General features: G+C 33.5%; 10 protein-coding genes and 2 long non-coding RNA genes across 15 annotated transcripts; 7 read left to right on the forward strand and 5 right to left on the reverse strand.

Moving 5' to 3' along the window:
- Window positions 1–249: 249 nt before the first annotated feature.
- LOC134250636 (N-acetylated-alpha-linked acidic dipeptidase 2-like) lies at window positions 250–10245 on the reverse strand. Its single transcript, XM_062732989.1, has 17 exons — window positions 9735–10245; window positions 6916–7216; window positions 6507–6632; window positions 5895–6078; window positions 5558–5657; window positions 4833–4922; window positions 4648–4733; window positions 4303–4422; window positions 3818–3903; window positions 3186–3249; window positions 2742–2910; window positions 2534–2624; window positions 2352–2441; window positions 2039–2204; window positions 1502–1583; window positions 1072–1164; window positions 250–859 (listed from the first exon to the last, which is right to left on the reverse strand). Exons 1-17 carry the CDS (start codon window positions 9986–9988, stop codon window positions 652–654), a joined length of 2310 nt encoding a protein of 769 aa, XP_062588973.1. The 5' UTR covers window positions 9989–10245; the 3' UTR covers window positions 250–651.
- Window positions 10246–14661: 4416 nt separating this feature from the next.
- LOC134250640 (kyphoscoliosis peptidase-like) lies at window positions 14662–19796 on the reverse strand. Its single transcript, XM_062732992.1, has 5 exons — window positions 19727–19796; window positions 17409–17843; window positions 16918–17069; window positions 16645–16761; window positions 14662–16035 (listed from the first exon to the last, which is right to left on the reverse strand). Exons 2-5 carry the CDS (start codon window positions 17643–17645, stop codon window positions 14727–14729), a joined length of 1815 nt encoding a protein of 604 aa, XP_062588976.1. The 5' UTR covers window positions 17646–17843; window positions 19727–19796; the 3' UTR covers window positions 14662–14726.
- A 2895-nt stretch (window positions 19797–22691) lies between these two features.
- LOC134250627 (uncharacterized) lies at window positions 22692–40141 on the reverse strand. Of its 3 annotated transcripts, none has more exons than XM_062732979.1 (4): window positions 40039–40141; window positions 29070–29501; window positions 27619–27680; window positions 22692–24023 (listed from the first exon to the last, which is right to left on the reverse strand). In XM_062732979.1, exons 1-4 carry the CDS (start codon window positions 40058–40060, stop codon window positions 23409–23411), a joined length of 1131 nt encoding a protein of 376 aa, XP_062588963.1. In that variant the 5' UTR covers window positions 40061–40141; the 3' UTR covers window positions 22692–23408. The 3 variants fall into 3 exon arrangements, 2 of the variants coding, with proteins under 2 accessions (XP_062588963.1, XP_062588964.1); XM_062732980.1 differs by having other exon boundaries at window positions 22692–24020; window positions 40039–40139; XR_009988547.1 differs by lacking the exons at window positions 22692–24023; window positions 27619–27680; window positions 40039–40141 and adding an exon at window positions 34808–34947 and having other exon boundaries at window positions 29363–29501.
- A 6112-nt stretch (window positions 40142–46253) lies between these two features.
- On the forward strand, window positions 46254–50429 carry LOC134250645 (uncharacterized). The gene is made up of 12 exons (XM_062732996.1): window positions 46254–46314; window positions 46878–46943; window positions 47113–47325; window positions 47448–47515; window positions 47644–47752; window positions 47883–47959; window positions 48322–48442; window positions 48790–48921; window positions 49180–49253; window positions 49933–50044; window positions 50191–50255; window positions 50378–50429. The coding sequence occupies exons 1-12, from the start codon at window positions 46294–46296 to the stop codon at window positions 50427–50429; spliced, it is 1110 nt and encodes a 369-aa protein (XP_062588980.1). The 5' UTR covers window positions 46254–46293.
- Window positions 50430–50564: 135 nt separating this feature from the next.
- LOC134250660 (uncharacterized) lies at window positions 50565–50988 on the forward strand. Its single transcript, XR_009988557.1, has 2 exons — window positions 50565–50637; window positions 50752–50988. It is a non-coding gene; the product is annotated as an uncharacterized LOC134250660 (long non-coding RNA).
- Window positions 50989–64571: 13583 nt separating this feature from the next.
- LOC134250678 (proteasome subunit alpha type-6-like) lies at window positions 64572–69846 on the reverse strand. The gene is made up of 7 exons (XM_062733038.1): window positions 69675–69846; window positions 68177–68271; window positions 67637–67718; window positions 67366–67521; window positions 66557–66735; window positions 65949–66043; window positions 64572–64772 (listed from the first exon to the last, which is right to left on the reverse strand). Exons 1-7 carry the CDS (start codon window positions 69748–69750, stop codon window positions 64715–64717), a joined length of 741 nt encoding a protein of 246 aa, XP_062589022.1. The 5' UTR covers window positions 69751–69846; the 3' UTR covers window positions 64572–64714.
- Window positions 69847–70178: 332 nt separating this feature from the next.
- On the forward strand, window positions 70179–79034 carry LOC134250677 (adenosine 3'-phospho 5'-phosphosulfate transporter 1-like). Its single transcript, XM_062733037.1, has 3 exons — window positions 70179–70294; window positions 72063–72283; window positions 77026–79034. Exons 2-3 carry the CDS (start codon window positions 72073–72075, stop codon window positions 78126–78128), a joined length of 1314 nt encoding a protein of 437 aa, XP_062589021.1. The 5' UTR covers window positions 70179–70294; window positions 72063–72072; the 3' UTR covers window positions 78129–79034.
- Window positions 79035–81786: 2752 nt separating this feature from the next.
- On the reverse strand, window positions 81787–87268 carry LOC134250674 (mitochondrial ribonuclease P catalytic subunit-like). Of its 2 annotated transcripts, none has more exons than XM_062733033.1 (7): window positions 87182–87268; window positions 85415–86334; window positions 85080–85124; window positions 83879–84131; window positions 83575–83696; window positions 82994–83210; window positions 81787–81967 (listed from the first exon to the last, which is right to left on the reverse strand). In XM_062733033.1, exons 1-7 carry the CDS (start codon window positions 87182–87184, stop codon window positions 81836–81838), a joined length of 1692 nt encoding a protein of 563 aa, XP_062589017.1. In that variant the 5' UTR covers window positions 87185–87268; the 3' UTR covers window positions 81787–81835. The 2 variants fall into 2 exon arrangements, with proteins under 2 accessions (XP_062589017.1, XP_062589018.1); XM_062733034.1 differs by having other exon boundaries at window positions 87121–87256.
- An 18-nt stretch (window positions 87269–87286) lies between these two features.
- On the forward strand, window positions 87287–97411 carry LOC134250675 (acid phosphatase type 7-like). Its single transcript, XM_062733035.1, has 12 exons — window positions 87287–87467; window positions 88224–88418; window positions 88805–88987; window positions 91809–91834; window positions 91971–92068; window positions 92535–92603; window positions 93081–93195; window positions 93704–93817; window positions 94400–94528; window positions 94779–94850; window positions 95127–95264; window positions 95484–97411. Exons 1-12 carry the CDS (start codon window positions 87380–87382, stop codon window positions 95541–95543), a joined length of 1287 nt encoding a protein of 428 aa, XP_062589019.1. The 5' UTR covers window positions 87287–87379; the 3' UTR covers window positions 95544–97411.
- A 1213-nt stretch (window positions 97412–98624) lies between these two features.
- LOC134250676 (antistasin-like) lies at window positions 98625–102216 on the forward strand. Its single transcript, XM_062733036.1, has 4 exons — window positions 98625–98729; window positions 99895–100053; window positions 101752–101857; window positions 102114–102216. Exons 1-4 carry the CDS (start codon window positions 98699–98701, stop codon window positions 102118–102120), a joined length of 303 nt encoding a protein of 100 aa, XP_062589020.1. The 5' UTR covers window positions 98625–98698; the 3' UTR covers window positions 102121–102216.
- Window positions 102217–104294: 2078 nt separating this feature from the next.
- Window positions 104295–106604, forward strand: LOC134250651 (uncharacterized). Its single transcript, XR_009988555.1, has 3 exons — window positions 104295–104375; window positions 105772–105899; window positions 106459–106604. It is a non-coding gene; the product is annotated as an uncharacterized LOC134250651 (long non-coding RNA).
- A 3309-nt stretch (window positions 106605–109913) lies between these two features.
- On the forward strand, window positions 109914–115967 carry LOC134250682 (cell division control protein 42 homolog). Its single transcript, XM_062733046.1, has 4 exons — window positions 109914–110214; window positions 112307–112365; window positions 112462–112653; window positions 115681–115967. The coding sequence occupies exons 1-4, from the start codon at window positions 110049–110051 to the stop codon at window positions 115888–115890; spliced, it is 627 nt and encodes a 208-aa protein (XP_062589030.1). The 5' UTR covers window positions 109914–110048; the 3' UTR covers window positions 115891–115967.
- The last annotated feature ends 8075 nt before the right edge of the window (window positions 115968–124042 follow it).

Genomic DNA, 124042 nt, shown 5'->3' on the forward strand with positions numbered 1-124042 from the left:
TCACCCACAAAGATTTAAAAATATATGACGTAAAACATAAAATTTATTTTGGATTGCCTTCGGCTTCTTATATATTTGGACCCCCCTATACTCTGTTGAATAAAGGGTTCTAAATCCATGAAATACTCATTAAGTTAAAATCTAAAAAAAAAAAAAAGCACCAACCACATTGTATTTATATTTTTTAATTTAAAAAAATGTTGGTGGTAAAAAGGGGGAACACTGACATTCCACTAGAAAAGAAAACAATAATTGAAACGTTTTTAATTAGTGATTTTTGTTCATCAATACAAATGCAATGTTGCTTTATATAAAATGGCTGGTTCCCTGTGCTGAAAATTAAATACAGTTGAACTTTGTTATTGCGAAAACTTTTACTTCAGACATCAAGGATATGTCAAAGTGAGATAATATTTTTCATATTTTATTTTACAAAAATATCTAAAAAAAAATCGTATATATACTAGCAACATAAACAAGTCATCAATATGGAAAAACAGCATTCATTCACTCAGAAATACATATGCAATTTTAAGGAATCTCAAATGCTATCTGGAGACTGGAATGCTCTGTAAGTTTTGAAAATTAAGCATACGATACGATAAGCATATGATATACATTTGATATGAAATATGAAGTCTACTAATATGATTACATTGATGGCATGAATCTTGTTACATCACGTAATGATGAAGTAGCAGACTGTATGGCAAATATTATGGCTGCATAATGTTTTTTCACTATTTCCCATCGTTCACTTTCATTTTCACTTCCGATTATTTCAAAAGTTGTGTCTGATAAACCCGGGAAACTGCTTCCAGCGTAGGCATTTACACTACTCTCAGCAAATAAAATGTGTCTACAAAATTTAATGTACACAAAATTAAGACAAATATATGTTACAAATACACAATAACGTAAAATATGTCTTTAAAAAAAGATATACGATTTTTCAAAAAAAAAAAATCTTGATTCCTCTTTTATTTCTAGCCTACCTCAATAAGTAAAAAAGAGTTATGTTCCATCACGTGCATGTATAAGAATTATATATGTATATATTTTTTAGTGTACCTGGCCTGCGGCCTATTAGGCAGACCTGCTGGGTCTGTGAACGCTCGGTCTAATTGTAACAGTTGGTCATTGATCTGTCGTATCGCATAAGGTCTACAATTATAACATGATATTTATTTTTTCTCAGAAATAGAAAACTCATTACTTATTTTCTTAAATTCAGTCATTCACAAAGAGCTGACTTCAACAAGTCATCTTAATATTATCTGTGACTATTTATCATAAATTATTCATCTACTAGTTTATATATGCAAAATACAGAAGTTTATACTGTACATGCATGTATATGATTATTACAGCTACTTTAATATACATTGATGAATTTTTCAATGAAAATAATATTTACATTTTGTACAAAATCTATACAGATTATGTAGGTTTTTTAACTATTAGATACGATTAATGTTGTTATTTATGCGAAAAATCTTACTTTGCTTTATCCACTTTCTGTTGCATACTGTAAAATGAACTAACTTCATTCGAGAAATTAGCAGCAGCTTCAAAAAGTTTATCTGCAATTAATTAAAATAATTCATTGGCCTAAACCTGTCACTAGGCAAACTAAACTACAGTATAATCAAATTAATCCCTATACTAAACAACAAGCAGAACCGTCTTGCCATAATGTCTCCCCCGACTAACTATATAGCATGGCAAGTTGGAAAAGAACGTAAGAAAGTAAGTAATTTAAGGGAGAAGCCTCGCTTTGAAAATGGGGAGTTTACAATATAGTGACAACCCCATCCCCCAGATTGGCTATGGATTTCCCCGATATCAAGGGTATTCTAAATGTATAAAGCAAGGTTTCTAGGGAACTTTTACCAAACAACACGAGTATAAATTATGTATTAATACAATCTGCATAAAACTTTTCCTCATTATACAAATATCCAGTAAAATTACCACAACAATACATTTCTTTAGAAACAGAACCCCATATTATTAAAAGCATCACGTGATTTGTTACCTAAACTCATTTTGGTTCGAAGAATAGTTCCAGTTTCAGACGTATTAAGTTGGTTAACATGATCGTTCAAAGTACGTGCATAATCTCGAACATCAAATGGAATAATCAAAGAATCTGCAAGATTCCTGGCGAATTCGGCCCAAACCTGTCCCACTGCTTTGTGAAACTAGAAATCAAATTTAACGTTTAATACTCAGTATTTAGCAAAACACAAATAAAGTCGTAGAGCAATTCAAATCCTGCATACTGCGTTTGTTTGTTTTTATTAATAATTGTCAGTCCGACTTTTTAAAAATATTGCATGCCAACAGACCTGAAATCCAGGGTCCAATATTTCGTCCACTGCGTAAAATGTTTCGTATTTGGAGTGATATAAAGGATAGGATGCAATCTTGTATTTTTCCTGCAAACATTTATAACAATTGATTCTGTAAAAAATAGTTTAACTGTTTTTGTGTTGGATTTGGATTGACTAGGAAAGCGTTTGCTACATACTTTGTCAAAGGTGTAGGATAAATCAACACTGGGTAAACCAATTTGTTGTATGAAGGATGCAAAATCACTTCCGGAACCAAGGGGGAAAATCCTGTCAATTTAAATATTTATTCTATATAAAAAAAAAACTTCTTAAAATACAATGAACTGTAAAGACAATTAATTTCTCAAAGTCGTTTCGCAAGATAAAAATAAGGTCATGTAGTACTTTGGTTTCGTGTTGTCTTTTTCACTTGGGGTACTGGCTTTCCAGTTGTCATACACAGTTTTCAGTCCTTGAGCTGCGCGCGCAGCATCTGGATTCGGCACGGACTTAGCGGCTTCAATCAAAGCATGATGTACCAGCGGGGTAGCCCCACTAGCTACGGTATAATTTCCTGCAAATAAGTATTAATTAAATGTTCATCAATTTACATGTATAGAGATTCATGAAGTATTTTCAAAAACACATCAAGTGGATAAAGAGCTAGCGCGCGCTTGTCTCTGCTCTATAGATATACATACATAATAATTTTTATTTTATTATTAACATAATTTTTATTTTACTGAGTAAAAGTTCAACTCTTTCACATATAAGAGGTACTAGTGTATATTCTTCAATATAAATTTTGGTTAAATATATATTTAGCTAAAATTAAGAATTTTTGCTCACCTGTCACGGCTATATCTACATTAAGGTACGCCACCGCTCGCTCTGCCAAATTCTTTATATATTGCTATAAGAACAAAAGAAAAACTGCAGAATAACCCTCTGTTTAAAGTTTCCTTTTCTGTGTCGTACAGTAACCATCCAATTTTTAGGACCTATGATTGGTTTTAGATGTTATTCATATCATATCAATTCATTCGTAGCTGCAAGCAACACTAGTTACACACACGCACAAAAAATATAACGAATATCAAAATGGTGGAATTTGAATTTGAAGTTATATACATATATTGAATTACTCTAAAAATTCAATACTAGTATTTTTATTTTAGATATTTTATATAAAGTGGCAAAAGAAATCTTATTTCATCTTATGACTTTTCACAACTTTGTTTGACCAACACCGTTGAAATACCCGTGTAGGAAAAAGTATCTTTTTGACCTAAAAATCACATTAAATGGAAGAATGTAATACCAGTAGCTTGGAGGTTTCCCATACTACCTTAAAACTATTTTTCAAAAAATTATCTCGCATGACCCCAAATATAATTTAAAAGGAACTCTCATTTTATTTCCCAATATGCTGTTACACAACAGAGAATACGTCTATTATTTCCTTTTCGATCAGATTTTACCTCAATCCATTCGGTAGATCCTATCAATCCATATTCCTCTGCTCCCCAGCTACAGAAAATGATCGTCCGCCGTGGGCGCCATTTCTCTACAAAATCATTAAAAACAACATATCTTGAAGGATGCAAGACAGTTACAAAACATTTAAGGAAACTGGGTCCAGACTTATTTGCAGACTGTTTAATAAAGTTAAATTCTTGTACATAAAAAATCTTTTCAAACCCTTAGAAAACCAATTCACATTTTATGAGAAATTTACATATACTAGCTGTACACAGACATACACGGAAACCCATACTAGTATTTCATAAGCCACTTCGAAATACTTTCCGAACTTATTACAATTTTTTTATTGGGGGGGTGGGGAAAGAATTCAATGTTTCATAATGTTAACATATATATATAGTTGGCCAGTCTCATGGAAGCCTTAATTGGTTGATCTTATATACAAGTGTAGTTTAGCTGAAGAAAAAAATGCTTTTCTTACTTGCACGAACCAGGTTTCCCATAACTCGGGAGACCTCTTTCATTACCGCTGTACCACTAGAAGGATCAATTGCCCCGAACACCCAGGCGTCACGATGGTTGCCAAGCAAAACATATCTGTCTGAAAAAATGAAAAGTGAAAAAAAACGTTCAATATTTTTAAAATACATGTTTGTTTGCTTCATTTAACATTTATGTAATTCAAGAACTTCCAAAGGAAGTTAACTGGGTTATCAAATCTGGATTCCAAGAGGAAACAGTGTACACAAGAAAGAATGTTGATGTCATTCATTCATTCATTCAATGTTTTTGGAGAATATTCTGTTACGTTCAATCGAAGACAAACCTGGTTCAATTTCTCCTCTTATAAGACCAATCACATTGTAAGTTGTTTTACGCATGTTCCGAGTCGATATTCGTATTCTGATTTTCCTGGAAAAAATTTCGTTGGTGTTAAATGTTGCGAGATTATAGAAATTTTCGTGACTTAATTAAATTGTAACAATAATCACGCTAACCAATATTACATACCATCCTGAATTTTTCAAAGGTCCCCCAATTCTATACGTTGTATTAATGCCTCCTATCCAAGATTCCGGAACCTCCTCTCCTCCCATGTAACTGTGGAAAGAAATCAAAGCTGGATTGTTTGGGAATTATTGTTTGATGAAAGACTGATGCATCTAATCAACTACAGAACACCAGAGTCCTAGCCTGGGTACTTATTTTATAACCCGAGCTTGATATAGTTCGTAATGTGACGAAATCTCACAATTTTTAAAAGATTATAAGAACTGGCCCATACAAAGTATATTTTTCATGTGAGGATGACATACAGTGCTGGGACTGTAATGCTTTATCAAAAATCTTGATGAACAAAGAAAACATCAAAGAATCTCAAATCTTTAACCTCGTATAATGGGTAGGAGGTGATTCGTACTTATGATTTTCTGGGATATCATTTAATATTTTCAATGCAGAATTGAAAAATTTGTCACGACAAAAAAGAGCATCAATACCCCCATGCTTTCTTTGTATCTTTGTAAACTTCCACTTTCTCTAGATTTTGAGTATCCTATGACCTTAATGATTTAAAAAATACTGGGCATAGGGTTTGAAATTAATTGATATATTAATTTTTCTTTACGGTTTGTAGACGAATATTTAAACGGTTGTGTGTTCCAGCAGTGTATTCTTTTATTTAAAAAAACAAACATATATTTTGTGTTCTATAAGTGGTAGTGTGAATTGAACACCTAAGCAGCTTCTCTGCCACACCATATCCTATAGGATGAACGGGGATGTTCGGGAGAATATCGCCTATCAGTTTCTCTTCATCAACACGGTAGGCTGTGTCTACAAAAAAGGTTGCAAACTGCTACAAAGTCAAGCTCAAACAAGTTCTGGAAATTTAAAAAAGTTATGAACAATTGTTGAAAATCGTACTTCAGAATTTTAAAAAAGTAACAATTTTGACCTTTTTGAAATCAGATCCGCTCACATAGATCGCTACTACACCTGTGAGCGGATCAAAGGATCTGATTTTAATCAGATTTAAAAAAAAATTGGATATGGTGAATGATATTGACAAACCTGTCGCTGGGTAGCCCGGGGTTAAAGGGTCCCCTTTACCCATGAAAGTGGTTCCCCTCTGGGTACCCGTGTCTGGAAGCCACCAACCGTCAGGGTAAACTTTGGAGTTAGGACCATCCGTGTAGTCTAAGGGATCGGAGTACAAAATGATACCTGAGGCGCCGTACCGCGAGGCTAGACGAACCTAGGAAATAACAGCGTCTTATTGCAAATCTATGGCAAAAGTTTTCACTTAAGGACATATGCAACGTACCTTACCTACTCATATTGTTTTCGCGATATTCTTCATTTAAGATTGTAGTGTCATGAGATGTTTATAGACAAAAATCAATATGTATTACCAGGGGTTTTGGAAAGATATCAATTAATGATAATTCTTGGATGATTCAAAGAAAAAATATATAAAAATTACTAAATATATATTCTAGATGTTCCTTTTATCAAAACTTGTTTTAAAAGAAGTGTACAACACCATATATAGAAATGTATTCACAAGTATTGGAACTCTTCAACTCCACGGAAAAAGACAAAAAAGTTCAAAATACGTTGCGTATGTCCTTAAATGAAGCCATTTAGAAAGGGTTATAAGTAATTGTGATGGAAGCGGCTCACCTTGTCTCCCCTGTAGATTTTTCCGTATCTGGCGATGACCATCTTCCCCGTGAAGTTAACAGATTTGTTTGTTACCAACCACTGGAAATCTTCTACACGACCATAGTTAACATAGATCAACTCCGACTAAAAGACAGATAATTGTTCCAACTAAATTTCCTTTTTATTACGGTTTAAATGAGAATACAACTATTTGGATGGGTGTCAAACATTTAAGCAAGGATGTTCTGGAAGTACGTATATTGGGAAAACCGTGTTGTTGCCAACAGAGGATACCAATTAGATTTCTAAAATGTACTACATGTATTTGCGAAAATCCAACTTACATTCACGTTTTTGCTATATAATGGAAAAAAGGAATTGTGGAACCACCTTTGATAGTACCCAGTAAACATTATCTTTTACTTACGGATGTTACATTCCCGGGTGCAGAGTAAGCGTTAAAAGGCGGGACCACGTTTGACTTGTTTTCGCTGGGATGAAGAATCGGTTCGTAGAGATTCGACTGCCATTCCACGGCGTCATTCTCATTGTAGACAAAAATCCTGTTCATTACATCCGGGTCTGTGGTATTGGGATAGGACAACAGAACATCGTACGGAGCGATGAAAGCTTCGTCCAATCCTTCCGACTTCCAGAAGTCATGGAGCTCTTTAGCTTGTTTATAATCGGCATTAGTTCCAGCGAGATGTGGGAGCTCGGACAAACCTCTGTTGGAAGAACCACGAGTTAAAAATAATGTCTTTCATTCGTACAACAAATAGACATCGTATAAAATATTTTACTTCTACTGGATTCAAGTGCAAAATGCGTTTTGAGGGACCCACGAACCAAACTGTTTACCTAAGGCCAGTAGGTCGGAGGCAAATAGTTTGGTTCGAGGCGTGGTCAACAAAACGCATTTTGCCCGAAAATTCAGCCAAAAAAGTTTTATTACACTATTTGGACATATCTTGCGCTGGCTTCCTTGTTTGCCATAAAGATATACTATCGGCAAATCCAGCCAACAATGTGACGTTAAAAAACATCCTAGCCCAATCTCGACAGGTTCAGCACCTCGCTAAATGCTACAACGTCGATTTTTTTAACACATGAAATGTTAAGACTTTTTTACAGATTTAAAATGTAATTAATTGTAATAGAGATGGACCCAAAGTTGAGAATAAGCACAAGAATTTATTTTTATAAAAAAGGAAACTTTTGTTTAGAAAAACAAACTCTTTATTCTGTAGCGTAATGGTTTTATATTAGTGTTTGAGCATAACAGTTATAGTCAAAGACTGTAATATAAAACGATAACGCTGCACTTTGCAGCTATCATTAACCAAGCCCTACTCTAGTAAGTCTTTCTGCATAATCTTGACAAGAACCATCCTATTATATGTAATGATAGCAACAGACAAAGATTAAATATATTTTTATCAAGGGAGCAAAGATAATTTCTTGTTGTCTAGCCCAGACAGGATTTCAACAGGTCATTAGAAACGTTACCTTATCAAAAGAATCATTTGTTATATATAAGCAACAACATATTAATATTTTGAACAGTCGTATGATATTTTCTTTATTGCAGGCAATTATTCGTGAAAAAAAATATTGTTTAGTAAATGTGTCTTGATTTGATTCAAAGGGCAAAAATATAGGTTAAAGGTCATAGGGGATGAGCTTTTGGAAATTATTTCAAATTCGTGTACATCTATGTATATGGCCAAAAGATAGATGCTTGTACTTTGTGATTCTGATTCTTGCTGAAGATTGGTCATTTTCTGAAAGGTCAAGAACACTGAGCAGTTAGATGTTAAATTATATTCAGATTATTGCGTCGTACCCTTGAAAGAAAATGAATAATTTATAGTTTAAAAGTAAAATTCAAATAATGTGAAAGCTGGGGCAAGGAATTTTTTTTTTTTTTTTTTTTTTTTTTGCAAAGTCAAATATTGAAAAACAGCAGTTAGATGTTAAATTATATTCAGATTAGGACCATTACACGCTTAGTTTGGACTTTGAGTAAGGCGTGGCATTCTCGACGTTACCTAATTAGCTTCTGAAATTTACACAGCTTCCCTTCACTGTTGAAATATACATATGATAGAAATGCGGCCAAATGTCAACTGGTGTAGTAAATAGCCAATTAAAAGTTCTCTCATTGCACAGAGGTGGGGCATAAGTCGTCTCATCGTTGCCAACAACAATTTTAAGTTCCGATGTTATTAATTTCTTAACCAATGAGAATCTACTAGTATTCGCCATGACGTAGCACCGAGAATGCCACGCCTTACTGAAAGTCCAAACTAAGGAGAAAATCGTCCTATTGCGTCGTACCCTTGAAAGAAAATGAATAATTTATAGTTTTTTTTAAAGTAAAATTCAAATAATGTGAAAGCCTATGAGTTGGGGCAAGGAAAAATATTTGTTTTGCAATGTCAAATACTGAAAACCAGTCTGCAATGAAGATATTCTCTCTCTTTAATCAGAATCCTAAGTTGCATTAATTTGACTGCAAGCGATATAATTAATATCTATGCAAGAACATAAAATGAAAATTCTTTGTTTGAGTTAGGGGATGACTTGAACACAAATTCAATTTGTCAAAATGCAATGATTACAATAAGCACTTTGTCTGCAAAAATATTAGTTTTTAGGTGCTCATGGTTGGGAAAGTTAGTTTACATTGAAAGATCCTGTTTTCAAACTTCGTATATGACATAATTGTCCTGGGGAAGTCACCAAGAAATACATTGTGTCACTCAAAAACTGTCTGTGCCTTGCCTTGTAAAATTTGTCAATGCATGATTGTAAATTTATCCCCAGAAACTGTAAAATTTCTTCTATATTTTTAATATCTGCCTTTATGCTTGGTATTTATTGACACAGACAAGTTGTCAACGTTTTTAATGGGTTGAATATCAGATTTCTTCCTCTACTGGTAAACAATTTTAACAGCGCAAATATTGTTTGTTAAGAACTGATTTTGCAGAATAGGAGACATTGCAATAATGTTATTGTAAACAAGACTAAGTCTTGCAAAAAATTGTAAGCATGCACGTCAGTTTAAAGACGCAAATAAGAAAATTGTCATCAATGAAAAATATAAGGACGATCCCATAAATTATGTGAATCTTGCGGTTAATTCTTTTGTTTACAAATTTGATTGCACACAAAAACATGCAAATGCCAAAATTTGCATTTCAGAAATATTTAAGAAATAACAAAAATTTCAAAACTTACTGCAGATATTGGCGGATTTTTCCTGCATCAATTCCATTTATTATTTCTGAACTAACACTTGGACCGGCTTCCTTGCTAAATGAAGGCTGTCCGGAATTATTTGTTTCTGTCTTTTCGTCACAAATTGCAAATCTCCCGATAAGTATTCCAATACCAATTCCAACGGCCATTGTCACAATCAGAAACAGTATATACGAACGTTTGGCACTAGCTCTCTTATTTTCGAACATATCTTCCGTGGAGCGAAATTCCATTTTATTTTGGAATTCAGTTGAATGATTTTTACTAATAATGCGTGTTTGCCATTACCGACGATGTAAAGTTGTACTGCAGATACACAGTATGCTTGAATGCCCGTGATTATTCAAAAACTATCTTGAACTTCACTTACATTTGTTTTAGAGCAAAATAAATGTGTACCTTACATCAGACGGTATACCTTGTCAAGGGGCTCTAAGCCATCTCGGGTATGAGGGCCTGTGTAAACACTTTTAAATTGTATAGATATTGCGCATCGTGTTTGACTGGTACTCTAAATAGGCTACAGGGCCTCGCGTCCCATTTAACCCATTCTTATGCATACATTTATACTTATCAGCATTTTCAATCATTCATTAAAATGCATGAAGATGCGTATATTCTATGCATTAAAAAGTTAGAATGAACGTAAAAGAAGATGTGAACTTAAAACTATAGCATTTTTAGTGATTGTTTAATAAAAAGAAATGAATTGGGAGGGGGGGGGGGTATACAAGCCAGGATTTTATAGGAGGTAGACTCTTTTCTATTTCAAATTAATTTGAAAAGAAATTTATAAAACCTATTTTTCAAGGCAGCGATTTTGTGTTTAAATCTCAAAAAAGATAATTTATTACATGCAAATGAAATTGCACATCAAAAGGTGATTTTTTTTGCATTTTTAAACATAGTTACATTTAACATGTTTAATAAGACATGCTTTGTATATATTCAACATAGTAAACATGTTTTCTCATAAAAAGATATGATATTTAATAACAATTTTACTCATCTTCCAGATGCCATCGCGAGGTTGAATTCTAGACAGTGTGAACTCTCTCTCTCTCTCTCTCTCTCTCTCTGCTATACACTTAACAAAACTAAGTGTTCACTCTAATAAACGTATTTATTTATAAACTACAAGATAGAATTGTATGACATTTTCAAATTATTACAACCAATTAGTCTTCTCAAAAATAGTTGAAAGAAAATCAGTTATCACCAATGAAAACCAATTTCCCGCAACGAAACTTACAAACAATAAATCTGTACTTTCACTACTTTGCGGCACATGTTTTGTGTAATCACCTTCTTCATGCGACCATTATCAATTTTTAACAACTGGTTTAACTAAGAAACACAAAATGGTCATTGAGGTATAGGCGTCGGAAGCAAATTGAAAGAGGGGGGGGGGCTAAACCGAAAAAAAGGTAAACCCCAATTTTAATGTCTATATTATGTATACATTTGCAAAAAAAAAGGGGGGCTAAGCCCCCTAGCCCCCCACCCCCACCTCGGTTCCGACGCCTATGATGGGAGGAGGGAGAGCCATTGGAATGTTGATATCGGAATCATCCTTACGACACGTTTTAATCACTTTTCTTTTAGTGCTTAGTTATTACTATTTTAGTGATATTACTTTTAATTATAAACAACAAGTAATATAAGAATCCATTCAAACACATTTTTCTATAGGGTTTTTAGTCATTTTTTTATCACCAAATTATCACAATTTGAAAGTTTTGGACAAAATTTAATCAAACCGGAAGTGATCTAGATCTCCGTCTGAGGCCAATGGTTTGCGTCAAATCCAGCTTAAAAGATTGTTATACATGATCCTAAACCATTTTAGAAACATTTCAATCAACACCTTCAGTGGTGTAATATGGCGTCAAATTGCTGCTCATATCTGTCCAGTATCATCTCAAACAGTCTGAATCATCCATAGAGAGTTAATTTCAATTACGTGCGAGACGCCCAAGGAGGGTATAAATGTTGACCAGAATGCATTTGTTTGATGCATTGGCCTGCCAAATCCCAAGATCTGAAACCCATTGAACATATGGAACTTTTAAAAGGAATATCATCCCCCTCCCCCTTTCCACACAATTTCAACGGTTTAGAAAGGTCCATGCTGTAGGTGTCGCAGTAGATAGGTTAACCTCCTATTCAAAGGGTACATGGTATGTCTTGCAGTAATTAGAGCGAGTCTATAGCGATTATTTTATGTGAATTAGAGCGAGTGTATAGCGATTATTTTATGTGAATTTTCATTTTTGAGGGTACACTATGGTGTCCGGATAGGGCCATTTGCGTTAGCGCGACATCGCGTTCAGATAAAGCGCCGTCGCGCTAACACAGAACACGCCGTCGCGCTAACACAACTTTGCACAACGCGCCGTCGCGCTAACACACAACATGCCGTCACGCTAACGCACTGCAAAGTTGCGTTAGCGCGACGGCGTGTTGTGTAAAGTTGTGTTAGCGCGACGGCGCGTTGTGCACAGTTGTGTTAGCGCGACAGCGTGTTGTGTAAAGTTGTGTTAGCGCGACGGCGCGTTGTGCAAAGTTGTGTTAGCGCGACAGCGTGTTGTGCAAAGTTGTGTCAGCGCGACGGCGTGTTGTGTGTTAGCGCGACGGCGCGTTGTGCAAAGTTATGTTAGCGCGACGGCGTGTTGTGTGTTCGCGCGACGGCGTGTTGTGCAAAGTTGTGTTGGCGCGACGGCGTGTTGTTTGTTAGCGCGACGGCGTGTTGTGCAAAGTTGCGTTAGCGCGACGGCGTGTTGTGTGTTAGCGCGACGTCTCGTTTATCTGAACGCGATGTCGCGCTAACGCAAATGGCCCTATCCGGACACCATAGTACACCATGTCTTTGACACTTTGCTTTGAAGTCTGACGAGATACTTACATGAAATCTTCGCAATATCAAACTGAAAGATGATCATTAACCATGAATTAAAGAAAATATTTATTGAATGCATTTGTTCTTTATAACTTAAAAAATGTCTGGTGAACACTTAGAAGTTTGGTTCAGTGTATATATGTATAAATAGTATTAATGAGGCGAATTGCCATGAGCTTGGTGTTGGTTCCTCTTGTCGTTCTAAAATATCACCCACTCCATGCAAACTCATGCTTTAGCTAACACGTTAGTCGTACATATACCGGGGGTATGTTATACAATATATTAAGCAAGCGTTTCTGGTAAACTTAATTAATGAAACTTCAGACGAATAAAGGAGAAACCTAATTAGATAATTCAAGGTAACGTGGGAAGGACTTGTGCAGTACAATTTTGGAGAACGAAAACGATAGCGTGTTTTCGCATAAAATCTCCGTTTCAAGCATAATACTGTGTAATGTCTATTAGTTATACGACGTATAATAATAAATTCATGTAGATAGCGGATTAATAAGACTGCAATCCAGGCGAGATTGTTGTATTTTTAAAAATATATATATATATATAAATCATCGAGGTTATAAATTGCCAAAACTGAATTTTAACTAAGTTTTTTGGGAATAGGATGTAAAGAACTAATGGGCCAGTAAAGCGCAGGAGATTTTAAATGAAAATCGTTTAATAATAGTTTTACTGAAGTATCAATTCCCCAATATAAATGTCCTGGTCCAGAAGTATGGGTGTTGACTGTATCCTAGTTGTGAGATCATAAACATATAAATTTTCCTAAGATCAGAGAAAACATCGCGGTTATTATATTCCAATAAATCAGACATTAAAAGATTATCAGATCAAAGACACAAATCAAAACTCCAAATATGATACTTATTTAAACCTCATCTTCGTACCGTCTTTTAAAATGTCTCAATATTTTGCTTGAAATATAAAAGAACCTGGCTCAATAAAGCCTCAATTTCCCCCAAATTTTTCAACTCATCCTGCGAAATCTATAATTGAAAAGGCGTATTTTTTACTTCTTAAAAAATAACTAGACGTTTAGTTTTGGGTAAAGGTCAAGAGGATGAGCACCATCGTGGAAGTAAACCACATTTCTTGTATTAAAAAGCGACTTGCATGCATTCAATATGATCTTCATGGTGATACAGTAAAACTTGTTTAGACCGGCTGCTGTGTATTCCTAATACTTGCTTCATCCGATGTAAATTAAAACTCAATGCTGCCTAATCCAGGAGACCACTTCATGCAGTAAATTTAGGATTCATTGGTGTCAAACAAGTTTGACGTTGTCTATTTATCTTTATTTATGCATACTTTATATTTACGTGACAAGTTGAAACTATATAGGACCGCGAAACATTAACTGGCAAGATTGGAAATATGCAGCTTTCGTCATTTCTATCTGTTACAATCAAAACATTCAATAATACACAATGAAATGGGCGGGCACAATTCGACGCGGACGCGGGGAAAACATTGGATTGAAATTCGAGTTTGAAATTCATTTGTATTGATTCACAGTGTGTGAGAACTGTCTTCGGATAAATCTAGACTGACCTCTTTTGAATATTGATTAAAAGTGTTTTAACATCAATCAATTGACCTATTGTTATGATTCTATGTTTCATTGTGTATGATGTATTACATTATCTAGACTCTATTTAATTATGTATGTCTGTCAAATTCCAAAACGAGGTTACTTCGACCTACTTTAGGTTGGGACACATCTTCCCTTCATAATCTTTCCGTGTTCAATGACCAAGATATGGAGCAGGTATTTTAAAAAAAAACTTGTAAACAGATAATCTGTTAAAAACCATAAGAATACACATGTAGACCATCAAGAGACGGTGGTGTAAAAACATTCAATTGATTTATATAAAAATTAATTCTAAGCAAAATAATTTAATCCTTTATCACATATTCCTCAAAAGTATTAAAATGACAACTTGTAAAATTATTGATAATATACGAAATAAGGCCCTCCTATTGTAAAATATTGCACCAGGAAAAAATCGAGTATTTTCGAATTGATGTCGAATCCAGTCACTGGTCTATATAATCGAAAATTCATACAATCCTTTATATGTGGATCGAGAATCTCCGTTTTGAAGTTTTCCAGAAATACAAAATTTTTCTCCCGCATTCGGCGTCGTGGTAAGAAAGTCCCATACATCGTCAACCTTATCCAGTTTGAGTGTTTGCTTCTTAAGGACAAGACTTAAATTCTTTGGACATTTTAATCTCATACGAATCTTAGTGTTTCTGTGTAGTTCATACGTCAGAGGTTCAATCAGACGACATCTGAACTCTCTTGCCGCCCTATAACATTTCGGTAGTTTGTGAATCACAGGCAGTGTTTGTTTCGACCCCAGAATGTAAGCCAACACCGGTTTATAACTATCGTCATCAAACCTGACCATAAGTTGTAGTTTATAGTACCCCTCCTTTGGAAGCCTTGCTCGAGTACATAAATGTCCGCCATTTATTTCCGTCATGACGTAATCGTCACTTTCCCTTAGAAGATTTTCAGCATGGCTCAGCCTGCAGGAACAATCTAGTTCATTTTTAAGGGGTAACTTTATTTCTACTTCGCCATTTTCTGTCATGAATAACGGACAGGAGGATTCGTCGTATGTCAGTCCAAATTTGTCAAGTTTCACTGATGGCCCCCAAAGTCCCCAATGATACGGAAAACAACGAACGAGTCCATCCGTACTTACACATTTGATGACGTAGGAGACCAGAGTAAAAGCCTCGTCATCCTCCTTATCATTTGCCAAAATCCGAAGAGTATACTTTCCAACAGTAGGTGGTCGTACAACTAACTTGTAATCACTCGGTCCATTTTTGTAAGCGTAAGTGTAAGTCTTGCTGTTCTCGCCTTTCTCTGGGTAAAGCTCGCCATTTAAAACAGGCAGATTTGTGGTGCTACTTTTTAATTCAAAAACTGATACGCCATTTGAGAAAACTACACTGGACGAATGGGAAACAAAGTCGATACCCCATTCTATGGCTTTCATACTAGGCTTTATATACGAATTAAATTTATCTAATGACCACGGTTCCTCCAAGAGTTGCCAAGCTAGGGCCATATTAAAATCTGGGTCATATGGAAAATGTGTTAAAACAAACGAATCGGGATCCATGAAGAAGAAATGGTCGTGATAATCGAAGTGGAATTTTTTGAGTTCGTCACAGTTCCCCGCTCCCCACGTACACTCCACCAACCGCCACTCTCCATCCACGTGTACTGCGTTCCACGTATGACTTGTGGCGTGGCCGTATTCGAATCGGATTTCTGGGTTGTAGTCATAGCCTTTGGCATAACCGGATATCTTATGGACTGTTATGTCAGCGCACCTGCAAAATAAATCATTCAACTGCTTGTTATACATATAAATATTTTCAAGCTTCACTAAAATTTCAATTGCAAGAAAATTGTATATATGAGAAAGTGAAAAAAGGAGTAAATTTGAACTATGCATTTGTGTAGTTAAAAGTCAAAAAGAAAAAATTATCGATATCACTTTGCAAAATTGGTAAATATTTAGGCAAAGCAGAGTTCTAATTTGTATTAAATCTGTTGATAAAAAAAAGACTGCTTCATCATACTTATATATAAAAAGAAAATTAAAACCAAGCTTATGGAATCGATACCCCGGAGTGACCTTGACCTAGTTCAAATCATAATACCTGATGTAGAACATACTCTCAATTCACGTCGAAATACGTTTTCATTCATATGTGATAAAACCACCAAAATGGGCATTGCACATATATTCCCTTGGCATGTGTTATTGCTCCCAAGTTTTAAAGGAATTAATAAAAAGATTAAATTCGCCGGAAAAAGTGATAACAGACAGACGGATAATGCGATTCCGGTTTACCTCCCCAAACTTTGTGATAAGTGTAAAATCAACATTTCTTGTTGCAAAATAAAGCGTTAGTGGATTATACAGCATCACGCACCTACATAAAGCAGTGAAGAGATTGGTGTAACCTACACAGACGGAAGTTTTTAACTTGAGGACGGATTCAGCATCCACCGGCTTCTTTTTACCTTGAAACAAGGCGGCTGTGTCGTATCTGAGTAAATAATAAAACAAATATAATTAATTGACAAAGTTTTATGTGAGCTAGCGTTGACTGTGATTTAAAATGAATAATTGCCATATTTTTTTAACCGCATGTTGTGATAATAATTTGTTGGTTGCGTACAAAACATTCTAATGACATTTTTACAAATGAAATATTTCTTTAAAAAATAAAAACACTTGCGAAATGTTGTTAGTGATCCATCTGTAAAATAGCCGGCATTTTTCCATGTCGTTTTTAGCTGATTTTGTAAGATATCTGCATAAAGATTCAATAGAGGTTTCCATTGACTTTGGTGCCTAGAAAAGAGAAAAGCAATTTAGAAGGGATTCGAATTGCTGTACTTGGTACAATGTACATCCGTGTTTGGTTAAATTTTAGGAAATCTAATGACTCAAATTGCGTACAACGACAAGTAAAATATCCAAGAAAGGAGGCGTAATACTAGTATATAGGAAATTGCATAAAATATTTAAGCTGGAATTAATATTCATGTTTTAGTTTAATAATTAAAATTAGAATTAATTATCTAGAATTATATTGTTCATTTTTTAGGCGTTTCCATTTGGTATGTTGCTGCCACCCCATCCAGCCTTTTGAATATCATATTTTTTCGATAAAATTTATTTAATTCTTGCCTTTAACGCATGTTCATCTACCAAATAAAACATATCATCGTTAGGAATTATCTCATGTCGTCTGGTCTTTGGTGGTTTTGGGGGATAAAGACTATTTTCCAAGGTCTGAGTTGGCAATGAGGTCGAGAGGAATATGGTCTTTGGATCTGGTTCAATAAAATCGACGGGCGGATCTTTGAAGGTGACAGATTTTCTATGAGTTTCAGTCTTTATTGGTTTTGTTTGTCCGCACCCCATGTTTTTAGTTTATCTACTTCCGCCTTTTTCTATTTTGTGGGTATGGCTGTATGTAGTTAATGACGTCAACTGGAGGCTCCTTGAACACGACCGTCTTTTCTTTCTTTTTCTCTTCTGGATGAAGTTGAATGACTTTTTGTTTTGTGTTTCCACAGCCCATTTATAAAAGTGGACAAAATTGCACAGTCAACGACTTTACTGTAAAAAAAAAAAGAATTATAATTTTACGAATATTTGTTTTTATATAAATTCATCATGGTGTCATGGGAAAATATTTTAAAACTGCACAGGAGTGAAAACGACAAACATCATAAATCATTTTAATAAAAGTTAAAGTTAGGTGAGAAAACAGACATATTCGCGAAGCACCTATACTGATCTACAAATGTCAGCTCCTTAGAATCACATGGTTCAGTTTTACAAAATGACTAGCAAACAACACATACATGTATTTAGCGAATATCTCTCTTTTATATCAATTTTATTTTTTTTATTGAAAAATATTTGGCATTTTATGAAAATTAAAAAAAATATTTTGCAAGATTTTAATCATTCAATATGCAGTAACCAGCTTAAATTTCTGATTTAGGTAAGTAAATGACAATTCCTTTTATTCAATGAATTCGTCAAGTGTTCTCAGATGTTGAAAAAAAACACTACATGTGAATATAAGAACTATTCAATGTTAATATATTCAATCATAAAACTATGAAATTATTGAATATAGCCACATTTAATTTCTTAGCTCCTTGATTGACTAAAATGTTACTTTTAAGAAGCCATTATACGAGACCTTTCAGTTGAACATGAAATTTTTTATAAAACTGGGTCAAAAAAGGTCATAAAATTTCCAAAGTAATACTATTAATGGTTTTAAAAGTAGTTTTTCTCACTAGGCTGTGTTGAATGATAAAGCAGCAATGATAAAACATAAATGATAATGTTACAATGTTTTATCGTTTTTATGGTACTATTATTTTGTTATCCCTGGGGTTAAATATCTGATACCTGTGATTCTTTGAACTAGTAAAATGAAAAATACGTTTTTCTGATAGCAAACTAGAGGTACTGTGAGCGATGAGCTCACTAAATGATACCCCACCCCGCCTCCCATATAAATATAATGGCAGTGTCCATGTTTTGCTATATATGGGAAACCCAATATGTGCGTTGGATCAAAAAGTAAAAAAGTTTCTCTGAAAGTCTCATCAAATTTCATTCAGTAGTATAAATGGAGTTGCGGATAAGAGATGGGGTACTCCAAAGCGTAACAGACGGACGTACAGACAGACGGACGGACATCCCGATTATTATAATTATACCCGCTTGAAAAGTTTATTGGCAAAATACTTGTCGGATTTCGACGTTACTCTGTCTATTCTGTTTCAAAAAAGTATAGTACATAACATGTATGAGAGAGAGAGAGAGAGAGAGAGAGAGAGAGAGAGAGAGAGAGAGAGAGAGAGAGAGTTGATAGACGACAGGGAAGTAACTCGCAATGACTCTGATGATTGTAATGCAATTAATTAAGTATTAAGCGATGTATCACATTAAACTTATTTTGAATACTAGCAACGGCGGATCCAGAAATTTCATAACGGGAGGCGCAGTACATATCTAAGGTCAAGGGTCCGAGAACTGCATGGAAAACCCTCATTGGTCTAGGGCAAAGCCCTGGTGTGGGTCCGGGGGGATGAAAAATAACAAATAAGAGTTGTTTTTCCGTTGATTTTAGGATATTACAAACAAAATTTAAACAACAAAAAAATCCAAACGAAAGGCCACTGGTCCTAGATCCGCTATTGACTAGTAAACGAGCTGATGACTTTACTGATAATATTTACTAAAGACTCTCTTAAGTATTTACCCGTCTATCAATACTAGATTAATTTTAAAGACCATGTATATTCAGCATACAGCAGCTTAGGTTTCAATACTGTGTTGAAATCAGGTCAAATCTAGAATAGTCGATCACCCCAACTGCATATACTGTTATAGAATTATCAAAATGTTGCAAAGTCTTAAAGAAAAAATGTTCATGTATGTCGTAATATGGTTCCAAAAAAGGTTATATTACTTACCTCGTAAATAACATTATAGTGAAAAGCTGTCATCCCTAAACTCGACCTCTCCTTCGCAACCACTTCGCCACTTTCATGTATAGAACCACTAGCGGGTTAAGGATTATCTAAACAGGAATGAAATAAATCTGACTTTTTCAGCTTTAATCAGTTTTAACCTAACCGCCTAGCCACGATATTACTTCCATAATTCATTTTAAAAGTCTACAGCACAGACATTGTTGAAAAACTGCCACAATTTCAATGTATACCAAACAATGGTATATTTAAATTCCCCCTATAAATATCGAATAGGTATTGAGTATTGACAAAGCTTAAAGATTTTTTTCTGCGGTTCGACATCTGTTTTTAGCGTTGCCTTTCATTTGAACTGGACAATATTTGAATGTTTTCCCAGCTGTACATGAACCGATTGTTGATATTTCAATTTTATTTTTTATTTCATTTGTTCGTCAGATTTTATCATTTTACAATATTGGAAGCGATTGCTAGACATAGGTGTGAAAAAATATCGACGCTTCAAATTACATGGCGCAATCAGAAAGTTTTGCAAGTTTGCCAACAAACTGAAAATCAAAACAAAAATGCTATTTTATTTTATTATTGGGGTTTATTTTAATTAGCTGTTTATCTTGCTTTGGCATTGTTCAGATTTGTTTTTAGCATTACTCGAGGAGCTTATTTTAGTTTTATTTACAGCATCATTTAAATTTTGGTTTTAATTCTATAATGGTGTTTTTCAAAGCAGTGGAGGGTAGAAATTATTTACATTCCTACCAACCTATCTGAAAAAATTAGGGCAAGCTGAGAGGGAAACAAAAATAATGGCCTAACGCACACACATTACTTTTTAGCTCACCTGAGCTGAAAGCTCAAGTGAGTTTTTCTGATCACATTTTGTCTGTAGTCTGCCTGTAAACTTTAAACATTTTATCTGTGGGCCAATTTCAACCAAACTTGCCAGATACCATCGCTGGGTAAAGGGAATTCAATTTTTTTTTCAAATGAAGGGTCCCGTCCTCTTTTAAGGGGAGATAATTTAAGAAATAGTAAAAGTGTAAGTGGCGTATTTGAAAAATCTTCTCAAGAACCACTTGTTTGGGAAAGATGATACTAATGTGGAAGCAATCTCAGGTAGTGTAGATTCAAGTTTTTTTTTTTAATCCAGAGCCCCGGAAGTAGGGTGGGGTCACATTGGACGTTCTTCTTCTCAAGAACAACAAAGCCATGCTTGCTCGTATTTATATAAAAGCATCCTCAGATAATGTAGATTCAAGTTTATGACCCCCGGGGGTAGGGTGGGACCGCACTGAGCGATCAAAGTTTTACATGGGAATATATAGAAAACATCTTTAAAAATCTTCTCAAGAACTACAGAGCCATGATTGGTCATACCGGTATTTATATGGAAGCATCCTCAGTAAATGGGAGTATGTAGATTCAAATCATGACCCCCGGGGGTAGGGTGGGGCAACACTGCACGATCAAAGTTTTACATAGGAATATACAGGATAAATCTTTAAAAATCAACATGTACTTCGCAAGAACATCTAAACCATGCTTGGTTATATTTCTTTGGAAGCATCCTCAGGTAGTTTGTTAAAATCATTACCCCCGGGGTAGGGTGCGGCCACACTGGACGATCAAAGTTTTACATAAGAATATACAGGAAAAATCTTTAAAAATCTTCCTTCTCAAGAACAACGTAACAAAGCCATGCTTGCTCGTATTTATATGGAAGCATCCTCGGGTAATGTAGATTCAAATTTATGACCCCCGGGTAGGGTGGGGCCGCACTGGACGATCAAAGTCTTACATAGGAATATAAAGGAAAACTCTTTAAAAAATCTTCTTCTCAAGAACAACAGTCATGCTTGCTCATATTTATATGTAAGCATCCCTAGGTAATGTAGATACAAGCTTGTTCAAATCATGACCCCTGGGGTAGGGTGGGGCAAAGAAGAAAGTCAAAACTTATAGGGAAAAATTCCACTGTAAGTCAAAGGAATATGTAAGCTTAGTAAGTGTAGATTCAAGTTAATTCAAATCATAACCTACCCACCCCCTTTCACCTTTTAGGGGTAGGTCAGGACCACATGCATTTTAAACCTTCAAAAAATGGGTTGGTATTCGCTCTTTTATTAGCCTTAGTGCTCAAGTGAGCGATTTGGCCCATGGGCCTATTATAAAATTCCTAAGTGGCGAGATTAATTCAATATATACATGTATGTTCTTTCTAAAGGTCATACACGTTTTAAATTGAAGACTAGAAAATTGCAGCAGCAGCGGAATCTACATGTATGACTCATGAATGTGGAACGATCTGCACTTCTTTTAGGTTTATATTAAACATGTTTATATAAAGGTTACAGGTAGTTACATGTTTTTAAAATGTCACGTTACAGTATATAATGTTAAAATCAATTGATCAATAAAAGAAATCTCGTAAATTTCAATATTAGAAAAAAAAGTTGACCTAGAGAGTTAGGACGCCAGGGTTATCTTAAGAACCCTCTCTACACTGCACACTAAAGAGTTGGTATTTTTTTTTTGGCAGTTAAGAGTGATCTACCTTTAGATCAAAATTTTATAAAATAGAAATTCATAGTACATTTCTCAAGTTGTAATAAATTCAAGTATTCTTAACATTTTAAAAGGCCAAGATAATTAATTGAACATATTACTAATATTAACATGCATTTTCTCTATGGAAGTAAACAACTGTGATTTCTATTCACTGATATTGTGTTGTGTTTGGTCATTTTTTCCAAGGGGGGGGGGGGGGGCTAGATACCATATCGTGAAAATCAAATAAATAAACTCAATATTTATAACAGCTTTATACAATACATTTTTCTCAATGTCCCAAAAAACATTTTGCACTGGTGTATAGGGGGTCCTTAAGAATCGTGCCTTAATACTAGGAACTGCATTTGGCTCTTGCACAAAAGGTGTTTTTTAGACATTTAGTTGTTGCAAAATTTATTTAAGGAAGAACCTGGAAATGAAAGCACTTTTATTGTTTAAATAAACAATCTTACAATATTTGCATGTTTCTGTACATCTTATTGTAACATCCCAACGACAACACCCCCCCCCCTTTCAATGAACTACTATACTGTAGTATATTGTACACAGTAAAGATCAAGTTAACTTTTAAAACTCTCAATATTCAAGCTGTATCAATTCTTTAAGTAAAAATACAAAGCCAGGTAATCATAACATTCACACTTGCATCTACACATGACATAGAAACTATGGTCATAACAGAGTACTTTTCAAAAGATTCCAATAGTACAGAAGTGCAGGAATTACATATTTATTGCCACTGAAATGAAAATATTGTCCATGGATGAACAAAAACTTCGACATTAACAAAATTCAGATAAAATATAAGCTTATTTAATGTACAGTCTATTATTCATAACCGTTGGTTCAGCAGTTTTTGAGCTTAGTTTCAAATCTACATAATTATAGCCTGATTTCACTCTAAATTTATACGTTTTTGTACATGTATACTGATTACAAACTAAATCTAAAATATATCACCAAATAACCATGTACATAAAGTATTTGAATATGTATAAATACAATTAATTATTACTATTGTAAAAATCTTTAAATTTCCATTCACTTTGATTTATTCCCCTTTTTAACCCCAAACCCATATATGTATGACTATCTAATGTACAGTTTTTTTGCCATGAATAACTTTAGCATATTCACTATTTTCGGGATTCTGTAAAACAGTCTTGAGAAACTCCACCGTTTCTTGTTTGAAATCCCGAATGTCTTTTTGTAGCTGCCTATTTCTTTTCATTAGCTCGGCGGTCTTCATTGTCACGTCCAGAAGTCCCGAGCTTTGTAACGCTTCCTGAGTTCGCTTGTACCGTTTACATTTCCCCCCCTGCGAGCGGTTTGAGCTGGTGGACAAACTTGTATCGTCAGATTCACTAGCACTGGTTCCCTCCCCAGTGGAATGAGTCAAAATCTGACCTGAAAACTCGCCCATGTCTGAATGCACAGAAGCAGTCGAGGACAGTTTGGCGACTTTACGTAGTGTACTATTAGAGTCCGTCCTGCTTCCTCGCCCTTTTCTACTGAACGTTAAATTTGGTCTACTTTCCAAGTCATTAATTGTGCTAAAAACATCATCAGAAACACCAAAACTGAACTTGGAATCCAGAGAAAGAGGGAGTCCCTGATTTTCCATTGTTGGAAGTTGTCCCCCAAAATTTGCCCCGCCGGTTCTCCAGTTTACTGACAAATCAGGAAGCTCTATCCTGGGGCCAGCCTGTAAGAAAAAGAAATGGCAATACAGCAGTTATTGTTTACACTTATTATGCAATTCTGTATAATGGGTAATTTCTGTGAAAGAACTATATGCGGTATATTGCATATGTTTGCCCCCACAAAAGTCAAATTTTGAAAACTTCCTGAAATGTGCTGAATTCAATAAATTGTACGAGAAATATAAGTTAACAGAAAATATTATAGTTCCAGAGCAGTGTATTCACAATTTCTGTTTTTATGACGTCACAAACTAGTCCGATTTTATATCCTTTTTCAGAAAGAGGACAAAATGGACAAAATTTCAACAATTTAAGCTTTAAAATTTATAGAGCGCATGTGTGTTCAGGAACAATATTGACATATTTCATTGATATTATCATTCTACACATTATATCAAAATATTTATCCTGAACACACATGCGCTCGGTGACTTTTATTTAAAATATCGACGAAATATGTACATTTTTCTGCAAAATTCATAAAAAACTGAAATTTACGTCATATTTGTGACGTCATTACGTACATATGACGTCATTACTTATGAAACTAGTGCTAATTGTAACGGGGACCGTTACAGATGTTCCCCAAACGCTCCCCAACTCCCTTTTGGTGCCTTATTCCCTGTAATCTCTATTAGTTAAGAAATACTTTATGAAATTTAGGCTTAATCAAGGTTTTCCCAGAAAAATACAAAATATATTTAAAAATAGGCATTGCACGCGTGTTCATGTGCATAACGACCATATTATCTTGTCTACACTATCTCAAATTTTAATATACTTAATATCAAAGCATTAATCCAAAAGTATTAAAAAATTCACTCATTCGAGTGTATTTTTAACTTTACTCATTTAACGTGCACGCACGTGCAAGCACGTGCATAATGACTACACCTTCTTGTAGAAGTCCTTTATATTTATCTATGTTCTAAATCCCATCCTGTTTGGTAGAAAAACAAGGGATTTATAGCCATTTGAAGTTTCAGCCAATCAGATTACAGCACACATGCATGCGCGTTATTTCATAAATTTTTATCTTTATCGTATTGAAGGATATCTAAATGAATGACTATATTTTAAAATTCCAAACATTTCGTAAAAAAACAAAGGAGATATAGCCATATAAAGTTTCAGCCAATCAGATTGCAGCACACGTGCATGCGCGTGATTTCATGAGTTTTTTTCTATATCATATTTTGGGATATCTTAATGCATGACTATGTTTTAAATTTCTAAGCATTTCGTCAAAAAACAAAGGAAATATAGCCATATAAAGTTTCAGCCAATCAGATTGCAGCACACGTGCATGCGCGTGATTTCATGAATTTTTTTCTATATCATATTTTAGGATATCTTAATGCATGACTATGTTTTAAATTTCTAAGCATTTCGTCAAAAAACAAAGGAGATATAGCCATATAAAGTTTCAGCCAATCAGATTGCAGCACACGTGCATGCGCGTGATTTCATGAATTTTTTCTATACCATATTTTAGGATATTTTTATGCATGACTATGTTTCAAATTTCAAAGCATTTCGTCAAAAAACAAAGGAGATATAGCCATTTAAAGTTTCAGCCAATCAGTTTGCAGCACGCGCGCATGCGCATGCTTTCATGAAATTTTTTATCTATCAAGCTGTAGATCTTTGTAATGTAGGACTATGTCCAAAATTTCAAAAGATTATGACAAGAAACAAGAAAGATATTGAGACTTTAGTTTCAGCCAATCAGAGCGAAGCGCACGTGCATGCGCGTGAGATCTTGCTATTTTGACCATGCCATCATGTCTATACTTCTAATGTATCCTTACATTGTGAGTTTCAGAAAAATTCATCAAGAAAAAGAAAAGTTACAGCAATATCCATTATATTGGTCATTTCACGTGTTGCACGTGCGCGCTCTTGCAAGCACGTGCGCGCAAAATGACCTTCGTTCCGCAAATCTACATAACATCCCTACTGACCCTAAAAAGGTTTTACCTAAGTCAGATGTGTAGTTTACAAGATCACTCGCGGACAAAATTTTCCCAGGAAGAAAAATAATAAGAATAATAATAACTAGTGCTAATTGTAACGGGAACCGTTACAGATGTTCCCCAAACGCTCCCCAACTCCCTTTCGGTGCCATGTTCCCTGTAAGCTTCATTAAATAAGACAAACTCTGTGCATTTTTGACTTTTACAACGCTTTCCCAGAAGGATACCAATTACATTCAATTTTTAGCATTGTATGCAAGCGCATGTGAATGCATGTGCGTTATGACCATATCATCTTGTCTACACTATTCATATATTTTAATATACTATATATTAAAGCATTCAGTCCAAAAGTAATAAAAATCACTCATTCAAGAGTATTTTTAAATATACTCGTTTCAAATGCACGCACGTGCGTGCACGTGCATGATGATCATACCTTCTTGTAGGAGTCCCTTACATCTATCTATGTTCTAAATCCCATCCTGTTTGGTTGAAAAACAAGGGAGTTATAGCCATTTAAAGTTTCAGCTAATCAGATTGCAGCACACGTGCATGCACGTAATTTAATGATTTTTTTTTATATCATTTCGTAGGATATCCTAATGCATGACTATATTTTAAATTTCAAAGAATTTCGTCAAAAAACAAAGGAGAAATAGCCATTTAAAGTTTCAGCCAATCAGATTGCAGCACACGTGCATGCGCGTGATTTCATGATTTTTTTTCTATATCATTTTGTAGGATATCCTAATGCATGACTATATTTTAAATTTCAAAGAATTTCGTCAAAAAACAAAGGAGATATTGCCATTTAAAGTTTCAGCCAATCAGCTTGCAGCACGCGCACATGCGCATGCTTTCATGAAAATTCTTATATATCATGCGGTAGATCTTCATAATGTAGGAGTATGTTCAAAATTTCAAAGGATTATGACAAGAAACAAGAAAGTTATTGAGACTTTAGTTTCAGCCAATCAGAGCGAAGCGCACGTGCATGCGCGTGAGATCTTGCTATTTTGACCATGCTATCTTGTTTATACTACTAATGTATCCTTACATTATGAGTTTCAAAAAATTTCATCAAAAAATAGAAAAGTTACGGCAATATCCATTATATTGGTAATTTCACCTATTGCACGTGCGCGCTCTTGCAAGCACGTGCGCGCAAAATGACCTTTGTTTGGCAACTCTACATAACATGCCTACTAACCCTAAAAAGGTTTCACCTAAGTCGGATGTGTAGTTTACAAGATCACTCGTGGACAAAATTTTCCCAGGAAGAAGAAAAATAATAATAATAATAATAATAATAATAATAATAATAATAATAAGAAACAGAGTAAAAACAATATGTTCCCCAACTTCGTTTGGGGAACATAATTATTCAGTGCTTTGAAGTCAGCATATACTCCCCTGTTTAAGGACTTAATTAAATATTACTCCATCAAAGTTTGATTTTGGGGGGCAAATGTTGGTTAATACTGCATATAGTTCTTTTACAGATTGGTCAAATTCCAAAAATAAAGAAGTTCTTAAAAGTTCACAAATTAACTGTTTTAGTGTATGAATACCATCCCTAAAATACAATAAATCTTGAAAAATCACAATTGTTGTAACCTACCACTGAAGTTGTTGCTGTTCCTGCATTTTCTGTTTCATGTGCCTTTTGGAAATGAACTGGACCTATTAAAATACAAAGTTGTTATTTGACATACATGTATATATAGATTTTTTGAACATGTATGACGATGGCATTTTAAAATGCTCTGAACAAATCACTGTGCAAACTTCATTAATTAAGATTTTTTAAAAACATTTTTAGTCATCATTTGCTCGATCCAGTTGTGCTTGTTGTCAGGTAAGCATTGTTTACTGGTTTTTAATTGGATACAGTATATATTGATGAATCAATGACACAGTGATATGAATCTAGCACACATATCACTGCCAGAAAAATATTTATTCTAAATTATTTAAGAACAGGGAATACAGGTGTTAAACAAACAATTTGCATTAATACTGACTCACTTGTAGGCTTGAGAAAAAGCAAATGGGAAAAATATAAAATTTTTACATACTTTATCATCCGGGAATTCTTCCCACATTGTAACAAAGTTAAACTACTCGTTCATTGAAACAATTTTTTTTGGTACACTGCTATAAAATAGAGAGATCCCAAAAGCGTAAATTGCATTTCAATGATTTGTTTTTATCAATTTTAATTAGTGTGTGTTTTTTAAGGTCAGACGATATATTCCTCATATATCTGTTTTATATATCTTCGTAATGTATAAAAACAAGAGGCCCATGGGCCACATCACTCACCTGAGTAGCTTTGACCATGCTGTTCTTTACCAATTTTCCCCTTTGTAATACATATTGTGACCCCACCCTACCACATGGGTCATAATTTGGACAATTTAAAATCTAGAATTTTAAATATAGAATATACACTACCCCAGGATGCTTCCACATAAGTTTCAGCTTTTCTGGTCCAGTAGTTCTTGAGAAGAAGATTTTTTAATGACCCCACCCTATTTTTTTCTTTTCTTGATTATCTCCCCTTGTAAAGGGACTTGGCCCATTATTTTTATAATTTAAACTCCCCTTTACCCAAGGATGCTTTGTAGCAGGTTTGGTTAAAATTGGCCCAGTGGTTCTTGAGAAGTCGAAAATGTGAAAAGTTTACAGACAGATGGACAAAATTTGATCAAAAAAGCTCACTTGAGTCTTCGGCTAAGGTGAGCTAAAAATCTGTTATTTCCAAAAGAAAATGCAACACCATCCTCTGGTATCTTTTACAAATGCCTGGTAAGGTACCTCATTTTTTTGTGAGTTAACTAGTAAAAGTAGCTTTACTTCAATGACAAAATCTTCGGCAAATGTATATCATTTAGAAACGTATTGTCTGTCCTTAATTTCAAAACCTCAAAACCAATTTGTCTACAGACACTAAACAAAGAAAAACTTGAAATGGCCTTAGGTTTAAACCACACCTAGTAGATATTCCCCATTTTATATCTGGATCATTAAAACCTTAATTTTTCAGAGAGAAGAATCAATTTACTATACCTTCAGCCAATGAAGCACAAGTTTTGTCTTTATTATTTGAAACTGCTGTTAAACTTGGAGGAGGCACCGTTAATAAGTTTTCAGTGTAAGATTCTAACTCAGGAATATCACAATGTTGTGAGATCTGTTTTGTTCCTGAGGTTCCAGAGCATATCGGGGCAGCTGGATGAGAACTCTGTAGCTCTTCTGTGTGTGGAGTCTGGTGACTGTTTTGGAGCTCTCCTGTGTTTGGAGGCTGGGAACTACTCTGTTGGCAGTGTTGCCCTCCTGCTTGTACTCGAGACTGTTGACTGAACTGCCTGTATTTGACCTTTGCTGCCTCTGTTTCCCTTCTGATTTTTTCTACAGCCACGAGGAATTCTAGACGAAGTTGTTGAAATTTTGCTGAAGCTATGATATTTGGATCTGGTTCACACACAAAATCTGCCTCATCTGAAGAGAGAAAAGTGTACATGTGTTATACAGCAAAACTTGGTAATAATAAAGTCAATGGGACCTCTGAAATTACTTCGCTATATCAGTAATTTGTTATAACTTTGTAAGAAAGACTTCATTAAATTTATGAAGCTGGGGATCCAAGATGACTTCGCTATATCCAAATATTTGCAATACATGTATCCGTGTTCGTACTAAACGAGTTTTGCTGTATCCAAATTCATGCAGTAAAATTATATTATAATCGGAAGTCTCTGGTTTAATCCTACTTCTATAACCCCAACCAGAAATACATATACATGTATCTTATAAGACGTCTTACTTTGTATTGAAGTAATTTTTGAGGAATAAATGAGTGGTTTACAATAAAAAGGCTCAACCAGAGACTTCTGAAATGATTTGATTAACAAGAAAGAAGTCTCGAGAAGAAACACAATGTCATTTTAAAGTACCGGTAGGTTAATGATCGATATATTCACAAAATGTGAGATTGAAGCCGGGGATGCCTGAAATTGAGTTAGGTAACTTGTGGTAAAACCCGAAGTCTCAGTCGAGACTGTAGCTCTACTGATTTGTTCTTATAACAAAGGAAGAGAAGATTAGCAATTTGGACTTGAAACTTTACAACAGCAATAAATATGATAATGATCCTTGATTAAGTCTCTTTCGGGGGCAACTTGTGTGCCAAATTAAATTAAAATACGACCAATACTTTGGGAGAAGTAGCATTTTAAAAAGCTTTTCAACGAATTTTCTATTTTTAGTAACCATGGCAACACCATTCATTGAAATCAAAAACCAATGCACTAAATTATGTATCTTAGTGTAGTCATCTTGTGTGCCAAGCTATATTGAATTAAGACTAAAACTGTAGCAGGAATATTGTTTGTAAGGAATTTTAAAGAAATTTCTATTTTTAGTAACCATGGCAACATCGTTCACTGAAATCAAAAACAGATGCAATAAATTATGTATCTTTGTGTAGTCTACTTGTGTGCCAAGCTATATTGAAATCAGACCAAAACTGTAGGAGTAACATTTTAAAGGAATTTCAAAGACATTTCTAATTTTAGTAACCATGGCAACACCGTTCATTGAAACCAAAAACCGATGCACTACACTATGTATCTTTGTATAGTCTACTTGTATGCCAAGTTATACTGAAATCAGAACAAAACTGTAGGAGGAGTAGCATTTTGAAAAATTGTTTAGTTTACAGACAGATGGACAGCTAGATGGATGGACAGACAGGCAGACAATGGACACCTTACTAAGCTCTTCTGATCTGGCCAGTAGAGCTAAAAAATAAGTAGGGGTGCCCTGTGTATGAAAAAAAGTGCCTGAGCTGACAGGGGGCGTGCATAGACTCAGGTGATCTAATGATGCCATTCATACAGAGGATACATATTACAAACTTAATGCAAGTACTTTTGTGATAAATCCTATTCATTTTCCTTTATACTCAAGTATATGAACTGTGGGATCAATTCTTAGTTTCACACTACATGTACTTATTTTATAAGCTGCTGAGAAATACAATCGTAATCAGCTTTTTTTTACGCTTGTCATGTATAGTGTCGATGTTTATCATGGTATGTGCACTTGTTCTGTCGAATGCCTATCACTGCTGAAAGCTGTAGATCATTCAATAGATTTTCTGTGACTGTTTATAGCTTATGAATGGGTCCGTATGATTATTTATGGGAAGAGCTTTAACCTAAAACCTATTTTCTTTTTGGATGCTACCACATGAGTTTAATCTTTCCTGGCCTAAAGGTTCTGGAAAAGAACATTTTAAAAAGATTTTTCCTATATATTCCTACATAACACTTTGATCAGCCTTTGTGGCCCCTCCCTACCCCTGGGGTCATGATTGGACAAAGTTGAATCTACACTATCTGAGGCTGCTTCCACACGAGTTTCACCTTTCCTGGCCCAACGGTTCTTGAGGAGAAGATTTTTAAAAGACACTATTAATTTTTCATTAATTCATATTTTCATCTACCCTTGGAAGAGGGACTGGCCCTTCATTTGATCAAACTTGAATCCCTTTCTCCTAAGGATGCTTTGTGGCAAGTTTGGTTAAAATTGGCCCAGTGGTTCTTGAGAAGAAGTCAAAAATGTGAAAAGTTTACAGATAGACAGACTACAGACAAAATGTGATCAGAAAAGTTCACTTGAGCTTTTAGCTCAGGTGAGCTAAAAAATGTTTATGGTACCAAAGAAAGGTCTTGTTAAAATAAATACATAAAAGTTATGGTCAATTGCAAGGCTTAAGTTTTCAAAAGTATGTCAAACTCATAGGTCAAGGTAAAAAGTATTGGTACCCAAAGAAAGGTTGATACAGGGCCGATGATATACAAACGCAGAGCATAGAAAGTCTATTTACACAACTGTCATGCCAATAGGCTTACAGCTAATGCAAATTGCTGAGATATATACACGACTATCGTGCACATATATAAGAAATAAATCTATTTACACGACCATCGTGCAAATAGCAATCGCACATTACCAGAGCTATGCACATGACCGTAATATAGCTATTATACACAACTGTATATTATATACAATATATATTATATATGTATATACTACCATCCTGGCGTTGTTTGCATGGTGGAAGGTCCTAAAATCGACCAAGTCAAAATTTGACGGATTCATTACTTTCTTTTTATCTCATATCTTGTTCGTTCTCGCTAACTTAACTGGGGACAAAACTATGTATGCCATAGCGTAAAATATAATCATGATAATGGTCGTCGGAATGGCTGATTAATATAAATACACGACTGTCCTGCAAATAGCCACTGAAAAATTATAAACATGACGGTCGTGCAAATAGTCACTGAAAAAATTATATACACGACGGTCGTGCAAATAGCCAAAGAAAAATAAGTACACGACGGTCTTGCATATAGACACTGCCTTCATACAGAATGAATTGACATGTGAAATATGAAAGTGAAGTCCTAGCGCAAACCATACAGAAGGTACAAGTTCGGCCAAGGTTCAAGTTTTTACAGACAAGTGGAATAAAGATAAAAGGGGTAACACGAATTACCGAAATGCCCCTGATTTACCGAAATGCCCCTGGAAATTACCGAAATGCCCCCTAAAACTACCGAAATGCCCCTTGAATTATATTCTAATGGTCATTTTATGACAATTTATGATAAATTTTATTTATAAAACTGTGTTTTTGGAACAAAAATTAAAAAAAAAACCTTTTAATTCGCTCGAATATTGTGACTACTAAGAGCGATAACTCTTGCAGCATTGTCGCAGCAGGAAGCGTGTTATATTGTCCGTTGTTATATTATTACTGTATGATTTAATGATCCATGTTCTTTTTTCTTTCTCTTTTAATTTGTTGACAAAATTTTATACGGTATGTCTTGTTAAATATGTCTTGTTTCAAAGTAGATTTTAGTTTGTTTTGGAAATATTTTAAAAATTTTCCCGACAGCTCTCGAGAGACATCTTCAATATGCTCACATTTTGCTTCGAAACAAATGGTATCATCTGCTGTAATTAGTCCGTCATCCCCGTATATTAAGTCTAAGATTTCTCGTCTGTCCGATTTGTCAATGCAATCATCGACAAGCTTTTGTTTCGTATTTTGGTAAAGATGTCTTTTGCATAACATATAGTGTACATTTATTTCTATTTGGTAAAATTTATTTCTTTTAATAAAGTGACATATTATTTTATTTGGATTTTAATATTTTAACGTTATTTATTATTTTTTATTTATAAATTTTAAGCGTAACTTTCATTAAAACTGGATGGATACAGAACTACCCAAATGGCAATTAACGAGGATGACACGTACTTGTCAACAGACAGGACATCAAATTTTTGAATGGATAACGGTACACAATCATAATAAACAGTAGTGTATGCAGCAGGGGAGACTAAACCCCTGGGGTTCAGAGTTGTATAATTTAATACACCAATTAAGCAAAACTATGAAATGTTTATAGCATATTAAACTTAAAAGTTTAAATCAATGAATTTAAAATATTCGGCATGTAAATTGACAACATTCAGAAAATAATTCTGCTTATATGAAAACTAAATTACATTGCTTTCATTTGTTTTAAAAATATATATAAGTGTACGATTTTCCTCGGATCGGATTTAATACCGGTAGATTATTGTACATATATGTCTCATTTTTATGAACTATTAACAAATATATCAAAATTTATTTTGATTAGATATGAAGTTGCCTAGCCTTAGCTAGGTTATAACCCACCGGCAACGATTTTTTTCTCGGGATTTAACAACGAAATTTAAAAAAATAAATATCATATAAATGATCGATGAGTAAGCATTACAAAATTTATATTCACGTAAAAAAAAAATTTCGATAGTAATTATATAGAATTTGAAACAATGATGTAATTATTTTTTCGAAGAAATATGACATAGAGATAGATCAACTACACATACCAGAGTTATCTCTCTTAGATAAACACACGTTTTTGAACAAAAAAACACATTTATATTTTTTTTTTATTTTTAAAGTTTAAATTATGTATAATAAACTCACCACCTTTCATATTAATCAAAATATTTAAGTTTTTAAAGGGCATTTCGGTAGTTTTAGGGGGCATTTCGGTAATTTCCAGGGGCATTTCGGTAAATCAGGGGCATTTCGGTAATTCGAGGTACCGAGATAAAAGGGCAAACAGAGGGAAAAACCAAAATCTTTATTTCTCCCAAACTGTCCATTAGGGGTATCATTATTTTTATCCTGTAACAGTTGTAAAGTTAATTCCCCTGCCAATGTCCTAGCATAGCATTTATTACTCAGTTTCTATTTTTTCATCAATAATTCTACTAGTTATTAGTTAACTGGAAAAAAAAAAAAACAGAAAGATTTTTTGCCAATCCCACTTTAGCTCAGGTTAGCTAAAAAGAAATGATTTGACGATTTTTTTCATCTTTTCAGTTTCGTCTAGATATAATGTTCTATCGTTAAAATGATAAATGTCATACGGACCCGGTTTAACTGTGGTGAGGGCTTGTCCCGAGACACAGTTATAGATTATTCTAAGTTTCGTCATGTACATTTAATCTCCAATATAACAATATACATGAATAAACAAAAAAGTTGGATTGGTCTTTAAACAAGAGAAAAAAAATAAGTGTAATTTGAAGAATTATTCAAACTGTTTCAGTGTTTTTGTAAACAACTTTAAAATGTCAACAAAGACGGCCATATTGATATTCAGTTTCGTGTTGAGCTACAATATTATTATACAGATGTGCAACAGCATTCCCTCTTATTTTACCTAAAATTGAAGACGGTTTAATGTTTTACCACTGCATTACTTTGCAAACTCACAAGGAAACAGAAAGAATTGTTCACGTGTCAATGCACAGCTCTTCGGGAAGTCGGACTGCCATTGCTCGTGCTTATTCTGCTTTTAGTTTTCACTTTGATTGGGATAGACTAAAGACCGTAAAGATTTGAATGACCTGACCTACATAAAACTTTAATCATCATATTATAATAATAATTATTATCGTTATAACGTTTATATCTTAAAATATTTCATATATATTCTTAATTATAACATGTATGATAACATGTATGATAATTTTGTAAACTTGAGCTCTTTAAGATTTTATAGAAACATTTCTATCAAGGTCAACTGAGATTGTCGTCTTGAGCAAGCCACGGTTTGGAGAATGGAAGGGGGGGGGGGGGGGCAGAGTCCAACTTTTTTCAACTCAAACTTTTTTCAGAACCAATCTTTTTGGCATTCCATGCCACATTTCCTTGATAGCATTATCTTGTAGTATAAAGTGGGGGGGGGGGGGGGGGGGGGGGGGGGGGGGCAACCAGCCTTTCCATAAACATTTCCAATAGTAAAAGTAATGTTGGGGAAAAAGTGGTGGCCAGCCCCCCCCCCCCCCCCCGCTGCTACGTGCCTGTTACAAAAAAATATCACCCTTATTTTTTAACCTTCGTCATAACTTTTGAACAGTTAATTGGTGCTACGACTTTCATACTGAGTATTTCACAGGTGTGTTCATTGTGACAAGACCTTTCAGTGGATATAAATATTTTTTAAAATCTGAAAAACTATAACCTTAACCATAACTTTTGAACAGTTGGTGCTAGGGCTTTCATATATCACAGGTGTATTCCTTGTAACAATACCTTCCTTGGATACTATTAATTACATAATTTTGACATTTGCAATTTGACATGCATTTGAGAACATTCAACTCTCGCCATAAGCTGCCCTACGGGGGCATCAATGTTTCACAAACACATCTTATTTTATTCATTTATTATCTCTTACTATAATTCATCTGCGCCATGTTTTGGGTCAAAATCACATCAGTTGTTAAAAATCCCCATCGTCTCAAGCTACGGTTTGGCCGTTGTTTGCGACGATGAAAAATCACATGCAAAATCTAATAACATTAGTTACCCCTATGTGTATAACAAGAGGCCCAGGGGCCACAGCGCTCACCTGAGCACATGGGCAAGGAAAAAACCCATATCAGATCAGAACTGAAAGTTTACTGAGGTGTGGGGAAGGGGGCTTGAATTAACACCCCCCCCCCCAGGGGTTCATGATTTGAACAAATCTACACTACCTGAGGATGATTCCATATAAATATTACTAATCATGGCTTTGAAGTACTTGAAAAGAAGATTTTATAAGGTATCCCTATATATCCCTATGTAAAACTTGGGTTGGCCATTTTGGCACCACCCTAGTCCCAGGGGGTCATGATTTGAACAAACTTGAATATACACTATCTGAGGATGAATCTACATGAGTTTCATCTTTCCTGGCCCAGTGGTTCTTGAGAAGAAGATTTTCAAATGTTTTTCCTATATATTCCTATGTAAAACTTTGATCTGCCATTTTGGCCCCACCCTAGCCCCGGGGGTTATGATTTGAACAAATTTGAGTCTACACTACCTGAGGATAATTTTACATGAGTTTTATCTTTTCTGGCCCAGTGGTTCTTGATAAGAAGATTTTAAAAGATTTTTCCTATATATTCCTATGTAAAACTTGGGTCGGCTATTTTGGCCCCACCCTTGCCCCGGGGGTCATGATTTGAACAAATTTTAATCTACACTACCTGTGAATGATTCCACATGAGTTTCATCTTTCCTGGTCCAGTGGTTCTTGAGAAGAAGATTTTTAAAGATTTTTCCTATATCTTCCAATGTAAAACTTTGATCGGCCATTTTGGCCTCATCTTAGCCCCAGGGTTTATGATTTGAACAAACTTGAATCTACACTACCTGTGAATGATTGCACATGAGTTTCATCTTTCCTGGTCCAGTGGTTCTTGAGAAGAAGATTTTTAAAGATTTTTCCTATATATTCCTATGTAAAACTTTGGTGGGCCATTTTGGCCCCACCCTACCCCCGGGGGTCATGATTTGAACAAACTTGAATTTACACTACCTGAAAATGATTCCACATGAGTTTCATCTTTCCTGTTCTTGAGAAGATTTTTTTAAAATGCCATTAATTTTTCACGAATTCATAATTATCTACCTTGGCAGAGGGCGTGGCCCTTCATTTGAACAAACATGAATTCCCTTTACTCAAGAATACTTTGTAGCAAGTTTGGTTGAAATTGGCCCAGTGGTTCTTGAGAAGAAGATGAAAATGTTAAAAGTTTACGACGACGACAACGACTACGACAACGACAGACAACGGACAAATTTTGATCAGAAAAGCTCACTTGAGCCTTCGGCTCAGGTGAGCTAAAAATATAGTTCTGGTCATAAATTTCAACAAAGGTGTGAGTAAATAAATATAAATGCATTGAGCGGACTAAAAATTATATTTAATTTTAAAACATGATTTTGAATATAAATTATATTGAAGCACATTTATACTTTTCAGAACATTTGATTTATAAACAAAATATGTTATAATTATGTAATACTAATCCAGAAGATAATTAGAAGATACGATAATTTTAAACCCTTCCCTGTCTTAAAACCTGACCTACCCAAAACAATAAAGACTGATCCATCCTCGCAATGCCACTGAGGGTCCTGAGTTAACATGTGGCCGTTGTGTCATGTTGTAAATTTTGAATTTACAGGGTGGCTGTAAATACAAAATTTACAACATAGTTTTCATGTTGTAAATTTTGTATTTACTGCCACCCGGTAAATTAGAAATTCACATGACAGTTGCACAACGGTAACATGTCTAAAAAGTAAAAACCCCTTATATTGCGCGGGTGAGACGGATCAGTGTGACTACAGTCAAACAGGCAAAAGAGAAATATACAACGGACCAGACGGGGATTCGAATCCGACTGAATTCCCTGGACAGGTGCTCTACCAACTGAACTATCTGGCTTCAGGCAATTAAATCCGTCTGACTGACACATTGAACCCTTCTTTAAGGTTCCCCCTCCCCTTCCATGAAAATACCATCAAGACACGTAACCTCTTCCCTGTCAATTTCAGGGCATGACATATAACATGAAAAGCTGGACAGGGAATCAAACCCAGGACCCCATGCATCGATCATTACTGATTAGTCAGGTGCTCTACAAAATAAGCTAAGTGCATCTGTACTGATCACCCCATGTCCTGAGAAAAATCTCCATATATCCTATCATTTGAACATATCATAAAAAAGGACAGTGACAGAACTGAACTAGTATCGACCTGGCCTATCATGCTAAAAGACCGTCCTGTCAGTCATACTAGTTATTCATCGCGACCTAGGAGAAGTGGATTGTTACTTTGACAACAGTTGAGAGACATCGATCTGACCTGGCCACTGAAAATCGTGAAATAAGAAAACTCTTTTATCATGTGCAAATGACGAATTGTCACATGCATGCAGATTTTCAACAAAAAAAAAAATGTGCACAGCGGGATGTGAAATCATCAATTAATTATCTTTCTATATAAAGAGAATTATATTATTTTTGATTGCGAGGTTTAAATTATGCATTTTGCTTATGTTTGCGTAAAGAAAATATCGATAAATGCCTGATATATACAGAAGTCACAGAGTTTGATTTAATTATTCCATGCGTTCAATAGTGATAATCTAGTCATTACTCTCTCGATTTACGTCATTCAATCGACAATTTCGGTCTGGATTCGAATTTCCTTGGGAACTACAGGAAACACAGAACTTAATACTGTTAATTCTTAGGATGAATTTATTATGCAAAAAGTAAACAATTAAAAGAGGTTCATATGTATAGATTTCTGATACTAGTATTAATGAACGTGCGTCATCAGCATGTTAAACTTTTTTTAACGTTTAAGAAATATCCAGTATACAGACACTTCATCACTTGCTTTGGTCTATTTTCTATCATAAATATGTATCTGACAAGGAGCACACGGCGGATGTGGCCGGTCGGCAGGGGTGCTTACTCCTCCATGGCACCTGATCCCGCCTATGATGTTTTGGAGGTCCGTGTTTGCTCTGCTCTTATTTTGTATTGTTTTATTGACTTTGATCTTGAATACTGTTCGTTTTCTCCATATGTATCATCTCACAGATACCTGAATTATATTTCTGATTTCATTAGGTGATATTTGTAAATGTATATATCTACCTACCCAAATGTTAAAGTGATTACAAATTTTTACAAATACAATACAAAAGAACCCTGCATATATCATCAATTAAAAAAAGTTATGTCGAATTACCTTGAATGCAGGAAGAAAATAGAAATATTCCAAAAATGTATCAGCCGATTTTATAAAGCTTAATAAATGGTATGTATATATCCAGACTTCTCAGATAGACATGTTTTATAGGATTTCAGCCAAAAAAGTAATCAAACTTATGACATATGGATATTCCAAGCCAGATTTTAAATGCATTATGAGAAAAAAAAAACAATCTGATTAAAATCAGATCCTTTGATGCGCTCATATAGATCGCTACCTTGTGTTAATCAGATTGGAGGGGGAAAATCAATAAAACAAAAATTGAATATAATACCTGTATATAATTATTCAATATATACACCATCAAAAAAGAAAATAAAAAAGATAATTTTTTAAATATAAAATTGAAACCTCGACTTATTGGTATAAATTACCCAAGGTATGAATCTACACGTTCATACGAACTGCCATCCCACCAGTTTCTCAAAAATATTGGAAGTGAATATTACATGAATGTGTAAGGTTCGAAGGGGGGGGGGGGGGGGAGGAGTTGTATTTTTACTATGTGGTCAAAATCAATATCGTTAATTAATAATGCACGAATGAAAATATATTTTACTGATCTGCACACGATGGCTTATTTTTTCCCCCAAAAAATTCAACAAATAGGGTGGTTGCTAAAAGGGCATATGCTTGAGAAATTTAAAAAAAAATTCTATGTCCTAAAGCAGCCACCGCACTCAAGGGCATCTTCGCTAGTCAAGGGTTTTCGGTCCACTTCGCTTCCCGTAAATTATGGGGAGCGGGGTGGACCCAAAACCCTTGGCTAGCGAAGATGACTCAGGTTGGTGCTTGCATGGTTTACTAATTAGTAATTCTTACCAGCTGAAGTTGATGACATCATGTTAACTTGGTAAGGTAGTTCGTGGACATTGACATTTGATGTTGTTCTTCCTGCGTCTGGTTGAATCTGAAGTTGAATTAAGAAAAAAATCAACATTTTTGTAATATACATAATTAAATACATGTATAAGGTAACCATCAAAATATATATGCATTTTAATTCATGAAGGATATTTTGAATTTTTATAACGAAGTTAAGAAAATTACTACTGAATTCCCTTCTGAAGCAATATACTGCAAATGTGGTAATGGTAATTTTCACAACAATTACTACTCAGATCTTATGCCCGAAAGTCCTTTATACTGAGTAATTCTTTTATAATTAAAAAAAAATGATTAAAATCCTGAATTTCTGTTGGCTTCGCGTTATTCCCAATAAAAAAATTATCATTGTTATATAAAATGATTTTAAGCAGACACCTCTAAGTTTGATTTGTTGACTTTAAGCTTAATGCAGATTATATGACTGGAGAATTAATTTGATTTATATTCTTAAAGAAGACATCTTTGATTTTGAGACGAAAGGTGAGAGGTCAAACTCACAAGTTCAAATATTTTCTGAAATTGTGCATTTTCACTGAAAGTCTTCTGATACTTTCAATAAAATTTCAAATATCATTACACTGCACTTCCTATTACACTGTATTTCTATTTATTTTGAGATCAAATGACCCAAGGTCAAGGTCAGAATATATTGCATGAAATGACTTCCACAAGAAAGCCTGAGAGTTTCATTCTAGCTTTCCTTACAGATACCATGGATACTGGCCTCTCTCGGTATTAAGGTTAAAGTATTTTTGTCTCATTTTAAAATTAGAAGGAGCAAGTGTTGCAGTCTCATCATTTAAAACTATGAAAGTAGTTTTTGTATTACATCATTTTATAATTCTTGTTTATGTGAGAGGAATTCAAAATTATGGAGGCACCTTTGCTCATCATATCCGTTAATTTACCGGGTAGTTTGTTTGCTTAATAACCAAGAGCGAAGATTTGGATAATTTTAGCCCCATCCCTTAGACCTAAAGATGGGGGTTCATGAAATTAACAATCTTCTCCTCACCCATTTAGGCTTTATTCCAAAATTGGTTTAAATTTGTTTATTTGGGAATACCGTTGTCATAGCCTGAAAGACTAACGATACTTAAATCACAGAAGTTGGCAATCCTTTTTAAATAGATATTTTTCAGCATAAAATATTAGGTAATTATGATATTATGGTATATTACATATTTTACGATAAAAAATTATATATATATACTGAAATTCGGGAAAATTGAAAGGTATGTCAACTCTTGTGCCAGATGACATACAAAGTTTATGGGCCTCGTCTTGATCTTTAAGACTATATATATATGTATAGAAACATAAGTTATTTATATACTTTCTAAATGGCATTTCCTTGGACATGAGTAAGTTAATATCTAAATAATGACTGATTGTTTCTCTCTAAGTAATAAACACTCCCATTAAGGCTTAAAATAATATATCAGATTATAAGGCCTGAACTAACAATGTTAACGACCCATTCCATGCGATAAACGAAGTAAGTACATGTACATACACTGTATCTATCCAGAGTTGCAAACATAAGTACCTTTATTCCTTACCTTTGGATCCCGTTTTAGCTTAATTAAAAAAAATCCTCTTTCACTCTGAATAACATTTTGTCACAAAAAGCCAAAGAAAAACATGCTTGTTGTCAAGAAGTTACATGTATAGAAATGTTCTTCAGAAATCAATACCAGAATTAAAAAAGCTCACAATGAAGACATGTATCTTCTAACGTAAACTCGCTCTGTTTAAAGACTGTTTTTATCAGTTTTAATTTACAGCATCTATCGTCATATCCTGGAGTTTGCAACTCTGTAGTCGGGGAAGCAGTGTGTAGGTAGGGCGACCCCCTTTCTCTTTTTCATTCAATTAAGGTCGATCCACCTTCTTTTTTGTTGCAGTATTTCTTCTACACACATGCATCTATTCATATTTTGCACTTAATATTCTTGGCAAAATATGAGAGCATAGTTGTAAAACGATTTTGTGTGTTTGCTTTTGATATCTTTGTCATTGTAATTTAAACCCATATTTTAAAAGAAATTAACTTGATTAATGAATAAATAAGTTATAAAATTGTGAAACTAAATGAAATGAGTCACTACAGGGTTTGTTATGTAGCGTAGCCCTGCTTTTCATTTTGGTGTATGGGAGGAGACCCAGGTGAACGTAATGGGCAACGGGCCTCATTTTTCTTAACTAACCCTGTGTTCTGGGTCAACTGTCCCTCTTAACCACCCTTATTATGTGATAATACTAGTATGTCACAATATTTTGTATGAAATTCAGGTTCATTATTCCTTTGCGTCATTCGACACATCAGAGTATACATGCAAGTAGTCATAATCAAACATATTGATTGAATATAATATAAATATTCTTAAGAGTTGCAAAAAAAAATGGAGTATAATATCAAACAAAAATTATTACGAAGATTTCAAGAAACTGCTGCATGCATTTGATAATTAAAAAAAGCTCACACAACCCCCAAATTTTCCTAGAAATAGAAGTTCATGTAGATATTGAAGTTTACCCTTTCGCTTGCTCTGTCACCAGGAGTCATTTTCCTCTCGGTAACCATGTTTTTTTCTTGATGATGAACCTGGCAGCTGTCAAAAAATATTTTGATAAATTAAATTTATATATGCAATTTAGGCGTGTTTGATTTTTTTAATGTACGTATTTAAAATTATCAGTCAATTACAGGGGGATTATAAAATGAATTTTACTTCACAACTTTTACCGTTTTATTTGATTTTGTGCGAAAATGTATCGGTTATATGGAGTATTGCAGCTGCAATTTAAAATGATTTAAAAAAAAAAAAACCGGAATAAATGAAATAAAAGATATTCAATGTTACGTGTAGAATTTATCTTACATAAGGAATAAATTTCCTATCAAACTACAAAACATCGTGTGTTTTTTTCATGACACTGATTTTCTTTGGAAACATTTTGCCAGTTTTAGTTTAAAGAGGGTTGGTGGTTGTGGCCATTTTTAGAAGTATATTGATCTCCTTTAGAAGAAGAGCTCCATTTAAAGATATCACAAAATGATCAAATTTTAAAACTAACATTTATCTTTGCCAAATGATAGTTGACAGCTTAAGATATCATATCCCAAAATTTAAGTTATATCTGGTGGTTAATAAAAAAATAATTTGTTAACCCCCTAGCCTCCTTAAGTCAGGAATGCTTTAAATCTACTATCTTATAACAGGCTAGGGACCAGGGAGTATGGTTTTTCTACAACACTCCCTCTAAAGGAAAGTTAAATCTTGATTTTTGACACAATGATATTCTTTCACCTTTAATTAATAAGAATATTACAGATTCAATCATTAATGAGCTGTCTAGCCAATTGCTGTCAAAACCTCTCATTTTTGAAATTGTATTCAAGTTCAGAACTTCAAACTCATTTCAAAAATGAGTGAGTTCTTACAATTTTGGATTCTAGGATGCCAAATAAACTGTAATCAATTATAATCAATTAAATACCCACGATCAAATTCTATGCATCTCATCTTAGACCTCGCTATCGTTAGCGAAATTTTATGAGTGCAGAAAGGTCACAATAGATCATGAGAAGTAATTTGAAGCGCTTTTCTTTGTTGTAATTTTTAATGTTTCTATGCAAGATAACATAAAACTGTATTTGGCCCCACGTTGGCATCCTTTTATTTGGATACAAAATATTAGAAGAAGAAAAAAAAACTGATATATTTATGTATTAAGACACCATTTCAGGACAAAAAGTTCATTAATTGAAAATAACTGACCTGGTTCCCTGTATTGATTTTTAATAAAGCGTAGCGTGCGTGGATGCTAAAATGTGCTTGATTCTTAATTTAATCTTTTGTTAGTCAAAAATATTAATTAAATTGTGCATAGTAGTAATATGTTCAACCTTCGATTAGTGTCATTTATTAATTTAAAAGCCTGGAACTTATTCATTGCAAGATACCCCCCTTCCCCCTGCGCACTCGTTCGTTATAAACTTGCAATATTGTAGAAACTAAAATGTAATAAACAACAAAAACACTTCAATTCCTCCTGATTAATATTTTTTTTCAAAAAACGCATGAACATTTTTGTTTGATTGTTATCAAATTCAAGTATAATTAATGAATAGTATACTTACGTAGAAAAAAAATTCTCCAAGAAATATCACACAGTGTGAGAATCTTGATGGACAGTGCGATATTATTATTACCTCCAACAGTCACACACTAGTTGCCTAATTCGGCAGCACACTCATATACACCTCTCCAATGGTCAATTTTCGCGCGTGCATAGACAGCAATTGTTATGTAGGGAGAAGAGTCCAAAAATACCAACACGTGAATGTTCTTTCACAAGTGAACGAGACCAACGTGATATAAATGCATGTGTATATATCAGAAATTCAATCTGTATATTGACTTTCCGCGTATTGCTCTTGTCTGCGGCAACCTCATTGACATTTAATTATTTAACTTCTAAATTATTGATAATTGAAACGTGAATGAAATCAGATTTACGTAGACTTAAGACTTAATGAAGATTTATATTAATAATATAAATATGAACTTGTATTTATGCATCGATCTACAGTATATCCGTTTAAGTACAAAATTTCCTGTAAAAATGTCACCATTCTTTTTTCCTTCTTAAAATGTTAATTAACAGTAGTGGAAAATGGGGGGGGGGGGGGCTCCAGGAAAACTACAAGTACTAGCTACTGTAAAGTAATATATACGAGGAGTGTTGTTGATCACGTTGTGGATATTTAAAAATTCCACGGAACTTTTGAAAAAAAAATTTAAATCATTTTTTTTACCAAAAACAATAGCACCAAATCTTACGATTTTTCATATCTATATACAACCTTTTCCCAACATAAATTAAAGTCCAGGCTTTCTGACATCACTGGGAGCTTCTTTTTCGAACTCTTAGTTTTACTTACCTTGACACTGATCATTTGCAAAATTATTTTATTGTTAAAAAAACATTCTGATTGTACACACAAGTACCCTGAGTTGATACAAAAGTATCAAAAAGATGCTTGAGTATCTGATTAACAATATGGTTTTATTTTTGGAAACCATGTCTTCTAACAAACTGTCGAAATTCCCATGGGTACCAATTTCGCCCCGTTATAACCTTTTTAATACGTAAAAATGCAATACCATGCAATAACGATGTTCAGTACGTCGCGGTTTCGAATCACCTGGGGTCGTGGAGACCAGTCCTTTGAATGAGTTCTATAAACACAATATTTTTTTTCTTTTCAATATAAAACTATGTATATGCACATTTCAAAAATAAGATTTTGTCTGGAACAAGACTTCCATTTTAAACAGAATAGAGCTTAGATTTATGATATACGTCCCGTGAAATACCGTAAATCGCATATTTGTGTTGTAGTAACAAAACCAACTAGCTCTCAAAATTTCTCCAAATACTTGCAATATAAAGTATTTCAAAGAAACATTTGTCTAGTTCTTGATTTACACATTTCATTTATAGTATATAGTAAAAATTCTTAACAAGACATTCGGTATTTCTGATACTTCTCAATGTTACGGCATGTTACAGAATACTACCATTTTTTTTTTTTTACAAACAGCCAGAATCAGCAAGTTTTGGAACTTAATTAATGATTTTTGTATTCTGACCCCATCTCAGGACGTTATAGAGTATGTGCAAATTGGTGGGAAAACCCATGCAGCCGAAACGAATAAATGACTACTTGCGCCCGTCTTTTAGTGTTACAAGTTACGCAATTAAAACCCCAATACTATATGTACGACGACTTTGCAGTGCAATGTTGTACCTTTTTAACAAGAATATTGAATCTTTAGAAGTGTTTCAACCTTTTTTCAGTAAAAAAAAAAAACCATGTAAAACAAAATTGGATTTATTAATCTTTAATTGACTTGCATTCGTTTAATTCCATTGACGAAAGGATCTTTCGAAGAAGAAGAAACAGACAGTAAATTCAGACATTGTGGCTCATGAATCGAACTGAACAAATACAATGGAGGTTTTGAACAATATCTGCATTTATTTCTTTCGTATGGTAAAAAAATTGTTGGTGACGTCACAGTCCTAGAAACGTCACAAAGCAAATAGCGTCATAACTTATATTTCAGTTGTTTTGTGCAAAGCGATACTCATTATCTAGGCTTAATATTTTTAAAGATGGAATTGAAAGAACTAGAGGTAGGAACTTATTCTTATTTCAATACATGTTAATTGACATTTATTAGTTATTACACAGACGTGCTTTCCATTCACACAGTTGGATCTCAAGGTTAAGTTGTTAACACAATTAGAAAAAAAACTGTGTATCTGTATACCTACTGAAAAACATGCTATGTAGTCATGAACTGCTGTGTTATAGTAAATCATATATTTATGATCCCTAGTTTTATTAAGGGATGGTTATAATATTTCTTTCTTAAAAATAATTATACATTTAATCATATTTTTAGATATTTTGAACAAGTATTTAGAATAATTATAATATTTAGTTTTTAATCCAATGACGTCACAATATCAATGACATCACAATATCAATGTCGTCATAATACACAGTTTGAGCAGTTTAAGAAAAATTGTGCAAAAGCAGACTTTCCTGTTTTATTCAATGGCTAGCTCGTCGGAGGTAGGCTGTATGAATATTGTTAAACATTCCTTAAAAGATTAAACTGTTTAGTGCAACAGACACAATACCATTTTTAATGAAACTTACTTAGCATAGTTAATTTCTGTTTTTATTGTAGAACCCTGAAAAACTGAGGGAATTTCTCCAGAATGGCACATTGTCTCTGAGAGACCTCGACAAGAAGGTAAATACATTTTAAGAAAATAAATTAATATTAAACAACTCAATTAAGAATAGATTTGAAAATTGTTTTCCGTACAAAAAAAAAAGCAAACTAATAAGATACTAGTAGTGAGCATGAATTTATAGCTGAATCAAGTACTGAGGTAAATAAAAACAAACCTTGAAAACAGAAAAGGGGATCCTCGGGAGGCAGAAGAAGACGCAGCAAAAGTAAGAAGGGGGGAAATGTAACAACAGACGATACGACGAAAACACAGGCTGTCGATAAACACCAAAACCTCCCGATGGCTCCCAAGATTAACAGACCGTCAAAACCAGAGAGCAGTTCGAAAAATGCCGAAAAAGGTCTGAAGTGGAAAACTCATGAAAAAGAGTCGATAATGGTAAGAATGAGTAAATTTCAATGATTTTTCTAATAAATATAACCAGGAAATAAAACATAAGAATGTATGAACAAAAATGGTTTACTAGTAATTCATACATTTTACATTTAATCTCGTTCTAGGTAGTGCGCAGCATCCTAGATGAACTATTATATCAAGTTTCTAAAGATTGTTCTGCTGTTGATTATAGGTTTGTAAAAATAATCAGGATCTAAAATTCAATTCAATTAAAATTACTTTTTAAAAATCTTTTACAAAATACTAGTTTGAAGTTAAAGTAGTTCATGTGATGTGAACTGGACTGTTTCTTCATTTCAGCGATGCTAAAGAGATAAGTGCACCGATCCCCGCTCTGCTGGGAGCTTGTGACGAGAGAATCGTAGCAATAAGGAATTTTTACACAGAGCAGAGAAGAACAACACTGGAGGTATATAATTAGATTAGTAATACGAAATTTAATTGGAGATTTTCCCGAAATTTTAAAATGACCGTAAATCAATTCATTATATATAACAATTTACGCCTTGATGTCTGGAACACAATTTCTTTATTGACAGTTATTATACGAAGCAGCACAGGAAAATGTAGAGGATCTGATCAAACGTGCAACTACACGTCATTATGATTTCCCCAGGTAAATACATATACAATGAACTACACTCCCTTTGGTTGAACACCCCCGCCCACCCCCAAAACAATCGATTATTATTATATTTGTTTTTTTGGGGGGAGGGGTGTTCAGTCGCCCAGCATTAAAAAAAATGTATTAAAACCTATGATTAGAAAAATTAAATTATTTAGAACAAGGGAGTCTCAAAAAAAGATGCAATTTAAATTTTAAAAAGGGGCAGGGTTGAAAAAAATATGAAAGAGTGTATGACAACCTTATATTCTTTGTAAGTTTCAAAAGCATAAACCCATGAAGTTTAAGGCAAAAAAGTTATATAGATAGTATATTGTTATATTTATATGCAAAATATTTTTAATCCCTTTCAGTTTATTTAGCTCAAATGAGGGCCAGTTGGTAATAACTACCCCGCTCCGATTTGCCAATGATGGCGCTCAACAGAGGGTCTACCATCAATTGCTGCACACCGAGAAAATGAAAATAAAAACGGTATCTATTCAATGATAATCGGAGAAATATTTATTTCAAATCATACTTTACTGTAAACCAACTATTATTTGCGTCTATTATTATTCGCGATTTGTCAATTTGAAATCAATCCGCGAAGATTAATATTCGCAACTAAGGAAGCATTTTCTACAAAAACTAAGCAAAATGATTGGTTCGCGGCGATTAATATTCGCGAGTTAAAATAGGTCGAGGAACTCGCGAATATTTCTATCAAGCGAATAAAAATTGGTTTAAAGTATATTGTATTTTGTATACTGCAAGGATATACACAGTCTAAATATTACGGTCACTATTAATCATATCGGTCTCGATTCTTATTTTTGTAGATTAAGAACATGGGGGCATTAGAAATTGAACAGTACTTCGGCACCTTTTCGGCCACGCGTGCAAAGATTGCCGAAACAAGAATCATGGCAGTAAAGGAGTTTTACGAAAACGAGCAGAAAATGACTCTAAAAGTATAAAAATGATTTGTAGCTCTGTATTATTTACACGCTCGTATATGATACACAAAAAAAATTACTCTACATTGAAACTTGAAACATTATTCACCGTATAATTTTTTTTTAATGTAAACCTTATGATAAGATATTCATAGTTGAATTCAAAAAATAAAGACATGGTACGTTTGTAAGACTTAGGGAAGATTTCATTTGTAAATCATTATTTTCTTCGGTGACAGTAGATTACATTTTAAGGTTTTTTTAATTTGACAGTTATTGTACAAAGCAGCACAGCAAACTGTGAATGACCTTATAATCCAAGCTACTCCTAACTTTGATTTTGCTGGGTTTTAAGTTTTGAGTTCGAAGTTTTAATTTTAAGTTTTTTTTTTATTTGACAGTTATTGTACAAAGCAGCAAAGCAAACTGTGAATGACCTTATAATCCAAGCTACTTAAGTTTTTTAAAAGTTTTAACTGTGATTTTGCTGGGTATGTCATTTTGAAGTAAAATAGAGGTGTAATAAATCTATTAACGAGATGAATTTTATTTTCTGGGTATTGATAAAATTGTTAAATTAAAGATAATTTTCATTTGTTGTTTGACTTCATAAATAATAAGTCCAACTCAATGCTACAATAATTTTATTCTATATTATAAAACAGTTTTAGAAAGCTTTTAAAGGGGTATTGAATTTTTGGAAAGTATCAAGGAATAGAATTTGACTCCAAAGCATTTATTATTTTTTTCCAACACTTTCAGAATATTTGTTTTACAGGGAGGGGACTTGCTTAAAGGGTAACTACAACTGTTAAATAAATTAAAGATAATTTTTGTAATTGATATAGACCTTATCAGTTTTCACTATGATAACAACAGAGATCATGTGAAGAAAACAATATAATACATAGTCATGGATGGCCAAGAAAATACGAGTACAAGTTAAAATAAACAGATTTCGTTTCTTTACATAGTTGTCATTATAAATTGTGTCTAATTATTCACTGATTAATTTCCTGTGTACAGATCAGTTAAAATAGAGGTGGATATTCCTGCCTTAGTAAGATCTGAGGAATATACCACAAGATTGAAAGCAGTCATAGAAAAGACAAACGCTGAGAAGTTGGCAATACAAAAGGTATTCATCAAATGGAATAATTATTTGTGTGTTCATATTGTATATATTCAAATTGTATATTGCCTTTTAAATACATGTACACATTAAATTGAACTATTTCGTAATTTATTATGAACAAGATCAAAACTTTTGGTTCCTTTTCTTAGGTTTTGTACAACACGGCCTCTGGGGTTGTTGAAGACTTGTTCGACTCTGGTGCAAATAATGCAAGGTTGGTTCATATTTAAATAGGTACCTGAATTTATAATTTATATTTTCGTCAATTAAAAAAGTAATAAAAATCTATGCAAATATTGATTCATTCTCTTAATTTCCATCCTTTCTTTTTTGTAGCTTAAAAACTTTGTCTGAAACAGATGTGAGCAACGAATTGGTACGTATTTAATTACTAGTATTTTTTTAACAATTCTGCAAAACTCAAATAACTAAAATAATATTGCTATTTTAGAGGCGAATGCTGCATAAAAATAGATGAAAAAAACATAATCTGAAATAGTCTAAATTTTTGTCACTTTCATCAGGAGGACGATCCAATGCCAAAACTGAAAGGCTGGCGAAGATTCCTATGTTGCATTAAAGCAAACAAACAACAGGTAAACATCCATCCTACATTTATTTCTATTCATTTCCTCTTGTTTTATTCTGGCATTTTAACAATGATATTGTGTTCTTTCAAACGTTTGATTCTATATAATTTATTTCTACAGAAGAAAGAGAAAAAAGAGAAGCGTGGGTTATTTACCAGGCTGCGACATTTGTTTAGCCGTCTTTAATTTGTGAAAGAATTTTACAAATATGTTGTCTATAATTAAAAAATGTGTGAAGAAAGCATTCCATTGGTGAAAAGGCATAAATTATGATTGGAACAATTCACTTATTATAATTATCATACCTAGAAAAGAAAGATGTTAATGTTTCTAAATAAAATCTTATATTTATCTGTTTTTGTGTGTTTGTGTTGTGTTAAACAGTGTTCATATGAAAAAGAACAATCGGGATTAAAAACATTCCACCCACTCTCTTTTGAAATCTTTTCTTCTAGACGCAAAACGTGGATTTTGCACTGTAGTGCTGTGCAATAAAGCAATAGTCAAATTCTTCTAAAGATAAGAAAAATAAATTCTCTCGCAAATAAAAATTAGAGGTACATGTACTGTGAACAATGAGCCCACTAAATGAATATAATGGCAGTGTCCATGTTTTGCTGTAAGAAACCCAAAATATGTGTCGGATCAGAAAGTAAAATGGAGGTGCGAAATGGCATTAAGCAATAAAGATTCTGTAGAAGTCTCATCAAATTTCATTCAGTGGTATAAGACGAGTTGTGGATAAGAGATGGGTATTCCAAAGCGTAAAAGACAGACGGACGGACGGGCATACCGATTACTATATACCCTCCCGCTTTTCAAGCGGGGATATAAAAATCCCACATTTATCAGTGAAATAGGAGTGCTCATCTCTTCAGGATGTTTTGCACATGACCAAACTAGTCATTCGATAAAAAAAATTATCAATGTGTAACTTTGTCAAAAAGACCCTAGAAGTGAATAAAAATTGTTCATTGTGTCTGGTTTTAAACCCCCCCCCCCCAAAAAAAAAGGACCTAAGAATATTTAAAAAAAAATTTAAAAAAAAAAAAGGAAAATTTTTAATTACAAAATTACAATTAAAATTACAATTACAAAATTCAATTACAAAATATTGACTAAGTTTATTTTGATTGGCTTATTTGCCAGGCACTACAATGTGTTGCATTGTATTGCAGTGCAGAGCGCAGAAGGGTGCAGTCATTCTTCTATTGTTCAACAAGCACAATTATTTTACTACTCAATGTATTCCAAATCTTCCCCACCATCCACCCTCCAAAGACATCCTATATATACAATTTTCCGTTGGGGCTGATTGTAGATTGCAAAATTTGCATAATGCAGGTTTCTTACAAAGTTCCATAATTCAAATGATGTCCCTTTGAACAACGTAAACAAAGCGATCTTTGCTGTCTGCTTTCTGTTATGCAAATGTTGAGACAAAGCTCACGGATAGCAAGCTTGTCAACTATAAAAGACTGAAGAGGGTGAGTTAACATTTCAATCAATAGCGGTAATGTCGCAATTCAAATTTGATCTTATTGTGAGTTTCTCTCACTAATGAAGTAATGCTTACTGGCTTAGCAGTACTGAGAAGCGCATTTTTGATTGTTCTTCTGTGGGCGCTTTCTTTGATTGATTGAGTCTCAAAATGTTCACTCGTCAGACAGACGGGAAAGCTCGTATTTATTTCCTTGTTTATCTTGATAATAAAAATAGAACAGGTATCTTTAACCCGTAATACGACGGTGCGTCAAGCATTATAACAATGCGATGCATTGCAGTGCAATATTTATATCTTTATCTAAAAGCATCCAGTCTGTTTTCCAAACTTTTAAAGCAGAGAAATGTGTTGAACAAAAGTGTTATTCTCATCTTTATTTTCAATTTAAAAAAGCGCATGTAAAACAAAATTTGAATTTTATTTATCTTAATTGACATTGCATTGTAATGCAATGCAATAAAATAAGGCTTACTCTATAAGATAAAATAACAATCTTCAATCAAAAAGGAGTGTTCATTTCTTCAATAAAATTTGCGCATACCCAAACTAATCGTTTGATAGAAAATGATCAATACGTAACTTTGTCAAAATGTCCTTTGACATAATTACTTAGTTGTTATTTGAGATTCATATGAAAAGTCCTTCAACATACTAGAATGTTAATTGAGATTCATATGAAAGAGAACAATCGGGATAAAAAAATCCAACCAATCTGTTTTGAAAAACTTTTCCTCAAAACACAAAATGAGAAACATGTGGATTTTGCACTGTAGTGCAGTGCAATAAAGCATAATCGAATTCTTATTAAGATTGATAAGTAATATTAATTCTCTTGCAAATAAAAAAATATCAGTCAAAGAGGGGTTTTCTCTCTGCAGGATCTTTTTGCACATACCCAAACTAGTAGTTTGCATGATAAAATATATATAATTGTCAATACGTACTTTGTCGAAAAGTCCTTTGACATAATTACTTGATTGTTAATTGAGATTTTTATGAATCAGGATGAAAAAAAAAATCCACCCAATCTGTTTAAAAATTAACTAATCTTCAAAACACAAAATGGGAAACATATGGAGTTTGCACTGTAGTGCAGTACAGTAAAGTGTAGTCAACTTCTTATTTAGATAAGCCATATTCATTCTCTCGCAAATCCCCCCCCCCACACACACACAAACACATATTTATCAGTCAAATGGGATTACTCATTTCTTCTGGATGTTTTGCGCATATCCAAACTAGTTTTTCGATAAAATATAATAATGATCAATACGCAACTTTGTCTAAAATTCTTTCGACATAATTACTGGGTTGTTATCTGCGATTTGTATGAAATAGATCAGTCATATATTGAGAGAATGTGAATCCAAATATTTCATGTATAAAAAAGAAAAATCTAATTCAATTACAAAATTTTGACTAAGTTTATTTTGATTGGCTTATTTGCCAGGCACTACAATGTGTTGCATTGTATAGCAGTGCAGAGTGCAGAAGGGTCCAGTTATTCTTCTATTGTTCAACACATTATTTTACTACTTAATATATTCCAAATCTTCCCCACCATCCACCCTCCAAAGACATCCTATATATACAATTTTCCCTTGGGGCTGATTGTAGATTGCGAAATTTGCATAATGCAAGTTTCTTACAAAGTTCCATAATTCAAATGATGTCCCTTTGAACAACGTAGACAAAGCGATCTTTGCTGTCTGCTTTCTATTATGCAAATGTTGAGACAAAGCTCACGGATAGCAAGCTTGTCAACTATAAAAGACTGAAGAGAGTGAGTCAACGTTTGAATCAATAGCGGTAATGTCGCAATTAAAGTTTGATCTTAGTGTGAGTTTCTCTCACTAATCAAGTAGTGCTTACTGGCTTAGCAGTGCTGTAAAGCGCATTTTTAATTGTTCTTCTGTGGGCGCTTTCTTTGATTGATTGAGTCTCAAAATGTTCACTCGTCAGACAGACAGGAAAGCTCGTATTTATTTCGTTGTTTATCTTAATAATAAAAATAGAACAGGTATCTTTAACCCGTAATAAGACGGTGCATCAAGCATTATGACAATGCGATGCATTGCAGTGCAATATTTATATCTTTATCTAAAAGCATCCAGTCTGTTTTTCCAAACTTTTTAAGCAGAGAAATAAATGTTGAACAAAAGTGTTAGTCTCATCTTTATTTTCAATTAAAAAAAAGCCCATGTAAAACAAAATTTGAATTTTATTTATCTTTAATTGACATTGCATTGTAGTGCAATGCAATAAAATGGAGCTTACTCTATAAGGGAAGCAGTATTAATTCGCATGCAAATAAAATAACAATCTTCAATCAAAAAGGAGTGTTCATTTCTTCAATAAAATTTGCGCATACCCAAACTAATCGTTTGATAGAAAATGATCAATACGTAACTTTGTCAAAATGTCCTTTGACATAATTACTGAGTTGTTAATTGAGATTCATATGAAAAGTCCTTCAACATACTAGAATGTTAATTGAGATTCATATGAAAGAGAACAATCAGGATAAAAAAAATCCACCCAATCTGTTTTGAAAAACTTTTCCTCAAAACACAAAATGAGAAACATGTGGATTTTGCACTGTAGTGCAGTGCAATAAAGCATAATCGAATTCTTATCATTAAGATTTATAAGTAATATTTATTCTCTTGCAAATAAAAAAATATCAGTCAAAGAGGGGTATTCTCTCTGCAGGATCTTTTTGCACATACCCAAACTAGTAGTTTGCATGATAAAATAATATATATAATTGTCAATACGTACATGTACTTTGTCGAAAAGTCCTTTGACATAATTACTGGATTGTTCATTGAGATTTTTATGAATCAGGATGGAAAAAAATCCACCCAATCTGTTTAAAAATTCACTAATCTTCAAAACACACAATGGGAAACATATGGAGTTTGCACTGTAGTGCGCAGCAATAAAGTGTAGTCAACTTCTTATTCAGGTAAGCCATATTCATTCTCTCACAAATCCCCCCCCCCCCCCAAACACATATTTATCATTGAAATGGGATTACTCATTTCTTCTGGATGTTTTGCGCATATCCAAACTAGTTTTTCGATAAAATATAATAATGATCAATACGCAACTTTGTCTAAAAGTCTTTCGACATAATTACTGGATTGTTATCTGCGATTTGTATGAAATAGATCAGTCATATATTGAGAGAATGTGAATCAAAATATTTCATATGTAGAAAAGAAAAATCTAATTCAATCACAAAATTTTGACTAAGTTTATTTTGATATGCTTATTTGCCAGGTACTACATGTACAATGTGTTGCATTGTATTGCAGTGCAGAGTGCAGAAGGGTGCAGTTTTGCGTCTATTGTTCAACAAGCACAATTATTTTACTACTCAGTATATTTTAAATCTTCCCGACCATCCACCCTCCAAAGACATCCTATATATGCAATTTTCCCTTGGGGCTGATTGTAGATTGCAAAATTTGCATAATGCAAGTTTCTTGCAAAGTTCCATAATTCAAATGATGTCCCTTTGAACAACGTAGACAAGGCGATCTTTGCTATTTGCTTTCTATTATGCAAATGTTGAGACAAAGCTCACGGATAGCAAGCTTCTCAACTATAAAAGACTGAAGAGAGTGAGTCGAAGTATGAATCAATAGCGGTAATGTCGCAATTCAAGTTTGATCTTATTGTGAGTTTCTCTCACTAATCAAGTAGTGCTTACTGGCTTTGCAGTACTGAAAAGCGCATTTTTGATTGTTCTACTGTGGGCGCTTTGTTTGATTGATTGAGTCTCAAAATGTTCACTCGTCAGACAGACAGGAAAGCTCGTATTTATTTCGTTGTTTATCTTAATAATAAAAATAGAACAGGTATCTTTAACCCGTAAAACCCCAGTCACATTTCCAAAAACGACCAACGGCCGACGGGTTTTGAAGCAAAAATGGGATTCTTCGGGTGACAGTCGTCATTTCATCGGCCGTTGTCTTGGCCGATTTTGACCTCTTTTTTTGTCGGCCGACCAATTTTGTGTCCATCGGTCCAAGTTATAATTTTTTATGCGTCGGTGGCCGATTCCTTCAATTGAAGTTATCCGTCGACCAACCTTCGATCATCGTCTGACCATCGGCGTTCAGTTTATAAAGTCGGTTGTCCGTCGTTGGACAATAAGGGTGTTTAAAATTTCGGCCGACGCTTAAAATCAAACTGTAGCTCAGAGCTCGATGATCGGACGACGATTGGCCGACTTGTGAATATTTAACCTAGTAAGGATACATAACACAAACAAAATTTTGATGCATGGATTGATATAATGTTTTTGAACGGAAATAACATGAATAATTAATCCGTAAGATATAAAGAAATCTAAAGTATTATTTGCTGCTTAGATATGCACCATTTGTCATTTTTATGCAATTCCATTCAAAATATTGCACACATTTTCAACTTTGCCTTGCAAACATTACTCACGTTACCTATCTGAATATAGATCTATGAAAAAATATTCCCGAATTCTAAAGAAAAATGATTTTTTGTGTTATTTGTCCAAGTCATCGGTGTCCCTAGCAATTAATGTGACTGCTCCGTGTCGCCCGATACTGTATCGGCCGATCATGTTCTTTCAGCCGACAAGACGAGAAAAATTTAGTCGCCCGACCATCGGCTTAAGGTCAGACGACACGTTCCTCAAAAATATATAATTTTTCCTAAGAATTTGTCAATGAAGTATAGGTACTAAAAGAAGTTTCCTCACAAAAAATTAGGGTACCTTACCAGGCATCTGGACAAGATACCACAGGGTCATATTTCTTATACATCCTTATGTGTAATCTTCTGAATGACCTTTATCACAATTTTTGGTTTACTTATATTTAAAAACATTTTGAAAACAATGCAGATATCAGAAGAGAATGACAAATATGAATAATTTTTTTTATATAATACCAAGAGACAAAACATATATTTGAGGAACGTGTCGTCTGACCTTAAATGTGACCTAGGCATAATAAGACGGTGCATTAAGCATTATAACAATGCGATGTATTGCAGTGCAATCTAAAAGCATCCAGTCTGTTTTTCCAAACTTTTTAAGCAGAGAAATAAATGTTGAACAAAAGTGTTAGTCTCATCTTTATTTTCAATTAAAAAAAGCCCATGTAAAACAAAATTTGAATTTTATTTATCTTGATTTGACATCGCATTGTAGTGCAATGCAATAGAATGGAGCTTACTCTATAAGGGGAGCAGTATTAATTCGCATGCAAATAAAATAACAATCTTCAATCAAAAAGGAGTGTTCATTTTATCAATAAAATTTGCGCATACCCAAACTAATCGTTTGACAGGAAATGATCAATACGTAACTTTGTCAAAATGTCCTTTGACATAATTACTGAGTTGTTATTATGAAAAGTCCTTCAACATACTAGAATGTTAATTGAGATTCATATGAAAGAGAACAATCAGGATTAAAAAAAATCCACCCAATCCGTTTTGAAAAACTTTTCCTCAAAACACAAAATGAGAAACATGTGGATTTTGCACTGTAGTGCAGTGCAATAAAGCATATTAATCGAATTCTTATTAAGATTTATAAGCAATATTAATTCTCTTCCAAATAAAAAAAATTATCAGTCAAAGAGGGGTTTCATTTCTGCAGGACAATAGTCGTTCAATAAAATATAATTATCAATACCTACTTTGTCTAAAAGCCCTTCCACATAATTACTGGATTTTTAACTGAGATTTTTATGAAAAAAAAAACCCAATCAGGATTAAAAAAAATTCCACCCAATCTGTTTTAAAAAGTAACTATTAAATCTTTAAAACACAAAAGGAGAAACATACGGAATTTGCACTGTTGTGCAGTGCAATAAAGTGTAGTCAAATTCTTCTTTAGATAAGCAATATTCATTCTCTCGCATATACATGTGTCACTGCCACCCCCACACACATGCACATTTTATCAGTCAAATACGATTACTAATTTCTTCTGGAAGTTTTGCGCATACCCAAACTAGTTGTTCGATGAAATATAATGATCCATTCGCTACGAAAACCTATTAGGATCACTCTAAAGATAAAATTTTTTTAAAAAGGCGTTATTACGCCTTTCTAAAAGGCGTTATTACGCCTTTCCATTCAAAAAGGCATTATTACACCTTTCCAAAAGGCGTTATAACGCCTTTCCAAAAGGCGTTATTACGCCTTTCCAAAAGACGTTATTACGGCTTTTAATAAAGTGCCGTGCCACAGCATGATACGCCCGTCAAAAAAATACAATTTTCTTGAACAGTTTAGGTGCAAGAAAATCACATCAACCTTGATTCTAAGATTTCGATGATTTTTCCATTCCTTAAAATATTTATCCATCCCCTGTGATGTAGGCATCAATTATAATAAATATTACATCACTGATAGATTTCTGTGCTGGTTGTGTTAGACCTTGTCAAATGCCCATCATCAAATTAGTCTTAACAACTTAATCTATACCAAATTAATTTTGAAAAGAAAAGGCTGGCCATCAAATGACATATGTTATAAACTGACCAACAGTTCCTCTGTCTAATCCCCAAAGGGCTGCTTAATCAGAGCGACTGAGACAGCTAGCCTTCCTACATTAAACTCATTAATTAATCTTTAACTGGATGCTTGTCTACTCATTACTACCAAGAGATGAATGGGTCTGCACTATCTACTATAAATTTTTTTTAAAAACATATAAAATACTCAAAGATTTTTTTTTTTGGTTGAGATTTAATGTCCGACAGGTTTTAATATGATATACATATGGACATGCTGATTCAACCCCACCCCATAAAATTAGCTTTTAAATTAATAAAATTACATATCAGATTAGTCTATTATGCAATATCAAATTAGTTTTAATTACTTTTCATCAAATTCATTTCAAAACAAAGATAGTCAACAAGAGCTATTTTTAATCAAACAGGCTTACCCATTTGCCCAATTCTCAAGGGATATAGATAACACCAATGCTCTGTCAGTTAGCTCCTCGCACTCAAAACCCATTAATTTCTTTCTAATTTGACATGCAATTTTCTGTTATCAAAATTCTTCTTGACCAGTGCTTGATAATTACACTCATGGGAGACATGGGATTTCTCTAACATACATTATATTTGTTTTAGATTGCTGTCAAGTATATGCTTAAAAAAATCAGAATTTTCTTGATTTAACACTTTTTTAATAAGAACAGTGCAATACTCTTACATTATTTGGGATGTGTAAATGAATAGTAAAAAGACACATTTTTAAAAAAAAAATTCACTTAAATTAAAGGTCACAGTGACCTTGAAATAGGTCGCGACACACCTTCTACCTAAGATGCTTAACTGGCCAAGTTTGATGATTCTAAGTCTAATAGTTTTCTAGTTATGAACCGGACAGGATTTTTCCATATTTGGCTATAACTTTTTAATTAAAGGTCAGAGCGACCTACTTTTTGTGCGCGACACACCTTCTACCCAAGATGCATCAGATGACAAAGTTTGATAATCCTAGGCCTAGTAGTATTAAAGTTATGAGCCGGAAACGAAAAAGCTAACAGACAGACGGACAGACAGACAGCTAGACAGACGGACGGACACGAAGCCTATAACATAATACGTCCCGTCTTAAGACGGGCGTATAAAAAGGCATTATTACACCTTTTTAAAAGGCGTTTTAACGCCTTTCTAAAAATCGTTTTAATGCTATTCTAAACGGCGTTATTATGCCTTTCCAAAAGGGTTATTACGCTTTTTTAATAACTATTATTTTGCATCTAACAGGCCTGTGCTTCTAAAGCCTCCCCCTCCCAACCACCACCACCCCCCACTCTACTGGCCAAACTCCTGGGTGACTTCTCGGTAAAACTTTGTTTAAATGCAATAATTTGCCACAGTTGTACACACTGCAACAAAATGATCAGGAACCAAGCAACCAACAGTTAATTATAATATTTATACTGTAGCAAGACTTTTCCCCAAAAAGTGTGTATGTGTGGTGGGGGATGGGTTACCCCATTTGCACTCGTACTACTGGCCTACTTGAAAAGGAAAATGGAAAGGCGTTATTTTTATGTTAATAAATATATGAAAGATTTAATTAAAACAATCTTTATTTAAGCAATTCTCTATATTCATGCACATCTCACTGACAACTCGTTGCATTCATATTAAGAGAAGGCAACACTCTACTTGTGAAGATACGATATACTAGTAGGGAAATGTATCTTGGAGCTTTGCTTGCCATGTATTAAAATTCATGTCATTTGAAGATATTTTTCTCTCTTCTTGGAAAGAAGCAAGCAGACTATTTGCTATCTATTTAAATTATTTTTTGAGAAATTAGTCCTATATCTACTTGTGATATTCATGTATTCCCAAAGGTAAGATTTCTGCACACCTCATCAGTTGGGCTAAATATGTTTAGTCATGTATTGAAAATAAAAGGCGTAATAACGCCTTTTGGAAAGGCATAATAACGCCTTTTAGAAAGGCGTAATAACGCCTTTTGGAAAGGCATAATAACGCGTTTTAAAAAGGCGTAATAACGCCTTTTTAGAAAGGTGTAATAACACCTTTTAGAATGGAAAGGCGTAATAATGCCTTTTGGAATGGAAAGGCATAATAACGCCTTTTCGAAAGGCGTTATTACGCCTTTTTTCGCGTTATTACGCCTTTTTGAAAGGCGTTATAACGCCTTTTAATTTTTTTCTCTCTAGATTGATCCTAATAGGCTTTCGTAATTTGCAACTTTGTCGAAAAGTCTTTCCACATAATTACTGGATTGTTATCGAAGATTTGTATGAAATAGAACAGTCATAATCGAATTCTTATTAAGATTTATAAGCAGTATTAAATCTCTTGCAAGTAATAAAAAAAATTATCAGTCAAAGAGGGGTTTTCTCTCAGCAGGATCTTTTGTGCATACCCAAACTAGTCGTTTGATAAAATATAATTGTCAATACCTACTTTGTCGAAAAGTCCTTTTACATATGTACTGGATTGTTAATTAAGCTTTTTATGAATCCGGATAAAAAAATCCACCCAGGCAATCTGTTTTGTAAATTGACTAATCTTCAAAACACAAAATGAGAAACACATGGAATTTGTACTGTAGAGCAATGCAATAAAGTGTAGTCAACTTCTTATTTAGATAAGCAATATTCATTCTCTCGCAAATACCCCCCCCCCTCCACACACGCATTTATGTCAACTAGGATTACTCATTTTTTCTGGATGTTTTGCGCATATAAACAGTACTGATGCGCATGCAAATAAAAACAATCACTCAGCAAGCACTCCTGGTGAAACTGGAGGGGATTTGAGGTTTCCTTTAAGTCTGTCTGTCTGTCCCCTTTTTTCTGCACATTTCCCCAAATGCTTTAAGATATTGCGCTGATTTTTGGTACGTAATAGTGTCTTTATAAGTTACAGATAATATTTATATTTCATTCCGCTTCAATGATTTTCGAGTGACTTATGGCCTATTTAATTTTGAAACAATTTTTGTACTGTTCTCCTAAATGCTTGCAGATATAGAGCTGATTTTTGCTATGCGAGTGTATCTTGATGAGTTACAGATCAAAATTACATTTTGTACCACTTCTATAAATTACAGCCTTTTTAATGGGAACCAGATGGAATAGTATAGCTAAAGCAATACTCTCAGAATGCTTGTTATTCTTTGATTAATAACATTGCATTCTTGTGCAATACAATAAAGTATACATGTAGGTAAATCTGTTACATTGTTGATTGAATTTCACTCTTATAATAAACCAGAAGTCTCTGTCGAGACTGAGTATAGCTCTACTGGTTTGTACTTATAAATAAAGTGCCACGCCACAGCATGATACGCCCGTCAAAAAATTACAATTATAATGTATCTTAAACAGTTAAAAGTGCAGGAAAATCATGTCAACCTTGATTTTAAGATTTCAATGATTTTTACACACCTTAAAAAATTTGTTTATCCATCTCATGTGGTGTAGGCATTAATTATAACAAATATTGCATCATTCATAGATTTCTATACCTTGCCAAATGCCTATCATGTTAAACAATATCAAATTAATCTTCACAACTTAATCTATACCTAATTAATTTTGGAAATAAAAGGCTGGCCATCAAATATAAACTGACCAACAGTTCTTCTGTCTAATTCCCGAAGGAGACAATTAAGAGCATGCTCTGAAGTAATGAAAGAGACATGCAGCTAGCCTTCCTACATTGAACACATTAATTAATCTTTAACTGGATGCTTGTCTACTCATTACTCCCAAAAGATTATTGGATCTGCACTATCTACCATAAAACATTTTTAAAACGTATAAAACATCAATGATTTTTTTTTTTTAGATTTAATGTCAGACAGTTAATTGTTAATATGCAATTGTTAATATGCAATTCACATGGACATGCAGATTCAACCCCTACCCCCATAAAATTAATTTTTAAGTTCACAATATTATGTAATAGTTTAATATGCAATATCAAATTAGTTTTAATTACTTCTCATCAAATTCATTTTAAAACTTTGGCTATCCAAGAAGAGCTATTTTTAATCCAAAAGGCTTACCCATTTGGCCCAATACTCAAGGGATATAGATAGCACTGATGCTCTTACAGCTACTCCTCACACTAAACTCATTAATTTCTCTCTCTAATTTGACATGCAATTTTCTGTTATCAAAATTCTTCTTGACCAGTGCTTGATAATTAGACTCATGGGAGTGGTGGAATTTCTCTAACATACATTACATTTGTTATAGATTGCTGTCAAGTATATATGCTAAAAAAATAAGTATTTTCTTAATTTAACATTTTTCTAATAAGGTTAGTGCAATAGTTTTACATTTTTTTGAATGTGTAAATGAATAGAAAAAAAGACATTTCTTTTTTAAAAATTCCACTTAAATTAAAGGTCACAGTGACCTTGAAATAGGTCGCGACACACCTTCTACCTAAGATGCATAAACTGGCCAAGTTTGATGATTCTAAGTCTAATAGTTTTCTAGTTATGAACCGGACAGGATTTTTCCATATTTGGCTATAACTTTTTAATTATAGGTCAGAGCGACCTACTTTTTGTGCGCGACACACCTTCTACCCAAGATGTATCAGCTGACAAAGTTTGATAACTCTAGGCCTTATAGTATTCAAGTTATGAGCCGGACACGAGAAAAGCTAACAGACGGACAGACAGACAGACAGACAGACAGACGGACACGAAGCCTATAACATAATACGTCCCGTCTTAAGACGGGCGTATAAAAACCGATGCACAGAATTATGTATCTTAGTGTAGTCTACTTGTGTGATAAGTTATATTGAAATCAGACCAAAACTGTAGAAGGAGTAGCATTTTAAAGGAATTCCACAGAAAATTCTACTTTTAGTAACCATGGCAACACCGTTCATTGAAATCAAAACCGATGCACTATTATATGTAAATTAGTGTAGTTTATTTGTGTGCCAAGTGATAATGAAATCAGACCAAAACTGTAGAAGGAGTAGCGTTTTAAAGGAATTTCTCAGAAAATTCTATTTTTAGTAACCATTGCAACACCTCTCATCGAAATCAAAAACCGATGCACTATTTTATGTATCTTAGTGTAGTCTACTTGTGTGCCAAGTTATATTGAAATGAGACTAAAACTGTAGAAGGAGTAGCGTTTTAAAGGAATTTCTCAGAAAATTCTATTTTTAGTAACCATGGCAACATCGTTCATCGAAATCAAAAACCAATGCACTATTTCATGTATCTTAGTGTAGTCTACTTGTGTGCCAAGTTATATTGAAATCAGACCAAAACTGTAGAAGGAGTAGCCTTTTAAAGGAATTTCTCAGAAAATTCTATTTTTAGTAACCATTGCACACCGCTCATGAAATCAAAAACCGATGCACTATTTTATGTATCTTAGTGCAGTCTACTTGTGTGGCAAGTTATATTGAAATCAGACTAAAATTGTAGGAGGAGTAGCGTTTTGAAAAATTGTTTACAGACAGACGGACAGACAGACAGACGGACGGACGCCGGACGCATTACTATCGCATAAGCTCTTCTGGTCTCTGACCAGTAGAGCTAAAAATTGAATAAAAAAATCCATCCTCCATCAAAATGAAAAATAAAGATTTTCTGTAAAATTTTTATTTCAATTACAAAAAAGTTGGATTGGATAATTTGCCAGGCATCACAATGTGTTTGCAATGTATTGCAGCAGAGTCCCTTAAAAAACGTTATCATTGTTGCGATTCCAAACTGTACTGTCTGACAGGTACTAAGGTTTTTTTTAAAAAATTCGTAAAGGAATTTGGATTTTTTTTTTTTATAAATACAGTGATTGCGGTAGGCCACAAGCATGTATGGATAGCTCATGTAGCTCTCTGTACTACAAGTAAATGTTTTGATAAATTTTAGAACCAAGCCAATGCAAGTGAATCTCATGTATTTATTTTATGATATACATGTATTAACATAACAAAATGCAAGGACATTGGACTACTGTGTCTGGATCATGATACATTTTAATGTTTGTAATAAGGCTCAATTATTACGTGTGTCACTGCAGATCTTTCAGTCCTTTTCAGCTATGGCTACAAGATGCTGGTCAATTTCTTCCTCTGTTAATTTCCTGAAAAAAATGTAAGTCCTTGTTAATCACTGTGTTTAAACATAAAATACCATGCACTTTAAGCATCTGGGACAATATCACTTCTTAATTTGACATTATATTGAAATCATTTGTGAATGCATCTTCAAGATTCTCCGTTTACCATTACACCCCCTTAGCCCCCTCTGGAAATAGATGTCCAAGAAAAAAATATTTCATTGAAGATCGATATAAACAGATAAATGGCAAATAAATGATGTCACAAATAAAATTAGGTTTACATTACATGTACAGCTTACTCCACTTATATTGAACTCGCTTATTTTGAAATTCCGCTTATTTTGAAATAGAAATAAATCCCCAGTTTTAGCCTCTCATATTCTTTGCATTAAAATAACGGTTATATTGAAATCGGATATATTGAAATTTCGCTTATATTGAAGCCACTGATCGGTCCCCACAGGTGAAAATGAGTTGTTTACATAACGGTTATATTGAAGTACTCCCTGGCGGCTGTCGTTACGGTTAGTGACAGTAATTATGCCTGATTGACCAGTTGATATACAAAGGTGTGAATAAATAAGTTTTTACCAAATATGTGTTTTTATACTGCATGCTCTTGTGAAAAAAAATTCTTTACTGTTAAATTCTTTGCGTCCACGTATATAATACGGACATATCGAGACTAAAAAGCTAAATGTAATTTAGTAACCCCCACAGATCTAGGAAAAACATAACTTTGAAATTAAATACGTACTGTTAATGGCTATTGATATGCCTAAATTCGAAATAACTTCGGGATCCCGAGTACACTTACGATGAAATACAAGCAGCGTTCAGCAGTACTCATCTGTTTAAGTCCGGTGAATTTTCTCCAAAACGTAAAGAAATGTGATTGGGGAATAATAATGAGGTTGAAGATTGTCTTTTCAATGAAACAGAAATAAAAAAAAAATTTAAACTTTGAAGGACTCATATTCTATGTAATCTGTTCACTGTTATAGATAAACGATGACAAAATTAATTTGTTTGGGTTTGTTCTTCTTTATTTTAGATCGGGATTGAACTTGTAAAAATGGCGGCTTCACGATTTCGCTTATATTGAATTACGGATATATTGAAATAATTTGCATGGTCCCCTGAATTTCAATATATCCGGAGTAGGCTGTACATCTATTAGTATATGGCTGTACATACTTGAATCGTTGACTCTCCGCAGTCACCACTCCCACTTCTATCTCTGACGACTTGAAGTCTGCAGAGAGCACTGTTGATAGGCAGGTAATAGCAACCTGAAATTAATAAAAAAAGAACATCTATAAACTTTTTATCTGATTCACTCATCTGTTGTTCCAGTTTTTCGGCTATTTACATGTCAGTTACCAAGAATTTTTTGTGCCACCTGAAAATGCATGCCAACATTTGACAAATAAGTTCAAAATTCTGAATCTTTTATAGCATGCTATATAATTGATAAGTAATACTTCTGAGGAATTTGTAACATTAAGATGCTTTTCTATGAAGTCTGCAAAAGGAGCACTGCAGGAGTTACCTCTCATAAGCCATATCAAAATTTGTAACAAATTTTGCCTCACTATTTGATAAACTAGCATATCAAATTTGAATGTTAAATGTCAAATAGGATAAGAATCAAAAGAAAAACATTACATATATATGTAAACAACATGTTCAAACTTGGGAGGAATATCATTGCTTCTTTACAGTTTCAAGTATTTCAAGTGTTACATAGAGAACTTTGTCAGCAACTCGTTAAGATTTTATAAAATAGGTTAATGAACCCTTACCTCCACTGCCTCATTATATGTAAAGTCTTGCTTTTTCTTGATTTTCTTTTCCAGGAAACTGTTGGCCTCTAGCTGTTTGACCCCTGCTGATGTAGCTTTATAACCAGAATAGTAGCCAGCAGGATCTGTCTTAAAGACCTGTGGTCCATACTCTGCATCATAGCCTATCACAATCATACCTAGCAATAAACAAGTTAATATTATAGTACATCTGTATCTTAATAAAAACATTTTTCTATTTGAAATACTGTCAGCATTGTTAATCTAGAGCAAGTATTCCTGATTTGAAAGATGAAGTGTCTGGATTATTGACACCCAGATCAATCAGATTCCAATGTATTCAACAAAAGTGAATTAATGAAAAAGTTCAGGGAAAAACAGTCATCATCCCAAATAGACTTCCAAGAGTATACATTTAGCTACAATATAAGATGCTGTGTATCTTTTTCCCTCATCAGGAATACTAACGAAAATCTACTATACTTGTATTAGTGTAGACCAACTTTTATTCCTCATCCAAAATGCAAACTTCTTTTACTTCATGTGAATGGTTCTTGTCACAAACCATTTACAGTATTAAATTTTGAATATCTACGGACTTTTTCTTCTCTTGTTAATGTTGTAATGTACATGTGTTTTTACAGAATGTTTCTTTAGTTGATAAAATTGATAGCTGGATTCAAAATGAGGAATCCAGAGTAAAAGTAACGTTGTCATGGATAATAGTTGGTTTACAGTACATTACTGTACTATTTACAATCAGATACTCTATGGGGATCAGATCCTTTGGTAATAAAACTTTCACATACTGCAACCAAGGGGCCTCATCTCTGCACTTTGTGTGTAGACTTGAGATATGTCTGCCATTCTTTTACAGAGGACGTCCACAGGAATCTCGTATCCGTAGGTGTACTTCCATTTGGCTGCTTCATATCGCGCCCTCTGTACCTGTGATCGACTGTCAGCTGAAAATTCAAAATTAATATTAATTAATGTAATTTTAATGAGAAAATACTGCCAATTCAAAAATATAAAAGGCATTCAAATACAAAATACCTGCTACATTTCTGAAATACTTACCAACCATGCCTGTCATAACACAGCCTAGATTTTCTGTCAGCTGAAATAAATGGGTCACTGTGTCGGCATCCAATAATTTGTCCTGAAAGAAGTTTATAAAATAAATGTAATAGAGGATTGGTAACACTACCAGTTTAAACTTGAAATAGATTAGTGCAGGTGAATTTATGAGATTTGGCTTGCTTTCTGAATTTTGAATTATCCAATTGGATCTGAACTCCATTGCAAGGGGATAACAAAACATAATTATTAATCAATTATGTTTCGTAGATCACTAAATTTTCGTGACACCCTAATTTTTGCAAAATAGTCATTGACTCTTTAATAGCGAAATAAAATTTCCACGAATTGTGGTTATATACTATTACATGCGAAAATGAAATTTTTGCAAGCATATTGTCTCGTGTAATTACGTGAAAATAAAGTTCTCTCAAATAAAAAGTGATTTACAGTAATTCTTATAAACAAGAGGAAATACTAAAAAAAAAATGGAAGATTAAATAAAGGGTTAACAGACAGATGGACCCCTGGCTTACTTACAGGCACTTTCTTCTGGGTGACCACTACAGCACAGTCCTTTCCCCTGATGGCAACAGAAGTCAGCCCTCCTTGGTTTATGGCTTTAAATGCATATTCTGAAATGCAAAATAGTTTATAGAGAAGTGTCCTGGTAAAGCATTCATGTCACACTGACTTCTCTCCATTGTGATCCAATTTTTTTATGCCAGTGATGGCCACTGATTGTATGTGAGAGGTTAAAGTGGTCCACTACTAAGACATGCAAGTTTTATCTAGTTTCCTCTCAAGCAATGACCTCTTTGGAAATAAGTTTTCAAGGGCTTTCCTTGATATCCTGTATGTATTAACATGTACATTGTATGTGTGAACTAAATTAACATTTTTTTTTTACAATCACTAGATTTAGCCAAGTAGCCTGAATTACATATACAGCAAAACTTATAACGAAGTCACTGGGACCTATGAAATTACTTCACTATATCCATAATTCATTATATCCGCATTAGAAATTCATTAGATTTCTATAGCTGGGGATCCAAGATGACTTCGCTATATCCATGAATTCGCAATATCTGTGTTCCGACTAAACAAGTTTTACTGTATAGCCTTATTTAGCTAATAAATTATGCTTTACTTATTTCTTAGGGGCCTATTTGGTTTTTATTGAGCTATACTTTGTGCAGCATAGTTTGTTCTCATTGTTGTTTAACATTCCTCTCAAGATTTTTAACTCATATGGAGATTAAAGACACCATCATTTGCAGATGGAGGGCTACAAGCTTTGACCTACACTCTGCACTATTGGCCATTGAGCAGTGAGGGATCTTTTTTGTGTCAGCATCTAATGTGACACAGGACCTCTGTTTATACAGTCTCATCTAAAGGACCAGTCTTCAAGTCTTGGTGTAGGATTCACACAAGCGAGGTAAGGATCAACTCTTTACTCTAAAGTAAAGCAGATGCTCTAATCATTGCACCACACGGACAGCATGCAGCATAGTAAAATAAAGCTTATTAATTAATTTATCAGATTAATTAATACTAAGAAATTAGAGGTTGAAAAATAAAATTACAGTGAAACCTGTCTCATCCAACATGCACTGGAGATAAATTTTGTGTCAGAATAGACAGGGTGTTGGATTGCACGTGTAAAAAACATGGAAAATAGTAACATGGGAAAGAAATTCACAGTGTGTCGGACTGCACATGTGTCGTAATAGACATTTTTTACAGTACTAATAAAAATCAAACATTTTAATTTTAACGATTTTGTTTTATGGTACCTTTAGATGCAGACAATTATGAAAACATTTTTCATAAAATTGATAATTCAAATAGTGACTGTGATATCACAACAAGCCCTTTTAAATCTTGGGCTCATTTGGGCCAATATGTCAATGGACCTAAATGTCCGTGGGCCAGGCCGGGGGGTGTGCAACAGTCTGCAAGAGCAGCAGAGATATTTCGAGCTAAGCCGACACACACCAGAACATTGTAAAAGATTTCAATAATTACTTACCAACTTGATAAAGTCTACCCTCTGGGGAAAAAATTGTTATGTGTCTATCGAAACCCGCACTGCTTCCACGAGACATAATGCAAACAAATCAAATCAGTATTAAGAATTCTATGACATGAATTTCACACAAATGATTTTGCTTTTTTTTTCTCTGCACAAACAGAGCTAGCTTCATAATGCAGTGCGTACTTTTCATTAACAGTAAGAAATGCTAGGAAACATTTATTAAAAATGAAAAAAAATATTTTTATTGCCAACAAAAATTTATAAAAGAGAAATTAGCAACGTAAATTAAAATGTTTTACTTAAGAGAATCTCATAGTTTCGTATTTTCTTTCTCTAGAGTTGGATAAAACTAGTAAAATTCCAATTACAATTTAAGAATGTTGAATCGATTTCCTAGGAATGTCCACTATGAAATATTATCCATTATCTTTACAATATTTTTTTTCTATGATATATAGATATTTACTTATCTATAAAATACCTACCAACACTGAGACAAAAAAATATAATTGATTGTTCACCTGTACAAACTACTTTTACACTATCTTCTGACAACAATGTGTCGGTGAAGGGAACACGTAGCGATATTTATTACTTGTGCCTTTTTGTGTCAGGTAAATTAATGATCGATTACCCTCTAGTTCACATGTAATGTGTGTAACAGGTTGGCCATGTGGATGGTGAAGGCCACCATATGGTATAGAAAAGTAAAAAAGTAACTTTTTAAATAACTGTAATGAAAGCGAGCCATCGCAGGTAAAGTAGGCCCTATTTATTGCAAGTCTTCTATAACAAAAATGTGCAATTGTCACAGAAGACTAAATGTTTTTACTATTTGCAGATGTATCTATATGCATTATATTTTTTACTTGTTGTTATATTTTTTGCATGAAGTCTATAATTGAACTGAAGGTCTAGACCAAAATACTTAATCATCAGAGTCATGACTGCACTGTAATTCATGAATATTTATCAGTTTATTTATAATTTTATTGTTATCAAATAGAAACAGTAGCAAATTGTGGTAGTGTAAGATACATGGCATCCTACTAGCTTGGGCTAGTGGGTTAACCCTTTAGCTCAATCGGTAGAGCACTGGACTGGCAAGCCAGAGGTCCCGGGTTTGATCCCAAGCAGAGGCAATAAAATGTCTCTGTTACAAAATGACACCATTTACTTCAATAACCCCAGGATGTAGTTACCAACAATTCTCAAATGAAATCTTGTAATCTGAGTATATAGGCCTATTAAATTTTATCCAGAACTTTTGAATGCTTGCTCTTTTCTCACCCTGAGGTCTTTTCATTCTAAGTTTTTCTGCTCATAAATTTGTGCACATAGCATTTAGCAAAAACATTTTGACTTACCTGAGTCAAAGATTTAATGAGTGAAATACATGTACACCTTGATATTTGCACTTTGGTGCTGAAACTTATTGGTGCTTTAATTTGTTTAATATATTAAAATAGGGCTATGGAAATTTGAGATTTGCTATTAGCATGATTAGAGGAAGCATTGAGGATTTCAAATTACTATATCTGTTTAAAACATTATCCTTGTCAACATCACCAATTATTTAGTTTCACGATATGTACACCAAGTTGACCAAATGAAATGTTGTCAAATCTGTTGTTTTGTTCACAGATTTAAATTAAGATTAAGATCATAAAATCTTAATTGATGTGAAACTGTGTGGGTGTAATCAATCAAATGGGTTTACATGACCCACACTTTCATGACTTTTCATTGTTAAACCTGAAAATTATGTCTGAGTACAATGAAATACATGTATATTGAGATAACAAACAGTATTCAAGCTCAAAAGTCAATTTAACAATACAAATTAGGAGACAGGGAAACACGGACCTCCAAAATATCAGAGATGGGATCAGGTGCCATGGAAGAGTGAGAATCCCCAGCCGACCAGTCACACCAGCAATGTGCTCTTTGTCATGATCATGAAATAACAGAAAATAATAGATCATCTATCCTACATCTTACTCTTTAATTCTACTGTAGTACTGACATATTTGTCTTTCACAAACAACAAACTTCAACATTATATAAGCAAGGTTCAAGCTGAAAGAGCTGAGGTGATAGGCTATATAATTCTGTTTGAGATTTAGACCATCAAGTTGTGTTAACAGTCTTTCCCAAAAGCACCGGTCCTTCGGACAAAACAGGTGAAAATCTTATTGGTCCAATGCACTATCTAGTAAAATCGGTCCATTTTTGTGTTAACTGTCTGTCCGCATGTCCTGTGGCGATTTTTCTTTTTCATGAAGACTGTGTTAAACTTTATAAATTTTTAAGATCATGTTCAATGTAAGTCATGGGTTTTAAATTACACATTTATTTTATCATTTTATATTACTGTTTTAGAACTGCTGTAATGGCAGGTCTCTGGTGCTTTGGTTTGTTGATTGTGAACTTCATTGTCCCGTGCGTACTGGGGACGGAATCTACAACAGAACAAGGCAACAACCTGGTGGACTTCTGGATCGTTCGTTTTCTCATTAACCTTCTGGGATATGCCACTGTGTTTGTACCGGGTTATATCATCATCAACTATCTGAGGAAAATCAAGTACAATGAAACAGGAGGCAAGTTCTGCTCAAATAAAATAAATATAAACAATTTTGAGGTCAGTTTGAATTTCAAAATTGTACATAATGTATGATTATGGGAAATTTTTAAATTAAATGTTCTTGCTAGGATCATATACTAGAGTATAAAATTATTTACCTAAGTTACTTTTTACACTGAACTTTTGCATGTATTGTCTATGATAATTCTTTGTAGTGATGTATGATTAACGTTACTTATGAGTTAAATGTCAATCTAATTAAAATCAGATCCTTTGATCCACCTGTGTAGATGGGAAATCCAGTCAAAGCGTTCCCAATTAAAACCGTCCCGGTCAAAGCGTTCCCTGATTTTGGTCAAAGCGTACCATGATTTTGGTCAAAATGTCCCCAGATTTTGGTCAAAGCGCCCCCTGACATATTTTATAGAAATATGATACTACGAAACCGCCCCCTAATTTTGGTCAAAGCGTCCCCTGATTTTGGTCAAAGCGTCCCCTGATTTTGGTCAAAGCGCCCCCTGAGATATTTTGATAGGAAAATGTAGTTTCTAAACCGCCCCCTGATTTTGGTCAAAGCGTCCCTTGATTTTGGTCAAAGCGCCCCCTGACATATTTTGATAGGAAAACGTAGTTTCTAAACCGCCCCCCCCCCCTGATTTTGGTCAAGCGTCTCTTGATTTTGGTCAAAGCGCCCCCTGACATATTTTGATAGGAAAACGTACAGTAGTTTCTAAACCGCCCCGTTTTTGGTCAAAGCGCCCCCTGATTTTCGTCAAAGCGCCCCTAGTCAAATTTGTTGTGTGAAAAAAATGATGTTATTAAATTGTCCACAAAGCGCCCACTCGTTTTGATCAAAGAGCCCCAGACATACTTTGTATGAAAAAATGATGTATTCAATCGCCCCCGAAATATTGGTAAAAGCGTCCCGTTATTGCGGTCTAATCGTCCCCTAATTTCGATCAAATCGTTCCCTTATTATACCGGTAATTTCTAAATTTAAAAATTATGGAATGGAATGTAATATGTTGAAAAAGAATTTGAAATTCGAACTTGACGATTAAAGTTTTCTATTAGGGAAATGCGTAAAAAAAACAACCTCTCCATCGTTGCACACAGAGTACGCCTGCCGAGAAAATCTACACGCCCGCGGTGTTGTTTCTTTTATTTTGTACTATTTAAAAAATGTATATATTACTTTAATGAAATATTTGGTTGTCATTTAGTTAATTATAAACAAATCAAAAAAGAAAGAAAAATTATAAACATTGAAGCTGATGTATGTAAAACAAATAAATTAAAAAAAAGAAATGTTTTTATAAAATTTAAAACTAGATATGTCCAAGACCCGAACCATAGACAAGAAAGAAATAACCACGGAAACCATCCATGAAGATCATGTAAATTGATTCATGATACAGATTGTGCAACAATTATAACAATTTCTACAATACTAACCATTTTAACAATTTCTACAATACTTATCTGAGGAGGAAGAACTGAAAAAAATTATTTGCAGCTCTGGGGCGTAAATAGTTTGTGTGGTATGTTGTATAAATGTAAATTGACGATTTTTTCAATAGTTTGATAAACATGCATTTGTATTAAATTAGGAATTTCCTTCATCCATATTTTCTTAAAGTTCATTTATTTAATCAGATACGTAAAAAATTACTAATTCTGATTTTGTGGCTCTGGTTCATAATATCCCACCTTGGAGTGTGTGTATACATGGTTTAGCGCACGTGCCAATCTTCTCACTTGTCATGTACCTAATTATGTAATACCACATAATATTACGCACAGGTACGGTATACAGGAAGATAGATCATTAAGTTTCATTGAGATTTGAAGCCTGTGTATACACAGTAAACATGAATTCAGACATTCATATCATTGCAAACAAATTTTAACAATAATGAATTTTGATAAAACAATAATATATAGCGAGAATATTTGGAACTTTCGATGGATTATTTTTTCTCTAATTGAAATAAATGAATAAAATAGATTACTTTCATCCCTTTTCTTAAATCATCGAGTTCTTTGCCTACACGAAGAAATTGTGAAACTGAAATGTTAATTAAGATGAAAAATAATGTGTTTTATATTTTGAAAATTAGTAACTTTTTAAAACTTTTGTTTATTTCCATGACAGCCCAGATCGCTTATACATGTTGCATACATGGTATAAACACATCATGCTTTTAGTAAATTTTACTCTACAGACTATTCTTTGACATTACATATCTGAAAAAAAAATGATAAAATAAAACCCTATACGGAATTATTAGGTATGGGTTCCAAGTTTGTTTGTTTTGGGTTTTTTTTTTCGAGATGTGTGGAACATCAAGTGCCTGCATGTGTTATTTGTTTTATTCTTTCTTTAGAATTTGATTTACCTTATCTTCCTTTTCTCTAAATGAATGAAAAAGGAATCATGATTTTGAACATACAGGTATAAACGATATTTTGTACACATGTCATGTACATGCTGATTTTCTTACTCATTTCGTTTATTTCCTTCTCTGCTTGATGTATACACGGATGTGTAGGTCTGGAATAGTTTAAATTATACCATTTCTCTTACCTGTAAAATTTTGTATTTATTTTTATAACTTTGTTGCATATAATAAGTTAATATAACCTGAAAAAAATCAGAAATAATAATTATTTCATTGATGTTTTAAAAGTTTAACATTGAATATTTCAGATTCTGATTTAAAACAACTACGGTAACCCGTAAATCGCAAAGTTTTTACTGCATATGTGCTCCTGAGTCATTTTAAATTCTATAAATAAATACGAAATCAATAATATTTTTATTTTAAAAAAAAGAAAGAAAGAAAAACATGATGTCCATGGTCTTCACACAGCAGTTCCTGAGTAAGAGTTATCTCCTTTAATGCTATATACTCTTGTATCAAACACTAAATGAATAAAATATATATTTTAATAATTATTAATTTTTTTTTGATTAATTTTTTGTCAAATGTTAACCAAAATTAATACTTTTGAAAAGTAACATTTCAAATATTGTAATGAGAAATTAGAGAAACAACGCCGCAGGCGTAGATTTTTCGTCAGGCATGCCCCACGCCGTATGCAAACTTTAAAACGATTAAAAACTCCATTCTGTGCTTTTAACATTATTTTTGTTTCCTAAAACAGTAACTACAGGGTCTGAAAAAGTAATATACCTAACAAAAAACAAATTAATTCCATTAATAACACGGCAGGCGTATACATTTTCTGGGCAGGCGTATTTTTAAAAAATAAAAAGTAATATACCTAACAAAAAACAAATTAATTCCATTAATAACACGGCAGGCGTATACATTTTCTGGGCAGGCGTATTTTTACCCTGACAGGCGTCGGCATGCGTATATTTTAGTGTTACCCAATCTTATGTGCTTGATTAGAAATTTTTCCTTGATCGTATCCACCGTGTTTACAGATCCATATATTTATACACCTGTAGTGTTGAAAAGAAAGTTAAAGAATATAAAAATGTGTATGTGAGCATCAACATTTATTTTAAAAATGAGCTATCATATTTTGACTCTGGGACGTCAGGAAAAAAATATACATATAACAGCAAATTCCGTTTAAAAATCGATTTGGAGGCGCTTTGACCAAACTTCAAACGTTGTTTTTCTATTAAAAAATATGTCAGGGGGCGCTTTGACCAAAATTTGGGGGCGCTTTAACCAAACTTCAAACGTTGTTTTTCTATTAAAAAATATGTCAGGGGGCGCTTTGACCAAAATTTGGGGGCGCTTTAACCAAACTTCAAACGTTGTTTTTCTATTTAAAAATATGTCGGGGGCACTTTGACCAAAATTTGGGGGCGCTTTGACCAATATTTGGGGGCGGTTTGGAAACTTCGCTTTCTATAAAAATATGTCATGGGGCGCTTTGACCAAAATCAGGGGGCGCTTTGACCAATATTTGGGGGCAATTTGGAAACTTCGTTTTTCTATAAAAATATGTCAGGGGACGCTTTGACCAAAATCAGGGGACGCTTTGACCAAAATCAGGGGGCGCTTTGACCAAAATCAGGGGGCGCTTTGGAAACTTCATTTTTCTATAAAAATATGTCAGGGGACGCTTTGACCAAAATCAGGGGACGCTTTGACCAAAATCAGGGGGCGCTTTGACCAATATTTGGGGGCGCTTTGGAAACTTCGTTTTTCTATAAAAATATGTCAGGGGACGCTTTGACCAAAATCAGGGGACGCTTTGACCAAAATCAGGGGGCGCTTTGGAAACTTCGTTTTTCTATAAGAATATGTCAGGGGACGCTTTGACCAAAATCAGGGGACGCTTTGACCAAAATCAGGGGGCGGTGTCGTAGTATCATATTTCTATAAAATATGTTAGGGGGCGCTTTGACCAAAATCAGGGGACATTTTGACCACAATCTTGGTACGCTTTGACCAAAATCAGGGGACATTTTGACCAAAATCATGGTACGCTTTGACCAAAATCAGGGAACGCTTTGACCGGGACGGTTTTAATTGGGAACGCTTTGACTGGCTCCCGTAGATCGTTACTCTTGAGAAGTATATCAATCTACATGAGTGAATCAATAGGTCTGATTTATTTAGACTGTCTATTGTGTTATAATTATTTGATAACCATGGTAAATATGGCAAACTATCAAAACAATTGACCAAATAATTACATGTACACAGATGATCACAAGATTCTGAAAACTCACAATTTCATACCAATAAATAAATTGTTTTTACTGTTTAGGGCATGGTGTGCTACAGGATTTCCTGAGAAATCTAGCATTTGGTAAAGAATCTACCCTGCCCTTAACACAGGAGGAGGATTCTGGGAAGAAGAGGGATTCGGGTGAGGAATCGTCATTCCAGCGAGGCCTTACATTACTGTTCTGTGTTGCGGGACTGCAGGGATCCTACTTAACATGGGGCGTTCTTCAGGAGAAAATTATGACCTCTGAATATGGACGCACCGAACACTCCCCAGGAGAGTTCTTCAAAAACTCTCAGTTTTTAGTATTCATCAACAGAATATTAGCATTTCTCATCGGCCTAGTTGTCTTACTTGTAAAATCTCAACCCACACATACAACACCATTTTATAAATACTCCTTCAGTTCCTTCTCCAACATAATGAGCAGTTGGTGTCAGTACGAAGCACTTAAATTCGTTAGCTTTCCTACGCAAGTCATGGCCAAAGCTTCCAAAGTCATTCCCGTCATGCTCATGGGAAAAGTTGTGTCTCGGAAGAAATACGACTACCATGAGTACATTACTGCCGGACTGATCTCAGTTGGAGTGAGTTTGTTTTTACTGACAAGTGGCGACATAACGCGACACAAAGGAAGCGTGACTACTGTATCAGGAGTCATATTGCTGATGGGGTACATGGTATTTGACAGCTTTACCTCAAACTGGCAGGGAGAACTCTTCAAACGATATAAAGTTTCCTCCATACAAATGATGACTGGAGTGAATCTCTTCTCATGTCTCCTGACTGGCGTATCCCTTATAGAACAAGGAGGCTTCTTTGAATCTCTAGCATTCATGACAAAACACCCTGATTTTATCTTCCATGCTATAATTTTAAGTCTGTGCTCTGCTGGGGGCCAGCTATTCATATTTTACACCATTGCTCAGTTTGGGCCAGTAACATTCACCATCATAATGACCATTAGACAGGGGCTAGCAATTCTTTTGTCATGTATCATATATGGGCATCCTGTGACTTTGGTGGGCATTATGGGCGTTCTTATAGTATTTCTGGCATTGTTTTTACGTATTTATGCTAATCAGAGGAAACGGGCACTTCAGCAGAAAAGTCAGCAAGCTAGCAATCTCTCCAAAGTTTGATGAAATGATTTAATTTCAGAAAATTGTAAATTTATTTTAATAGATTTGCTTTATACTCACACTTTTAAAAAAAAATGTTTGGCTACATGTATATTCTCAGTATCCTTGTCCGTCCGTCTATCAAACTCTTATCTTTAACACCCATTTTTAATGGTTGTCAAACAAATTCTTTTTATTTACAAAATTGGTCCTGTAGATTTGAAACAAGTATTTAAATATTCAATTTTTATATAAGAAGGGGCTCAAAAAGGATAACTTATTGAAAACTTCTCAAATCCTCTAAGAGTCCTTATATATTCAAAGACACTCACTGTATCTTTTAACTTGATTCTTCATGTCTGTTCTGTGTTAACAATTTGGAATTTAGACCTTTGTTGCAGGTGTTTGTTTTTTCCTAATAATATTTCTATTGTTCATAAGAAATTTATACATTATGATTTTGACATTGAATGGTGATGCTGCCATAACGTTTTTTAATGCTGCAAGTAACTTAACATCAATTATTCAAACAGGTCTGTTCCAGTGTAATAATTTCATCTTGATCAATCAGGGATTATAATGCAGGTGCAAATCATGATTCAGATTTTGTTGACTGGCATTTTATATTTTGAAAGTGGGATAAGAAAAATGATCGAATCCCAAGTGATAAGAAATCCTACGTGTACTTGAGAGAGTACTGAATACAGTATTGGGATGCATATTACTAGTTGTGTAATATGCTGCATATTTTCAGGACAAGTATTTGCTAATACAATTATATTCTTGAGCAGTTCTGCTCTCAAATAAAAGATCCTTTCTCGACTAGTTGTATTCCTGTTGCCTCCAAGAAGCTAGTCATATTTCAAAACTACATTTAGTAGACATTTTCAAGATTATAAATGGTCTAGTGCTGTGTGTTTAATTAAAGCAATAAGCTGCATTTTACAAAAGATGTATTTTTAACAAATTAAAATGGTCTATTGCTGTGTGTTTAATCAACATTTTACAGATGTATTAACAAATTAAAGATTTATTTAGCTGTCCTTTAAGGAATGTCCATGGGAAGTCTTTCATAACCCAAACTTAAATCAGCACAACCTAAATGTTATCTTTATAGCCAAAGCAATATCTTGTTCAGTCAAACTTTGTTTTCCCTAACTTGAGGGAACCAAGATTAAACTTTTGAGATATCCAAAGATTCAAGATATCGAAAGTTAAGAACATAAAGTGGTTGGTATTGCCAACACACTTCAAAATATCCCTGGTATTTGAGGTACTGGTGTTCAAGATAAGATAACAAATTTCAAATGTATATCAACTGTATTACAGAGGAACTTTTTGTTTCTAGTGGCTTTACCTCAAGTCAAATAGCAAAGTGGGTATTATACATTTAACTGTCACTTGTAGTTTTATTTATTATGGTAGAGATATATACGATTTTTAATGTGCCTTTGGTGCTCTGATTTTGGTTGTATTTTTTGACATTAAATGAAACACAATGTATATATACAGTAGATCTATCTTTCTGAATCTCATTTTCTTCGTAATACTCACGCATTTTTAGAATTTGTTAAAAAAATAATTAGATTTAGATTTCAAATCAATAACAAAGTATAGTGACCATCTACTTTTAAAGACCTCTTGTATTAATTAAGTTTTTAAACAAAGCTTTAATTTCCAGGAAGATGTCTATAGGTCCATCTTTGGATATTAAAATAATAGAAACTTAAAAACTATGTCTTTCATATAGTTATGCTACTAACAGTAACAGTAAAAAAAAAAAGAGTGCATGCCTTCTGATTTTTAAAATGCATTGAAAGTTTCATTCTGGATTTGTAGCCTCCAAATGTTTTGATCTTTTTGTATAGTTATATTTTGACTTAATTTCTATAATACAGGGATTTTTATGTACATGGGAAGGCTTAGTTTTAAAGTACTATGCTTAAAACATTTTGTGAAACTGAACAAAAATTTGTAATAACTAGTATGTACAGTATTACAAGTATGTACAGATCAGTTATCTTTCATTCTTTTATTTTGTTTTGTTTGTATGCTGTGCATACATGGGTGATATGAATTGAGAATATTATAAGGGTGCTTTTTGTAGCAAATACATGAATGGACATGTATATAATTGAACTGGGAATTCATGTAAATGATATATAATTACTGCTGTTAAACAATAAATTGTTTTCCAATGTGTTTGGTTTTGAATAATCTTAGCAAACTTTTTAAGCTCCCTTCATTGATTTAGTTTGGAGAGCTTGTGTAATACAGTAAAACTCAGTTATAACGAAGTCACTGGGACCTGTGAAATTACTTCGCTATATCCGTAATTCGTTATATCCATTTGGGGAATTCGTTGAATTAATATAGTTGGGGATGCAAGAAAACTTCGCTATATCCAAAATTCACTTTATGTGTGTTTGTACTAAGCGAGTTTTGCTTTAGTTATACACTTAGCATTGGTGTCTGTGTTGGCATCCCAGTGTGGGCAGATTTTGGAGCTGATTTTTTTCCCCCAAGTGCATAATTTATGTTGAATAGATATGCATAGACAATGCTTCTACAGTAAAACTGGTTTAGTATTAACACGGATATAGTGAACTCACGGATTTAGCGAAGTTACCTTGGATCCCCAGCTATATAAATTTGACAAATTCCTTATACGTCGAATCTAATAATTATGGATATAGCAATTAAAGTAATTTCATCAGAAGTCCCAGTGACTTTGTTATAACCAAGTTTTACTGTGATATGTTTCATTGTAGCAGTCAGGTTTAAAGTTTTAGATATGTGTACTACAATTTTAGCCACAGAATGACAGGATTAATGTATTTTGAGTGCGTTAAATTTCTTAAAGAAAGTCTTTCCAAGGTATAATAGACCCTGTATTGATCAAACTTGCATCTACAGTATCGACTCACTCTATCAAAAATACTATAGATGCTGGATATGACCTACAATTTTGAAGGATTGACAAGCTTTAAGTCATTCCAGTGACTTAAATTTCAAGCCCAATTTAAACCAAATTTTGAGGGATGATGCATCTTTTCTAGATGACTGAGTCCCAGTTAGAAGTTTTGTAGCAGGTTAACTCAAATGGAATGCAAAAAAGCCATTCATAGATCAGCCTTGTACATGTACTGATCATACATCTTGGGAAGCTCACTTCTAGATGGATTGGACCAATGCTTAACCAAGTTTTATTTACTTTAAGAGGCCCATTCACTAGTAACTCCGTGTATAAGGCCTCCCAGAACCAAACATTTTAATAATGTTGAAATATGAAAAATTAATAAAATTCAAAAGCCTATAAGAACAATACGAACTGGGAACAGAGCAAACATAGACCTCTAAAAAACAGAAGAGGTGGGATCAGGTGCCATTAATAATTAAACATTCCCTATCAACTTGTCTCACTCACTGTATGATACAGCAAATGGAAATGCCTGTAGACAATTCAGAGTAAAAAATATTCCATCTTTATCAGATGGACATTCAAATAGAATTAAAACATTTTGATACAGTTTAAATAATGCAATATGTCTGTCTATCTCCTGATATGCTGGGTAGTTTCAGAGTACTGGGGGACTGCTGAGCATTATGGTAACTATGGCTGCCTGTTTTACATGCAAACTAAACCAAGCTTCAATAACAAAAGAGACAATATCCTAGCTTTTTCTATGATTTTTATTTCTCTTTCATGTTCACAGTGTATTTACATATTATTCCTGTACACACCAAAGTGTTGGTCTGATGTTGTCAGTGTGCCTCTTTGTTTGTAAAGGTATACTTGATGTGACTATATGCCAGCCATTTTCAGTCTTTGTAACAGGTTTTGGTGTGAAATGCTTATGCTACAATGCAAAATAAATGAAGTATTAAATATGAAATATTAATTTCTGTAGACAGGAAAATTAACAAGAGTTAACATTTTTTGCTAAATGAGGTAACATGTACATGATTGGAAAGATTTTGCATTATCTCCACCTTACACTCCCACCCATGTACCCAAGGCCTTCATACAGAAATAAACACAAAACTTATTACAAATTCATATAGCCTAATAAACATGAACATATCCACTTCAGTAATTGTTACGATAAGAGGCCCTTAGGCAACAATGCTCACTTGAAAGAGTTGTCTCTCCAGCCCTGCTTGTTTTAAAGACTCTGTAAACTTAATGTTAACACCCTATTGTGTTCCCATCTGAGTCACAAATGGGCAGGACATGACCATACTTTGATTCAGACAACAGAAGTGCTTACTGAATATCTTTTTGTAACAAGAAAAGATTTTTTTTCCTCTGTATTTGTAAAACTTAACTCTACCCCCTATTTTAAGTACCATCCAGACCCCAGTAGCTTTAGTTTGATCTCATATAAGTGGAATTTTTAAATACAAATTTAGCCATTTAAATAAAAAAGGTATTTTTTTTAATGAGAGGTAAGGCCATGCAAAGTTAATTACTTGGTTCTCAGGCCTTTTTTCAAGAAATATGATGAGGGAGGGAGGCATTTTTTTTTCTTTTTTATTGCCTCCAAAACATGATGAGGCAGCTTTTTACATTGTACAAAACCTCAAAAAATGATGAGGGAGGTTTTTATTTTATTGATTTAGCAATAAAAAGGGTCAGTGAGGCACCCTTGGAAGAGATGAGGGAGGGCCTGAGAACCAAGAAATTAATTTTTTTTGCCTAATTTAAGCAATTTTATTATGCCAAAAAAGATATCTTCATTAACCAATACAGAATAAATTGTTAGCAATATTCAATTTTAGTGATCTTAAAACCCTCGTTAAAAATGCCAAAATTGAACCCTCATTACAAATTCTTATACAGTCTTCTAGAAATACTCTTTGAACCTGCACATACATGAACTTACACATTTTAGAATGGTTTTGGGAGAATAATATAATTTAGGATGAATTGTTCTGGAGGACATCCATCTAGAGTAGAAATCCTGTAGTTCAGAGTCTATCTGCTTCTTGTGATCGTTCATGAAGTCCCCGCTGATGATGTAGGAGTCAGGTTGACTGTGTAATGCAGCATACAGCACAAATAAATCATCAATACCACTGGCTGCCTTCATCCTCTCATCCCTAAAATATAAATTCAAAACATTTCAAATAATTTTCTTTCCAGGAACTGAGCCAATTTAAAGCATATACATGTATTACTAACGATAAATGAAAATAGCCACCGTCTAACAATTGTGAATAATGTTCATAGTTTCTACCTCCCTTGGGTCAAAAACCACTAGAATTTGAACCACCTTTAATCTGTATAAAAATTTAACGAACACACCCTCTCAAAGTGAGACAATCAGCAATGGATAGCAATAGGTCTCAGAGTGATTCACATAGTTAGGTGAGCTTAAAACCCATGGCAAAAGCTCTTTTTATCGGTACACAATACAGGTAATACCAGTAGTTTGAGTAGGTTAAAGTTTAAAATCATGCGTACCTGCTATATCTTACTGGAAATCTGGTTATACTTGGATGTTCCAAAATATCACCAACCATTTGAAATAAAATATTCCTTCCAATGACCAACTTTTGACCAGGGAGCTCTCTGAGTAAAAAATCCTGCAAAAATACAGGTATTTCACCATAAATTAGTCTTGCATTGCTCTTTCAATTTATAATTAAACCACTCACCTTCAATTACACCGGATTACAAATTTGGCAAAAATAAATCAATGTTAATTTTCCCTGAAACACAGTGTGCAAGATTAATGAAAAGAGAATAAAGTAAGTTGTACACGTACCTTCATGAGTTCTCCAGATTGCATCCGTTCTGCTTGGGTATAAGCACTGCCACCGGTGAATTTGTGCATTACCCACATTCCATCTACTACAAAATCAAATTTTCCGTGCCTTTTGAGGAATTGTAAAAAAGTCTGAAAAGTTTCACTGTGGTGTTTGTTCAAAGTTTCAAAGATGGAGGCCTGGATCCTTTCTAAGCTCTTCTCATTAAAATGACACTGTCCAACCGTAGCCCCACAGTTCTTGCAGGTTTCACTGAAAATGATACCATAGGACAGAAAATTATTAGTTGTTTAACATTACGATCCTTGGTTTAGTCTCTTTGTGTAGCAAATGTATAGTATTTGAAATCAGATATAACTATTGAAGAAGTAGCCTTTCAACAGAAGTTCACTGAAAAGTTTAATAATAATAACCATGACAACAAAGTTTAAAATCAAAACATTGATAAAAATGATTTTGCATCTTCTTCCTGTGCACAAAGTTTTACTGAAATTGAAATACTATATTATGTAACCATGGCAACAGCATGTTCCTTGACATCAAAAACTAATAAGAAAATTTGTGAAATTATTAATTCGTGGGAACAATCTATTCTCCATTCCATGCATTGTACTTAATTTGTACATGGGATTAAAGGCTCACAAAATAAAGGTAGTGTGTGAGGTAAATGTTTTATTTTAATCTACTGACTTTATCAAAAATTTTAGTTTTTCTATCCTGTAAAATTAATTTTCAATAATTTTTTTCCTTAATGAGTCTTAGTATTGTCTGTATTTACATGTCTTATATATTTAATTAACCTTTAAAATTTATCTATTTATATATAAGTCACTGACTTCCCTTATCATGTCACATTGAACCTTGCCTAAGTAAATGTCCATAACAAATTACACATTTACTATCACCTAATCATATTAACTATGCAGGTGTGAACAACTTTTGGAAAGGGCATTGAACATTTATCTTAAAAAGTTTTTAATGCAGCGGCATAAATAGTCTAATTCGGACACCGCCGTTTCCAAAGTAATTGACTATATGATATATTACTGATTTATCATGTTTGATAAACAACATTTTAAATTTGAGTTTATACTTTTAACAGAAACTTGAAAGTTAACATAATTTTAGATGAGATTTTGGAATACACAGGATCCAGATTAAACAAGTTTCACTGTACATGTACATGTATATTCTACTTACTCTCTAGTCACAAAGGTCTCTGTTATCTGTGGCTGCTTTCCCTGTCTAAGAGAAAAAAATGAAGTGAATGCACCATGACTATCATCTCAGTATCATCCATAACAGTTTCTCAGCCGCGGTAATATATTGCCTACATCCAGTTCTAAGCTATGTAGCTAAGAACAAAAACAGTGGAAATGTATTTTATAGGACTCTATCAATATTTAAATTAATAAATAAATACAGCTTCAAAGATCTAATCAAGGAACTAAAAATCTCGAAATTGCACAATAATATGAAATAAAATTATTTTAATGACAGAAATAAAGAAAACAATATTAAATACATTTCCTCACATTATCAATGCCTGCTTTAGATCCTCCACTCTGTGATCTGATGGATAGAAGTGTTGTATTACACCTAGAAGTCTTAATGTATAGTCAACTGGCAGCTTGTCTGACTGGTGAAGGAGTCCTTGCCACAGTTTTTCCACCACAGCAGCAGACAAATTATCCTTGTATTGACCAATCAGAGCTTCACTTACATCCCTGTCTCCGTATCTAAAGGCCGCATTCACAATATGGTGAAGATGATTGGCTATATTTATTGGGGTCACAGCTTTGATGTTTTCTATGCTTTTGTTGTAGTTTCTCACTAACTCTAGGCAATCTTTGTATTTACTTGTCATGCACAAAGGTTCTATCACCATTGCAAATGTAGAGCTGTCGGCATATATTATGTCATCTTTTATTTCCATAAAACATTTTAATATTTGGTTTTCGTCCACTTCACTGGGACTAAGGCCTGTGAAAGAATTCATGTAACCCAGAATCAAGGACATTTTGAGCATTTTATTCATTTTCTTTTGTAAACGATGCTTCATCCATTTTTCTGCAAACTCTGGATGCTTAGACTTTTTAGCCCAGGTATTGACAAGATAATCAAAATGAATCAGAGCTGACATATTCCTTTTCTTGTCCTCCAGTTCAGAAAACATTTGAATGAGTGTTTTGAGCTCTTTCTGTCCTGGGTTGGTTGTCCAGTGACATTGTTCTGGTTCCATTCCTTCAACATCCTCAGAAAATGGCTTCATCCATCCATTTTTAAGAAACGTTTCATGTAAGCGTATTTCATTCAAACATCTTACCCCAAGAATTCTACCATGTGGATTGTTCCTGGGAACCCAGGGAGTCCAGACACTAAATCCATATCTGCACAAGCTAGCTGCTAAATTCATTCTTCGGGCAATCATTTTAGCACCCAGAATAGAAGTCACCTGTAAAGTTCAAAAATACATAATAGTGTTGCCTGCAGAGCAATACACAAATTAGCACACACCCTTACCCCAGGGTTCATGATTTGAACAAACTTGAATCTACACTACCTGAGGATGCTTCCATATAAAAATGTGTGATCTAGGCTTTGCTGTTCTTGAGAAGAAGATTAGGTAAAACTTTGCTCATCCATTGTTGCTTCACCCAACCCCCAGTGGTCATGATTTGAACAAATAAGTTGCATGAATCTACACTTGAATGAGGGAATGGCCCTTAGATTAATGGTAAATATGAATCCACACTCTCCTGGATTTTAATATAATGATAATGTTTCATATGTAATTGCTTATATTTGTATTGAATCTGTTAATTGTTACACTGTAAATCTCTTTATCCTTTGAACTCGGATTTCATCTAAATACAGGACTATAACCCTAGACGGTCCCATTACAAATGATTAATCATGGCTTTGCTAAAATGCATAGAAATCAAAAACAATTAATGTCATTTTTTTAAAGTGTCTTCCAACTCCAAGTTCTGATGCAGTGACTATATATATATATATATATATACACTTATATCTTACCAAACCTTATTTCAATATTTCACCAAAGACTTTATCTTTTTTTGGAAAAGTTGCAAAGCATAGGCACTCCCCATCTTTATTGTCAAAACAAAACACATGCACACCTAATGACCTATAATCATTGGTAGATGTAGATTTTTTTTATAAAACAATATATTAAAGATGGGGAATGCTAATGTTTCTTAGCAGTTTAAATAAGTACCTAGATTTGCCTATCACATGGTCTGTTAAGTCATATTTCATGTTTCTGTGTGAATATGCACCATAAAGTGCTGTACGATACGATACCCTTCATCACATCAGTAACTTTCACTGCACTTTGACACACGAGGTTTCTATTTTCAGTTGGGTTCGATTCTCAAGAAAATATTAATCCCGATCCCGATAATAAATAAGTCACATGACAAACTTGTGTTGCGTAAATTAGTCACACAAACTTGTTTTGTGTGTGAACGTTCAAAATGTTCCAGTACCTGATACTTTCATTGGTTTTAGGTCTTACTTATTCTGATAATGCAATTCCAGAGCAGATACACCTCTCCTATGGCCGTAAGTATCGATAGAAACTGAAAAGCTGTCAAAATGAAAGTAAACTTACGTTTTCATGTGTTTCACTGTTTGTCATCAGATCACGAGCATCTTTGCTTTGAGCCTTTGACAATACATTATTCCTCTGATCAAGTCACGTAATGCAAAATAATAAATTCCAAGATGCATTTTTTTTAGAAATTCAAAATAGCATAGCCTTGTTGAAGAGCGATAAATTTTTCATTTCTCCTCTAATAAACAGGTTGAGACCAATCGCCCAAATGGGATATAATAGTCCGTTTGAGATATAATATCCTAAATGGGCTATAAATTTACAGTTTAAAATTTGAAAATTTTGATTTTGGCAATAAATATCATAAATCCGCATCAGGGCACTTAAAAAGGAATAATTTTGGTTAACAAGTTTTTCTGTATGTCTGTTATTTAGGAGATTGATCCCTTGGAAGTTTTAAAAAGGAAATTTAAAAGCATGCATAAAAACCTTCGAAAAGTTATTCCTTTTTAAATGTTTTGATGCAATTTGCCAAAATAAAAATTTTAATTTTGCACTGTAAAAAATTCATTTCTTCTCTAATGAAATAAAAAGATAAATAAATATATATTCTTGCATTTGTCATATTTTCCATAGAACTCTCCTTGAAATCCTGTATTTGTGCTTATATATAATTAAAAAAATGAAACCAGATTGATAACTATGGCCAAATATACTTGTAATGTGTATTGTAAATTTATAAATACATAAATTTGTATTAACAGGAGATTCAACACAGATGTATGTCACATGGAGCACAATGAATGCTACCCAGAATGCCACCTGTCTTTATGGAGTAGCGACCCTCTCTCAACAGGCCAAAGGCAGTACAACAAAGTTTGTGGATGGAGGCCCGGAGCAACATACCCAGTACATACACAGGGTCCTACTGACTAATCTACAACCTGGCAAGAAGCACAGTAAGTTGTATTTAATCTCTCAATACATAGCAGTTTATTTATCTCCTTTATAGCACCTGCATGGCTCTGAGGCCATTAAACTTAGTTAAGCACATTTTTGATCTCAGTTTCACGAAAGGTATTTATAGTGTAAAAGTGAGTGAGATTGAAATTGAGCTTGTCTTACTTTTATGGCCTTGGAGCCAGATCCCACCTCTGATCTCTCTAGGGATCTGTGTTTTCTCTTGATTCTCCTAGTTTGCATTTAATTGATTAGAAGACATGTATTTGACTTTGGTTCACTATTGTAATCTTCACATTTCGTTACTTATATGTATCAATGATGACGTTTTCGTTGTCAGACTTGTATTTTTCTTGTTCAAGTAATTGTTTTGTTTCTCTTTTAGTGTATCAATGTGGAAATGGGAAAACCTTCAGTAAAGTGTTCACCTTTAAAGCTCTCCCTATGGGTTCTGATATAGGAGTGCGTATAGCCCTGTTTGGAGATATGGGAAGTGAAAATGCACAATCTTTACCAAGGCTCCTTAAAGATGTCCAAAATGATATGTATGATGCCATTTTCCATGTGGGTAAGATGATTGTTTTATAATTTAATGCATAATATTACTTTGGGTGTGTGGTAAAGAATTGACTGACAATAAGATTTGTCCGTAAGACTTCCACCTTTAATAAAAAATACATGTACATGCAAAAGCCAAGCCTGAGAAAAAATGCAGCTATATGACAATATTTGCTTGACTTTCAGTTTCAGTTTCACATTCTTTTTAATTTTTTTTATTATAATTGTAGATTCATTAAGTTATCTGGGATGTTTTCCTTCCTTTTTAAATGTTGAGAAAAAAAAGGAATTAAAATTTTATGATGAGATAAAAATTCTCTTCCCATATCTCTTCATGCATTTCAGCTGCAGCTTTAGGTGTCAACTTTACCTCCTATTATTATTTTCCCTATAATTTATCTTCTTTTCTTTTAACAACTTTTCACAATAGATATTTTTATTTGTATAAAATATTTCAACTATCGTAACAACAAAATTATGATGTTGTACGTATGTATAATGCTGAAACCCTAATGATAGAATAATATTTGCCTGTTGTCATCTTGGACTAGGGTAACACTTTTAACCCTAGTTCGTTTCTGAACAGTGAAATAGAAATTTTTATTTATGATAAGTTATCATTGAAAAATACAAAGTGCAAAGATAAATGTCACATCGTTTAATATTAAATACACAAAAAAGAGGAAGACTTTACTAAATGATAAATACAATTATTTGACTATCATTAAGTCAGTTTAAATATTTACTGATATTTATTGTTATTGTCTATGTTTAATCTCTGTAGACCATTGAATAAACATATGAGTTGCAGTATATGGATAACATACACAAAAGACATTGTAATATTGACTTTATGCATAATATGTTTGCGTTTTGAAACACATAAATATCTTGAGTGGTAAATCTGAAAAAACATGCTGTTTTGCTACACCATAAATGTGTAATATTTTCCTCTAGTGCAGTCAAATTAATGTATGATATGCATGTATATGATTTTAGTATACAATATACAATTTCTTTTTGTAATTAAAAAAATCAAAGCAAAAACTCATATTGACTGTATTTTTTTTTAGGTCACCTGAGTAAACTCTGTATCTGTTTTCGTCCGCCGTCGTGCGATGTGCGTCATGAGTCGTTTGTTAACATTTAAACATTTTTATAGCTTCTTCTCTGCAACCACTAAACCAATTTCCACCAAATTTGGCATAAAGCATCTATGGTTGAAGGGGAACAAAAACTGTGATTTTCATGGTCTCTCAAATGGGGCCAAAACCACTAAAATTAATGCAATCTTTAAAAACTATCTAGCAGTCAAACTGTTTGCATGAATGTAATGACCATTTCCTCTACCAAAATTGTGAAATTCATGGCCCCATCAGGGGTTTAGTGCTAGGGCGGGGCTCTATGGATTATATGGTGAAAATGTATTATTTCTTTAAAAATCTTCTTCTCTGCTCCTAGGTATTAAATAAACTAACTAATTTTTATAGAATCCAAAATTGTATTTAATGTAGTATGTGTGATTTTATAGTGAAAATGCATTATTTCTTTAAAAATCTTCTTCTCTGCTCCTGGGTATTGAACAAACAAACTAAGTATATAGTTATGATAGGCAAGAATGCCTCTTTCAAAATTTTGAATTTTATGGCCCCATCAGGGTCAGGGGTTCTGGCGTTAGGGCGGGGCTCTGTTGATTATACAGTGAAAATACATTAATTCTTTGAAAATCTTCTGCTCTGCTCCTGGGTTTTAAATTAACTAAGTAAGTACATAGTTATGACAAGCAAGAATGTTTCTTCCAAAATTGTGAATTTTATGGCCCTAGGGTCAGGGGTTCTGGTGCTAGGGCGGGGCTCTCTTGATTTTATAGTGAAAATGCATTATTTCTTTGAAAATCTTCTCTGCTCCTGGGTATAAAACTAAGTGCATAGTTATAATGAGCAAGAATGCCTCTTCCAAAATAATTGTTTTAAAATACGGGGATTGATTATATAGTGAAAATGTATTATTTCTTTAAAAACTGGGTATTAAACAAACAAACTAAGTATATAGTTATGATAGGCAAGAAACTAAGTATAAAGTTATGATGAGCAAGAAAGCCTCTTCCAAAATTGTGAATTTAACAGGACTCTGTTGATTATATAGAAAAAATGCATTAAATCTTTGAAAATCTTCTCTGCTCCTGGGTTTTAAGCGATGAACACTACCTATATAGCTATGATGAGCAAGAGCCATTCTTCCTTGTGAATTTAGTCTGCAGGTGGGGGGGGGGCTCTACTTATATACTGAAAATGAATTAATTGATTGAAATCTGCTCCTTGGTATAAATCAAACATTTTTGATAAGCAAGGGTGCCTTTTCCAAAATTGTGAAATATGTGGACCAAGGGTTAGGGTTTCATATATGTTAGTGGCACTACTGATTATTGCGGAATATTACTGATTAGTAGAGATGCATTTGTTTTGTTCCCCCACTCTGTCTATGGGTATTAAGTATTAAGTAACCAAAGTAAGTATGCTTAGTGTATAGTTATGATAAGCAATGGTGCCTTTTTCAATATGTGAATGTGAGTGTGATTGCTGTGACATCTAGTTTAAAACGAACCAAATTCAATCATTGGAAAAGTGTTGCATGATGCTCAGGTGACCTATAAGGCCCATGGGCCTCTTGTTTAGTATTACAGTACCCTGAATATTAATTAAATTAAAGTAATTCAAATGTCATAGAATTTTTTGTGTGATATGTGTGAAGACAACCTGTCCAGTTTACAATCAGAAAGCACTTATTTTGTTTAATATTCTAATAAATTTAATATTTTTATTTTCTTACAGGAGATTTTGCTTATGATATGGACTCAGTAAGTAATTTGTACACTAAATCAAATTTTAAGTCTTTGAAATTCAGAATTATTAGAGATCAAATATAAAATTCATATAATCAGTTAATGTGTTTTACTGACATGTTGAAATCAGTTGTACTCTTAATTTTAACAGGACAATGGCAAAAATGGGGATGTATTTCTTCGAGCCATTGAACCAATAGCTGCAGCTGTACCATACATGACTTGCCCAGGAAATCATGAAAACAAATAGTCAGTATCTGTTCAGTATTGCTTCTTTTGTTTATTTTTGTACACCCATTTAGTCAAATACATTTGACTTGGGTATGGCATTTTCTGTACATTTATGTCCATCTATATGTAGACAATTCAATATATTCATTATTTTTTTCATCATGCTTTGAGGCATGAAATTGAAACTTAATTTGCATTTGACTTTATTATAAGAAATTTTAAGGGATTTGACTTAAGATTAATTACAAGAAGATATGTATGTGCTGTAGTATTCAAACAAATACCTCTAACTATACTGTTTTATGTGGTTTGAAAAATAGATTGATTCATGGAGATTAGATTTCATGGTTGAGGAATTGTTTAGACATAAGAAAAATTGTATTTTGTAGTTGACATAAATTTGTGGGTCTCTCATTCCTTGAAAACCACGAAAATTAAACCCCCAAGAAAATTAGTGATTTCACAGTATTCCTTCTTTTTGCAGCAACTTTTCAAACTACAAGAACAGGTTTACTATGCCAGGAGATGAGCAGGGGAATCTGATGTATTACAGGTAACTAATCTACAGTAATCTATTTGCAGAAATTGTATTTTAAGTTCATGTGTCATAAAGCTCATTTTATTTCTGGATATTTGAAGTAAACTTAAATTACAAGTACAAGAAAACAAAATTACTGTTTTATTCAATCATCATGATCAAATGGACTGACACAATACCTAATTAATTAAGGTTTCTGAACTTCACATCAAATTTTACTTAAAGGGTAACTGTCTGTAGAGAATGATTAACAGAGAGGAAATTGTTGCTTAAATGCTTATACCAAGATATTTTGTTTTGGAAACAGAGTACAATCATGTAAATTGATGATGTAGTCAGATAAATGGGTTATTTTCAAGAAAAATGTCATTCAAAATGAATCATATTACTTGATGGAATGTTCCCTATTCACAGTGGTGATTATTCTTTGTAATAAGAAGTATTTTTAGTTGAGAAAAATTAGTAAAATTGTCATACCTGTTATGCTTTTAGCTTCAACATGGGACCTGTACATGTCATTTCCATTAGCACTGAGTATTTCTTCTTCATCAATTATGGAATCATGCAGCCCATCCACATGTATGAATGGCTGGAGAAAGATCTCCAGGTATGTTATCCATTTTCAGATTACCTGACTAATCTTCTCTGCATGGTCTACTAGTATGCATAGATTGCTTTCATTTTTTAACTCCCCAAGCATTATTTGGCTACCAATGCTATACTTTGTGTACTCACATAGATTCAACTTTTTTGAAACTATGAATCCTTGGAGCAGAATTAATCTTTTAGTTTTACTTTGGGGTAGAAATAGGTACATGTATTAATCTTTTAGTTTTACTTGGTCATATTCAGATATAAATGGCCTTCAAAATCTCATGACCAGATGTTTGAATGTCCTCTATCTGCATGTTGAATACAGTTTGGATATCTGTAAATTCCTGCTCCCCCCTACTAAGTTTGATAGATGGAGTCTTAATGACTTAAATGTCTTTCCATATGTCTTTTTAAGGTCTTTAAAATTAATATGAATTTGTCTTTATATTTTCAATAAAGACTACATGTACTTATTTTTAATACAGGTATACACTTTGTTATCAGTACTTCTGTATTTACAGGAAGCCAGCAAACCCGAGAACCGAGCCAAGCAGCCATGGATCATTGCTATGGGACACAGACCAATGTACTGCTCCAATAACGACCATGATGACTGTACTCACCACGAATCACTGGTAAGTCCACAATGAGAAGTGGTAAATTGTGCACTGTAACTTACCATGAGTAACTGTATTTATTATGAATCAATGATAGATTTGTAATGGGAAGTGGTAACCATTCACTGTAACTTTATTTATCATGAATCACTGGTAGATTCACAATGAAAAGTGGTAACCGTATACTCAAACTTGATCATGAATAACTGGTAGGTTCACAAAGAGAAGTACTGTAAATCAACTTTTATTCGCGTACGAGAAATTTTCGCGAAATTCGCGAGAGCAACGTCATCGCGAATATTTATCGCCGCGAATGGGTCCTTAAAGTCTCTTTTTGTATTGAAAACAGTTCTAAAAAGGCTTGATCGCGAATATTAATCGTCGCGAACTAGTTTACTCCCGGCAAATCGCGAAATAAAGTCATCGCGAGTAAAAGTTGGTTTACAGTAGTTAATCATTCACTGTAACTTAATTTATCCTGAATAACTGGTATGTTCACAATGAGATGTGGTAACCATGCACTGAAGCACTTGCACTCTCTTGCCAAACTAGAATTCTTTGATGATGATAAAGTACTTGTATTATGCTTTGTACTTGTAGATCAGAATAGGAATTCCCTTCATTCACGTTCTGGGCATGGAGAAAGTCATGTACAAGTATGGGGTGGATCTAATGTTTTGGGCTCATGAACACTCTTACGAACGCCTCTGGCCGGTATACGACAGAAAAGTAAGTAGAATATGTCTGTAGATGCTAGATTATTTAAATGTTTGAATTATTTCAATTAAATTAAAAAGAAAATATCTGTTTGATTTTTTTTCTGCTATTGGTCATTTTCAAGATTATGGAATAAAATGAAAAAATCTTACTAGGTTGCTACTGACTTACTTAGTTTAATAGAATTTTTTAAAGATATACAAGTTACATATTGTGAAGTTCACAACTATGCTTGCTTAGTGTGATTGTATTTTGATTGAAGGTTTACAATGGAAGTTTAACAGCTCCATACACAAACCCAAAGGCTCCAGTACATGTCATTACAGGATCTGCAGTAAGTATTCCAACAACTTTGAATCTCTTATATGACAAATACTGTACACACAGAAAGTTTTGCTCCTTTAGCTCTTGTTGTCAGTGGAAAATTCAAAGCAGGATGACTTTGAAAACAAAGAGTTATCTTTCTTTTAATGCTGCTGCATCTGTGAGAATTTAAAGCAGGGTGATTGGACAATAAAAACCATAGGGCAAAATTATTCCAACACGTATACATGTACATGCAGTATACTGAAACTAATCTTTAAATGCATTTTAATGTTTGTACAAACAGGGATGCAGAGAAAAGCATGATCCTTTCCGTAACAATACGGCCGAGTGGTCAGCCTTTAGGAGTATAGATTATGGCTATACCCGTATGAATGTGTACAACTCGACTCATCTGTACGTAGAGCAGGTGTCAGATGATAAGGTCAGTTAACTGGTGCACTGCTCTCTCTCCATCATTCTCTCTCTCCTCTATCTTTCTCTCTCTCTCTCTCTCCTCTCTCTCTCCCTTTATTTTTAAAAAATTTGTATGATAAAATCTTCCGACACCTTTCGAGGGATATTTTTATGTTTATTTGTGTATCACAATATATTCATTTATTTACTTGTATTTCATCATAAATATGTTGTTTTCTATTTGCAGAATGGAAAAGTTATCGACAGTTTTACACTGATTAAAGATAAACATGGACCATATGCGTAACCTTTTACCTATTAAACTCAGTCAAGCAAACAGATGAAATGTTCAAATTAGTACTCAGAATGATTTGGAAGAATCACAGGAGAATATGACTGTGATATTTTGTGCTTTAAATTTTGCAATGTATGCTATATTGTACATTTTTGAACTTAAAATTGCATATATAGAGATTTCACACATTCCATTGCAATGTGTTTAATATATGTTTATCATAAATGTCTCATTTACATTTTTTGATGTGTAGATAAAAAAGTCATATGTAAAACAATGGGGTGCATAGATCAAGGTTGATGTATGTCAAATTTCTAGAAAAAAGGGGTTGTATGAGGAAAGCAGGCAGTATTTCAATAAAATGTCAGTTCTTCAAGTAAAATCAAATGTCATGGTTAAAATTCAAGATTTATCTTAATACTATGAGAAAAATTACAATTGAGAAAAAAATTCTCTTTGGCCTATATAGATAGATACGTGTCACTTCCTGTAGATATGTATGTCTGACCCTTTTTATTGACCCCTCCTTGGTAAACACATTGATATTTTCCTCTCTTATTTTTTGCTCTGAAATGTATCCTGCTTAGTAAACTGTACATTATGTATAAATGTCTGCTTTGTGAAGGGTTGTTTGTTCATTGGAAAAAAAAAAAGAGAAAGTCATTTCCTTGGTTTACAATAACTAAAGGCTAACTTTAATGTTACTTATATTTCAAGCAGATTATTGCATCCCAATTGACCTTTGTTTACTTTAGACCTCTTTGACCTTTGCGGACTTTTCTTTCAAATCAGTCCAACAGTGTAGATAATTATTTAAATGTTTTTTTTTATACTGAGTATGCATATAATTCAAATAGATTTTTTTAAATGAAATTTTGAAAAATTGATGAAATTATTTCCTTGGTTTGCAATTCTCATAATTATACATCTAAAGGCCAAGTTTATTATACATCAGAAAAGAGATTGTAAAAAAAAAATGTAAAGAAATTAATTTGCTTATATTTTAAGCAGATTATTGTATCCCTGTTGACTTGTGTTTACTGTAGATCCCTATGACCATTCCGGACTTTTCTTTCAAATCAGTCCAACAGTGTAGATAATAATTTAAATGGTTTTATTGATTCCGTAGAAGCACAAATTTTTGTGGGGATAAAATTTCGTTGATTTAATTGTCATCAAAAATAGTTTTGTGGGCATTTAATTTCGTTGTTTTGAAAGTAGCCTTATTCAATATATAGTCATATAAAATTTCATGTGGGATTTAATTTCGTTGATAATTGTTACGTGTAACAACAAAATAAACGAAATTTAATCCCCCGCGAATATTTGTGCTTTTACAGTATGCATGTAATTCAAATAAATTTTTTAAAATGAAATTTTGAAAAAAGACAGGGAATCATACAGTATTACAATTTTCTTTGCTTTCATCCTTTTGTATAGTTAGAATAATCTAACTTTTTCTTTGGGCAGGCCCTCATAAAGGGGTCCGTACCACAATATCATTTTAACAATAAAATGTTCCATCTACTTTGAGTTCTGGCTTTACTGCTTGACAAAGTCTGCTGACCGAACACAGGTTTGTAGTGAACTTTAGATATTACTTAAGCTATTATATAGGTCACATTCTTGTGGTGCTCAGTGTCTGCTGTTAGTATTATAGTAGCTGGAGATGGAGGTTTATACCTCACAGTGCTTTATCTTTTAGTCATTTATAACTTGTCATTGTGCACAATGTATTCATTCTCTGTTTTTTGTATACATGTACACATGTACCTATTAATTTATCATACCAGATGAAATTAATTGTGATTTTCATTTATAAGGAAGGAACTTGTTCTCAGAAATAAAACCAACAATAAAGATATTTCTTTGTAAATTTATTTTTCTGTATTGTTTTTAACAGTTTTTTAATGAGATAATGAAACAAATATTGTACAGTATGAAAATGTGCCAAGTGTGAGCAGTATGATAAAGTTTTTCTATCTCTCTAGCTGTTCTGCTAAACTCTTATATGAGTCTTTTAATTAATAAATGTAAAATCACTTATTTTTATGGGGCCAAATTTTCACAATATGCGTGAAATTTACCCTATAACTGGAAATTTTAGCGAGACACAAATTTAGCGATTTGTCCATAACAATTAGTATTTTATTTTTTATGAGATGAAATTTTAGCAATTTTAAAAAGCTCACTAAAGAAGCTATTACAAATAAAGCGCAATTAATTTTTAGCGATATTCAATTTTAGCGATCTTGGCACCCTTGCTAATAATGCCAAAATTGAATCCTCGCTAAAATTTCTGCTTATAGGGTACTTGTTCAAGGGGATTTTGTAGTTATTAAAGACACATCCCAATACAGTAAGAATATTTTCTATTTTGTTGAGGATATTAATTTGTGGGTCTTATCATGTTTTGAAAACAATGAAAATTAATTCAATCTCAGCCCAAATTAATGATTTTACAGTGTCTTACTTTAATCTTATTAATTTCATCAAAATGAAAATGAAAGTGATAATGTTATTGCTCTCACATGGCAGCTTAAATTATGATGATGGTTATTAAGTTTCTCAAATGCAAGTGAAACTCTAAGGTTGTGAAGTGAAGAGATGAAAAATTCATCAAAAAGATATTGCTCGGAAATGATAGTTTTACACACACAGAGAGAATGTGTGAATTAACGACCTTGACCTTTTGACCTCACAATAAACAGGAGTCTTTCTGAGACCATAGGAAGTTGCTGCGTAAAATTTCCCACAAGCTTCTTGATATCGCGCGGAAACTAGAGTGTTACAGACAGACAGAAATACAGACTGACGAACGGACCGGAATTCATATTCCTCACTTTGTGAAAGCGGGGGACAAACAGAACGTTATAAGGACAACACTATTAGTTTATTGAAGCAAAATATTTTGAATTTGGAACACCACTTTGAAAAGATGCTGATCCCAAAAGATTAAATTGCGTTTCAAAGATTTGCATTTCAAAGATTTGTATTTATCAATATGAATTTGTGTTTGCTTTTAATTTCATAATCTCAAAACCCATCTGCCCGCGAACGCTAAACACAGAAAAACTCGGAATGGCCTTGTCTTATAAAACCTTGGCTTATCAGTTGTAACAGCTGTGTGAGCATATTACAGCAGGATTTACTTATAGACAGTAAACATGAAGTTAATCATTCCATTTATATTCTCAGGTTTGTAATTTGTACAATTTAAGCATCAATGATTGTCTAAACCAACGTCATAGCTTTAAAAATATGTGCTAACAAGGTGATAAAAATTTCATACTACATAATATTTGCACAAGAATTTTTGGATTTAATTACTGTGTGAGAGAATGGAATGTGGTGCCAATAGACGCCTTGACCCTCACATTCTAAAAGTATTCCATTTACGTACAGAAGGGAGAAAATGAAACAAACAAGCTAATTCAGAGAATTGTGTCCCCCGCAAAAGGAAGAAAGAAGGGAATGTGCTGACTTGGGGTAGGGGGGTTCGAGGGGAGGGGGTCATTTAAAGAAGGATGGAAAGGACCATAGGGAGAACTGGAATAAAATTAATTGCAAACAAACTCAAAAGTTTCCTCAGATACATGTATCGCCCGGAATTGATAGTTTTACACGCACACAAAATGTATGAATTTACGACCTTGATCTTTTGACCTCAAAATAAATAGGGGTCTTCCTTAGGTCATAGGGAGTTGTGGTATAAAATGTCATTGCAAAAGCTCAAGTGCTTCTTGAGATATCGCACGGAAATAAAAGTGTAAATTAAATCAGACAGAATATTTGAATTAATGACCTTGACCTTTGACATTAAAATGATTAGGGGTTTTCCTTAGGCCGTAGGGAGTTGTGTAAAATTTCATTGCAAAAGCTCAAAGGCTTCTCGAGATATGGCTTGGAAACGAAAGCGTTACAGACAGACCGAAAATAATAGCCTCTACTTTCAGCTGGGGACAATAGAATATTGTTACACACGACTTTGCACTCGTTAGAAAAATGTCCTGTCATCTAAACCCCCTTTTAAATTTCAGCACCATCTGGGTCTTTTTGTCCTCCGCTGAAAGGGGGGGGGGGGTTAATTTCGGTTTGTCCGCCCGTTAGTCTGTCTAAGAACATACAGTCAGATTTTTTTTATCCATATTGGCATTTCTTATTCACTACGGTACATAATTTAATAATTCTGGAAATATATATATTTTTTTCTTTCAGCGGGGGGGGGGGGGGGAGGAAGGGTAGTTCTCTGAATTAACTTGTTATTACATTGTGTACTCCATATCTACCCTTTTAATGTACATGTACATTCTGATTCCTAGAATTCTTCGTTATTTTTAATCCTCCTCCATTTGACAATCAGTTTTTACAGTATGTACTATTATGGCGGCCCCCCAGACCAGAGGGATGTGCCTCAGTCTGTGCGGCAAGTACGGCGTGGACTGTCCCGCGGGGTACGAGTGTCGCAGCAATGGATGCGGTCACGAATGTTATAGACCGGCTAACTATGTCGTTCCCGAAGGTAATCATGAAGTCTGTTCTTTTTTTTTATTTGATTCCTCGGCCTTTGAATATTTTGGCACCTTGCTTTAGACAAAATGAACACAGTCACTGGTTTCATAATTTTCCGCAAACTTTCAAAAAATGAACATATAGATGAAAAATGGCTCACTAAGGAATCTGGGTTTAAACTTATTTGGATAAACAATTTTTACAATATTCATAACAATTTTTTGCTTTCTTAAGTTCTTACACAATATAAATTTTATATTTTCAATTACCCCCCCCCCCCCCCAATAGCCCCCATCCCCTCTCTCGTTCAACCTCTACCTGTACATTGATCCTTAGAAATACGTATGATTAAAAATCGAAACACCTTAGCATTTATGTCGGATTTTTGTGTTGCGAATACTAGTACATTTTTGTATCGCTATATCATTCAAATTAAATATTCATTTTTTGTAATCTCATGAATATTTCCTAGTATAAAATTTTTTTATTGAGAAATATTTATTGATGAGGAGATACAGACTTCGACAATCCAATAAAACTCGATCATTGCCATATGACATTAATAAGTTCATCTTTTTAATTTTTTTTTTTTTTTTTTTTTTTTTTTTTTGTTTTTGTTTTGTTTTGCTTACTTATATATTTTCATTTTTCTTAGCTTCTCTCTGCTATAAAATTTTTCCCTTGTACATGTACTTAGGACCATTTTCAGGTTAGTTTGGACTTTCAGTATGGCGTGGCATTCTCGGCGCTACGTAATTAACGTCAGTGAAATGGCAAATAGATTCTCATTGGTTAAGAAATTAATAACAAAAGGAATTTAACTTTAAATTGTTGTTGACAACGATGTGTAAATTTCAGAAGCTAATTACGTAACGTCGAGAATAACGTGCGCCTTACTGAAAGTCCAAACTAATCTGGTAATGGTCCTATGATTTTCCAAAAGAAATCCGATTTATTATATTTATTAAAATACACATATTTTTTCACCATATCCTGCAAACTATGACAAGAATGACCTTTATTAACTTGAATTTTTTTTAAAAAGGGATAAAAGCCCTTTATACCAATGAGAGTTATCTATCTTATCAGAGTATCAATGAACCTTAATTTGTTCCTTATATTAATTTTGCATTGCCATAGGACATGGTACGAAATGAATATCGTTACAGTAACGGTTAAATCATTTTGCACCCTTGAAGCTTCCAAACATTTTGCGTTCTTACTTAGAATTCACATCGTCAGGGGTGGTCCTGAGTACACTATAGCCATTGGACCCTGACAAATCCCATTCGATATATTACGGGCTTGCTTCTCTCATTGTAAATCTCCTATCAAATCAGGGCTTTCCCGACTTTACATAAAACGTTTACAGAAAGTTAGGAGTTGATACCTCAATGCAAGTACGACAGGTTGTTAATTGTCACTAAAAGGTTTGAGTTTGGTCGAGAGGTGAAAAAATATCAACATTTTTTTCTGAGAGATTACACTGCAGTCACCCCGTTAAACACCGAATGAAATTTGTCAGGGGTCTAACGGCCACAAATGAACGCAGAGGGCGTGACGTTGTGAGGATAATAGATTACCGGGGTAGAAAGAAACGCAAGATATTTATACCGACGCAAAATGAGGATGTTTTAATATAAATCTATATCATAAACATTATTTGAATCATATGAACGAGACTTTCTTGATTGTCTTTTGCTCTTAGGTTGTGCTCCACTTCATTGTGATCAACACTGCCCACTAGGATACCAGGTGGATGATTCAGGATGCGATGTCTGCGCATGCGATTATTCCGCTCTCTCGCACACCTTGTAATTAAAATTCAAATGATGCCATAAAACACATGAATTAATAATCATATATCTTCGAAAAATGATTATTTTTCTACACCTGAATTGTTAAATTGATAATTTTAGATAAAGTTTTTGTTGTGTAATTTTAATATGTCTGGGTAGAAATTAATTATTAATTGAAATACTACACGTACCATGCCCTATAACAGTTGAAAATATTTGATTTGCATATTTTTACGATTTTTGATTTACATACTTTTTTTTAAATTTTCAGTATTTAGCAGGCCATTTTTCTTCGAGCTCCTAAATCATTCATGAGAAAGATAATAAGTCATCGATGTTTGTAGATGATCCAAATAAATTTGATGGTCGAACAAGGATGTTATTTACGGTATCAGTGATAGCTTCAATTTTTCTTCACGCGAACTATGAATAATTAAAGTCGGTGTTCGCTTTAATTATTTCTCTGTAGTCTTATGTAATCCGTTGATTCTTGATTTGCGTGACAATGATTTCCAGAAACGATGATCGTAAAATTTAGTGCTCATGATACAATTCTCTATATCAAGTGTATTTGCTTGGAAAATAAAACCATGAAAGCCTTTCTCTGCAAATTTCTAGTCGCTTACAAGAAAACATCAATTTTGAAAGTAGAGAAAACGTTCAAGAAGCATGACACTTGCAGGAAAGAATTAACAGACAGTTGAGACTGAAATAAATATAATAAATATTGCTATACCAAAAAAAAAATGGTATGATGTTTCTCCATTAAATAATTGCTGTCGTTCACAATAATTATTTCCCAATGTATTAGTAAGTGGTCATCCCCCCCCCCCTTTCCAATCATCTTGACCTACCGCGTCCAAATTCTTAAAAACTGATTTGTATGTGCAAGTTTACTGTTAATCAAAATCTGCAACGAAAGGCTAGAATGGTTTTTTTTCCCGTGTAAATAGATCTAATGTAGAAAAAAAACTATCGGGAACGATAAAGTTTCTCTGCAGACTGTGGAGGACACGCGAACCAAAAATCAACAGATTTCATAAGACTACAGAATAAGGTGAACTCTAGCTACAATGTATGATTCTAAGTTTAAAAAAAAAGTCAAACGTACATCCCCTGAGTTTTTGGATGTCGATTCCCAAAAAATTACAATTTTTGCGGTCTGTCGCAGCAGATCTAAAATGTTTACCTTTCCAGTTTGCCCCAGAGGATCAGAATTTCAGAGTTTAATTAAAACTCCAAGAAAAATTAGGAGAGCTGAAAACTAATTAAGAACAATCCCAACAGCAATCCATGACACAAAGTCAACCATACTGATCATGGCGGGGGTACGTAAGACGTTCTGTAAATCCCCTTAGTGCGTAGACCTTTGGCAGTGATGCAACACGCGTATAAAATGTTTCAATGAAACTCTCTTTTTTTATTACGAAGACTAAAAAAGAAAAGCTATGTCAGCATTATCTTCCTCTTTTTCAAAACGCATAGATACCTTTGTTAATTTTTACCTTGATCAATTTTCTCATTACTTTAAGGTCAGACGAGACGTTCCTCAAAATCTGTTTTGTATATCTTCGTAGTGTATGAAAAATATTCAAAATTTTAATAATATTCTGATTTCTAAACCAGTTTCTAAACGTTTTTAAAAAATCCAAACACTTAAACATTTGAAATTGGAAAATTATTTTTCTTCCCCAAAGGATTATATAAGAAAAACTACCCCTGGTATCTTGTAGAAATGCCTGGTAAGGTACCTCGATTTTTTGTGAGTAAACATGTTTAAGTAGCAATACTTCAATGACAAAATCCTAGAAAAAATTATCTATTATTAAGGAACGTCTCGTCTGTCCTTAATATCAATTCTCTGTAATTATCAAAATTGGTTGGCCACGCATAGAAAAACATTTTGATTTTTTTATAATAATTTTAAACAGCTATGACATTAATTGTAAAATCTAAAGTGGGTTTATGAAATAGACCCTTGGTTGCCATAGAAACGGGGTGCAAAATTCTCAATTTCGTTAATTTTGAAAAACGTGTACTTATCAAGAAAAACTGTGTCCAGAAATGAAAAGGGATAACTTAATATGTTTTCATTATTTAAATTTAATACTACAGATTAAAGTAATTATATCTGTAGTTTTAATTTAATCTCTCAATAGTAAATGGCCATTTTACATATTATAACATATCAGATATGTGATTGGTTTAATGGAGTTTTTGGAGGCTTAAAACAAAAAAGGCACACTGATTACAAATTTAGTAATAATTAATTATGAAAGGCTGATATTTGATTATATCAAAATATGTAAAATATTGGTGGGAGACTCAAAGATGTAAAAGGAATTCAAAGGTAAAGATTACTTTTTTCTACATTTTTAAGCATTTTTTGCTTCCTAATTACTTCCCTTGAACTACTCTCTAACGTTTGGAGTTAGTAAACAGCAATGAACATTTTCTGGCGAAAGATCTCATCAAAGTTTTACAGTCTGGAAGAAGAAAAGAAGCTAGACATCCTAAACAATGAAGACAGAAGGTAAATCTATGTATATACTGAGCATTACAAAAATATCAAGATTAACAAATGCATATTTTCTTAATTTTATTTGCCTTACAATACACAGTTGTTATACCACGGTAGTGGTCAGTGGTCCTTATCAAATCAAGCGAACTATGCCTTTTGACAGTTTGACGTTCTGACCAATGAATTAATTATTTTTATTAATAAAAATGAATTTGAAGCATATAAACATCACTTGCTGATACAGCTGACCCCCCCCCCCCCGAAATATCAATGTCTATATAGAGATTGTATAAAATCTGTGCCATTCAGTAGGTTTACTTTTTATGATGTGCTGAGAGAGACTTTTAAGTGAACATTATTTATCTTTATAATATAAATTTCCACTTCTGTCAGTTTTCATTCATTGTTTATCCTATTATTTCAATTCTTTATTGGCATTAGGCACATATTTTACAGAATTGTGTTGTTAAAATATTTAACTAGAGCAAGTTTGTTTGTATAAAAAAAAGTGCATCAAACGTTTATAATGTGTGAGCACAAGCATAAAGTAGCTAAGTTTTTTTAAATAGTATTCTGCATATCAGCAAAATATGGTCATGTGATGTTCATAAGCAGAAAATAGGAAAACAGCATGTTTGTTTTGATGTCGTTGTTTTATTTCTATCTTTTAAACTTTAAATTTATTATATATAATCCAAAACTGTACAACATGTATTGACAAAATAGATCTAGGTTAAGAATGCACTGGAAGTTATTTTTGTTTATATAGACTCTTTCATTCGTCTGTGAAGTACCGGTACTGTATAATCTATAGTTCAATTTTGTGTGAATAATAATAATCTTTTCAAATAGCAAACATTAAAAATATATATGTACACTTGTACATATGTATTAGTGTTAAAACAAAATTTAACTAGAGGTACTGTGAGCAATGAGCTCACTAAATGATACCCCCTGCCTCCCATATGGTTATAACTGATGACAAATCCATGTTTTACTGTGGCCGGGAAACCCAAAATATGTGTTGAATCAAAAAGTAAATTAGGAGGTGCACAATGGCAATATGTAATAAAGATTCTGTGAAAGGTTCATTAAATTTCACTCATTGCAGTGGTATAAGAAGAGTTGCGGATAATAAGAGATGGGTACCCTAAAGCGTAACAGACAGACGGACGTACAGACAGATGGACGTACAGCTAGACAGACATACCGATTACAGTATACCCTACCACTTTTCAAGCGGAGGGTATAATAAACCTATATACATGTACATGTAGAATATTCACCTCTGATTTATAATGATATTTGTTTAATACACACTGACCATGTTTTATAATATTCTAAACAAATTATTTGATACTCAGGCAAATATTCACTACTGATAATAATCATCATTTTTTCACTAAAGGATTTACCATATAAGATGAATAAAGAAAAAGTAAGACCAGTAAGCCAAAACAGGACCAAATAGGCCATGACTGAAGTTCAAGTGCATTCTGCAAGAAAGTGGACAGCCTAGATTTTGTTCTTTTCAAGGTAACCATTCTTAAAATATGAAAGTAAATTAAGGACAGACGATACAAACAAAAAATGGATGCCTGGATTGGTATATATTTTTTGGCATAGTTTAATTGCAAATTAATGATGCTATTAATAAATTTCTAGAATATTAAGAAATTGTAAACCTTCTGTGATGTTCAAAAGTCTGCCCTCTTGAAACTATCCTTATTATTCTATACAGATATTTTTCACTTCAAATTCCATTTTTATGCAAATATGAATTAAAAATTAAAAAGTACTTGAAGAAAGTTATTAATTTTACTGATTTAAACATGACCCCAGTTGTTATTTTCAAATTCTTTGACAAAAGTTTGTTTGTATCATCTGTCCTTAAATTGTTAAAAAATATTTCAGTTTTATTTCTAAATTTAAACCTTGCTTATTTCTTTTTTTTTCAAACAAATTTTAATACCTGTCCAGTAACAGAAGAATTATACTAGAATAAAGAAAACAACTTTCTAAAGGATTACATACACATTTTATTAGCTTGAAATCAGTGTATATTGGAAAGTGCAGGAATTATTTACCATTGCAGGTTGAGAAGAGATGCCATATTTTAGGTTTGAAACCAGGCAAGTGAAAGCTGCATTCCAACCTACTTCAACATACTTGTACCCACTGTCTTCAAGATATCAGTGTTTGAGATGTCCAAGTTGAAATATAATAGGAACATGTTTATCATATTATGTGATGGCATCCTCACACACACACACACACAAAAAAACTCAACTCACATAACACACACACACACACACACAACACACACACACAGAAACACACATCTAATGATATGTAGTGTAGTTGAGAATACATGTACTCTAAATGTTGCATATATAAAAAATAAAAAAACAGTTCTCTTGTTTTCAGAATTTATATTTACACACCACACGTTAAAATGATACTTGTGGGGGACAGTGTCTCATGGGAGGGGGGGGGGCATTGTTTCAACTGACTTTAGAGAATACAAAAGATCCATTGCAAACCTAATTATTAATTATATGCCAAACACTATGTTTAAAGTTTTCCATTGTTGGATATTTATGTTTAAATCCAAGATAACTTACCCAAGAAGATGTGATTTTTTTTAAACCAATGTAATTTTTCTCAAGTTTAAAGGTGTTTCATAAGTTTTAAAAGAAAAAATCAGAAGGGGGGGGGGGTAAATTTTTGACTTCATTCAAAGTATCTGTGGTTTGCAGTTGCCCATGAATTTAATAAATAATTATACAAAGTAACAAGTTGAAATGAGTAAAATATTATGAATGTCCTGCTTGTTTTAGTTTCATTTCAGAATTTTTCAAGTTTGACCAAATCTTGAAAAAGTGAAAGCCACAAGGTTTTGCAATTATTTGACATAGCATTACAAAATGCATTATATTTTTGCAACATCATAAAGATGCAAATTTAAGATGCCAAAAAATTTAGTTCACATTCACATTTAACTCATTACACAGGTTTTATAAAAGAGTAAATAAGTGTAGTTTTGGGAATATTGTTACGTTAAACGCAGCCATTTTGGTTAAAAATCTGGTATTCCTGTCTCCATGGTAACAAATCTTGCATTCTTGTTTCCATAGTAATAGAGAATGGATAGGGGAAATTTTATTTCATATTAGTTTCAGTCTAAGGGGATAGTTTCAGGAAACTTGAAACATGCCCTGGTTAGTCTACATGTACTTCAAAATTGTCAATTTTACGGAAAGGGGGGGGGGGCATTTTGTGCAGGTGTTCACAGTTCTCCTATCTAAGAACATATTTACATGTATTAATGCTCTTGGAAATGGGATGTGAATATTTTTACATGACACTTCTCCTAGATATGGACTAATTTTACTGTTAATGACATCAAAACAGGTAGAAAGGAACATTTCTTTTCTATATGAACTTAATGAAATGTGCATATGTTCCTTGAAATACTGAAATTATGCAGATTTTGGGTAATTTTTCATCAGCTTTTAAAAAAAAATGTTTAAGTGTCCCATAAATATTTTAATGTGTTTAAACTAACTTATGTTTCATCTATACAATGCACTGTTTCCTGAATTTCAAATCAGTGTGCAAAGTATTAAAAAATCACTTTGAAGAAGGGTCTAAAATGGTAATTTTCTCAATTTGGCAAAATGCCAAAATCCCCAAAGCTAAGCGTTGTTAAGCCATTATGTAGAATTACAGTTTTTAAAAAATTATGTTGTTATACTAGAGAGGAATAATGGTAGTTTTGAAACAAAAGTAGATTTTCCCATTCTCTTGTTTCCTTTAAGCTCATTTTTATTCAGTAAAACCTACAAAATCACGTTTTTTGGTCAAATTTTGGGGAGAATTTACAGGGGAAACAATAGGTGCCGTTACCATGGCAACGAGACATTTTTTGAAATAAAAAAATATAAAACCATGAATGATGTGACAATGTGAGTACACACAAAAAGTTTCATAGAAATTGAAAATGTAGCGTGGCCAAGCATTATTGATATTGTTTGATAATTACAGAGAATTGATATTAAGAAGTAAGAGGCAGTTCTGTGAGCAATTTTTTTTCTCATCATCTAGTTTTCAATACCCGAGGATTGGATAACATTTCTTTGACTATTATTAATTAATGGAAAAAAAAAACATCGAAACGGAACAAATTGCAACGACGCCAAAATTACCAAAAATACCAAAATTAATTCTAGAAATATATGCAACTGTCAAGAAAAATGTCTAGAAAGTAGAAACCCAAGTAGGATAGACTGACCCGCAGGCAGAGGGGTGAACAACAGATGGATACCCCAGTATGAAACCTCGCTCCTCCATGGCACCTGCTCCCACCTCTCAGTGATGTTTTGGAGATCCGTGCTTGCTGTGCTCCAATCTCGTATTGTTTTACAGACTTTTGATCTTGAATACTGTTCCTTATCTCCATATGTTTCACCTACAGTAGCAATTGGTTCGATTCCCAACAAGCACAAGGGCACCGCAAAACGGAATATCCCTTCGCACCGAGCATATCTATAAATCAAGACAGTAATTGACATCGATCCCGATGCAAATTTTGTCACTTCCGTTTTGCACAAGGACAAACGAACACACACACACACACACACACACACACACACACGAGCGTTACTACCCCCGGTATATTGCCTCCAACTCCGTTATGAAGGGATAAAAATGCGGGAAACGACCATAAATCATTAAGAATAAAAGAAATCAGGATGTGTTTTTGAAACACTATGCCCCCGATGGTAGCACAATTCTGGATTAGACATAGACTGAGATGGTATACACTTACCCTTGACAGCGCAGTAGTTTTTGGCTAGATTAAAGTTGACAACAGCAGGCACGTAGCAAAAGGGGGGGCTGCCCCCCCCTTCCACTTTTTTTGCCAACAATACTTTTACTATTGAAAATTTTCATTTAAAGGCTGGTTGGCCCCCCACTTTATACTTAAGTAAAGTAATATGAAGGAAATATAGTAATTGTAAGCTTAAAAAAATGGATGTTGAAAGGAATTGGTAGTGAAAAAAGTTTGCCTTCGACTTTGGGCAATTTTTCTTTTTTGTTTTTTTGTTTTTTGCTTGTCAACTTTTTCAGGTAAGTAAAAAAAAATTCTGTGGCTGGCGCCCCCACTTTCAAAATCAATGCTACGTGCCTGAACAGACATACAAACAAACAGACAGACAGGACAAAAACAATATACCTCGGGATCTTACCCAGGGGGCATAAAAATGTCCTTTATTTGATGTTTATGGCCTGTGAATGAGCTTTGAAGTTTCGAAGATTTAAACTGCAACAAAAAGGGAACGTACAGCGCGTTCCTCTAGCTGTTCCTCCTCTTAATTCATCATTAGAAATGGAACATTTATCTATGTGATTTTTTCATTCATAAAATCACAAACTTTCATATGATAATGCCCATATTAGACCCCTCCTCGTCCGGTATCTAGTATACGTCGTGTAGATTTTATAATGTATCTATTATTTTCCTGGTTTTAAGTACGCTCACGTTATACAAACAGGATACAAGGATTCTCGTACTTCCTGATGGCAAACTGATCGCCATAATGAAACAAAAAAATGGACCTAATATGTCAACAAAAGTAAGGTTGCAAGTATGAGGTGAAATCTTTGAAAGTGGAGGTTATCATGCATAGCAGAGGTTCCTCGGCTAAGTATCAAGTCTTGGAATCCTCTAGTCTGAAATGTTGCATTGTGGGTGATACAAAGTCGGGCAAGACAGCCCTCTCCTATCGTATGCAGGCTCAGGAATTCAGGGCCGACTACTCGGCCACTTCTTTCGATAATTATTCAGGTGAGCTCTTTAATTTTTTTAATTATTAGACGCAAAAATATGTTTTACATGAAAAAGAAAACAAATGTTTTTGACTTCATAGGTATTGACATGGCGAGAGGTTGGACTTTTATTTCCGTATTTCATTGTTGGACTCAGTGTACACAGTAAATAAAAAAAAAACCGGCATATTTTATCTTGAGGGAGGAAAAATTGTAAAGCATGTATACGTCGATTTATATAAAAACATAATTAGTAATTGCAGCTTTTTTCTAGGAAAGATGGTTTTCTGTGAATGCCAAAGACAAACGATCATCGGTGATTGACATCAATCAAAGCCCTATTCTCTCTCTGAAATATCGCCTTTCACCAATCCTCCCTTCCCCCGAGATTCTTAAAATCGATTAAGTGTCTTGTGTTTTGAAAGTATTTATATAAAGAGGAAGATTTTAAATTTCTTGGTACAAAAAAGTTTCTATGTTAGATGAAATAATTCTTTAACCTTGACGTATGCCCCTCCCCCTTTTGAACCTGAGGTACATGTATATATGTTACCCTCTCAGAGACACCGAAATAAAAGCAGTGTAGAAAGATGTTCTAAACAAATGATAAAATGCGACCATTGGAAACATCTGATATATTGGACATTTGAAAGCTTTTCTTTGAATGTGTTTGTTTCCATATGGTGGTGTTATTTTTAAATTGTCAAAGATTGTTTCTTTCATTATAAGCTATAGTACAGACCTGATGTTGGGAAACGTGTATTAGCAATGTTTTCAGTCTTTTTTTTTTTAAATGAAGTTCATGGTAAGTCAAGGGTTAAGTATGACATCATTTTACTATTCTTAGAATTTTTCTTAAAACGCAAACATAACTGAGTTGTACATAGCGGTTAAGATTTTCTCCACTTTCAAATAATACGTTTCTGAATTATATCAAGTATTATCAAGCATTATTATTCTTAAGGCATATCCTGTTTTCGACTAATTGATTCACTATTCATAAAGATTTTTTTAAATTCCATTTTTATTGCATATAGTGCACACAGGCATATATATCAATACTATCAATACATGTAACAATACATTCAGATGAGTTTTAGTTAATAGAATTCTCCTTTATTTTGAAAGAAGAATATGTAGTGTACAAATTTTGATGACGTTTCTTATCAAAATTTTGTACAATTTATCATGTATAATTTTTGCACAAGCATTATAACTTTTTTTCGTTTTCAAGAACAACTAATTAAGCTGAGAATATTTTGATAAACTTAAAATCATGGTAAAACTAAAACTGAAAGTATTCCAGGAAAATCGCCAATTTCACACTTCATTCTCTATGTAATTTGATCAATATACTCAAGCAGAAATTATTTTGTTTGAAAAAAAAATCCTAGCATTGTACTAGATCTAAGTGAAGCTCTTGAATTTCCAACTTCCTTAATATGCAGAGTTGAATGCTCTTTGATCCTGCGAATTGAAACTCATGTATACAAAGTGAACATTAATTTGATCGCCATAAAAACTTGGCGTAACTTGTTTGGAAAATTTAGTATTTTCTTTATTTTTTTTATAGATATTTTTGACGTTTTCATTAATCATGGCGGTCCCTCATAAATTCGTGCCCTGTCTAGTCTGCATTGAAGACACCATTTCTGCTATGGTGAATTTGCCATCTATTGTGGCAATATATCACTTAATATGGGTGTTTCTAAAGATTTCTAAAATCTTATACGTGATATTTCATCATTTTGAAATCCATTTTTATCAAACGGCAAGTCAGAAATATAAATTTATTACAGATGTGTAGGCAATATAGAAGGCCATTCAGGGAGTAGGTGTGAAGTTGATCTTTAACTCATTTTTTCATGTTTATTTATTTTGACAATATAATCATCGGCGTAATTTTCCTATCGCCCACTCAATGCCGAAATCCTCGACAGATTTCGAAGAAATGATCGTACTTTATCGTTCTTTAAACACGATTTGAAATGAATTTCCAAACAGCAAAGGAATTGTGGTGTTAAATAAAAAAAATCTGACAAAATATTGTTCTATGCATGGTATTGTAAAAAAAAAAACAGTTGATGTATATTCTTATCCATATTTTTCAGTCACATCATTGGTTGATGGTACGCCATATCATCTAAGTTTATTTGACACTGCTGGAAATGTAAGTCATTTTGATAAAGTCAAACTATTCTTTATAACAAGATTCCATAGACCCCCCCCGTCTGTTAATTAATGCTCATTCTCTGATTTATTTTAGCACGATATGGTCCAGCTTCGATCTCTATCTTATGACAAATCAGACGTTGTGCTTGTTTGTTTCTCGTTGGCGGATCCACTCATGTTTGTGAATGTGGAGAAATTCTGGGTAAATGAGATCCGCTCCTTTCTTCCACATACCCCTTTTCTCCTTGTTGGTACTCACCTGGATTTAAGGGACCAACGATCTAGTGTAAGATTTCTGAATGATAAAATAGACATTAAGCATATAGCAACTTACAATATCACAATCACTTCCTAGTGTCTGAGGTACCGTTTTGGTATTTGCCACCATTAATTGACATCTCCTATTAAAATTGGTGATATCATCATTTTATATTCAATAGGCGATGTCACGTACCAAATCGAATAGGTGATATCACCTATTTATATCCAGTAGGCGATGTCACGTACCAAATCAAAAAGGTGATATCTATGGGGCGCCGATTTGGTATTGACTGCCAAAAAGTGATATCTATGGCACGCCAAATTCACAAAAATGAGATAATCATAGTTTCACAATCGATAAACTAGGTTTATCGGTTGTAAACTATAGTTTACAAACCGTAATCTATAGTTAACAACGTTAATCTATATTTCACATCTGTAAACCATAGTTAACGCGATAATCTATGTTTCACAACCGTAAACTATACTTAACACCGAAAACAATCATTTGCAATTGCAAAACATAGATTATCTGATAAATACAGTTTCACGATTTGTAAACTATAGTTTACAAACCGTTAACTATAGTTAATGATCTGATAAATATAGTTTCACAATTTGTGAAACTATGATTAACAACTCTTAACTATAGTTTACGATTGTAAACTATAGTTTACAAACGTGAATCTATGTTTATCAACAAAATCTATTGTTAACGCTTTATTACAGACAGATAAACTTAAATTAACATTCGTAAACTATAGTTAACAACCGTTAAATATAGTTTTACAGATGAAAACTATACTTAACGTTAACTATACTTAACGAATCGTTAACTATAGTTTATGGTTTGTAAACTATAGTTTACAGTCGATAAACCTGGTTTATCAATTGTGAAACTAGGTTTATCTCATTTTTGTGAATTTGGCGTGCCATAGATATCACCTATTCAGTTGATGATATCACTTATTCGAATAAGTGATATCACCTATTCAGATTTTGAATAGGTGATGTCACCTATTCGAATAGGTGATATCACCTATTCGAATAAGTGATATCACCTATTTGAATAGGTGATATCACCTATTTGATTTGATTTGAATTGATCACCTATTCGAAAAAGGTGATATCACTTATTCGAATAGGTAATATCACTAATTCGAATCGGTGATATCACCTAATTCCTTTCGAATAGGTGATATCATTTATTCGAATAGGTGATATCACCTATTCAATTTGAATAGGTGATATCATTTAATTTTAATCAATAGAAATTGTAGTTTGATTTGCACAAAATTAATTAATTTTACTTATCTATCATGTAAACTTTAAAAAAGTTAAACGCATGAAGACTAGGTAGTCCGAATTTTCTTGGTTCCAGTGGTACAAGTAATCTATATATTATTGGGAGCATTCATTATTTATTGTTGTAAGAAATTCAAATAGTTGATACCACCTATTCAAATTGGTGATATCACCAATTTAAATTGAATAGGTGATATCACTTATTCGAATAGGCGATATCACTATTCAGCACGAATAGGTGATATCACTTATTCGAATAAGTGATATGACCTTTTCGAATAGGTTATATCATCTACTGAAAATGATTAGGAGATATCACCAATTCGAATAGGTGATATCACCTATTCAAATAGGTGATATCACTTTTTGCCAGTAAATACTAAAACGGCGCCTCAAAGATATCACCTGCTTATATCCAATGGCTGATATCACCTAATGACGTCCAACAGGGAATGTCACCAGTTCGATAATTTGATATCATGTATATTCGAATAGGTGATATCACCTGTTTATTCCGAAGGAGTTTCATCACCAAAGTAATATGTAAAGTGATATCACTAGTCGGCGATTGATTCCAAAACAGAGCCTCATACTACGAGGGGTGATCAAAAAGTTCGCGAACTAATTGAATAACTTCCATAAAAGAAACAATATTTGGTTTCAATGTTGATTATATTTTAAATTAATCCTTTCCGTTTTTAATGCACATCAACCACTATTCTGCGCATGCTCGAATCACGTGATATTGGCGGTCACGTGACCCCCTCCGTAGCGCTCTGTCCTAAAAGTTGAAAGATTTTTCTGTGTTTTATATTACTTTCCATTTAAGTTAATTTTTATGACAAGAACAGTTCATTTGTCAGAAATGGTCAAATTTCGGCAACAGAATGGGTGGATAAGAATATCCTTTCCAAAAATAAGCATGGCGACCATTAAAACACAAATCTTCTGTCTCGAGAGATACCTTTATACAAGGTGGATAGAGAATGGGTTCCTCCTTTTTATCATATCTAATATGTTTAAAATCTAAAATAAAGGATATCTTAGGCATTTAATAATTATATTATTGTTCAAATATTCAACTATTTTTCAAAGTGTAAATTGGAGGTCTTTGATAGCAAATTGCTTAATTAAAAACACATGTCTTTTCAAACTTGCTTTCACTGGGCAAGATGACAAGTATCATTTTTAACCATCTGCCTTCCCTCACTAAAACCATCAATCCAATCATTAATTGAATTTATAGGAACTCATTTATCTTAATTAACCGTGTACAAATTATTATCTGATACTGCAGAGGGATTTCTAATTAAGATATACAAAAAATTGTACAGTCGTTTGTTGATCGTGTTCGACTGAGACAACCATTTTTCGTCACAAGTGACCTACATAGTAACGTCATTTTCACATTGTGACGTCACAAACAAGGAGAAAAACTTTATTCAGCATACGCTATTTATAGACATTGTGTGTGGCTATGTGTGTACCGAATTTCATTCTAATCTGAATTGTGGTTTTGTAGATATAGAGATAGTTCGCGAACTTTTTGATCACCCCTCGTATTGCAACATAGTAATCATCATTTCTTTTTTTAAAAAAAGTATCAACGTCACATTTCCCTCTTTATTATAGTAATTATTCTAACTAATAAGGATATAATGCATTTTTTATGGGAAGAAACTACATACGGTAGGTACACTATAATGCAGCACAATGAACTGTAGAGTTTTGATATATGTATTTTCAGACAGCAGGAGAAAATCTTGTTGTCTCAGACATTGTGATTCCCAGAACACGTGTTGCGGATATGGCGACTCGTCTAGGCACCGCGGGATACGTCGAGTGCTCCTCTAAAACTGGTGAGGGGATAGAAGAGTTAATCAAGGAACTAGTAGTGGCTGCCCACTTCCGGCCAAAAGAAAATACGTCAAATGACTGTTGCTGCTCTGTGATGTAAACTTTGATGTTAAATTATATGCATGTATATTTTTTCTATAAAAATTGTAAATAAACTGATAATTTATATGAATAGATTACCAGAAACTGGTTAACACTAATGTGATTTTTTTTGGTAATTATACTGTTTCATGATATTCGGAAGACAAACGGATACAAGCAAATTACTACCGAATATACTCATCAGTGAGGAAAGAAAAGAGGCTTTGATAGCATTTGATTACCGTTAATATGGTCGGCGGTCTTAGAATGTGTAGTAATGAGTCCATTTAGAAATTTGCGCCTAAATAAGGCGAGGTGATGAATGTTATAAAACATTTTGTCAAGATACTCACAACAGAGATGATTAGGAATGGATTTTTATTCCATTCTGTATAGAGGCTGAATTTGTAAAGATGTTTCAATGTGTCACCGTAAAAGGTCGCAAGCTTCACGCTTAACGATAGAATGCATGCGACTTGGTTAAAGTGTCAAAAGGGTGCTTAGTTCGAGTATATATTTCTAAATTAATTTCCCATGCAATAATCCCGAATGTTATCTCCAAAGCTTGTTAAATTTTAAAAATTAAATATAATCTTAACGATTTGCGAAAAGAGAGTTTTATATCAGATTACAAAGCTGGCGTTACCATCCACCCTTACCCCGTGAAAATCAAATGACCACATTAAATGCAGGCGAATTAAAATTGGTCAGTATCTTGTTCTTGGTTCAGACACATGATGCAAAAGAAATCTGTAGTTAGTTAAAACTACGTCGATGACCGTCAACAGCAGACAAATTGCATATTGTACAATGTAAACATACTTTAAAATACTTTTGCAACGCACTAGAAAGGGGTATCTTTGGTATCCATCTTTCTTAGAGATCTGAAGGTCTGGAACTAGAAAAAAATGAGACTGCTTAATCTCCCAATAATATTGCTCCAGAGAGAGATGAAAAATTTTATGGAGACAAGTCATTGTTAACAATTTAAGGGTATCGTCCTTTTCCAAGTAATATCAGATAGCTACTTTTTCTCCCTCTTTCCGAAAGGCATTATACGAATGGTCATCGACTTCAATATGCATTACTTTAATGGCTTGAAGACATATTTTAACAGATATAAGAAAGAATTAAAATTTTTTTACTTGTAAGTTCCTTGAACTGTATGAACTAAAATAGCGAACATCCCAAATAGAGATGGAATTTTGGCAAACTACATTTTGTAAGTGACGCAATTTTCCAGACTCTTATGACGTATTTTTTCCGTGAGTACATATTCCTTTGGGAGTTCGGAGAAACCAGGTGAAGCTTGACAGTTTGTTCTTTCAAACTGTTTCATTAAAACAGAAGCGAGAAAGCTCTTCAAACACTTCCCTATAGAAGGTCTTCAAAGCATGTTCGTATTTACATTGTCATCTAGTATAAGGCTTAAAATATGTGTCGTTATAATCATCAAAACGTATATTCCCCTGTGTCTGTCTTGTTTATTTGATTATATGATAATAATTAAAAATGTACTCATTTGACATCAAAAAACGCAGAATGTTGTCGTAATTTGGTATTTTATTGCGGTCTCTAGCGTAATAAAGGAGACTAAGTTCTCTGTAGTGTCGACAAATATTTACTCAAATTTCCACTGTAAGTACAAGCTACGATTCACTCACAATCATCATGAAAATTTACAACTTGGCTATAATGAACTGTACCTCTGAAACTAAAGAAAATGAATATTTATTTATTAGTTTAGTACATATGAAAAGGATAAATACATTCAATACTCATTAATTTCACTTTTGCATAATAAGGTTTTTAACTTTGTATATTTTACTATAAAAGACGTTAATGGTAACCTAACAACAAAACGGAATAACTTTTCTATCTTCGTCTTTTCTTACCTATGTAGGAATAAACCCCTAGCACCTATGTATGGGGCTTATGTCTCTCAGCTCATTTAATACATAAGAACATGCAATACATTTGGACAAATTTTGAAACGAGGTTAGCTACCGACAAACAAGTTGATGAAACAAGACTATCAGCAGCCACATTTAAAGTCATCATTTTGCTAATTCTATGATCGATAAAATAATCTCGGCAAAAAAAATCTATCATTGGACCGAATGATGACGAAATGCTAATTATATCTTCATTTACGCATGGAATTGTGTACGGATTTCCCCGACCATGTTACGGAGCACACGGCGGTGTGAACGATCGGCAGTGGATGTTCACTCCCTCATGACACCTGATCCCACCTCTGATGTTTTAGAGGTTCGTGTTTGCTCTGCTCCTGATTTGTATTGTTTTGATGGATATTTGAGCTTGATTTCTATTCGTTGTCTCTCTCTCTTTCTCTCTCTCTCTCTCTCTCTCTCTCTCTCTCTCTCTCTCTCTCTCTCTCTCTCTCTCTCTCTCAAACATTTTGACACGCATCGAATGTTGAAAAAATGAAATTTTATTTGGTGCTTAAATGCTAGCATGCTAATTGATACCATTTCAATTTGAGCATTATAAAAGATAATAAAGCATTTATAAGTTTTATCGTGTAAAGAGCTTAATTGCATTTGACAAAGCATATTATTCGAATATAGATTTAGGTTCAAAACAGTTATCTAATGTTTGCGATTAATGATTTGATGGAAATACAGTTTATGCTATCATTTTAAACTAGCGGGGGAGACTGAGGGGAATTAAAGCTGCCAAAATCCAGCAAGCGTTAATGGAGTAGGGGGCGATACTTTAGAGGGGGAAAATCAAGACCATTTTAGGTAAAATGTTGACTAATCAAGGACAAGGAATTCCATAGAGAATTTTTTAAACAATCATTGTTGTTTTTAGATATCTATATATAACTTTGCGACCAAAATTTAATTCACTTTTCTGGTAAGACTAAGCTGAAATATTTACATAAGTTTTGGGAATACATATTCAACTTATAATTTTATAGCTTAAATCGCTATCATACATGAATTCCGCAATACACCTACCACATTCATTTGTAAGGCAGTACTTATTAAGCAATGAAATGCTTTCTTCGTTTGTTAGTTCGGAAATTAACGTTGCAGCTATTGCAGACTTTTTAGAAATACTAAATATGTACATTGTGTTATATTTGTTAAAAATGATGACATGGAAGTAATAAATGCTGTTTTCATTTCGATTTAAGGAAAAAAGGTAGATTAAATCCTTTTCTTCTCATGTAGAAGTTTTATCATGACGATTTGATAGTAGTGAAGAAGAAACTTAAGGAGTACTGTACAGCATATATTCGAGAAGTGATGTCAGATGAGTATATCTAAAAATCCAAAGAACGTTTGTAAAATTTGAAATCACAAACTTTTACCAAAAATAATTTAAAATTTACGACTTTTATTATGTACATGATTTTCCCCAAGGTAAAAGGAACTACCAGGCCCAACTAATATAGTTTTGTTTTCATTTTAGTAAAATGTATATCATTTATTGATTTTTTTTTCTCAAAATTTGCAGATAATAACACTTTTGTTAAACAATATGGAAAAATAGTGAAACTTTGGGCTGCTTGCCTTCCACAACATCTTAGTGAAACATAAAAATCTGACTTAAGCTTAAGGTGTTTCATGATCCAGGGGCCTTTTGACATCACTGACAGCTGCTTTTTCAATGAAAAACTCGTAATTGTAATCTTATTGGTCATTTGTTATTTTCAAAAATTAAAATTTAAGAAAAAAACATTCTGGTTGTACACACAAGTATTCTGCATTGATATTGATAAAATGCTTGAGTCTCTGATTGATAATATTCATGTATTTTTTGGAGACCAGGTCTTCCAACAACCTGTCTGAATTCCCAGTGGTAACAATTTCGACCTGTTATTAGCAGACTAATTTTGTATTCACTTGAAGCAGAATTTAGTCAAAATCTTAGACATCCGAAGAAGGAAACATTTGTCGTAGTAGGCTTTCAACTAGACATTTAGATTTATAGACGACGTATAATATCATTTTATAGCTGTTACTTTCATTCATATGTCGAGACATAAGCGCTTGAAATAAAGATAGCAGAGAGTCTGACACATTTATTTCATATTTGAATCATATTTGAATATTTTATTAGAAAAAGACTTTCATGGTAACCTTCCAGCAAAGCTTTATGATAAACGTAGTGAATTCAACTTTTCAATCGTCAATTTCCCTCACTTAGGTACATGTATCTATCCGTATATCCTTATCACCTGTATATGGGATTTCTGTCGCTCAGTTGATTCGATACGCAAGGGCAAACAATATAAATCTATGAAGAATGCATAAAACACGGACTCCTGGATATTTTTGAGTTGGGACCAGGTATCAAGGAGGAGAAAACATCCACTGTTTGTTGACCGGTCACACCCGCCGAGAGCCCTATATATTGATTTGGTAGACGGAACATACCGTGGTTAAATTCAGTGTGAAAACAAAGGCATAATAATTAATATGAAACAAGTTAAACAAGTTCTTTATATCGACCATAAACTTTACGAAAAAACGACTTTAAACAAGGTTTTTGACCTCTTTGAAACGTCATTTTACCTGTCGGAGCATGTTCTTGAGTACCGAATAAGTTTGGAGATGTAAACCCCATATGTAGGTGATTGCAAGATATTACTACATAAATACAATGGAAATGTTGACGTCATCTACTTAGTCACACTATAGTCGTTAGTTGGCCCTTGCATCCAAATATGAAACATATGGAAGCCTATTTGGTGTCTTTTATATCAAGTTCACTGGGATATTATATGGAATCGAAATTAAAGTAACTATTCTTAATTGATTATACATAGTCAGTATATCTAATGTCGAGCTGAAGGCCACAATTTTTTTCCCTCTTCATATACAAGTTTTATCTGAAATACAATATAGTGTAAATACTTCAAAAGGATCATTCTCTTTCTGCATTAGAGCTAAAACTATACTTCTATTATTCAATAAATTCTTCACGGTAAATATTTATTGTACAAATCCAAACCTTCAAAAGATTTACCCAAATTAGTTAACTTAATTTGCCCAATAACAGCTGAGACTCGAAATCCAATCGAAAACAACATGGTATGTAGCTTTTAAATACAGTGGTCGAGCCCAAAACAATACGACGATAAAGAATTTGCACGAAAACATTTATGAAAATCTTGTTTCTAAAAACAGCGTAGCGTAGTAATGTGATGAAATTTGCAAAAAGTCTGTTAATGTATGTAAAAGGTGTTGGCATGAAGTATGGATTTGCTTCCGGTGTTGCTTTGACGTATCACAACTCACTTTTTTTTTTCATTTTTTGCTCCTGTCGTTTTGGTAATTAAATATTCCAATACTACTCAGGGAAAGTGTGTCTTATATTTGTTCACGAGCATACTGTATACAAAATGTTTTTGAACTGTATGCATGAAATTGTGCCCAAGTATTAATTAAAAATTTGTAATAATGTACATTTGCATTACTAATATTTGTCACGCAGTTCTGTAGAAATCATGACGAACATCACTTTTGTAGACCATGTTTTTGTATCATAACATTAAAAAGACAATAGAGGGATGGCCACGTTCCGAGATATCCATCAAAGCTTTCAGATTCACAAAACAATATTCCCATCTACAAAAACAAATCTAAATGTTGTGTTGTTTCCTGATTGGAATGGAAAGAATTTTCCTGGTATAATTTGCTGATCCATGTTCAGTCCGTTTTACAGGTGTACCTAACCTTCATTAAATATTTACAAACTGAATAATCATTTTACACTACTTAGGTAAATATGCAATTTACAATGGTAACTTCTGAATTGAGATAAGAGATATCTCCTAGTTTAAACGCCTTAGTACTTTTCTTATTGTGCACATTGCATAAGCTTATTTTTTTTCTAAATATTCTACATTATTTGATGAAGTCACAATTAAATTTTTCTATCTTAACACTTAAAAGAAATAATGAAAAAGAGAAACCCAAGAAAAAAAGGAACGCTTTGCTTGATCATTAAAAGTGCAAATATTTTTGAATTGTAATCACCATTTTCAAATTAGGGATAAAAACAGCAATTCACGGCAAAATCTCATCATATTCGAGATCAACCCAAAAGTATAGTATCAGTCCGAGGCCTTCAATTTCCTTTGTTTTCCATCTCGACCAATCAGTAAATTTCCCAACTCCAAACTGACCAAAGATAAAATTGTGATTTATGCAGAAAAACGTCTTTAATTCAAAATTTAATGATTATAAAATGAATTTAATAAATATATTTAAATCCACATGAAAAGAATTAAGCAAAGCAGTTTACATTGGTATGGAATACATGGGTCTATAAATTGTTTATCCCGGACAACCGAAGACATATTTAACACACTCACAACTTTCGAATTATTAATAGATTGATGCTTCGTGAATTCGGAGAATAGCTGTAAATATGACTCGCCATCATTTTGCTGTAGAGATATTTGATTACTGATTAAAGATACCTATATCAATTTAAAAATTTAACACTTTTTATTCATTTGTCATGCACTTTAGATAATGGTTAATCCATGCAAAGTATACGCAACTTTGTTGGTTTCAATAGAAAACAAATAGATCAGAATTCTGAAAGATCTGTCCTTACAATCATAACTTTGGCTCTCTCAAATACTAATTCAGAGAAAAGGTCATATGACATTGATATTTTTAAAACATATTGAGATAAGCATTGGATTCAAATGGAATTAATACTTGTCCTTGGGTCTCTAAGCTTATTCTGGTTTTAAATAAAGAGATTGAGCTTATATTACCATGTCATAACAGTGCAGCAAGACTTTTTTCCGTATAAAGAAAATTGATTTTTCATCACAGTTCACCAGAGACACAAGTCAATTTCCGCCACCATCAACTAATTTAATTCTTGCAGTAATTATAGACTGTATTGCCGAGTTACATCAACGATTTGGCAAACCCCAAATATCAGCAAAGAGTAGACAGACGTATTGCGTTTCACTAGAGCAATGCTGTGAATAAATCCCGGTGCATTATCACTCTGATCTCAAGCTATGACGAATATGCTCGTAATATTGTTTTTTATAAACAGTTATTCATGAGACAATACTCAAAGCTTGAATTGCCTATAATGGAAGTCTGTAATTTATTTCGATTATTACTACATGTACATTTGTTTGTTAATATGTTTTAACTTTAACCAATTTTCCAGTCAATATAATGTTCAAATATATATTGCAGCATTCTTTTTCTGACATAATTTTTCATGAATTTCTATTATACTTGAATGTGTCCCTGTAGATCTGTAAAACTTACACTAACACCCTTATCCTACCTCTAACCCAAACTAATCGCATTACTCGTAACCCAAACTAATACTTAATCAAACCCTAACACTCGCACCCTCACTCAAATTTTCCGTTAAGGATACATGCCACAAATTTTCTTATCTCTCACACAGAAGAGTTACACTCATATTTCTTTCAATGAATATGTAATATTTATAAATTTTAGTTGTACGAAGTGTTAAAATACACTCTTGAAAATGTCCAGAGAAACTTTGGAGCAAGAAAACTGAATACATCTTATAAACTTAAAAAAAAAAATACTGAAATGTAAAGTTACATTTTGCACATTTTGCCAAATTATGTGGATTGGCCAAACATTAACGTTGTTTAACTAAACTAATATCACTTCTTCAGTTTAAAAGGTACCTAATTTAGCAAAGCTATCTGAATTTTGGAAGAAAAAAGTTTGTCTGTGTTATTTATCCTTAACCTATTCCTTACACTAAGTCTAACTGTAAAACTCCTTTCCTAACCCCACCATATCATTCTAACCTTATTCTTAAGTTTACCATATCAGTCTAACCCTAACCCTATTCATAAATCTTAACACCCTAAACCCTAACCCTAAACCTAACCCTAAACCTAACCCTAACCCTTACACTAAACTCTAACCCTTACACCTTATGCTAGTTCCAACCCTAACCACCAAAACCCTACCCTAGTTCCAACCCTAACACTAAATTCTAACCCTAGATCTAACCCTTACCCTTACACTTAAACCTTTTTTTAAACCCCAACCCTCGCACTTAAATCAAACCCTGGCTGTAACCCTAACGCTAACACTAAATTCTAACCCTAGTTCTAACCCTAACACTTATGCTAACACTGAACCCTGGTTCAAACCCTAACTCTA

The sequence above is a fragment of the Saccostrea cucullata genome, unplaced genomic scaffold (assembly GCF_032062105.1).
Source record: "Saccostrea cucullata isolate Sc308-1 unplaced genomic scaffold, CSIRO_AGI_Scuc_v1 ctg10, whole genome shotgun sequence".
Lineage (NCBI taxonomy): Eukaryota > Metazoa > Mollusca > Bivalvia > Ostreida > Ostreidae > Saccostrea > Saccostrea cuccullata.

What these genes read in the sequence shown, in the direction of transcription:
- LOC134250636 (XM_062732989.1), bottom strand. Translation starts at nt 9,988, where the DNA reads ATGGAATTTCGCTCCACGGAAGATATGTTCGAAAATAAGAGAGCTAGT. An exon ending in AAGAGGAGAAATTGAACCAG is followed by an intron (nt 4,423 to 4,647) that starts GTTTGTCTTCGA and finishes TCATTTTTTCAG; the next exon opens with ACAGATATGTTTTGCTTGGC. An exon ending in TATTGGACCCTGGATTTCAG is followed by an intron (nt 2,205 to 2,351) that starts GTCTGTTGGCAT and finishes TTTGATTTCTAG; the next exon opens with TTTCACAAAGCAGTGGGACA.
- LOC134250640 (XM_062732992.1), bottom strand. Translation starts at nt 17,645, where the DNA reads ATGGGGTGCGGACAAACAAAACCAATAAAGACTGAAACTCATAGAAAA. An exon ending in TTTAAAGAAATATTTCATTT is followed by an intron (nt 16,762 to 16,917) that starts GTAAAAATGTCA and finishes TTATTTACTCAG; the next exon opens with ATACGACACAGCCGCCTTGT. An exon ending in CTCTTCACTGCTTTATGTAG is followed by an intron (nt 16,036 to 16,644) that starts GTGCGTGATGCT and finishes TTTATTTTGCAG; the next exon opens with GTGCGCTGACATAACAGTCC.
- LOC134250627 (XM_062732979.1), bottom strand. Translation starts at nt 40,060, where the DNA reads ATGATGTCATCAACTTCAGCTG. An exon ending in GATGTCATCAACTTCAGCTG is followed by an intron (nt 29,502 to 40,038) that starts GTAAGAATTACT and finishes TTCTCTCTTCAG; the next exon opens with ATGAGGCAGATTTTGTGTGT. An exon ending in GAACAGCAACAACTTCAGTG is followed by an intron (nt 24,024 to 27,618) that starts GTAGGTTACAAC and finishes TTCTTTTTCTTA; the next exon opens with CAGGCTGGCCCCAGGATAGA.
- LOC134250645 (XM_062732996.1), top strand. Translation starts at nt 46,294, where the DNA reads ATGGAATTGAAAGAACTAGAG. An exon ending in TGGAATTGAAAGAACTAGAG is followed by an intron (nt 46,315 to 46,877) that starts GTAGGAACTTAT and finishes TTTTTATTGTAG; the next exon opens with AACCCTGAAAAACTGAGGGA. An exon ending in TGTTCTGCTGTTGATTATAG is followed by an intron (nt 47,516 to 47,643) that starts GTTTGTAAAAAT and finishes TCTTCATTTCAG; the next exon opens with CGATGCTAAAGAGATAAGTG.
- LOC134250678 (XM_062733038.1), bottom strand. Translation starts at nt 69,750, where the DNA reads ATGTCTCGTGGAAGCAGTGCGGGTTTCGATAGACACATAACAATTTTT. An exon ending in TCACCCAGAAGAAAGTGCCT is followed by an intron (nt 67,719 to 68,176) that starts GTAAGTAAGCCA and finishes AACTTCTTTCAG; the next exon opens with GACAAATTATTGGATGCCGA. An exon ending in GCGGAGAGTCAACGATTCAA is followed by an intron (nt 64,773 to 65,948) that starts GTATGTACAGCC and finishes CATTTTTTTCAG; the next exon opens with GAAATTAACAGAGGAAGAAA.
- LOC134250677 (XM_062733037.1), top strand. Translation starts at nt 72,073, where the DNA reads ATGGCAGGTCTCTGGTGCTTTGGTTTGTTGATTGTGAACTTCATTGTC. An exon ending in CAAGTACAATGAAACAGGAG is followed by an intron (nt 72,284 to 77,025) that starts GCAAGTTCTGCT and finishes TTTACTGTTTAG; the next exon opens with GGCATGGTGTGCTACAGGAT.
- LOC134250674 (XM_062733033.1), bottom strand. An exon ending in AATCTGGAGAACTCATGAAG is followed by an intron (nt 83,697 to 83,878) that starts GTACGTGTACAA and finishes GTATTTTTGCAG; the next exon opens with GATTTTTTACTCAGAGAGCT. An exon ending in TTTCCAGTAAGATATAGCAG is followed by an intron (nt 83,211 to 83,574) that starts GTACGCATGATT and finishes TTTATATTTTAG; the next exon opens with GGATGAGAGGATGAAGGCAG.
- LOC134250675 (XM_062733035.1), top strand. Translation starts at nt 87,380, where the DNA reads ATGTTCCAGTACCTGATACTTTCATTGGTTTTAGGTCTTACTTATTCT. An exon ending in GATACACCTCTCCTATGGCC is followed by an intron (nt 87,468 to 88,223) that starts GTAAGTATCGAT and finishes TTGTATTAACAG; the next exon opens with GAGATTCAACACAGATGTAT. An exon ending in ATGTCATTACAGGATCTGCA is followed by an intron (nt 94,851 to 95,126) that starts GTAAGTATTCCA and finishes TTGTACAAACAG; the next exon opens with GGATGCAGAGAAAAGCATGA.
- LOC134250676 (XM_062733036.1), top strand. Translation starts at nt 98,699, where the DNA reads ATGAAGTTAATCATTCCATTTATATTCTCAG. An exon ending in CATTCCATTTATATTCTCAG is followed by an intron (nt 98,730 to 99,894) that starts GTTTGTAATTTG and finishes TTTGACAATCAG; the next exon opens with TTTTTACAGTATGTACTATT. An exon ending in TAACTATGTCGTTCCCGAAG is followed by an intron (nt 100,054 to 101,751) that starts GTAATCATGAAG and finishes TTTTGCTCTTAG; the next exon opens with GTTGTGCTCCACTTCATTGT.
- LOC134250682 (XM_062733046.1), top strand. Translation starts at nt 110,049, where the DNA reads ATGCATAGCAGAGGTTCCTCGGCTAAGTATCAAGTCTTGGAATCCTCT. An exon ending in TTCTTTCGATAATTATTCAG is followed by an intron (nt 110,215 to 112,306) that starts GTGAGCTCTTTA and finishes CATATTTTTCAG; the next exon opens with TCACATCATTGGTTGATGGT. An exon ending in TAAGGGACCAACGATCTAGT is followed by an intron (nt 112,654 to 115,680) that starts GTAAGATTTCTG and finishes ATGTATTTTCAG; the next exon opens with ACAGCAGGAGAAAATCTTGT.